Source organism: Mercenaria mercenaria, chromosome 15 (genome assembly GCF_021730395.1).
Source record: "Mercenaria mercenaria strain notata chromosome 15, MADL_Memer_1, whole genome shotgun sequence".
NCBI lineage: Eukaryota > Metazoa > Mollusca > Bivalvia > Venerida > Veneridae > Mercenaria > Mercenaria mercenaria.
Window position 1 is genome coordinate 42,768,625 of NC_069375.1, and position 144,179 is coordinate 42,912,803.

Here is a 144,179-nt window from a genome sequence, read left to right on the forward strand (position 1 = left end):
GAAAAATTCAATTCACGGAAGGGTTCTGTGCTTGTTGATTGATACTCAGAAACATTTTCGTTATTTTCCGAAAAAAACGAGCTGGATGGGCCCCCATTCCGTTTATGTCCTGACGTTCAGTAAGGACTATTAAATTAAGAAATGCAATAAAATTGGACAGTGTTCTTGCAGCGGGATCATTGTAGACTGTTCAAAAGGTGCAAAATTGATGATTTTGGCACGCTATTTTTCATGGATGATGTAAACCTTTCGCTTTGATAACTTTCTTTATTCTTGTATGAGAATCCTGATCTTGCCATTAATTAAAAGCACAAAACATGCACGCAATTTATAAAATAGCCACCCAAATTTTGCTCATAGGGGAAGTGCAATATTGCGACTCGCTACATGTAAGACCGTCCGTGCCCAAAATTTTCGCATCTAAGTGTACCTTGCTACCTCACTTGAAAAGAAACAAAAATTTAGTGTCATTATACCTGTAACAGCGAATATCATACGTTGCAAAATTTATGGAAAGCCGGTGTCACGGTGACGTCATTACCTGTTTGTGGCGTTCTTATGGCTTTATGCTTATTTATGACATTTTATCCCATTTTATGGCCAATGCTTGATCTTTTAAAAGAAAATCATATTTTTTTCTACCAACTGGAAATCTTTCTTGCATTATTTTTGAGTGATGGATAATATTCAGCAATCAAATGAAGTTCTGTATTCACTGCCAACAAAGCATTTCCTGTGAGCACCTGTCCTCTAGGGACACGCACTTTGTAAAATAAAAGCAAAATTGAAATTAATTCCATAACATAACTTTTTTAAAAATAAAGACACCTAATGAACATAGAGATTGTAACTCAAATATAAAATTAAAAAAAAAAAAAAAATTCCCGATAATGAAATCATTAAATGATGATAAAAGCATTTGACAAAGACATGACTTATAGCAAATACCAGCATTTGTGTTTTTATGGTAAATATTATAAAATCCAAATAATCATGAAGAAAATTGCTGTTAATTACAATTGAAGTTCATTTTATATATTTTCAAAGAATGGTATAAACCATAAGGCAGTTTGAACCACTTCTACCTGCTTTTAAATATGTGAAATTTTAAATGTTATCCACAGTTGTATAGAACGAGTGGGCAAGAAATTGGCAGTGTTTTGTTCTTCATAGAAGTAAACCAAAGTCACTTCCTGGGTCCAAGGCTATAGAATGTAGGTTTGAAGATCAGTCTCAGAAAGCTACTTTGAAATTGGTGAATTTTTAGAAAAAATGCTTAGAAACAGGCAATTGTAGTCTGGGTCAAAGGTATTGAAACTTAGCCTGGTATTCTGAATGCAGCCTTGCCATCGGCCAGTTTCAAATTAACCAATTGGGTGCTGGAGTTTTGGTGTCCAAATTTAGGTATGTGACCTAGAGACACAGAGAGGTTGATCATTTAATGTTTAGAATTCTTTTCATGAACAAGCACACATGGTGAACTTTTAAGGTTGTTGCCTGTCTGTTTGTCTCTCTTTGTTTACAAATGGATATAATTATATGTGGCAACGTATAGAATAATAACAGTTGTCTGCTTGTTGTTCACAATTTTTTGAACATCTGCTCAACTACTTAGCCTTTAGTTTAGTTTCAGCTACACTTTGACAGATTGTTTCTTTAGAGGACTGCTTTCAGAGTCCGTCAGATTTAGGTCATTGATGTAAAATTCTGGTTGCCCAAAGGAAAAACTTGAAAACATTCTCTGTTAACTGCTGGTCTGATTCCATCTCACAGGGGTGTTTGTTGAGTGACACTGTACCAAGTTCCTTCAAGCCGTATTAAAAACTTTAACAAATCTGCTCTGAAACCACTGCTCAAATTTCAACATGTTTTCACTGAAATGTTCCTTACAGTCCCTTAGGGTGAGCAAGCTTTGAAACCCAAATGAGCCATCTATCGCCATCATGGTCCTCTAGTTCAAAATCATTTTCTTCTGATTAAAATTGTATGATAAAATAATCTAGCGATTTGCTACAAATAAATGGGTGCTGCTTTAAAGATAGAATTTTTAAAGTACGAGGTACAAGTGTTCTTAAGCCTTATCATGCTGGTCAGGATTGATTCTGCCTTTGCAACCAGTGTAGATCATGATCTGCACTGTTCACCATTCAGTCACTATACTTTTGGTAAGCACCCCTTTTAATTGGTAATGGAACTGTCTAAACTGAAAGATGGACAAGTTCATTATAGAAATTTAGCCGGGTCAGGGTTAAGCCATGTATGTAGAATGTTCTTTAAAATTTATCTGTAGAATGTGTGTTTTTACCCAAAGACACTTATTGAAAAGTGTGATAAAACACTTACAAAAACCATTACAAATGAGAAATCTCAGCTCTCTTATGACAACAGAAACTGTGAAACATAAATAGGCCCAAGACAAACTGGCATTTTAATATTACTAACACAGGTGGTATCCATGGCAACAGGAGAATGATCAGAAATCCGAAGAAAGGTGAAGGAGAGTCTGGGACAACATTCACTGGTGAACAAGAAACATACGATCCAGAAACGTTTGTAGCAGGACCTGTTAAAAAGGGTATGTACAATTTGGAAACTGTTTTATTGCATGCAATTAGCTAAACTGTATCAAAGACATAATTAGTGTATTATTTGAAATATATTATACCAGATTTATTTATATGCATTAATGAGTGTCTTGTGAAGAAAATCTCTCAGCGGAATGTAGAAGCATTATAAAAGCAGATTTAACATGTTTGTATGAATGCATTGTGTTGAGAACTTGAATATGTCAACCAAAATATTTGGGTTTTTTTATGTAACAATTGACAACCAAATTCTGAAACCATGTATTACTAGAGAATCCAGTTTTTAGCTCGACTATTCATAGAATAGTGAGCTATTGCACTCGCCCATGCGTCGGCGTCCGCGTCGGCGTCCGCGTCCGCGTCCCGATTTTGGTTAAGGTTTTGTATGTAAGCTGGTATCTCAGTAACCACTTGTGGGAATGGATTGAAACTTCACACACTTATTCACTGTGACAAACTGACTTACATTGCACAGGTTCCATAACTCTATTTTGCTGTTTTACAAAATTATGCCCCTTTTTCGACTTAGAAATTTTTGGTTAAGGTTTTGTATGTAAGCTGGTAACTCAGTAACCACTTGTGGGAATGGATTGAAACTTCACACACTTATTCACTGTGATGAACTGATCTACATTGCACAGGTTCCATAACTCTATTTTGCTTTTTTACAAAATTATGCCCCTTTTTCGACTTAGACATTTTTGGTTAAGGTTTTGTATGTAAGCTGGTGTCTCAGTACTTACTAATGGGAATGGATTGAAACTTCACATACTTGTTCGCTATCATGATCTGACATGCACTAAGCAAGTCCCATAACTCTACTCTCTTTTTTTTCAAAATTATGCCCCTTTTTCGACTTAGCAGTTTTTGGTTAAATTTTTGTATGTAATCTGATATCTCAGTATCCACTAATTGGAATGGATTGAAACTTCACACACTTGTTCACTGTCATGATCTAACATGCACTGTGAAGGTCCCATAACTCTACTTGGCATTTTTACAAAATTATGCCCCTTTGACTTAGCAGTTTTTTGTTAAGTTTTTGTATGTAAGCTGGTATCTCAGTATCCACAAATTTGAAAGGATTGAAACTTCACACACTTGTTCACTGTCATGATATGACATGCAGTACAGAGGTTCAATACCTCTACTTTGCATTTTACAAAATTATGCCCCTTTTTCAACTTTTGTATTCATTCAATTGACAAGGCTGTTGAATAGTCGAGCGTTGCTGTCCTCCGACAGCTCTTGTTATTTCTCTTCTGGTTAGAAAACTTTAGGCTTGCATTCTGAAAGTTAAAGTCACACAAAGAGGTCACATAATTATACTGAGTCATTTTTTCCTCTCTTATTATAGAACTTTTTGTGCATGCATAGATATTTTAATTACCGGGTACTTGGCATAGATATTCACAATGCATAACAAAATGTAAACAAGATGATGTGTCATGTGCCAAAACTGATCGTTAACTCAGAGGTCAAGGTCACACATAAAGGATTTGGGACTTTTAAACTTTCAGCAGTTTCATTTTAGCACTCTTTTCTGTTGGACTATAGTCAGTTTACCCTTAGCCTGCTAGCGGCAAGTATGCCTCTTTCTCGTAATTCCGAGCCTTCTCATTGATCCGAGCCTTTGGAAAATTTGCACTTGCAGCTATTTCCTGTTTCTAAATTTTACGTATTTTGTAAAAAATCATATGACAGATAAACAAAAGTAAAAAGAAAATAGAATTACTTGCATTAAAATAGAAATATACACAACAGAAAATTTTGGCACAAAATTTGCTTATCTAAAATCATTGGGGTAATATATTACCTTCTTACAGAAAACAGAAAGCACTTATTTTAAAACTTTTTTGTCCACTAACACAATAATATATCTGTTCTTAACTTTAACAAAGAACTTTTTCAAAAAAGCCTTAATTTTTCAGAGCTAGTACAAATGATTGCAAGTCTCGGTTTTAACGAGAAAGAATTTGGCTGTTTCAGAGGGTTAGGGTCATCATGTGAAAGCCTAGATTATTCATTTACAAAAATCCTTAGAATTTTTCTTCATGGGGATTTTATAAGTTTAGATGTTGGAGTACCAAACTATAGCAAAAACTCTTTTGAAACTTAAATCTTCTACTGACCAGCACTGAAAAACCGGCTTAGGGGCTCGGAATAACGAGAAAAGGGAAAAAAAAAAAAATTCTGCCTTTGCGACCAGTACAGACCAAGATCAGCCTGCACTTCCGTGGATGTGCAGTCTGATCATGGTCTGCACTGTTCGCCATTCAGTCAGTATCTTTTTTGGTAAGGACCCCTTTTAACAGTTAATGGTAATGTCCAAATTGAAAGATAGACAAATTCATTATAGACATTTAGCAGAGTAAGCGTTAAAGTATCAAAGTTCATATATTGGCTTTTAAGCTAGAGGTAGCCAAGAAATGCATGTAGGTGTGGGTATTTATTAATCACTGGAGATAAGCCATCAGCAAAACAAATAGGTGGCATCTTAACATAAAAAGGATTTTGTAACTGCAGGTACTATGGTTTTGATACATGGTGAAGTTGTACACAAAAGTGAGAAGAATCTATCACAGAATTCTCGCCATATCTACACGTTTCATTTGTTTGATCAACATGAAACAGAATATAGCAAAGAAAACTGGTAATTTAAAAGATTTTCTTTTTATGATTATCATGATTATAGACAGTGAAAGTCTTCGTTTTATACAGTGACCATATGTAGAGACCGTACCATAGCTCTTCGCATTCTTCAATTTTTCAAAAAAAGTGGTTTTTACAAGAGCACCGGTTACGATTAAAAATGTAAACAACGGATCTGTCTATAAATTATTTGAATGAATGATCGTTGATCTTAGTCGTAATATTGATGACAGTGAATGCTAATGACTCCATGTGTTGCAGAAAGGTATTTAGTTTGTAATTGTTATTTCCTATCAATTGATATCTACTCGAAACTGGTAAAGTAATTGCTTATATTTGGACAAAGCTGCTAAAAAGGCAAATATATAAGATTTAGTGTAAGTTATATTTCACTGGTACTACCAGTTAGTAAGTTCTTACTCTAAAAAACATGTCAGAGAAATTTGGGAAGTTTTGACCCATTAAAACTTTTGCAGCATTAGATTTTATATTTTCTTTACACAAAAATTTCCGTTAGGTAACAAAGCGAATACGCCGATAATCCGGAGTAGGCCAATTATGTGTTATTGTCACAAAACTGTTTCAAGTTCACGTAATGTAATCAGTGCAGTTAAACTGCCTAGCTATAGCTACTGCTGTTATAGGGAAGTGGTAGAGTGTCTGCCTTAGGTGTGAGAGGTCCTGGGTTCGAGTCCCAGCTGGAGCTTAACAATTTTCATTTTGCTACAGCATCTTTTTGCTGTTAAAGGACTGTTCCAGTTGTTCTAAATTTTTAGCACACATTTATCATGGATCTTTATTTAGAAATCCAGATCACAGTTGAATGTTAAATCAAATGCACCCAAATAGAAAATATTCGCTATATTATCATTATTATGTCCCTTTGATGTTTCTGCTCTCCAGGTCCAAGAAGAGTTACATTTCCTTGATCACAAAATTTTCTTTTACATGAAAATATTAAATGCTCATAACTCTACGCTTTTGTTTAAAATATTGTCATTATATATCAATTTTTGAGAAATATATGTACATTTGTCTTCATTTCAAAGCTTTTTAACTTCATACCTATGATTTGAAAAACTAAGGTACTATCTCTACCATATGTGACTTAGGTATTCTCTGTATGCGATTTCGGCATTCTATGATTTTTACGAAAGCCGTGTTTCAGTTGTGCTACAATTAGGTCCAAAGAATGCCAAATTGCCTGGCGAAAATAAATAATCACACGGAAATAGCCGAGTGTCATTACAGGTCTACTTCCTTAAAAAAACATTGTGTAACTGGTGATATCTTTAAAGGGCGATTCTAGTCTTATTTGTGGGACAAAAATGGTGAAAAGCTAACTTGAACTATTAAATAGTGTGCAACCTACTTTTCTGAACAATCAGAGCGTGTTATTTTTCAAAAAAATATGGCTTCTTATTCCTGAAGACCAATGTGACTGTAGCAATAATTTTCGAAAAACAGCTTTACATGCTGAAGAGCGTCGACACAACTGACCCTGTAATTCTGATTGGTCAAACGTAGATTTCACACTGTGTTAGAGTCCATGTAGAGAATTCTTTGAGAAAAAGAAACCTCAGGTCAGTCTCTCCGCTACGCTCCATTTCCCTCTCTATTGGTTTCTTTTTTCACGAAGTGAGTGGTTCGAAGAAAAATATTGTTATTGAAGCTGGACAATTTTGTACACATTCAAATCATAACCGGTTTACTTCAGGTTACAGCCAACAGAAAAAATGCCTTTTCCACATTTGTATACCTGAGGGATGTGAGATTTCTGTGAATGAGGGTTGTGTTTATCAGACATCTATTGTAAACAGTGCAACAATGTAACCAGATATATGAGGAATGTAGCGGCACGCAGTACTAAAGGATACGCTTTACCATGTATGAACAGACAGACAGATAGATGAGAATTTCCTCTTTGTTGGTTGTGATATCAATTTCTGGTTTTATTTACTAGGATGAATACTGGCATCTGGAAAAGTGTATGGTATTAGTGTAAAAGCACATATGTTTGCTGATTCAAAATTTTGCAAATTTGAAATTTTGAGTATGTTCGCGAGGTTTAATATTGGCCAAAATTTAAAAAAAAGTATTCTTCTTGAATAAGAATTATACTAAATGATGAGTATTTGTGCAAGGAATAATTTTCACAAGTTGTAGGGCCTCGCAAATAAGCGGAAATTTAACTCTGGCGAAAATTTCTGCTTTTACAGTAGTGTTTCATATCACCTGATCATTCTTATATTATGGTCACAAAGATTTACAGTCAACTCGTCCCCCAGTCAACTCGTCCCCAATTTGGTCATTTCGTCCCTCTCGGCGATTTCAAATTGGTCATTTCGTCCCCCCATTTTCGGCCCCCTATTTAAAACGTATTTTTGAAAAAAAAAAAAATTATGATGAATTAAGTCGGTTTTTTTCAAATAAGTATATTTTATGCTAAAAATATACACAAGTTTTCGTTTGTTTGAAAAACATTTTGCTTTAAAAATGATCAATTTAACAAGGAGGATTTTCTGTTGTTTTTTTTTTCCTGTTTTATCTTTTCTCTTTGTTTTTGTAAGTCTGCTATGTTGGACAACATGATTGCTATTTAAATGTCCGTATTTGATGCTGCTTACTTTCAAACTCTTGATTAATTTGAATAAGATTAAACTTTTTATCAAACTTTTTTTATAACAAATAATTTCCTGACTCCAATCAACTATTAACACATTTAATTCTACTAGGGGAAAAATTTGACACATTTCATCCGGTCAATCAACAACTTCTCATGCAATTAAATACCATTAACACCTTCAAATCAGCCCAATCAACGCCTTTTAATGTGATTAATAACCTTTAACACCTTTCGTATGCAGGTATATGCTCATTCTACTTTTTTAGAAACTACTGTCTCCCTACTTCTAAGTATTTATTTTTTATTTTAATGCCAAAAATGAATATGAAGCATGCTTGGTTATTTTTAGTAAAACATATGTGACAGATATTAGTTGTTTATTTATTCTTTATTGTATTTCTAATTAAAACTTTCTTTTATTATGACCAGGGATAAGGATTTATTGCTCTCTCTTTTCTTACTATGATTTTTAAAAAGTTAATTAGATTTTCTATTATATTATATTTTTATTACTAAGGGCATTGAATTCTTTTTCATATTTTATTTCAGTTAATTGTCATATATTTTCAGTATATTTTTTATTATTATTTTATCAAACCTAATTATTTAAAGTTAACCATTTCCAATATAACTCCTTCAAAACTCACGATGATTTTGAATACAAGTTTTCAAAGTCAAAAATATCATAAAAAGCAAAACGTGCCTAAAATAATAATAGGGACAAAATTACCAAATGGGGGACGAGTTGACCAAAATGGGGACGAGTTGACCAAATTTTATCATGAGTGGGACGAAATGACCAATTCTGGGGGACGAAATGACCAAATCGGGGCCGAGTTGACTGGTGGTCGAGTTGACTAGGGGACGAGTTGACTTGATACCGTCACAAACAGGTAAATAGTTTTCCCAATATATTCTATATAAAACTGACATTTTTTAAAGAGCTACCAAACATAGCTAGACCCATTTCAGAAAACAAATCCTTACCTTATTTTAAAGAGTTATGATAAAACTGATACAAAATGAAGAGAAAAGTAGGGGTCATGTATCTTCTAAGAGAGATTTCTCTGGTCACATTTGCTTACTGTAAACTGACATCAAAATCACACTGCTGTGACCTGGAAGTACTACTCTTACTAAAATTGAGCTTCACTTCACCAAATACAACTTGCTCTCCCATTTTTCCTACCAACATGTCAAAAATACACCCACAAGGAAATTTAAACAGAAACTAGCTTTAATTTAGACCTCCGATGCCATACCAAGTGAAAAATTAGTGTTCAAATACCTGGCAGCCATTACGCACCTAGACCAGATGGCTCCCACGCTGGTTCCTTTAGTTTAGTTAGGCCTTATTTTACATGTGTAGAGCAACAGTACATGGAAATGTCTGTTTGTTGGGTAGATGTTCTTACTTCGGAAAACATCATTATCATTCATGCCATTGAATTGTTTAGTGATATTATTAATAATTCATTCATTTCTTTTATTTTGAAGTTTTTTTAAATGTTCATATTGATTGACACAATGTATATTTATACTGATGCAGCTTACAGATATATTTTATATGAACATTAACTGAATTGTTATTGGTTTTAAGATCTCATTTTAAACAGGTCAGGTGTACAGGGTATTTTTTGTTTATTTGTAGAACAAACATATTTTTATAAGGTTTTGCCAAAGGTTATAAAGCAGTGTCCGGAAATCGGGTATAAACATCAGTATCTGACTTATTGCATTGGAACAGACTTCAAAAATTGCCCAGTGGTATTATCTAGTCTGGACTCCAAAGCATTACTGACTATCCTAGTTGCTTTGTCTCTACTTAAGGAACTAACTCAGGTATATCTATAGTGTTCAGTGTACTTGTACCTATTATTGCAAAGTGTGTACAAAAACAGTTAAAATTGTAGTCATTTTGGATCGAAACAGCACGTTTTGTATAATATTTTATTTGCATGTACGTGAAAATAAACTTTATTTTAATCATAGATCGTTGAATAATTGTGTCATCTTCCCTTCATTATAATTGGGTCTCAAAGTGCGAATGGTTGACTTCGAATCACTACCTGTATGAAATTGTCAGGGCGTCCGCTGCCTATCGCATTTGGAGCCAGTGCCTCAAAAAAATCTCGAGTGACGAAACATTATGGCTCCATATACATTTTCATTTCAATTTGTACACCCATTAATTGGGTATAGTATTGGTCTGTTATGTGCTCATGCAATAGCTTTTTATACTGAAAGTTCAGGCGTAAGCCAGGCGTAAAATGGACTAAAGTTTGGCGAAATATAAATATAAGCCAGCCACGTATTTAAATAATAATGGACATAAATTTAGTACTGAATTACTGCCATGAATCATATTATACGGTACCTAGTAGTGTCTAAATCGAGATTTTTTACGGGTGTAAAATATCAACGTTACATGTGTAAATGACCAGTACATAAAACTGCAAAAATAAAGAAAAAAAAGAATAAAACATAGCTCTATGTCAAAATTTAATCAATTATTTTTTTCTAACGTGATTGTCACGTAACACTCTGAAATCGTATTAAATTTCATGGACAGAATATAACTCATCATCCAGATAACATTAACAACTTTGTGATAGAAAATCCCCTTCATGATGCAGGTCTGTAACATTTTTCGTTACCCTGCATTGATGTTTTCTTTGAAATGAAGTAATTTGACATTTAATCGATAAAAAATTCTCCAGAATGAAATATTCCAACTGCGTACGCCCCTACTATCTTGTTATAATTCGAACCCGGATACAGCGCTGGTATAGATCGTAAAGAGCGAGGCAGCATTTTGTTAGCAAATGTTAATAAATATACAAGATTTTATATAGCGCCCTTTCATTCAAAGGCGCTTTACCTAGCACAGAGACAACCATTCCGGGCGCCAAATTTATTGTAATTTAGTACAGTGTGATCTGACCGGAGGGATAGAGTGAGAGAAAGCCCACACAATATGGAAAGAAATCCATTAGATTCAGGCCTTTCCTGCTACCTTATCCTAGCTCTTTGCAAATAGTGTGGTTCTTTTAACGTGTTCGGTGCATAGCACCGATTCACGCGAAACCGTCTTTCCTGGAAGGAACCAGAACTTGCCTCTTAGGTGGGAGACACTCGAGAACATCTCGGAAATTCCCAGCTTATAACTATGAGAAAAGAAGTTCAATAACAATTTTTTGTGTAGTGCACCTTGTTCAATTTACTAACAAATTAGATTATAAGGGCATAGCATTAAAGGCTCATAATGCCTTTGTTTATAGTGTGCTGCCACATCTTCGTTATCAACATGAAATATTTAAATTGCTTGTTAAATGCTATCTTCAGTAACTGTCTTCCATAATATTTGTGAAAGGTTTGAATACAGATTTATATAAGTTTTATTGAATACAATGTTTTTGATTACCCATCTGTACGACTCCACTGTATAAATTCATGGGCAGTATTGAAATTATTGCTTTTTTTAACCATAGTATTATGCATAACAGTTATTTGGACAACTTTTTTTAAGTAAGAAAGCATTGTTAATAGCAGAAATATTAACATACTAAATACTGCGAAGAAAAAAAAAACAACATACAAGAATACAGCTCAGCAAATTCTGTTTTTGGCTGTAAATTTAAGTTATGACATGAGGCAGGTGAACAGTAAGTGCTGAAACAAAATATGAATAATGAGGCACATGCTAGTACCACTTAAAATCTTCTGTGGGGCCTCCGGGGCCAAGAGGTTAAGGTCGCTGATTTTAAATCGCGTGCCTGTCGCGGATGTCGGTTCGAGCTCCGCTTGGAGCGTTGAATTCTCCATCTGAGGAAGCCATCAGCCATCTAGCTGGCTGACGAAACATCGATGGTTCTACCCAAGTGCCCTGTCTCTTGATGAAATACTGCCTGGAGGGCCATCTGGGGTCTTCCTTCACCACCAAAAGCCGGAAAGTCGCCATATGACGTGACTTAAAACCCAACAAAAACGAAATCTTTTGTATAAATGTTCTCAACATACATGCTTTCAGCAAGTCGAGAACTAGTAATTTTTATTCAATGGGCGTGGATAATTACTAAATCTATATCACTGGGATATATTTATTACACGATACGTATTATTCTGTGCTACTGGTAACGCTGTAATAGATCTAAAAACAAGCACAAGAACTTAAAACATTATTCTTGCTCGCACAGAAAACCAGTTCAAAGTTTTGAGAACCGGTGTAATATATTCATAATACTGAATTTGCATTACTATTCTTGCTGCATGATTTTGTACTTTCTGTAATCTGTCTAACTGATATTCTGGAATGGCCGTAAACAGGCCATTACAAAAATCTAGATGTGAATGTATTAATCTATGTACCAAAGTTTCTGTATTTTTCTTTGTTAAATAGCCTCTTATACAATTCAGTTGGTTTAATTGGTAACGGGCAATTTGGCATTTATTTCTAATGTGACGATCAAACTTTGTCGTTTGTAATCAGAACACCCAAATCTTTTACATGATCAACACATTTTACCAGAACTCCAACGACCTCAACAGATAAGATATTTAGCTTTGAAAATTGATTTTTGGCTCCACAGACCATAACTTCTGTTTTAGAATTGTTTATTTTCAATTTGTGATTTTTCATCCAGATTATTACATCCTGAAGACACTCATATAGATTATTTAATGTGGAGCTCTCACTGTCAACATCTCCAGCACAGAACCTTATAGCAAGCTTGTGATAATCTGCATATTCTTACAATTCAACAGGGTAATTACGCACTACCTTGTTTAGTGCAGCAATATACATTGTAAAAATATGTTGACTAGCGCAGTACTTTGAGGAAGCCTAAACTGAAGATCGCCTACTCTGGAAAATTTATGATTCACTACAACCTGCATTGTTCAATCCGACACAAATGTGTATCCTTTAGACCTAAATCATTCTGTAAACTTAAGTACGGTTTGAATGTCCACTGTGTCAAAAGCTGCACTAAGGTCTCTTAAGACAACCAGGGCAACTAATTGTCACCTAACAAGTCTCTATGCATCTGTATTAACCTTTAGCCTGCTGGCAGCAAGTTATTCTGCCTTTGCGACCAGTGCAGACCAAGATTAGCCTGCACATCCGTGCAGTCTAATCATGGTCTGCACTGTTTGCTATTCAGTCAGGAACTTTTCAGTGAACACCTCTTCAAATAATAAATGGTATTGCCGAAATAGAATGTAGAAATTTAGCAGGCTAAGGGTTAATGCTGTTTCAACTCCACGGTTTTTCGCGATGCGCGCTTTCATATGGCGCTTTGATATGGTAGAAAAAGTTGTTGTTTTCCACATGATCAACAATTTGATTCAGTACTACTTTCTTCAGTTTTTTAGCTCGACTATTCGAAGAATAAGTAGAGCTATCCTACTCACCACGGCGTCGGCGTCGGTGTCGGCGTCGGCGTCACACCTTGGGTTAAGTTTTTCGTACCAGTCCACATTTTGACAAAGTCTTTTGAGATAAACCTTTGAAACTTCCAACACTTGTTTACCATCATCATGGCCAGGTATAGGCAAGAGCACATAACTCAATCAAGGATTTTGGCTGAATTATGGCCCCTTTTGACTTAGAAATCATGGTTAAGTTTTTCGTACCAGTTCATATTTTGACAAAGTCTTTTGAAATAAAGCTTTGAAACTTTCAATATTTGTTTACCATCACCATGTCCAGTTATAGGCAAGAGAACATAACTCCATCAAGGATTTTTGCTGAATTATGGCCCTTTTTGACTTTGAAATCTGGGTTAATATTTCGTACCACTTCATATTTTGACAGTCTTTTGAGATAAAGCTTTGAAACTTTCAACACCTGTTTACCATCGCCATGTCCAGTTAAAGGCAAGAGTACATAACTCCATCAAGGATTTTGGCTGAATTATGGCCCCTTTTGAATTAGAAATCATGGTTAAGTTTTTCGTACCAGTTCATATTTTGACAAAGTCTTTTGAGATAAAGCTTTGAAACTTTCAATACTTGTTTACCATCACCATGTCCAGTTATAGGCAAGAGCACATAACTCCATCAAGGATTTTGGCTGAAATATGGCCCTTTTTGACTTAGAAATCTGGGTTAATATTTCGTACCAGTTCATATTTTGACAAAGTCTTTTGAGATAAAGCTTTGAAACTTTCAACACCTGTTTACCATCACCATGTCCAGTTATAGGCAAGAGTACATAACTCCATCAAGTATTTTGGCTGAATTATGGCCCCTTTTGACTTAGAAATCTTGGTTAAGTTTTTCGTACCAGTTCATATTTTTTGTAAAGTGTTTGACATATGGCTTTGAAACTTTTATCACTTGTTTAGTATAATTGTCTCTATCTGTAGGAAAGAGAACATAACTCTGTCATTTATTTTGGCTGAATTATGGTCCTTTTTGGATTTTGAAATTGGTTCTGTTTTCATACAAGTCCATGTTTTGTCAAAACTATTTGACATATGACTTTCAAACTTTGAACACTTGTTTATCATTATGATTTCCATCTGTAGGCAAGAGTACATAACTATTTTGACTGAATTATGACCCTTTTTGGACTTTGAAACTGACTCATATATTGCCATTTAGTGCAAGACTTATCGAAATCATAGTAATACAGGAACATTGTTTGTCTAATCTATTTATTTCTTTTGTCTGAATATCCGTGGAAATATTTTGACCCCATTCTTCAATCAATTCTTCGAATAGTCGAGCGCGCTGTCATCGGACAGCTCTTGTTTTTGATAGAAATGATAGATTTGAGACTGGCCTATTGTTCCAAGCCATTCGTTTTCAGCAATGGTCTGATCACATCACTCTTCCATGACTGAGGAAATATACCACTGCCCAATGAACGATTTATTATTTCAGTGATAACTGGTTTAAATGGCTGGATAATATTATGCTCTTTCAAAATATATGTAGGGATTGCATCTAATTCACAAGGTTTAAATATAAGTGAAGAATACATTATATGGAACTTTTCCACGAATTATTTAAGTTGCTTCGTGGTATGGGTCAACACACACACTATGTCAATTCTTTGTCTTTTAAATCTCTAGTTCATCAAAATCTCATGTAGCGTGTTTGTGTCCCGTATCCGTTTATGAACAATTAACGGCCAAAAAGATGAAAGTAAATGTGCAAGAATTTTACGCACAAAATCGGATACAATGTCTGTGATATACCTCCTGTAATACAAATGCACACACGTGATTCTTCAACAAAGAGTGTATTTGTAATGTCGTGAGCTCTAGATATTATGATCTGGGAATAGGCGTCAGCATTGTATTCTCGTAAATGTGCATTTCAGTCGGGATTTCTTGTACGTTTGGCTTCACTTTCATACGCTTTGGTAGAAGAGGAGGAGACTTCGTCTTTACCAAGGCAACAGTTGCTGTAATGAAGTAAGAAACATTACCATAAACAATCTGAAATAAAAGTTGATGTCAGGATAATTGATGGTATATCTTTTAAAGTTATATGCTGCGATATTATCTTATTTGTTTCTTTAGGGCGCAGCTTAATGGTGAGATTATTAAAGAGACAAAGTTAACCCGAATTGAGTGACTGCCGCCATATTTAAAAAAATGCCTTATTCAAGGTAGATAATATTATTTTAACACTAAGGAAAAATTTTGAGAATGTTTTATCTTACGGGTAATGTCCTCATAAACGTTGCTTTTTCCTCGGGACTCATCCTCCTGTGTACTCCTAAGAAAGACGAGATAAAATGTTACGATAAAAATACATAGTTCCGATTTATATATTCTCTGAATTTCATAAGCTACTGGTGTGTGCATGTGTGCGTTCGTGCGTGTTTATATTAAACATTTTTCGCAAGTTTTAATCATATCAATTTGATGTGTACTTGTAGCCTAACGTTTTTGCACAATCATTTCATTACCTCTTATGAACAGACTCGATCAGATTGAGTTTGCTACTAGTTCGTTTGGATGCGTTATATATTTTCAAAAGGATATAGATTTGTTTCTATCTGCCATTTAGTCAAACCCCTGCTGGGGACCTGTTTTTAGTCTGAACACTACTAAAACGACTGTTCTTTATTTCATATCAAAACCACTTATTAAATATGTTATTTCGCACTGTCGGAATGTCAGATTTTCATAAACTTGAAGATTTATATAAAATTTGATAAAGAACTATATCACTGCTATAGAAAAAAAGGTGTTAGATTTTATATAAGTACGTTGCAAGCTTCAGAAGTTTCTCTCTATTTTCTCGAAACATATAATTCTTATGTCGCATTTTATATCTATTTGAAGCATTCTATCGAAATCTGTATGCTATTGTGATATACAAGAGAATACAGATTTCGACAGAATGCTTCAAATACATTCTGGAACGCGTTAGACTAAACGAAAACACGATGCTATTCGCTGGGGGTTCGAGGAAAGAAAAAAAAGGTTAGGACTATTTATATTTGGACTACTTATAATTGCCCTGCTTAGGGCTTACATTTGATCTGAAGTGAGCAGCCTTTTGGGAAAAATATCACAGACTGACATTTTACTATTTCAATTTCTTTCCACTATTTATCTTTCGAAAGAATGTGTGTTTTTCTTTTTCAATTTTGAACTCGCTGTTGTATTTCATTATTTAGTGGCCGGTATGTGCAATTTACTCGAAATGTTACGGGGTATAAATAATAAGTAACGTAGTTGTATATCTCGTTACGGGGTATAAATAATAAGTAACGTAGTTGTATATCTCTTGTAGAGCCAATTTACCGAAATTGCAAATAAAACTGTCTTGAGTTAACGTATATTTCTAAAGACATTACTTGTTAATAACATTTTTATTAAGTAAAATATAGAGAATCATGCCATGAATATACTACCTGTTTAGATTCCCTACAGTTCGTTAAATCAGCGCCGGGCTATAGTAATGAGTACAGCAAGTCTACCTACCCCTCTGATCTGTGACTAGTTGTAAATACATGTATTGTAAATACATGTATTCTACTGACGAGTGCACAAATAAAACTCTCTAGAGCTAATACGGCTTAATATATTATGTTATTATTAAGTTATTAAGCATATATCTATTTCGTGAATTTTAACAAAACCATTTGATAATTTTAGGTTTTCTATTTATTTATTAATAACTCCCTTTCATCTTTAAACGATGTGTCAGGCTGATCTTGGTCTGCACTGGTCGCAAAGGCAATATCACTTGCCGCCAGCAGGCTAAAGGTTAAGCTTGTTATTGTACAATGCATGGTCTTCGTATACATGTAGTATATTATACAGTTAGTTCTACTAGTATTTATCATGTTTATGAACTAAAATCTTTCATAGATAAATTTCTATAACTATGTATTATTTGTAACAAAAATATATATCAATATAGAATTTTAAACGTTTTTTAAAGAAGAAAACAGAGCAATTACCTTAGGGTTTGTGTTCTGCGATCCTCTGAAGGCTGATCTGTTTAAATAAAGTCATATCAACAAAAATGAATAATGAAATTATCTATGTACTCATAGGCGATTATACTGTATTATGTGACTGAATAAAAAACATCAGAAGAGATAAAAAATTTAGTAGTGTTTTTCTCCGTAGCGAATAAAACAAGTTTGAAATTCTTCCGAATGTCGGTTGATAAAAACACACACATACAATATATGGTGAAGGGACACTGACTGTTCTATTCTATTAATGTTTAAAGACGCGGACTGTTAAAAGTGTAAGGTTAAAGTCGCAGACTGTAAACCGTTGTTTTCAACTCACATGTCACAAAGTGACAAGGTGAGCTTTTGTGATCACGCAGCGTCCGTCGTCCGTCCGTCAGTGCGTCCGTGCGTAAACTTTTGCTTGTGACCACTCTAGAGGTCACAATTTTCATATGATCTTTATAAAAGTTGGTCTGAATGTTCAACTTGATGATAACTAGGTCAAGTTCGAAACTGGGTCACGTGCGATCCAAAACTAGGTCAGTAGGTCTAAAAATAGAAAAACCTTGTGATCTCTCTAGAGGCCATACTTTTCAATGGATCTTCATGAAAGTTAGTCAAAATGTTCAACTTGATGATATCTAGTCAAATTTGAAACTGGGTCACATGCCTTCAAAAACTAGGTCAGTAGGTCAAATAATAAAAAAACCTTGTGACCTCTCTAGAGGCCATATTTTCCATGGGATCTGTATAAAAATTAGTCTGAATGTTCACCTTGATAATATCTAGTTAAAGTTCGAACCTGGGTCACGTGCGGTCAAAACTAGGTCATTATTCAAATAATAGAAAAACCTTGTGACCTCTCTAGAGGCCATATTTTTCAAGAGATCTTCATGAAAATTAGTGAGAATGTTCATCTTGAAGATATCTAGGTCAAGTTCAAAACTGGATCACGTGCTTTCAAAAACTAAGTCATTAGGTCAAATAATAGAAAAAACCTTGTGACCTCTCTAGAGGCCATATTTTTCAATGGATCTTCATGAAAATTGGTCAGAATTTTTATCTTGATGATATCTAGGTCAAGTTCAAAACTGGGTTACATGAGCTCAAAAACTAGGTCACTATGTCAAATAATAGAAAAAAGGACGTCATACTCAGTCCAAAACTGGGTCACGTGGGGACAGGTGAGCGATTCAGGACCATCATGGTCCTCTTGTTTCAAATACATACTTACCTGTTATGACGTCATAGGAGTCGCCACTACAGAGGGCTTTGGCATCCAGCTCTTGATAACTTTCACTATAAACAAATATATAGTATATATTTTAGAATAACAGACGAACCTGTCGGTACACGGTACACTTGGGAAATAAAAAATGCCATTAGTTGAAAGGTGTTCTCTAACTACAGGTAAATTCACACTGTTTTAGTTAAACGGGAAGAGAATATAATGTCTATACAAGCAGGTTTAAATCAATAGTATCGGTCCTTATTCAGAGGTGTCTCAGCATACGTTTAACTGTATTTCAATACTGTAAGAATAGAAATAATGAAAGCAGCTGTCCAACTTTAACCAACATTGGCAGACACTAAGAATAATCATAAATCTAGGGAGCGAGTATATGACAGATGGTCATCCTGGCAAAACACAACATTACACAGTTTCCCCAGAAAATGAAACAGTTGTATAAATGCATATAAAGATCCTATTGTAATGTATTTTATAACCTTGCTTTAATATATTGATCGGATCGATGGCTAATATATTTGACTATTGACTAGCCATTCACTTGGTGTTTATTACATGGTATTTGAAATAAAATTCAACTTAATTTTAGCCGTTGAACAACTGGTTGGTGAATAGTATATGACCGTACAGAAATTTTCTGGTTATTTATATAAGGAATCATGCAATATTATATTATTATATACACAGTTCTGAAGATTTTTATATGAAAAAAAGTGTACCGTCGCAGTTTTAGACATATAATTAGTCGTATTGCAGTACTGCGCTTCCTACACCTTACTAGTTAGTATTTTAGACAGATCATTTTTTGACAGTGTAAAATTAGATAAACAAAATAAATTTTATATAACTCACATTTTTTTCTCCTTTGCGGCTTTTCTTCCTGTATAAAAAAAACACAAAAACATCCGACCATTGAATTAATAGTGGATATTACATGAGCGACTCTTCATATTGCATTCATTTAACAAGTTTAACAAAGTGATAAAATGTGAGGCCCTGTCAACATTTTTTTTTCTTTCTTTACCTATTACGGACAAAGTCAATTAGATCAACGTATTCTATACTATTATATTCTTTCACTAATTATAGGTGCAGATGGGAAGATCTGGCTCGAGGGTGTCTGTTTAGGCGGCAACGAGGCTCCTGCCGAGTTACCGCGTAAACAGTTTCCCCAGAGCCAGATATTCCTATATGCTCCTACGGCTAGTGATCGAGTCTTTCTCTTGCATACCATAATCAAAACATTCTTGTTAAAATAAAATCAATCGAACATCTTTCTTTTAAGAACTATTTCTTATAATTTCTTATATAGTAGCGCATTTAAATAAAGCGCGGAAAACCAACGTTGTCACAAACTGACATACTGGCCTCAATGTATCTGTAGTTTAAATGCAGGTATTGCATCATCTTTTTGTTAATTTTTGAGTTATTGAGGTAAATGTCAGATTTTACGCAGAAAATACCTCTCATGCTTTTCTGCATTTCATAACTTAAATTTTCATGCAAATTTTATTAAATTCGGTTCAGTAATAAGAAACTTGATATTTTCTAAACTTCAGTAATTTATGTGTAATCCCCAAAACCACTATAACGGGCCTTAAATTGTCCAATTCATATCCGCGCCAAAGTAGTCGAATTTCCCGGCTATATCGTGATTCCTGTGAAAATGTAAATAGTCTGAGTTCACGCATATGCCGTGAGTTCCATGAAATCCAATATTTGGCGGGACATAACCCTACAACCTATAGACTGGACTAGATATGCCTAGGGCACACCATTTCTGACAGTTTTGAGACCAAATTATGTCACTTTGATTTTTTCTTGGTAGAAATTTTGCTCGATCGAGCTTCTTCTACCAGACGACTTTTACCTGGTGATGATGTCACGACCCGGAAGTACAATACCCGAGGTTAACTTATCTTCATTCGCCTGGATGTGATTTTTCCAGCGCAGAGCTTTCGTCTCATGGTTGTGCCTTAACCGCAAAGACGATGTTTTTTGTAGACTACTGAGACAGCTCAGGGATACAAACACCTACCAACATAGGGAGCCAAAAAGGAGTCAGCATTTTCACGGTTTAGAGGGACTTTACTTGAATATACGTTTTTTTTGTGTGTGTGTTTACTTTAAGTTTGAAGTAAAAGAAAACACCTGTGATAGAAGTGAAAGATAGAAATGAACTTTAAATTTAAGGAATAGATACTAAGCTCAGATTTTGTTTTGATTTTTCTGTTCGTTCTTTTCTTATTTTTTCCCTTCATTCATTGTAAATAATCATTTTCTGTAAATAAACTTGTAAATATTGTAATGGGTGTTAAGTTGTTCTGGTAGTTATTGTCCCCGGTTCGTCCACCCTGTCACAAACGTCCGTAAACAGGAAAGACGTCATAATGTTTCAAAGACAAATGGCAAAGCTTAGTTCCGGTTTTGTTTTATCAGTTGCAGAGTAACGTTATTTTTTTTTTATAAAATAACGAGAAATATACAACGCACTTAGTCTATCAGGAAAAAAGAGGAACTATCAAGGTATTGGATTTTTATTCCGTTTTATGAATTAAAATATAAATTACTACATAAATCTTCTACAAATATGTAGTTCGTAATACGTCATTCACAGCACAAGAGTAATATCACACCCCCGGGTGTAAGATGGATTTTTCCAGCACCGGTAAAAATACCGGAAATCCCCGTCTGATATGCAAGAAAAAGACATCAACGTCAAAAGTCTCCATGCTATTTCACTTGGGTAATAAGAATACATGTACACCTAATACTACATTAATAGCTTTCTTTCACTCCCACGGCGTCAAAGATGTGCTAATGAAATCTATATAATCTATTATCAGTAATATTAATTTTACACGAACTGCTTTTGAGCCCATTTGAATAAGTTTGTTCAGTCCCCAGTAGGTTAAAAGTCTATATTTTATGCTCTCTTAAAGAGTGTATTATATAGATTACAGTAATTCATTCAATTTTTTTTAATCATGTAATACAATATATTTTGTTCAGTGACATTTTGAAAAATGCTCCTAGCTACAACACTTCACGAATGCAAACTTCTTTATTTAACCGCTGTGCTCGAAACTATCGTAACTGTCCATATATTAAACAAGAGGGTCATGATGGCGCTATATCGCTCACCAGAGTTGATCTGGCCTACTGACCTAGTTTTTGACCCCAAATGAACTAGTTTCGGATTTAAGCTAAAGATCCTCCAGACAAGCATTCTGACAAAGTTTCATATAGATTGAGTCACAACTGTTGCCTTTAGAGTGCTCACAAACTTTTCTTTGATTTGATCATGTGACCTAGTTTTTTACCCCAAATGACCCAGATTAAAACTGGACCTAGAGATCATCAAGACGAACATTCTGACCAAGTTTCATAAAGATTGAGTCCAAACTGTGGCCTATAGACTGTTCACAAGCTTTTGCTTTGATCTGGCCTACTGACCTTGTTTTTGACCCAACTTGACCCAGTTTTGAACTTGACCTAAAGATTACCAAGGCAAACATTCTGACCAATGTTTATAAATATCCGATCACAACTGTGGCCTCTAAAGTGTTCACAAACTTTTCCTTTGATCTAGTCTACTGACCAGGTTTTTGACCCCACGTGACCCAGATTCAAAGCTGACCAAGCAATCACCAAGACAAACTTTCTGACCAAATTTTATAAAGATAGAGTCTAAATGTGGCCTCTTGAGTGTTCACAAGCTTTTCCTTTGATCTGGCCTACTGACCTAGTTTTTGATGCCATATAACCCAGTTTAAATTTTACCTAGAAACCATCAAGATAAACATTCTGGCCAAGTTTCATAAAGACTGGGTCACAACTAGAGTGTTTACAATCTTTTCCTTTGATTTGACCGGGTGACCTAATTTTTGACCCTATATAACCCAGATTCAAATATGACTTATAGATTATCAAGATAAACATTCTGATTAATTCTCATGAGTTTCAAACATAAATGGTCTCTAGAGTGTTAACAAGATTTTCATTTGATCTGGCCTAGTGACCTAGTTTTCGACCCGTTACAACCCAGTTTTAAACTTGTCCTAGAAATCATCAAGACAAACATTCTGACTAAACTTCATAAAGATTGAGTCAAAATTGTGGCATCTAAAGTGTTCACAAGCTTTTCCTTTGATTTCAGGTGACATAGTTTTTAACCCACATGACCCAGATTGGAACTTTACCTAGAAATCATTGAGACAAACATTTTGGCCAAGTTTCATAAATATAGGGTCACGACTGTGGCCTCTAAAGTGTTAACACTATTTTCCTTTGATCTGGCCTACTGACCTACTTTTTGACCCTACATGACCCAGTTTCGAACTTGACCTAGAGATCATCAAGATTAACATTCTGACCAAGTTTTATAAAGACTGGGTTACAAATGTGGCCTCTAGATGTTCACAAGGCAAATACTGACGGACGACGCACGACGGACGCCGACGGACACCGGACAATGACTGGTCACAATAGCTCACCTTGAGCACTTTGTGCTCTGGTGAGCTAAAAACAAGATACACTCGGGCCTTGAAATGTAAATCGGAGGTTTAACGTGCATGAACAGCACACTGGTACATACTTGCTTGTTGTCCGTGGGTGTCATTGGAATGACTGTTAAAACACACGTCCAGGTTCTCATAACTTTCCCTGTTCGTTAAACATCAGATTTAATTAATACGTTATTACAGTTGAAAGTAAGAGAAGAGAAATGTGAATCCATATAAAGTAAAACATGTAATATGTCTAACTTAAACACTCAAAGTTTTAATATTAGTCGTACTTTAAATCTATTTGCTCTTGAAAAACGTCGCAGAAGTTCTACACCTAACAACAGCCAACTATGTACAGCATAAACCTCAGAAGACGAAATGAAATCAACAATTAAAAAGTCATCAAAACATCTTGTGAATTGGATCCTATCTAAGCATGGTTATAAAAAGGACGTCTTGACAAACAAACACAAGTGGTAACAAAAATTATAAATGCATTTCTAGACGCTCCGTATGTGTTGAAGTCGTTCGAACATTAACGAATAAGGCCTCTTCTAAAAAGACAAGCCTGGATGCGAATGACCTTACACACTGTAAAGTTGTGTCAAATCTGCCTTTTTTTCTGTCTAAAATCTTAGAAAAAGTGACAAATGTTCGAATTGAAAATTATCTGAGAAACGACGAACTTCATGAAATCAATCAATCTGCTTATAAGAAATTTCACTTGACCGAAACCGCCCTATTGAAAGTCCAAAAAGACATTCTTCAGTCGTTGGATAAAAAACAATGTGACTATTCTTGTGATGCTTGATCTCTCTGCAGCATTTAACACTATTAATCACGTGATGTTGATTCATCGCTTAGAACTACAGGCAAACCACTCGCATGGATAATATCATACCTTAGTGACCGGTACCAGACAGTATGCATACACGGTGAGTGATCACCAGCACTGCTGATGAAGTATAGTGTACCCCAAGGGTCTGTACTGGGGCTAAAATACTACACAATGTACTACACAATATATCTATCGGAGCTATCTGCAGAAAACACGGATTGAACATTCATTTCCATGCGGATGATTGTATGTAGGAAATCGTATGCACAGTTACGGCAAATTGGTCAATTCAGACAATATTTAACCACGAACGCAAACATTCTCTAGTTTACTCTCTTGTTACACCATGTTTGGATTATTTTAACTATTTTCCATATGGGATTCCAAAACAGTCAATGAACAACCTACAAAATACGGCAGCTATAATCGTAACCAGAACCTCTAGATACGACCATATAACACCTGTGTTGCGTGAATTCCATTGGCTTTCTTTGCAGTGCAGGACATAATACAAAATCTTAACGCAAACATATAAGGCTCTCATATCAATCACCAGCTTATATAGTGAGCTTGTATAAAATAGACAGATAGATAGATAGATAGATAGATAGATAGATTCAGGTATAATATCATATATACGATTTAAAATTACAAATATCGCATTAAGTAAGATAAGTTTTGTAAGATATTAGAACTAAGCGAACAATTCTAAAACTAACATGTGACTTACATTCACATAATATTGCTTTAACATAGATAAGAATACGAATAGACAGTTTTATAAAAGTTATGAAAAAGACAATGATTTAATAATAATAAAAATCATAAAAAAGTTATTTCAAGTTTAGTCGTGCTTCCTAAATTATTCTCCGCTGATCAAACATCTAGGATAACCCATGAAAGTAGCTTGAAGAGCACTTATTTCCAATGGGGTCCCCAAATAAATAGTTAACTTGTTAGAAATCTGAGATCTCAAAATAATTCATTAACATTAGTGGTTATGAAATGCCCTCCCATTTGGCATAAGAGATTGCAAGACCTTGCAAAGTTTAAAAAAGCGCTAAAACGCATTATTTCATACAACTCGTCACTTGGTGGAGTACTGCAGGTATTATAACTGTAGTGTGACAATATACAGTATATTTTATACTGTGATTTAATATTTTAAAATGTGTGTATATTTCACTAATTGTTGTTGTTATTGTAATTGGGAAGAGTTTAACCTGTTTACCATTGATTAAAAACGCTATATATACAGTCGAAACTCGGTATCTCAAACTCGCTTACCTCGAAATTCCTCTTAAGTCGAAGAAATTTTCAAGTCCCGTCAAATTTCCTTCTTTGTATATGTAATTCGACTCCAGTTACGTCAAAATTTGACTTAACGAGACTCCGGATGTGTCGAAAGGGATTTTCAGTCCCGTCAATAAAATTCAAGTGCATTGTAAACTCGGTAAGTCGAAGTAGAGAAAACATGCGATAAAATTTCACACATCTCATTGTGAAGGTGGTTGGTTTTTAACACATGTCCATGTTTATTGCCTAAACAAAAAGCAGTGACGCCGACATAGCAAAGGTGCAACGATTATCAAAGTGAGATAATGTCATACTACCATAGTGATAATTGTTTGATTTGAACATTAGATTTCTTAATTAGCGGTCATTTGTTTTTGAGACGTTATGAAAACTGCTTTTAATTTCAACTAATGAATTAATTAGTTTGAACAGCTGAGATCTTTAATAAGTATTAATTAGAGGTAATCGCGATGAGAATGTATAAAAAATAACTTCTTGGGGGAAAGCATCGTTCGTTCAAAATCAGATCGAAATGCTGTCAATTCTCCTGGAGAGAAACGTGGTACAAAAAGGAAACTTGGCTACAAACATCTTTTTCGAAAAACTGAAAACTTTCATAAACACAAACTGTACGTGATCGTGTACGCGTAAAGTGCCGACAGCGTATCCACGGCATCAAGGAAACAATTTTCATTAAATCTTTTCGTTACTAAACCAACTTTTTCTCATTATTTCGTACATATTCATCCATCCTCATAACTCGAATATCGGTTATCTCCAAATAAAAAGCACGGTCCATTAAAATTCGAGATACCGAGTTTCGTATATAGTTTATTACTATAATGTAATTTTAAATTGTGTTTTTAATAGTTTAATAACTATGTTTCATATTTAGATTATATAGATGCTGTTATGTAAAGCACTTCTGAACGCATTTTTGGGTGAAAGAGTGCTATTTAAATGTGGTTTATAATAATCATAATAATGATAATAGTTTTTGCTTCGAAAGATAATTTTAGTCAATATGTACAGCTGAGATAAACAGGTGATACATGGACTCAAGTGCCTACATGTCTATGTTTATTAAATATATAAATTTGTCTACTTACAGCTCGATATTCTTGGCCGTGCCTAAAGTATAAGAGAAGAAATACTTAGCAACCATTAAGTTAAGATAAGGAGGATAATCATTATATTTGTAATATGAGAAGCAATGGATATTATGATCCGAATTCCCTCCCCTGTCACTACATTCATCGCACTAAATGAATGTAAGACATGAAAAATATTATCCATATCACGCAAGTGTACGACCTTTGTACGACAAAGTTTATTCAGCTGTAAGTGCGGATGTATTCATAGATAGAACACACAGAGAGTCAGGTATAAAAGAAAAAAAAGTGAAAAAGTAGGAATCAGGCCAAATATCTCTGGCATGCGGTTCGATGTATTGATACACGGACCTTTTCAAGAGAATGCAACAATTTCTTATACAGATGCCGCATACACTGTAAGACCTGTTAAAATTTTATTGCTTTGTGCCAAAACCGGTCATATTCACAAGATAAAATGACTATAACCACGTTTTTGCTCAAATATACACAATACATTATATTGTAAATATGAACATAACATTTACCCCGATTCCGTCTTCTCCTTCGTACTATGAAAACGACAAGAAATGCAAGAAAAACGACCAGAAATACTGATATTCCACTTGACAGACCGGCGTAAAGAGGTAAATCTGTAAAGAAGGTAATAAACACTTGCTGCTGAAGTATAACATACAAACAATAGACATCATCTCTAATCTCTTTCATATTTGTTATTATGCCTGAAAATATAGTTTGTAGAACTAGAGAAATACATTTTTAAACAACGTTTGTACATGTGCATTGTCATCATTCAGAAACGTATAATCATATCAATCAGGTTCTTTCTCGTATAATTTCTTCGTACTTGAACACTATAGATTCACCGCCATTTTTGTTACAACGAAATATTAAACATCTTCACAGTATATCATTATAGGCCCGCGCTCATTCTGTTGGTCAACGATATGTATTAAAGGCAAGTTCGAACTGGAATCGTGTTAAACAAAGCAATCAAAGTTTGTTTGCACTTACCGTTTGTTTTGCATAACTGTTTTACACCTGCCTCGTTAATCAAGACGTCAACATACATTGTATAGTTAAGAAAGGCGTTGTTTGTAACAGTGATTGTCACATAAAAGTTCCTTGTAGAAGCTTTTTTCACACGATCATCACACAAATTCATTTTGTTTTCTGGTAGTGTGTATTCATATAATTCACACGATCCACTTGCTGGGCAGTAACAGCTTGGCGTCCGATTCTGACAAGACTAAAGGGATCTTGAAATTAACCGATTCTTGCTCGAAATATGCCAATTCGTGGAGACACTGTGCAAAATTTCTAACTGTCCACTTTACGAATATATTTTATCAGGAGATTCGGATATCAGAGGAATGCCACTGTACTTATTATGAGATTACTATACATCTATGATATAAACTAAATATTTGACAGACTTATGTACTTTAAAATGTACATGTCAAATGAGCTAATTTTATTCATATATTTGATGCATGCATATGTATGAAAGGTATTCGGTCGAGCACTACTATCGCTTCGGTAGCCTAGTGGTAGAGAGCCGAATCGAGTGCAGGAGGTCATGTGTTCGCTCCCTGGCTGTGTCATACCAAAGACACGGGAAGTGGTACTAGAAGCCTTCTCGTTTGGCGCCCAGTTCCAGGACGGGTCAGCCTTGTGTCAATATAATATGACTGGGGATATCATGATAACACCGTCGTTTATATCACTAAATATGTTGAATAGACGCTAAACCTGAACACACCTACCCCAGCAGCCTAGCATGGGGGACTTCAAAAGGCCAACTTTACCGAATTTAACCTTAAAAATCTCTGCTTCATTAAATATATAATACTAAAAGTAATAATTATACCTTGCATTTATCTATATACGTGTATGACACGAGTTAACGGGAACAATAAAGTATAAAAACAGTCAGAATGCCGGGTAAAGTACCAGTATCAATCGATAGTAAGACAGCTTGTTATAAAGACACTTACGTGAAAGTTACTGAAGCTGTAAACGCTCATATCACCCGTTGATATTTCTGTGCTTGAATTTGCTATTCCAAAAGTCCAAACAATATTGCGTACACCGCTATGAGGATCTCGTGCTCCGAACTCTATCTTATGGAAAGAAGGCAGTTCTATCGTTTCATGTCTGTCAATTAAATTAGACAAATTTCTAAATTCAATTTCTGGTTCAGACTGGTCTATAAAAACGGTTACGTTTTCTGTATATGTGTTGCCAGCTATGTCAACTGGTTGAATCATAAAAATACATTCGTCGCCATCTTTTACACTGAACTTTCTGCAGTAGGACTGGTTTTGAAGATCAGGAGATTCAATTGCTGAAAGGTGTTGTTTACCGTTGATATACACTGACACCAAAAACTTTATTATTCCATAAACATTTGGCGTACCATATATTGACAATAAACCTGTGGTCTGTTCATAAACGCCAGAGAAAAGTCCATCTTGGTCAGACTCTATCGGACTTAGTAACTCATCACCTACATAAAACCTGTTGAGGAAATGGTCTTTCCATGAGAGGCAAATAGTTTGATGTGTCTGCCAGCTATAGTTAGAAAGTCTTGATGCTGTATTAACTATCAAAGGAACTTCTTCCCTTGCTTCTATGAAGGATACATCGTCATAGAGCAAGAACCTTCTTGCCTGTTGGACATTATCAGCAAAATCTTTTACTTCAAGTTTTACTAAATACAAAGTTGGTTTGTCAGGCTTTAGATATATAGCGGCATCAGTATCCGTGCTTTTTAGTGTTTTTATATACATTGTTGAATAGTCAACCCTCAAATGTCCTTTAGTTGATATTACTTCGTTAACATAAACCGTATACCTCTCTATGCCTGATACTCGCGTGGTTGATCCATCTGTTGGAATGGGATCCTTCCATCCAGTGAATATTACCTTATTAAATGGAGAACGTGTGATTGGTCTTTCGATCCTTAGAGGTTCTGTGTGGCATGTCCCCTCTTCTCTGCAGTGTCTTGGTGAAATATTGTCGTATATATAGCAGATTGTGTTTGTCGACCTCACTTTCTTATATGGAACAGCATTATTTACAGTTTGTGATATAAGATTTTTACTTTTAAGATATCCTCCAGCATATGCTTCGAATTCAAGGCAAAGCCTGTTAAAACATTATGTGAAGTATGAATAACAATAATAATAATAATAATAATAAGAAGAAGAATAACGATAATAATAATAATAATAATAATAATAATGATAATACTAATAAGCGAGACAATAGATAAGCAGCATAAAAATTTCGAATTATTGCTTTAGTGTATGTTTAAAATAGGAGTGCGTGAGTTTTTGTTAAGATGTCAGTTGTGCAGTACTGCACTCGTGACAAAGTTAACAAGAAAGGACTGCAAAAGTAGAAAATACAATTTCATAAAAAATAGAATTCCATAAACTGAAATGTATTTGCAAAATCTCTAAAGGGTATTCAGTACTTCGAAACACAGTCAAAGGACAAACAATACGCTTTCACATTGTCATAACAATATAACGCCGTGCACACTTTAAGACCAAACGAATAGAAGGGACCAGTCGCTGAAAAGGATTTAATTTACTCTGGTAAGTGACGTTCGAGCTGTTGGATACAATAATAAACTACACGTACTTGTTGTTTTTCAGTTCCTGTTAATGTAAATTTATATCTGTTGAAGTAGAAGTAGGAAAAAGGAGAATTATACTACTTTTTGCAGGTAAATAATTCTCATATTGACCTCATTCAAAGACAATTGTTACATGTTATTGACTCTGATGCTAGCCATTAAAGACAAACTACTCTGTTCATAAATATAAAAAAGCTCTTACGAGTCTCCGTATTGAAGGCTGTGCCTTTCTGACGATACAGAGATGCTTGCACTATCACGTTGTTCTACCGTCACATCCTCACTTGATGCCGAAGTAGCCAACTGCGGATGACTTCCTAATGTTACAACTGATCCTAAAAGCATTCCGTACAAGGTTGGGGTAAACACATTTATTCTCAAGTTATATTTTTCAACCTTTTCATAACTTAATATATTTTACAAGTACATGTATTCCATACATTGTTAAGGCAAAGGTAAGTTTAGTAATTCTTAACTTAAGCTTTTCAACATTTTATTATATAATAGATCCTACGATTTTCCCGGAAAACTTACTTATTCTAAAGTTATATTTTTCAAATTCTTTTCAATATAATTCAATATGAAACTTAAACACTTGTAATGTTCTGTGCTACAATCATGAATAACAAATGTGTTTATATTTGACACATTAAGTGTATATTGATAGATAACTTAGCTACGCTTTCAGCTAAAAATTGAAATGATGAATGAGTCAAATACCAAAAAGGTAAAGAAAATATGCAAGAAAATCCATTAGAAGCATAGAACGCATAATGAAATGTTCAAAACCATTACAGAACATTGTTGGATAAATATATTAATATAAAGACCACACATTAAAACACATAGGGAGACTTTTAATGGCCGCCATATGACACTTACGGAAGTGAATTCTCGGCAATTTCCGTGTACTTACGTATTCTCGTTAGGCCATTCGTTTTTCTTCGGACGTAAATAAATCTATTAAGCTCAACTTTCCGTAAAGAACGGAAAATGCCGAAATCGCATATGGAAAGTACGTAATTTGCCGATTGTCATTACGTGTTTACTACCATTAAGACAACTATTGTCAAGTTTCAATACAATAGGGAGACCGTCGGGCTACAAGACCAAAGAACTTTTGAATTTAAGTAACACTCTTTATTATGACAATATTACCTAAGATATCATTATCAAATTCTTTAATCCTTAATTCCTTCTGAAAATACAAAATAGTTTATTTTACTGTTTGATGGGTGTTTACTTAAGGTATAATTTTGTTTTTATCTTACCAATAAAATTTTATATATTTAACAGTCAACAACACTTTGTGAACAAAAGGACCACCTATCTTTCTCGGAAACAAGCAAAATTCTTTTTCGCAGTGTTGGTCTTTTATTGGGGGGGTAATGTGGGGGGGGGGGGGGGGGGGGGGAGGGGGGAGGGTCACTTCTCAGTTAGCTTATCATGCTGATAAAAAGTATTTACAGGTCTTGCTTTCTTCATGTTCTATGTATTAATTCGGCGTGCAACTTGCAAATTTCATTCAAGCAGTAATTATTATGTTGCTATAAGCGAAAAGAGTGAAAATCGGCGGATTTCAAATATTTCATGCCGGAACGGTCCAGCTTGGTCGTTATTGGGAGGCAAATATGACCCTTGGGAATGAATTAGGCCGGTCGCTGGTCGCGGTCGCCAGGTGATCGCTATTCACGGCCTTTTTATGAGCATTTTTCTACGCGGGGGGATGGGGGGGGGGCGGGGCAGAGACCGGTCGTTGTCGACAGGTGGTCGCTATTCACGGGTGGTCGCTAGCACAAGTTTGACTGTATATAGATTTTGAGATACGTCTGTAAATTTATGAACTTATGTTTCATATACAACCCCCCCCACCCCCCCCCCCGCCCCTAAAAAAAAACAAACAAAAAAAAAACAAACGCTATGGACGTTTTTTCTTCTTCGCAGAGAAAAACTATTTTTGAAAACGATATTTTGTATGCATATGTTTTCAAGTAATTAGGGAATATAACTGCATCAAGCGAACTTAGCTAAATAACCACATTAATTTGCTCATGCTATTTAAATGTGGTATAACAAATCAGATCATACCATTGACAAAATTCTTTTTAACATGTACAGTTGTATCTGCCACGCCCAGTTTGTATTCAGCTATGTAACTCGGCATCGGGTAATTTGTGGCACTGACGTTGTATGTCGTCCACATCACAAACTGAAAGAATGCAGGTTGAAAGTTTCCATACATGTCTTTTAAATGACTACACGCTTGAACATCTCCGTATCCTTTAGTCTTCTTATCTGCCCCATTCTGCCCTACTAGACGAGTATGACATGTCACTATAGACGGTGCTTTTGTTGGCTGGCAGCTTGTCTCGCCGGATGTCGCTACCTTTCTGAAGCCGGCGGCACAGGTACATGTAGTAGTGAGTTGATCAATACACCGTCCAGGCCAACAGAAGTGGTTGTTCCAAGCGCACATCCTTATGCAAAATTTCAAAATAGGTATAAAGAATAATCAATTATTGATGTGCAGAGGTTAATATAAAAAACAACATTCACGTTAACTAGACCAAACATTCACCTATTAAGCGGTCCATCTTCGATCCTTAAGAAGAACACTTGGGGACTAAGCTGATAATCTTTATGACCAGTGAAACTTGATTAAGATATAATTGAGTAAAATCCGACAATAAATACATGATTCTGTTAATAACTAAAATGAAATGCCTTACATATTTTAACTAAATATATATGCAAATACCACTTCTATTACAGAACGACAAAAGGTAAGGGTAGATTTTTCGGAGGCCCACAACGATAAAAAGCTGTAACGGAAAAAAACTGTTATAGACGGGTTAACTCACGTTCACACTTTGTACTTGAATGTGTCCTTTTATACAGTTTATGATCGTAGTTACAAAGCCGACATCTGGTGTTTGAAGATGATGTACAGTATCTTTGATTGCAGTTTGAAATACCAGGACAGGCTAGAAAAGTTAAATATCTTTAATACGTGGTCCGACAACTGTATTGAAACTTTGGAAATAATATATTATAACCAGTATGAAGTTAATTTGTCTATTTTAATTGGTTCCGGTCAAATGCAAGGTCATAAATTAAATATAACAAGATTGATGTTATGCGATGGTAATTAATTGTACTTAATTCCCTTTTCACCTATTGAGAACACCACCTTGACCGAATGACTCAATGCATTTGTCTACGGCACCCTTTTAATTGTACAAATTTCCAAGACCTGCAATATCTGATAGTTAATAAAAAATGCAGTACTGAAGATTTCAACAAACATACAAAGATAAAAAATGTCACTTTTAACTAATTTACTGAAATGGCTTTTTGTTAGGATATCAGTTATCTTTACGGCTAAGAAATGAGTGTTGAAGAAGCACAAGTCTTGAAAAACTTGCATTATTATTCTCTAGAAAATAATCTCTTTACATTATACTCAAAAAAACTATCAAAATGGTAAGCCCCATATTTTGAGGAAAAAAATCAAACAACAATAAATCATAGAAAGAAAGGGTTGAACAGTATATTACTTTAATTAACTGATTATGTATACTTTGAATTCCGGAAAAGGACATCATAAAGGGGCCATTTTTGGGGACAATTTAGTACCTTTAAAAACACACCATTTTCAATGTAACTGTTACATATCTTCGTTTTGATGCGTTTGCAATATTGTCCCAGTGTTACAAATGGCATTCCTTTTTTAAATGTCAGTGGCAACATTTTGAGAATATTTCAAGTATTCAGTCACACGGGACAATACTGTAACAGTAGAACATGTAATAAACTGGTAGATTGTTTTGTTTGTGTACGAAAAATTTATGTGTTATGATGTGTACTCTTAAACCTTTATCTTGCATTGTCAACAAGTAACGCGTGACTGTACACAGTCAATATTTAGGGATAACTTTATCAAAAAATTTAAAGTTTAAATACCTTTGCAACCCCTATTGTATCCACCAGAGTAATACGGATCATTGCATTTTGTACATCTTATACCATCAGGTGATCCACCACACTGCTGATGTCCGGACACACAATGTGCAATATCTATATGCCGACAACCTATAATTGAATATGTTTAATTCAATACTCGTCTTTACTTTGTCAAACTATAGCGAGTCAAAACGTGTCACGTCATGCCATTTTGAGCATTGCATTTGCATTCAGAATTGAAAAATGTTGAACAGAGATTGATGATATACTGACAGGTAACAGCCCTGTAAAAAAATTGAAAGAACTGTTCTATTAACCGTAGTTAAGACAGAATACTGGCTGGCCACTCGAACATTCATAGGAAGTATAAAGCATAATAAAACAAAAGTAACTGAAAAAATCATTGGATATCGGACATGTACAATACATTTCTTAGTTATTGACTATTACATTTTCAGTGTCATGTACTTGTATAAGAAGCATATGGAAACCTTATAATTAAATTATTTGATTAATGAGCGAAAACAAACAGAAATAAAATATGAATAGGCTGAAACATGATGGTCGTTTCTTTATCAGAAATCATGTGTTAATTATCTCAACTGCAGTCTATACTCGTGCCGTGTGGAAGGCGTAAAAAGTCTCCCCGTACATGGACTCCTAGCTGTTATTCTTTCTGATCCTTTGGGATAATTGAGTTCGCCTTAAAAGCCTGTGATACGGGCTTTGACGGGAGTCGTATATTTCATTACTACTCATGAACTGACCCTATAAAACCGAGTCTGCTATTATTTTACTTTGCAACGATTTATACTTCCAAGTGTTTTTCTTATAGACATTTTTAAAGTCACTTTATCATTTTAGGATCAGTTACTCAAATATCATCTATATTATCGCTTATAAATACTATTTAGATAAAATACCATTGTGATAAAGATAATTAAAGGATTCCTCTTTAGAAAAATATTATGACCATTTCCTTGTAAAAAACAATTGCAGAATTCAATGAAGTTTTACTACAACTCTAGAGTGAGTATTTCTATTTCATTTGCAATCGTTACTGTACCTTGGCAACAGATGCCTGATCTCCATTTAGGACACAGACATTTTCCTGTCATTGAACTGTAGGAAGCACCATTTGAACAAGCCTTGCTACACGTACGAGTGCCTCTATAATAATACCCTCCTCCATCGTTATAGCATCTTTCTCTTTGTGTACCAGCTCCACATGTCACCGAACATGATCCCCAAGTACAATATAAATAACCTACAGTCAAGATATAGACAATATATATTTATTCAAACATTTCAAATTTCGACAGTATTCTATGGTATTGTCTACGAGCAGCGATATTACATAATATAAAACTACTTTAATGATTATTGTTCTTTTTTTTTTTAAACAAATATTGATAATTCTTATATGCTTGTTCCTGTTAAGATAGTCCTGCACGTTTTTTTTTTTTTTTACAATGTAGAATTTGATTAAATCCTGATTTTTTAAAACGCCAGAATATACTTAGAAAATTCAGGAAATAAAACTGGTAGGGTCGTGTGCTTGAATTTTTGCCTGACAGATTTGAAAAATATGGACCTTACGCACTTTTTTAAAATGGAAATCTATGGGAAAACATATTTTTTTTAACATTTTCGCGAATAGAAGATTTTCCACAATGTATATTTTAATGAAATGTCTCACAGTAAATTGTAAGTAAAAGAAAATGGCCTATAACGTGGTGAAATAAAATGTATAGGTCCATGTGCTTATTTTTGAGATAAATGACAATGACTAAAGTGAACCGCATATTCCACGCTAGTTTTTTGACATTATTTTGAATTATTTAACGTGTCAGATGTTTTAATATCATATTTTAACTTTAGAAAGATAGAAACAGTGCCATTGTAATAGATTTACTCGCAGGTTGCAATTAGTTCATAAAGTGATTTTCATTTTCGTACACCGAATCAAGGCCTTATTTTACGTTTTCCGGATAAAGGACGTTACGCCATCACTTCCGGTTTATGTAACGTGCAAAACTAATGTAAAAGGCAAGGCAATGTTGTTCTTATATTAAATCCAACTGTTAGGATTTCTTAAATCATTTAAAGAAATGAAAGACTTTCAAAATCGACTTAAAAATGAGAACGTTATGACCATTTAAATATTTGATAAAAATGGCGGCCATTTTGTTTCGATGACAACAAAAAACAAAATGGCGGAGTTTTGAAAATTTCTAGATACATATTTGAACCCTATCTACTTATTTCTTTAAAATAATTTTTCTACTTTTTGCATTATAATGAAAAAAAAACCCATATTTTATATCTTACACTAAAGAAACATATGAAAATATATGAAAATAAGCTGTTTAACAGGTTTTTTGCTAAATAAATAATTCAGCATTGTGAAAACGACGTCATAAACACACTAAAATTGCTACCTCCCCGTGATCAACCATTTTCTTGAATTTCAAACTGCCATATCGCTTTCAATAATGGTCCGATTTTAAAAATTCTTTCTGCATTATAAAAGACTTGGGGTGGCTTTCATATGGAATAAACTCATTGTCAGGCATTCCTTGTCCTTCATGATTACACTAAAATGACGTCACGTTAACGTGCGATGACGTCAATGTTTTTTACGACCAAGAAAGAGCGCTGCTATATTTTATGTACTGTTTCAGATTTAGAAGCGAAATAATGTATAGCGAAATCGTGTTTTACCTAAATTAAAATACTCAAGATCGGTTATACGTCGCCAGAATAATTCACGTGAAATTATTCCGAGGACGTATAACCTCTTTCCATGTATTAATAACATAAAAAACACGGTTTTCTCCTAGACATTATTTCTTAAATAATTACAGATACCACATTGTGCTGAAAATAAGCATTAATTTCTTGATTTAAAGTTTGTACCTGAAATAAGCGACACTGGAAAAGCATACGTGTATATCAAAATGATAACGTAATATTCCATCCTTGATGCTCGAATCAAAATATTCCACGAGTGATTTTTTTACACTCTTAGTTATGAAAATTATTGTCAATGTAATTCGACGTAGTAGTTTCATGTCCCAGAAGCCTTTATTATGAAAACGAAAAAAATATAATTATTTATCTCTTCCTGTTTGTTCAACAGTGTCCTCGTATTACAAGTGTTTATTACAATTTCCATTCACCAAACTGCATTGTACATGCACTACATAAATTGTAAAGGTAAATGTCACGCAAATAAAATATTTGCTGTCTTCTTTTCTTTTGTATTTTATAAGCAACCATGCTTACATGAGCAGCATTACATTTTCAGTTTGGTATAAAGGGAGATAATCGGATTTCTGTGTAATTGTTAATGTGACTTACCCGTAATGATGATCAAAAATTTACTTGAGAATACGAAATCTCCCGATGTTACTTCGGCATTCTCCTGCTGCTAATAAATAAAGTTCGTACAAACAACCAATCGGAGACTGCCGAAGATCTATATCATATCCTTTTAATAATATCTGTCATGTGTTTACGAATCTGCAAGCCTCATTACTGCCCAATGCGCAGGTGCCCTCGGGACGGATATTTCCATTCGCTTCGTAAAAACATGACTGATATTTTTTCTTGCATATCGTATACACGTTAGAATTTTATTCTGGTAAATCATTTTTCTTGCATACCGTATTTTACAAATAACAAGTATTATACAATTGAAAATGGAGGAACAACTTCAAACTGGTTTTTAATTTATTTCCAACTAGTTTCGGCTTTCAATGCCTTCATCAGGGGTATAATGTGTACAATGAATAACGTTGATGACGTCATGTAGAACACGACGTCATAACAACGACGTCAAAACATATGCAACAGCATGACGTAATTTAACATTCAAAAACATTATACATATCATACAGAAATGCACAATGTAAAGGATCTATGAAGATACATTATTTCCAGAGAAAACGCAGATAGCAAATAGGATATTAAAAGTCTGGAAAAAACTTGAACATTTATAATGCTTATTACTGTATTTTATATATCAAAAGTATAGAATTGACTGATTATACAGAGAAAGATGTAAAAAATGTAAAACATAAAGATTAAAAATCTTAAATTAATTATTAGTACAAATATTTCGAGTTCATTCCATTTGGATAAATTGTGTCTAACTCATGCATCCAGTAAGTCTCCCCCAGTAGACGTAACCAATCACCAATTATGTGTTCTATGGGCATGAATGAAAAGTCATCAAATGTGTGAAGGTTGGAATTAAAATGTTCAGAAACATTAGTTAAAGATTCTGGATAATGGTTTATATCAAAACGATGACTATTCATGCGTTTAGAGCATATCTGGTTGGTCTGTCCAACATATTGAAAATTACACCTTTTACATGTAATAACATAAATTACATTTTTGGAACTACATGAAAGACTCTTTCTAATTCTGTAGTTTTTCAAAGTTGCAGAAGATGTAAAAATAGTACATTCATTTATAGTTAACAATGTAAGCAGCGAGCTCTATTATATTAAGAAATTTGACAATACATACTTGGTCTTGTAATAGAAGAATGAAGCAGAATATCATTTAAACTAGTAGGTCTCTTGTAAGCAACAATAGGCCTGAATTTAGAAAGGTACTTGAACACTCTGCCTATTAGAAAGTTGTAATAAATTCCAGTACTTATTCACCTCCCCAATGTTAGGTAGAGATGGATTGTTTTTAGCACTCTTTCTTATAATAGAGAATGAACACAAAGCGCTAGCCTGGTACCCGACTGTATATCGAGAATCATTCTCTCCAAGCAGTCGTTTATGGAACGTAGAGAGTAAACACGGACACCAGTCTAACAAAGCGCGGGAAATTAACGTCCGTAAGCAGAAGTGACGTCATGATGTTTTGCGTTACGCACAATAACAAAGTTCCACTTTAGTTTTATAGTTTGTAGCGTAACGTTATGTTTTTACGATAAACTATCGCATTTTGAATCGAAAACATTAAAGTTAATTTAGAATCATGATTATAAGAGTATAAATGAGGGAAAATAAACTTTGTAATGTAAGCAAATAAAAGTTTAACGACTTTTAAAACCACATAATAACAAATTATTTCCAATATACAAACTTGCTCACATTTACTCGTTGTGTATCAATTGATAACATTGGTTCTGAGTTTGTGCAATGATTAAAAACCGACACTAATATAGAGCAGATGGTTGTAAAATGCAAGTTTTCTAATATAATGAGTTTTTGAACGCTTGTAGTGACATACTGTCTATACTACACAATGCCCAGGCTTCGGCACACAGGCGCTATTCAAATGTTCATTGGTGGACAGAACTAATAATAAATCGGAACTGAAATGATTCATTTCCATGGTACACAGGACTGATCAATAAGCCCAGAAGGAACAGCTAGAAAGAGTACATCGTGGTTTAGAAATATGTTTACCCGCACCATAATCTAAAACGTTTTGAAATATCTACAAATGTACATGTTGTGACCCTTTAACAAGACACCTTAATAAGCAGTTTTTATAATGTATACTGTGACAGTTTTTTTCTCACCCATTAGATTAGCCCGTGAACTTTTCAAAATATATATTTCTAACGGAAACATTACGTCAAAGATTAAAAACTAAGCTAAAAACAAAGGATAAAAATTTACAATAAAAAAAAAACGCGTGTATTTGCATTTTATTCAAGGAGAATAACAAAACAAAACAAAAAAGTAAAACTGTTGGGTTCATTTCACGCTACCAATTTAGGTAATAACCAGAAACCCAAGGTCATAACCGAATATGATAAATATATATAGGAGATGATGACTTCAATGATATGCTTTCAACTTCTTAATCTGATCAACGAATAACATTAAAAATGAGGAAAAAGGTATCTTATCTGCTTCATAAATTTACTATTAACGTTTAAATTTCATATATATACAGAATACTGACCGTCCATAAAGTATGCTAAAATCCATAAAGTCGCTTTCTTATGAACATCTTTGAACCAAGTTAAAATTTACTCTGGGCGAGGAAATACTTGAAGAGAGGGATACAGGAAGAAGGCACCGTTTGCTCGAGGCGAAGGGTCCGATCATGATTCTCGTGCATAGATTGCAGAAAAAAAGTTAATCCTATTTGTGCTCATGGCCTCTTACTTCTTACCATAGGTATACACTGTCACACGAACTAATAACATCACTAATTTATTAACTTAAATAGTCCCAGCCTAATCTAGAAAAATAATTATCAAGGAAGGGAACTTCCATAAATGCTTATTATAATAATTATGAACAAGTGAAGTACGTGGAAACACGGTCATATTTTCACGTCTGCCGAGATTCCGGAGCTCAACCATTAGTGTATTTACAGCATAACAGTACAAAATATGGCTTAACTGAGGCGAAGTTTATAGACAAGGCATTGTACTATTTATCATTTCTCTTTTCCATTTTAAGTAAACCTAGTTGACTACATATAAAAAGTTGCAAGAGAAAAATGATATCTTTCGTTTTGGAGAGGCCGTTATTAATATTCTATATAAAAGAATAAGCACTTATTCATCAAATCTGTGTAAGATTTAAAACAAATGACTTTTCAAATTCCTAGCATGTTCTTATATTGTTAGCTGTTCATCGAACAGTGATCCGTTGTTGTCGACTTATGGTCTGTGGGGTAGTTTCTGTATGTCGTCTAGTTTTTCGATTTCGTAACCCAGAAATTAGGCAAAGGTTCATCCACTTCAGCCATTGATACATTCATTCCGGGATTGTTTAAGACTAGATTTCGCTTTCTACCATATGTCAAACAAAAATTAAACTCATTTGAGTAAACATTGTTTATGAAAAATGCAGAATTCTCTCTCTTTGAAAGTATTACTGGCTACACACGAATTTGTAGCAAATTGTTTCAAAACTGACTTTCGGATATTAGCGTTTTGCCTATGTAACTGTTCTAAATCAATTAAAGGCTCAGTATAACAATTTATTCCAAATGTTGACGATTTCTACCAAAATTTAGGAGTTAAAATACCCCACCCACCTGAGCTACATTTTCGCCAGTTTTAAAAGCCCATAAAACTATCAAAATTACTGTATTTTGTAATAAGTCATCATCAAATAATTGTGTTAAAATCCACAATTTTATGTATTTTCATGAGAAAATATAATATTTTGCAGTCAGTGTAGGTTATAGACAATGTGCATACAAATGTAATACATATAAATCACATGCTGTTTCTCAATAAATCGAGCCTATTTGTGTTTCATTCAGACAGATTTTGGGTACCAAACGTTTCCTTCTATTTTAGATGTCAAAGTACTCTTACGTGCATAATTTTGACTTTTAGTTGACAAAGATACTTTAAAATGTAACATACGTAACAGTCGCCACTCAAATGTTCCACCTTGAGGAATTAGCAACATTGAAAACACTCCAACAATGAATTTGTATGCTTTTAATTTGAATAAAGCATGTTTACTGAATATGCACACATGACCGTTATTATTTTGTTGCACTTAACTCTTTTACTTTTCTCAATTATAGGATGTCGACAAACTACAGTAAAACAATTATGCCTATTTCAGCATCACTGTAAAGATAGTTCTGCTTCAAACATAGATAGCATATTGATAATTAACAGTAGACGTGGTTACAGTATGTGCACAGTCTGAATATTTTTGACTTTTATTCAAAAGAAATACAGAACATGAGGGTATCTAAGAATCAAACACATACGTTACCTAGGTTATAAAGGTCTCCTATTCAATTTCATATTTCGTATATTATTTTTCCATGTTAATGCATAAATCATGCTTATTGGCATTGCAAAACACCTACTCAGTCAGTTTTTACAGCATTACAAAGATGAGATAAAACATACGTCACCAAATACGTTAACACTGGGAAAGGTTTTGGGTTTCGTTGGACTGTGGTTGTTTCAAGACATTGTTATATTTTCTTTGTGTTTTGATATTTACAGAAGGTAAGATTGTATTCATTTCTGAAATTATCAGTTTATATGCATTATATGTTCAAAGTTGCTGATGTAATTCCTGATGTAAATAAACACTGCATATTTTGAACTAATAGAACATCATACATATACATTACAACATGGGTAGTAAAACAAATGTCATTTTTGGTAATACATGTTTCTTCAAATAGTTCTGTTTCTTTGACCATAGTGATTTTCAAATATCACTTATGCTGTGGGACGGAATTACTGAACTACGCAATCATATTATATTTCCTTAACGAAACCATAGATGAAACTCCTTGTTCATATTGTGGTTGTGGTATCATCGTTGTCAATTATGAGTTCTTACTAAAATTCAATATTCTACTTTTAAAACTTTTAACAATTACAAACAAAGCATTTTATTCAAAAGATAAAGTATTTCAACTGTTACATGTAGATTACCTCGGTATGGAAATGTGTTTAAAACATTAAGTCTAGTAACTACCTTAAGTTTATTTAATTTGGTAATGTATGTTTCTGAACTACACAAGAGGACACATTATACATCAATGTAAACCATATGACAGAAAAAATACTCTAACTATTTTATGTGAGACGTCGCGGCATTTGTTTAGAACATGCCAGCGGTGCATTGATGTCTTTATAACATTTTTATAAAAGCTCGTTTTAGTAAAGTTTTTAAGCTACATCCTAAAATTGATTGAAACATACGTAACTTTAAATAATAATTACAACAATACCAAATAGCATTACTCATACGACCAAATAACGAACAGATATGATGCACGTCTTCCATGAATTGCTCAATTCATAGCTGCGAAGCTCTATTCTACCTGTTCACAATATCAAGCAAATGCATGACTTTAGATGTATTCATAATGGTTTTGCACTTTTTCAGAGGCATCTGATACAAATTAATATTACATTGTAGCTACATTCAAAATTCTTTTAATGAAAATTAAGTGTAAAATGTTTAGTTTTAAACGAAATAAAAGCATTTAATTTAACATTATATTATATTGTAACGTCTTTTACGGAATGCATTTTGAAAATGGCGTCATCGTGATTAAAACAAGGGAAGTAGCTCATATTGGTAACGTAGTTTTCAATTGAAATCATTTTAACAAAATCAGATGACTTCTGTTAAAGCAATGATTACTTAGATCTTATCTATATTTATGTTTGCAAACTTATCACTTTGAAAATAACAGGACAGTATCTTTATTAACTTTGGCTGAATAACTAAACTTCAATCCCTTGAAAACTTATATGATTTGTTTTATAATACATTGTACTAAATATAAGAACAATAGTAGCTCATCAATTTTTGTACGTGTAACCGATTTCGGGTGGTCATTTTGTGAGCGTTAAAATCCTCAGTAAAATGTTAAAATGCGATATCTGTTATAGCTTTGACTTTTGACGAGCTATGTCTCTTTCATTATATGTACATGTTTTATCGAATCTAAGCAGTAATTCGGAAATTTGGAAAATGGTGACCATCTTAATCTGAATCTAGTCTGTGTGACTAAATAACTCACTTTGTTGGTAGTTTAACAAACTTAAATTTTGGGTGATTTATTTGCTACGTACACCATGACTACTAAAAAGATCTAAGCTAGCATAGAAGAGAATTAAAGCCATTAAAACTTTGTAGGAGTTAACTCATATGTATAATAAATTCTGATTAATTTAAAATAGCTGTCATCTTGAATAAAGACTTATATTGCTGTTCTGCTTCCCTTTTGATATAATTCTCCATCGGTAACTACCTTGAAACTTTTGCGGTCGTATCAGCTTTTGCAATACTATCATCATTTATACTCCACCGGCAAAGAGTAGATCTGTCAGTATGCAAATTGCCCAGAAATGAAACACCAACCATAGGTTTGACATTAAGGTAACTGATTTTTTTACGTAATTATTCATTCATTTTATTTTCTTTATTGTTAACATGAGAGGTCTGTTCCTTTATAAAGGATTAGAATTTTTCAAGATTACCCGCGAAAGTTTATGTACCTATATGGTGGGTGGGATATATCAGCCCCTACTACCATACATAGCGCAGTATTATTTGACAACCAATGTAAGTTATTGATTATTTTAGGCACTAAAAGATAAGATTTATCATAAGAAATGACACATAAATTCCTTTTTCATTATCCAAACCAGCATTATCCCTGTGCAATGCTAAATTGTATTCATTAGACACCAGCGTTTTTAAAATTGACATTGAATTTTACTGACATTTTATTTATTTATTTATTTTGTTGGGTTTAACGTCGCACCGACACAATTATAGGTCATATGGCGACTTTCCAGCTTTGATGGTGGAGCAAGACCCCAGGTGCCCCTCCGTGCATTATTTCATCACGAGCGGGCACCTAGGTAGAACCACCGACCTTCCGTAAGCCAGCTGGATGGACTGACATTTTGGTCAGACCGACCTCCACCTTTAAAAGTTTCCTGAATGATAGTATAACATCATGGTATAGCTCAACCTTTGCCTAATTTCTGGGTTACAGCTATTTTTTTGACCTTGGCCCACGGACCATTACGAATGTCACGCACTTTATTATACATTTAGAGATAAACTGTTCAAATTGTTTGAAATTTAGAAGTACTTGCATATACCTGAACCTGAAAGTGTACATTAAAGAAATAATATGAATGTATGCACCCTTTGTTATTTAAGTGAGAGTCCCTTCAATATATGTTTAAATTATACATTCTTATCCAAAAGTAACCATGGCAACATACTACGTTTGCAAAAATATATGTTTGTGCTTTTACTTTTGCCACGACACCGAATTCCTTTCAACTGGGAGATCACACCGTAATTTTATGTCATCGTTGCAGTTGCGTCAACGGCACTGTCGTCCGTTCCTATTATGAGCAGTCCAGGACCCAGATTCACAAAACATTTTCAGTCTCAGTGAGTTTGATAATGAAACATTGTCGTTTATATCTAAACTGCATGTTTAAACGTTAATTACAAGTAAAGATTTATTTTCAAATGGCTATCCAGTGTTGATAGTCAGCAGTACACTACAGCATGCACATGCCATTAAAAAGGTCATGATATTGGCCTTAATTTTTTCAAACGTTTTAACAGAGTTTAACAGGTCACCATTAAAATTCACCCATTAGTTCTTACTATTTAATGTGATTTTCATGACCATAGTTTTAATGCCATACATTAAAAACCCATGAAATATGTTAAAACCCTGGTAAAATATACCTTGTTAAAATGACTTTGATGGCCATGAAAAGCTGCCTAAAATAAACCATTAAAATAATTTCACAGGCTCCTTAAAACGCCTTGTACATATTGTCATGTTGTATCCTTATTCTGTCATATGTTCATATGAAATGAGAAAATAAATGGATTTTGTATTGTATTGTTTTGTACTGAGAAATGTTTACAGGTACCGGTTTAATAGATCAAGTGACCATGTGGGTAATTTTAACTATTCAACATTATGATATTGACCAACATTCTGACCAAGTTTTTATTGGTACAGATATTAGGCAACAGGTGTATTCAAAAAGCAACTGTTGATGACAATGTCAGCGCACAATAGGCAATAACAACTTAGCTCTACTTCAGTACTTTGTGCTCAGGTGCATGCACTTAAACAGCTAAGAACAAATGTTTGAGGGATTGCATCACAAGTTCACCCCTCCCCAATCAAGCTTACCACACTCTTTGATTCATCGGAACGAAGAAGCGATTGATCTGCCCATGCCCCAAATGAATTTAAGTCAGACTGTAAATCTTTTCAATCATGTGTACTGTTCACTTCTCTATAAACCTTAGTTCCGCCCAAGGATTGGAAAATTAATATGAAAACCTAAACGGGTCTGAGCACATTTTATAATGTAAATTCCTTACCCCACCCTTTTTCTTATACAAATGCCAATTATTTGGACAAGAAAAAAAAAATCAACAGAAAAGTGGCATGCATCAATACATATTTACCTTTACCAAAATAATGTAGATTGATGTTATCAAATAAATTAATATGTTTTCATCCGACTTCCATTAAAATAAATCCGACTTTTTTATAGGAACACAATTTGGCAATCATTTGAAAAACAATGGCGTAACTGCATCAAGGGGAAATAACTTTAATGCAACTAAATATAACATCATGATATATTATAGATAACGTGTGCATAGTATGTATTTATTGTGATTAAAACCCATTTTAGAACAATATGGGACTGAAATTATAAGCATTCAATGGTAGTGCAAGCCAAAAACCAAGAAAAGAAAATATACGAATCACACTTTCAGAATGAAGGATTTATTGGGCATCACATTGCTGTTAAGGGCCATTAAGTTTACTCTTAAATGAAATCGTACAGAACCTGAACATTTAATGGGCATTAAATCAATTTTAAGGGCCATTAATAATCCTGTTAAATTCAAACTATATAGAATATCACTTATTTTTCAAAGCCATTAACTTTTTTAGCTACCAAACTTAATTTTTAATGACAAGATTCATGGTAAAAATGGGTGTTTTAATGGTATTTTAACATGTAACCCATTAATATTGTGAAACCTGTTAAATAAAGTGATGCAATAATTAATAGGGTTAATTAACGGGTTTTCCTATTTTAATGGGTATTTTACAGGGTTTTAAACCATGTTTAATGGTATGTGCATTCAGTAGTGTATCCTTGAAAAAAAAGATGATCAGAGTTAGTTATCTAGTTTTTTTTATCTCGATTGTGTCGAAAGCTTCAAGCTGATTTGAACCACTCTAGAGTTCGCGTCCTGGAGAAACCAGTACTGGTGTCATATAAGAAGACGTGCTCGTTGCTTAGGGGGTTAAACAGACTAACCCGGGTTGAGCAGCCGCCAATTAAAGCATTAGACCATCGTTCGCGTCTGTAAAGTCAGAATTAAGAAGTAATCTATTCTAACAGCTTATATGAAATTTATATCTTCTTTTAAACATTTGAAGCTTTGCTTAATGTCAGTGATCAATAAGCCGAAAGATATACAAGCAATCGTAACGATTAAAAGGGAAGTTAAGTTTTACATTCAACATATCAAGCAACTTTGTTAAAAACGTCTTGATTTAATGGTATGAAAGCCGGTTATTAATGTCAAAATCATGAGCGAATACATAAAGCAGTGTATTTTATCAGCTATCCACCGATATGTTTGTAAACAAACTGACAAAAATAGAATTGTGTAAATTGACGAACGGAAGAAAGATCAAGTGCTATAATCTTTGTCACTTTAAACGGGTATACAAAATAATCCAGTTTAAAATACATGTACATAAAGTTTTTGTCATGCCTTCAAGTCTAATTCACTTGGTTGACTTATAATGATAAAATTCCGGCCCATGCCCCATGTTCACAAAACATTTTTTCTGTCTCAGCTGAGTTTGAGTTTTAACTTTTAAAATCAAATCTAATTATAACATAAAGACATTGTTCCAACTAATATAATCAAGCATCTGCATTTCCAAACATTGATAGAGTGATACTACTTTATGACGAGGGCGAAGGCCGAGTGAAATTATTTGTACAACGTATTACCAAATGAGTGTATAAAAAGTGTTCAATACGGGTTTTGCTATAAATTATTTTGATTCTATTATGCCCTTATATAAAACAGTAGATAAAATAAAGTAGCTGTCTTTCTTTGTCGCAATAAAAACATTGATCTCACCGCATGTTAACGTGACGTCATTCTAGCGTTAGAGTGTTTTAACAGAGAAAAACATATTAGAACATAATATCTAAGAAAATCGACTTGTTTATGTATTTACAGACTCCCAATTACTACTCAAGTAACGTCGCGCTAATATTAAAAACGTCAACATACGAGAAGTAACGGTTATATTTAGATGACGTTGTGGACGTCGCTGGCAATTTTGAATCGAAAGGATTAACGGCATATTAGAATCAAAATAATGTTTAGCAACATATGTTTGACTTAAATTGATACACTAAAAATCGGTTAAACGTCGCCAGAATAATTCACATGAAAATATTCCGAGGACGTATAACTTCTTTCCGTGTATAAATAACGTTAAGACACGTTTTTTCTTCTTTACATTATTTCATAAATAATTACAGATAGCGCATTGTCCGTAAAATAAGCATTAATTTCTTGATTTAAAGTTGGTACCTGAAATAAGCGGCACTGGAAAAACCCACGTGTATATCAAAATGATAACGTAATATTCCATCCTTGATGCTCGAATCAAAATATTCCACGAGTGATTTTTTTAAACTCTAAGTTATGAAAATTATGTTTAATGTAATGCGACCTAGTAGTTTCATGCCTCAGAAGCCTGTATTATGAAAAAGAAAGTTAGACATTATATAAGAATTAATCTCTTCCTGAATGTACAACTGTGTTTTGGTTTTACAAGTGTTTAAACAATGTCCATTCACCAAACTGTATTAATTTGTATATTCACTACATCAGTTGTAAAGTTAAATGTCACGCAAATGAAATAATTACTGTACGTCTTTTTTAATTTCATAAGCAACCATGCTTAGATGAGCAGCATTGCATTCTCATTTTGGTTTAAGGGAGACAATCCGATTCCTGTGTAGTGTTAATGTGATGGAACGTAATGATGATTCGTAACATACGCGATAATACGAAATATCCCGATTTTACTTTGGCATTCTCCGGCTACTATTAAAGTTCGTGCAAACTACCAGACGGAGATTGCCGAATATTTATACATAAATTTCTATTCATATCTTAAGCTTATCGTAAATATATCAAGAAGGAAGTTGCCCAAAGATCCAGATGAAACCAGATATTTTATATAAATTAACACGGTTTGAAAACTTTTCACGAAAAGAATCGCTTGTTCTCAGTAGAAAAAAATCCCCATAGTGCCAACTACTGCAGCATAAGATAACAGATGCGGATTGAACATAAATAATAAAGGGAATTTAAAAAATACGTTGATTTTGTAACCCATCTGAATGTTATAATTCAATATCTATAAGTTTAAGACACTCTAAGGGGTGGCGGTCGGTGGTCGGAGATTGAGGTGGATATAATACACTTAATTCCATAGTTATAGGTTATTAACTTTGTATCGGGAAATATGCACGAGTTCTTCAGCGAAAATATTGTGCGACTTTAGGAGCGCAATATTCTTCCGCTGAAGAACAAGTGCATATTTCCCGATGCAAAGATAATAACATTTTTAATACATACTCATATACACGTATAAATATAATGTAAGTACCATAAATTTGTTCAATAGCCTGAATAGGATTGACAATACTGAACTAAATAAAAGAAAACAGTGGAACAGCACACACTGAATTACGTCACGCACCCGATATGAAATTCAGGCGTCAGTATATGGATAATAATGACGTTTCCGGTACCAGTGTAACTTAACGGGGAATAGAAACGAGTACGCAATAAAGGGTACTATTGGGTTATCTTTATGTAGTTCAGGGCACTATTTTGACATATTTTCCCGATAACCAGATAATATTTCACGAAAATCTTTTTTTCTACTTTCACGAAGGTTTATTCGTGAAAAGTTTTCAAACCGTGCTAATTTATATAAAATATCTTTACAAACGTTAAAACGACCTCCTCGAAGCCTGGTGGTAAAGCGTCCGTTTCGAGTGCGGTAGGCTGTGGCCTCGATACCCGGCCGCGTCATACCAATATGGCATATAGTTTGGGTCGAAAGTAAATAGATAAAACGAGGAGAGTTAAGATTGTACCTGCAAGTACAATTTTATACGTGCAGGTATATTTTTACGTCCGCAGGTTGGAAATGTACCTGCAGATATAAACGTGTACGCGCACGTAGAAAATTTTTATCTGCACGTAAAGATTTATACCTTGAGGTACAAATGTATGTGCAGATACATTTTGTACCTGTACGTACAACTTTATACCCCTGTATGTATGAATTTTAATAAAATAAGTATAAAATTGTACGTGCAGGTACAAAATTTATCTGCACATACATTTTTATACCTGCAGGGACAAAAATATTTATATATGCAGATATAAATCATACCTTCACGTATAGTTCTTATTTGTACCTGTAGGTATAAAAGTGAATCTGCAGGTACAAAAATATATCTACAGGTACAACTTTATACCAGCAGGTACAATTTTGTTTTACACTTACAGGTATGTTTTTGTACCTGCAACAATTTTATAACTTTTTGGTGTATCTCTTTACTTTATAAGTCACTGTCTGCAATGTCGCAACATTTCTAAAGAGAGTCAAATAATTGTGCTAAAGGTAGTTAATCAGATTCTGATCAACTAATGGATTTGCTCAAAACTTTATCAACTGATTACTTACACTTATTCATGTTCATTGACTTAATACTCACTCGTCAGACTTTCCTTTCACTGGAAATATTTTTAAACTTTGACTTTTCTACCTTGGTTGCAAATTAAGCAATACTGTTTTAAAGGTGTCAAAAATTAAAAAGGAATTGCGGCAATTTGAATATTTAGAAGTTAAAAGTCCTCTAACTCCAAATTACGGACCTAAAACGTTTATGGATATGGACCCTGAAGTTCGTGGTTTAGCAAAATCAGGTACTAGTAGAATAACAGAAAATGGATCAATAGGCTCATAGAATTTCTCCAAAGTCAAATATGTTTACATAAAGACAGATATTGTTGCTGCCAATGAGTGCGATTAAATTTATACTATAATTCCAAGTTTGATAAATGATATTTGATATTATAATTTGAAAATGGTCACTTCCATTTAAATCATCCAGTAACCGCCATTCCAAATGTAGGAAAGGCTTGGCTGGGAATAGAGAAAAGAATAACGCCCTTTTGCGGAATAATGGTATGTTTTGGATTTGTCAACAAACAGAGAGAATTACTATAAATGGAAAATTCAAAAATTTGACCACTAATATTGCTGTCAAAACAGTCCAACGTTAGTGATGCCAATTCAAATCTTTCTTGTGATAATTATGATTGCAGATAATGTGTAATAAGGTGGTCAAAGTCTTTAAGATAAAGTTTTGCTTAGAAAGTATTGAATAGAAAGAGACTGATTGTGGCATAGTAACATGTAATCTCTTTCGGTATTTTTCTTAATCAAATCATACAGTGAGTAACCTGTAAACGATGTGTTGTCGCTTCCTTTCAACAAAAGGTTTCATTAAGCTGCATCATTGATGTGTTACATTTTGACTGAAGAAGACGAATGTCATTACAGTTACTCTTTAGTCCACGACAGTTCTATTTATTTTCCTTGACATTAACGGAACTACTGTAAAAGTCTTATATTTCGCTGATTGCTTTTTCGCGATTTTCCAATTTTATTTTTTTTTGCGAGTTTTGCAAAGGTTGCCAAATCGAAATCGGAAATATTCGCTATTTTCCGAATATTTAAAATTTTAGCGACACAGATGAATTCGCGAGAAGGTTCATTTGAGAAATTTCGCAAAAAATAACAACCTCGTGCAAAATAGACAGTATTTACAGTATTTTTAGAAATATGGTAAACATATTAATCTGTCTTCCCAGAAGAAATGTTCTTAGTGATTTTCTTCCGATCGTTGATGGGAGGACAGACACAATTCACAATTTATATGGCAACCTTCCAGCTTTTCATTGTGGAAGAAGTTTTCAGGTGCCCCTCATTGCGTTATATCATCACGAGTGGGCATCTAGGTAGAACCAGCCTTCGTAAGCCTGCTAGATAGCTTCTTCACTTGCAGAATTCAACGCCCCGAGCGAGGATTGAAACCACATCGGTCAGGGACAAATGATTTGAAGTCAGCGACCTCAACCACTCGGTCACTTAGGCCCCAATTGTGTAATTCGCGTTAGCTTTAAATGAATAAGTTCACGTGTGTATTTTAAGTTTAAATTTGGCATTTGCAAAATGTCTTGCTTCAGAGAATCCAATATCCTGTTTGAATTTGATCCTGAGAACAGATTTTATGATCTTCATTTATGTTTTTACAGGTACGATACTTTCTGTTGTTTGCCATTATTAATGCAGCACAATGGACCATTGCATCTGAAACAAGAAGAAACCAACAGAACGTCAAAACTGATTTTTATGCCATTATGCTTTGATGCGTCTAGCACTAGTGACATGTGTTTATCTAACAGTGATACACTTGAGAAATACAGTGTGTATAAACAAGGATGATATGTCAAATAGATATATATATATGGTTTGCCTTTTTATATCTATTGCGTATGTGTTCTGCCTTTTGAACTTTAAATAGTGAACCCCCTATACAGAATTTTGATAGATTTGGGTACATCAGCCATGCTAAAGAGCGTTACTTTTTTCAATTGCAAATAAAAATGATACCAATCTTTTTATGATGATAACATATATTAATATTTGATTTTCGCCAGTCGCAGCTCGCATCCGGCGCAGAGTTCAACAAAAGAACACGTGAAAGAGTGGGTATTTTGCTCCTAGATGCTAGGAAGACTATCGTAATATACTCGGACTGTTTGGTTGATATCAGCAGTTGTAATGCAAAAATGCAATAAGGGGATTTAAAGGGATTGTGACACTTACAATGCAACTGACATTTATTGAAGAAAGAATAACGATGAAGCGAAAAATAAATTTGGTTCAATGTAATGTGAAGTACGCTGAGCATATTGCCCCTTACCGAATGCCAATTGCGTGAAGTAACATATTTGTGCAAATTTATTTTGTTTACTCTGTATTAACTACATCTCATAATCGTTGTTTGACTGTGCACAACACAGCATGAATGGAATGTCCCGTTTATTTATATAATTTCATTAAAGGGCCACGAATAAAGACAATGTGGTTATCGTTGCATCTTAGCATGCATTCGGATTTGTTCAAGTCATGCCTCGTAAGCCCTTAAAAATAGAAAATAGATGGGCGTTTTCACATCTCTACAGATGAAAATGACACCTATATTCATTTCAGAAGCTCTTTGGCTTTAGATATCTGGTCAATTATTTTAATATATAGTACGAAAGATTTCTTTCAGTGTTACAGGAAACATAAAGAAAAGTTTGACTGAAAGAGGGTAAATGCACTCTGCCTTATAGTATTGACTATAAAAAAGAACTTATCTAATCTTACTTTATAACATTCTTTTACTCTCTGCGATGTACATTTTAACAGTTTCAATGTTACTATGCTGCGCTAGTGTTTCAATTAGTTTTTTAGTATCTCATAGTATTTCAGAGCTGCTGGTAAGGGACCACCAATTCAAAAAATACACGGAACGTTTTAGGAATAAAGTAATTGTTTATCTGGAAATAAGGTAATGTATAATCCGTTCTGATTGGTCTGTAATGAAAACGTGCTTAAGAAGTGAATTGTTTGGTAATTGAACCATTTAGAGTTTTTTATTATACATGGTAACAATTTTGGCTACAAATGCTGTGTTTTGTAAAAAGGTTTCATGAAAAGTATCACCAATTCGTTTGTTCTTCGTCCGTTATTTCAAAGATAGTTCAAAATATGAGTAGATATGGCTGTCTCGATTTATGGAAGGCCGTACACGCCATGACTTTATAATGAAAGTCTATGGGGAAATTTGGTGGTCTCTAACCTGTACAGATACAGAATTAAAAGGATCGTAATAGAGTATATAAGTAATATAAGAGACAAAATATGAAGGTGGAAGTATCTGAAAATGACAAAAACAAGTGCGGACCGTGCAATTTTAGGGTTGGTGTTGTTTTATTTGGAGGTTTTTTCATTCATCTGGCGTTAGGAGCCATGTACACGATAGGTAAGTAAATATTTGTTAATCATTTTAGTTATACAGACTTGGCATTTCTACTGTAAAGGGTACCCTTTATTTAATGACACGTTTATGTTTTCAAATTATGCCAAGAAACAAGAATAGAATAAGCGCATAGTTTTTTTCAATATAGACAAGAAATTAAAATGATTCAACATAGGCAGACATCATGTTAATAAAGCCTTTTGCTATGTAATAGCATAATTTTCATGTATGTCTTTTAAAATCTAGACAGCATTATTACCGTAACGTACATATTTTTATATCAAGCAAAAGAACCTTTTATATTGTACTAAATCAAATTGCCAACTTCATTAACGATTGCCTACAAATATTATCTGTATACACACTAGGTAATTTTTCACCGTATTACATTTCGTACATACGGAACCGCACGGCTGATACCGAGGTCAAAAACGTGGACACTTTGTGGATCAATGGAGCTGGTACTGTCGGCAACTGTGTGGGTTTGACGGTAGGCGGTATCTTTGCTCATAGATTTGGGGCAAGAATCGCAACATTTATTGGCTCTCTAGTTTTCTGGTAAGGAAAGTAAGATGGTCATTTAGAATACTTTTCATACTTATAGCACCATTCAAAATTCAAACTGTAAAATACGATAGTGATTCTTATCGATATAAGAAAGTTTTCAAGAATTTGTAAAGACAAGTTAAAGTTGATAATTTGAAACAACAATTTGCATTGGGATCTGACATAATGTTTACAGTTTATTTCTAACTTGAACTATATATGACCGTCGTTTATTTGACTGAAAAATTCTTAAAAAAAAGACGTTAACCCCAAACACACACGTACACTACCTATATATATATAATAATGACGTTCTAAATCTGAAAATATTTCCTCTCTTTCTTTCAGTGGATCTGTAGCTGTTAATTATTTTAGTGTTAATAGCTCCTTTATAGCTATAGTAATTACAAGTGGACTAACGACATATTTAGGACACAAACTCACATATGGCTCTCCCGTTCAAACAGCTATTAAGGTAAAACGTAATCTTGTTTTGGTATCATAACATCAGGCTAAAGTAAAATTATATCCTGCTAAGTTCAAATAATATTGTGTTACGGTAACTATATTAATGTCGAGCAATAGCCCTAATATGGCGTCAGATTATGGTGGCTGGTTTATGCCATTTTGTCATTTCTTTCTGTCGCAGTGAAAGAAGTGACAAACGTCATGGCGGGGCGACGTTCGGCGGGGCGCCATAACGACGTTTGTCGTCTTTTTGCTGCGATAGTACGACATGTGACGGGGCGAAGTTCGGCGGGGCGCCATAACGACTTTTGTCGTCTTTTCGCTGCGACAGAACGACCTTCGGCGGGGTGACGTTCGGCGAAGCGCCATAACGATGTTTGTCGTTCTGTCGCAGCGAAAAGACGACAAACGTCGTTATGGCACCCCGTCGAATATCGCACCGCCAAAAGTCGCCCAGCCGAATGCCGTTCTTTAGCTTCGACAGAACGAAATGACAAAATGGCATAAATCATATCCCTTCCAAACAGAGCGATAATGATTTTGAAAACTCTATCATTTCTACCTCATTGTCATGGGTCTGATAATGTTTTATTTTATTTTGAAGTTTGTATATTACTACAAACAGATATGTCTACGGTGGCTGATTCCTTCCAGTTCGTTCTCGCGTGTCGTATCAGCAAAAACACGCAAGTACGCCGGAACGAAATGGCAGAATTCCGCCACCATATTAATAATTGGTTGCTGCAAGTTTACACTTAAGGGGTAACTTCCTTGAGAAGTGCATTATGCACTGAGGGCCGTTCGTCGGTTATCACGTAATGCAGTGGTTTATGTGTTAAACAATTAAGCATGAAAATGAACACCTTCTTAACGTACAACATAAGTTAATGAAATCATACACACTAAATCGCAACATCAATTAATAATTTCATGCTACAAGTAGTGTTTATACATGTCTTTATTTATAAAGGCATTCTTTCGCATGTACTTTATAAAATCTTGTAAGTTTACATTGACGTTATGCAATTTGAACATTATTTCTAAAAGGTACTTATTACTTTCTTTGGCAAAAAGGCCAGCTACAAAGCCAAATTTAATTTTACTGGTTTAAAATGATTGTTTATAAGTATAACGGATGCTTTTTCGTGACAAACATCTTCAGAATCCCGATGAACTTACTGGTGTCCAAATATTTGAATTGAAACATCTTTACCATGTACATTGTATTTACCTCACTGTTCGTCCTAAATTATGCTTTTTTAGATTAATAGTATCTTAACGACACTGACCTCCAGATTTGGCTAAAGAATAATCTTTCTTTTAAATTGAAGTTTGGTTATATTATGAACATAATAATATGAGGTTTTGTTTCTTAAATATTTAAAACATTCCAAATGAAGAAAATAAAAAATGACAGCGTCGGAAATCGAACCCCGGACTGCCGCGGCAATAGACATTTTCCCGTCGTTGTAACCAATAGCGCTATAGCTGAAGTAGTCAATAATGACTCCAAAATATAGATATCTATAACCGAGACAGTTTACCTGGTATAAAAGAGTTACAAACGTTTTTCGATTTTCATCGTAAAAAGTAGTAAAAACAACAAATTCTCATGTATTTTCGTAACATATAGTTTGTCAGTCATTAGGTTTTAAAGCCTTCTTAAGAAATGTAGCATTTATTTCCAGATATCTAAAAATATTGGTTTTGTTGTCGAACGATCTGGAGGCCAGTCCCTTTAAACTTCACAATTCTATTTGTTTCAAGTGGTTACCAGAATATTCTACCCTGGCGGCAGGACTCGTAGTTAGTGGAACAGGCGGTGGATCTCTGATTTTTAATCAAGTTATTACAGGCTACATTAATCCTGATAATCTCTCACCAGATTTAGTTACAGAGGATGGTGGAAGGTAAGGTTACATAATGGCTAGATTCCGTCCACTCAGATTTCATCAAATTGTGAAGGTAAGGTTACGTAAATGTCATTCTAATAGGTTTCTACAAGTGATATTGGACGTAAGGCTACATAATTGTTATATGTTATTCCATTAAACTTATCATCAGGTTAGCTTCATAAGTTTTTTTATGTTATTCCATTAGATTTCTACATAAATTGGAGGTAAAATGCTAAAATTGTAATATGCCATTCTCTCAGACTTTTCACCTAGAGATGTTGAGGTAGAGAAAAATTATCGCTATTTATCATTCACTTAAGACTTCTACAAATGTTAGATGTAAGGCTACATAACTACTTAATGGTATCCCATAGATTTGTAAATACGGTGGTTCTCATCTACAAATGATACACATCAATCATTTAGACTTCTACAAATGATGGAAATGAGTAAACATGATTGTTATCACTACCAAATCAAATGTAAGCCTCCGCTGGTCTAGTGGTCCAAACATAAATAGTGCTAATCTTTCTCCCTTACCTCGTGCCCTTTCTCAATAGTATCGTGTTTTCTTTTACTCTATCGTGTTTCAATATATATCACTATGCATTTTATCGGAATAGGCATGATTCTATCGCATGCTAGGTAAAACTGGCGAGGTAAGAATTTTGTGTTTTGAAGAGAGATTGAAAAAAGCGAAAAGGAGTACATTTAGCGGGTTGTATTTTACAAACTATAGTTTTCTTATATAAAACACCTCCTTTCAGTTTTGCTTTTCTAAAGTAGCGATATAGCTCTTTGTGGGAAAATAAGTCTCTGAAAATCTGATATACTAAAAAATATCAAAAAACCCTTTATGAAGCAAGTGGATTTTATATGAAATAAGGAGCAGTCGGATTTAGTGGTGTTCAGCCTTATACTTTATTCTCATAGACTACTATATGTGGTGGAGTTAAGGCTACACGAATTGATATATGTCATTCCCTTAGACGTCTGATCTCCAAATGTTAAAGGTGAGGCTACACAATTGCTACATGTTATTCCATCAGAGTTCTTATCTACATTTGATGGACGGTTATGCTACATAATCGTTATGTCTCCTCATCTACAGAACGATGAAGACAAACTGTACAATTAGTATAGGTCATTCCTTGAACATTCTCATCAGCAAAGGATGGAAGGCAAAGGCTACAAAATTGTTTTGGTCATTCCATTCTATTTCTCATTTACAAAGTTAACAAATATTCTTTCTGGAGATTGATTTATGCAAGACTTTTACTTGCAAAGGCTTGTTTTCATACCAGTGCTTCTTATGGTATATTATAACTTTTCATATGCAAACCATGTACAATTATGTTAACATATTTTTATGTGGCAATATTGAAATCATTGATATAGCATAATTAAAAAAACAAGGTATTTGCAGTTTAAAAAAGGTAATATTCAGTGAATAAAATGTAGCTTAAATTTGCCTTCGGTTAATGTAAATAACATGTAATCTGAACAGTTTTAGTTATTTAATATCTGTTATGATCTTTTCATCAAACAAAACAATACAAAAAAGATAAATGTGTGGCATGAAGTTGCAAGATTAAATATCACTGAGCGTTACCGTTTGACGAAACTGGGCATTAAACAAAATCATGGAGAGGTTGTAACTCATGCGCTACATACCTGGTTACTTGGCGTTTTTAGCAACGGTGGCGTCAAACGTCGGTGTTATTGTGTTTGATTTCAGATATTTTACTCAGCCAGATCTATTGGACAGAGTACCTACATGCTTTCTACTTCTTGGCGGTGCTTACTTTTGTATGCAGCTCATTGGTATTGCCTGTTTGTCAGAGCCCCCACCAAGGCCTTCAAAGGTTTGCAAGCAAATATTTGTATTTAACAAAGTCGAATATTTAAGGGATAGTTCAAGTTTACATTATTGTTTATTTTTTAGCCATTTCTATATTTCTTATATCGTAATTACTCCTAAAACAAAGCATTTGTACAATTACTACATGAATTACAACATGCACATAGTTGCACTCTAAAAATATCATTGTTGCATTAAGTAATATATGCATGACGTATGTTTAATTTGTTTTCAGGTGGTGAGTTTAGACGTAGAGAAACAACTTCAGAATAAACAAGATGAAATCTGTCCGAGAACTAAAGAAAATAACGATGATACAACAAATCAATATGCAGAAAATGGATCAAAGCCTGCATATGATAACTTAGGATTCAGCCACAAAGAAAATGAATACAAGATAAATAACAAAAACGCTAATACCGAAACTGCTACTGTTGGTGATAATATGCAGGAAAACAAAGATGCTGAAGTATCAAATGAAAGCGACAGGTGAATTCATGTTTGTAAAAGTACATAGTATCTTAAAATAATGATGATGAAAATAAGTAAAATCAAGTCCATGTCCACGCGCATCAATTCCTCTTATCAAGTATGTTTTACATTATTACACGCTTATCAAACCACTAAATAAAAATACTTGACATGTACTGATCGCAGACAGTACTACGCCAATGAGGCTATCAGAAATAATATTCTGTTATCCCAAACCTATTTTTTAGTTAATTTTTCTGAGAAAGTTTGGACACACCTCTAAAATTGTGAGATGGCATATTTGTTATAAATATTTGTACATTTTGCTTTTTTGCAGTAATGTTCTTTTTTTCTACAGCTTTCTGGAAGAATTAGGTATCTTAGAGGCAATAAAATTTGCTTTAAGGTGCCGAAGCTTCTATATAGTATGGCTGACGATGATGCTTATGAATGGTGGCATGCAGTTTATCAATAGTCTTTACAAGGTTAGATTTTTAAAAAGTTACAATACCAGATTTTCAACAAATCTTTATAAATTCTTAGGTGTGTTGAATTGTATTAGAATAAGATATAGTTACAATTTAAATGTAATTACAATTGTTTAATATTTTGGAAATCAATTTCGTTTTCTTGCAGGCATATGGACAAACATTCATAGATGATGACCATTTCTTAGCCTTAGTTGGATCTTTGGCAGCTATATTTAACTGCATAGGTCGTCCTATCTGGGGAGCTGTCATGGATAAATTTGGATTCAGGGTTTTTGATTTTGTTTCGTGCTTTTTATGGATTTCTACTTTACCCTTTAGTTTTTGTTAAATATAAGTACTTTAGAAATTAACATGGAAGATTGATCATGATCAACTGTGTCTTTTTGCACTAACCATCACCTCTCTGAAGAGACTCATTCAAACCCGAGCCTGCATTTGTTTTGCCTGGTTGCATTCTATGCTTCCAAGAGATTTTCTTAAAGGTTTTATTCTTAACTAGTTACTGCTTTAACTTCTAGAATCTCTTTGATGTATAAACGTGTTTTATTTTCGTCGTCGGAATTTGTGTCTTATTCATCCAGGTTGCCATCCGTTGTGTATCAAGCGGCTTCGTTATTCTGTTAGCAACATTACTTCTCACAGAGCATCTTTCGAAGTACCTGTTCATGTTGTGGATTTGTGCCTTGTACTTCTTTTTCTGTGGTATTTGGTCCATTATGCCATCAACGCTTGCTAAACTTCTTGGTCCACAGCACATGGCTATCAACTACGGAATAATTTATACTGGCTTGGCAAGTATCTTATGACGTTACATTTAAAGCGCTTTTCTGCTTAATTTGTAATTTTAAACTGTCTTGATGTTAAACAATCGGACACTCAGTTGTGCGTAAATGGTATGTCTTGATTACATAGGAATAAAAAATGGAACATATAAAATCTTATATAAATTTCAGTGAATAACAATTCTAACACAAGTTGCATTTCAGTCTGTGGTTAGTATACTCGGTAGTCTTTTTGGAACGTCTTTAAAGGCGGAGATTGGCTGGCATGGTTTATTCTTTATGGCAGCAGGACTAGGAGCTGTAGGTAAGTCTTTGGCATAATGAGGTTGATATGTTTTACCGTTTCCATATAGTCTGTGTGCATGCCTATTGCGCAAATTTTTATGCATACACTGGTTTTGATAATGGAGACTAGGATCTTCGAATCGGGGTTTACGTAATGCATCTTTTTCCTTTCTTACTGCCAATGTTATTAATGAGAATATGTAAACACGTTATGAATAAGAAACGGTGAGTAATCCATTAAACTATATGTCATTTCCAGGTCTAGCTTTAACAAATTTGTTGTATACTTCACATTGCTTCCTCACAAGTTTGTTTGTTTGTTTGTTTATTTTGGGTTTAGCATCATTTTTATACGCCCGTCTCTGAAAGAGCGGGGCGTATTATGTGAACACTTGTGGCGGTAGACGGCGGGCGGCGGCGGTCGGCGTCCAAAGCATGTCCGCTCTCTAAGTCAAACAGTTTTCATCTGATCTTTACCAAACTTGCTGACAATGTTTGTGGGCATAATATCTCGGCCAAGTTCGTTAGCCAGCCAAATCGCTCCAGGCAGTCTTGGATTATGGCCCTTGAATTACTCGAAAAACTGCGAAATCAGCCTTGTCCGCACTCTAAGTCGAACAGTTTTCATCCGTTCTTCACCAAACTTGCTGACAATGTTTGTGGGCATAATATCTCGGCCAAGTACGATAACCACCAAAAGCGCCCCAGGCACTCTTGGATTATGCCCCTTGAATTAGGCCAAGTTCGATGACGGGCGTATTTTGTGACAGTCTGGCACACTTGTTCAAAGGTATGTCAGTTATTTAACGACTGGCAATTAACCTAACCTTTACCAGTACTAATCTGTTCCCCGCAAGTAAGTGTCAACTCCCCATATAAATCAAAGGTGGAGGACGAATGACTCCAGACACGATGTCTTTTATCAGCCGTCAGAGAAAACATACGCCTTGCACGGGATCGAATGCATAAATCTTGATCCGTAGATCTGCACTTTCGCTACTGAGCTAAGCTGGCAGACTCAAACAAATATCCTTGGCATATGTTCTTAAGTCATCAAATGTGCAAACTTAACGAATGTAGTTCATATGTATGAAATTATAGACGATTTAGCGATTGATATACTTCTCAAATAATTACGGACTGCCTGCGTTATGGTAGCTGATTTCTGCCATTTCGTGTGTTCGTGTCGGCGAGGCGAAATGTCGAAGACACGAAAGGTCGAAATAATGCTTATTTGTCGTGTGTTCGCCTTCCGACATTTGAGGCGAATACACGAAGTAACGAAACATTGAAGGCGAAATAACGAAATTTCAGAAGCGAACACACGAACTTTTGTATTAATCACTTTTCGTATCGGCGGGTATTAAAACTTTGTTATTTCGCCTTCAATGTTTCGTTATTTCGTGTATTCGCCTCGGAAGGCGGAAGGCGAATACACAAAAGGACGAAATTGCACATTTGTCGTGTGTTCGCGTCGGCGGGTCAAAGTAACGAAAAGTCGAAAGGTCGAAAACTGCTTATTTCTCGTGTGTTCGCCTTTCGACTTTCGAGGCGAATACACGAAGACACGACAAAAGAAGGGCGACAAAACGAAGTTTTGATACCCACCGACGCGAAAAGTGATTAATACAAAAGTTCGTGTGTTCGCCTCTAAAATTTCGTTATTTCGCCTTCAATGTTTCGTTACTTCGTGTATTCACCTCGCATGTCGAAAGGCGAACACACGACAAGTAAGCTGTTCTCGACCTTTCGTGTTTTCGTGTCATTTACATTTCGACCCGCCGACACGAACAAATCTGCATTATTTTGACCTTTCGTGTTTTCGTTACTTCGACATTTCGCCTCGCCGACACGAACACACGAAATGGCAGAAATCAGCCACCATACATATTGCTTCCTATTGTAAATAACTGAGATATTTGTTATACTAACGAAGCCACCTCTCTAACTACTTAAAACTCATTTGTTATGAGGGCAGTTAGAACATGACAAATCATATACTATAACATGTACTCTTTTATGATTTCAGTGTTTCTTCTGTCGTTCGTTTTCAACGGAATAGATCGTAATGGGAAAAGGATATAATGATCGTGTAATTGTTACGGCAACACAAAATATACCCGTAACATTATCATATAAGAAATGACATACAGTTAAAACTCGATATCTCGAATTAGCTTATCTTAAAATACTAGCTATCTCGAATCCCGAAAATGCGTGCACAAAATATCATTTTAAGTCGAATATCGGTTAACCTCGAAGTACAATTGTGGATCCCTTGGAATTCGAGATGTCGAGTTTCAACTGCATATGTCTGAAAGAGCTCCCTGTGTAAACACTTCAGTACGAGCTTACGGTAATCATTTGTTTCTTAAATGTTATGTAATGTTGTACCATTTCTGTTTTGAAAGGATATGTATATCTTAAAGAACTTCCTCAGGAAACATTTCAATAATATCTTATGGTGACATATTGTTTCTAAGATGTAATGAAGTGTGACATTTCTGTTTAGTAATGACATATACATGTATGCAAGAATGTCCTGATGAAATATTTCAGAACGATCTAACGGTAAAACATTGCTTCTTATTATATATAAATGTAATGTAATGTAATATCGCCTAAGTTATATTCAGTAAAACGGTTGTTTGATATTATCGTATTTCTAGTGGTTTACTTTATTCTTACGTTGACCATATCTGTTTTAACAGGTGGGTACGAATTATTGGCAATTATGATTCAGTTAGCCTTGGGTGTCTGTCCTGGCATTACTGCAATAACGGACGTGCATCCAGATTGAACCAACGACCTTTTTTTAAAAGTAACCGGATGGCGCCCTCATAAAATAACACGACCCTTGAGAGGAGTTGTAACAAATTCGGTGACTGGCATTTAATATGTCAGTAACATTAACCACTCGGTCTTCTTTTAAGCTTCTTAATCCTTATGAGATAAATCTGATTTAAATATGATATTTAAAGAAACATGTCAAAATACACAGGCTACCATAGTTTAGGTCTTATATGCAAAGGATTTAAGGGAAGCGTGAATTGACTACTCCCCGCACCCTACGCCCGCTTAAAGACGTGCATTAGTCATACTATACTGTGACTTTGGAACGCGGTTAGGATAAAGGGAAAGGGTATGCGCGCAGTTCAAATACTTGGTATACTCTTCCCTGTGAGGGTTCAAAGACAGTGCCCATCTTTGTTCCTGTATGTGTTTGTTTAGTGTTTGCAGTCTATTTACTTTACTTCTTATATGTATCTGTCGACCACACAGCCATACATACACTTTAGTGTTCTGTTTAGGGGAGGCTGCATTTGTTAAACGGACGTGCTATACCTATTGGATCTGTTTCCTTGTATTTGTTTGTTCTTGGCAAGATGGTAATTGTAACTGTAAAGTGAAGAAGAGAAGACGTGTGTTCAAGTCTGTCGCCGTATGGCACTTAGAGACTGCCGTTGTTCTAAAAATCATAAGGATATTACACCGAAGGCCAAGTAAGGGAACAATAACCATTCGATTGTCAAGGTAGATCTGGAATTAGTTTCTTGTTTAGTGCAGTGTTTATAGTAATTCTCATTATCACAAAAATATGACCAACCTATTGCTGGAAATGTCTTTCCAACTGCTCCTAGACCTGCTGCCATTAGAATAAACAATGCAAACCAATCTTCTCCTTTAGAGACTTTTTCAAAAAGACTTCCGAGTATAATAATCACATAGTGAAATGTAACTTGTGTTAGATATTGATTTCTCAGAACTTTGTCAAAGATTTTTTAGACCTAAACTGTTAGCTTGTATGAAATAAAAACATACATTTTACGCAGATAAGAAAAAACCTACGATTAGTTTAATTACGCAATAAATCATATTGAGATAACTTATGAATAAGTTTGTGAATTTCCTTATTCGGGTATTTGACTGATTATATGTTTCTTAAAATGTTGTCTATGTTTTCGCAAAAAAAAAATTGTCAGATTTGAAAATCTAAGTTCGACACGAAATTGATTACGCTGTTGATATTTAAACATTAAATTCTATATTACCAAGCCAGGCAATATAATTCCATAGTTGATATTCTGTGGACCAATCAGCTAAGCAAACGTTGATGACATAATGGACCACATACCGCAGCAAAGAGACAATGAACAAATTCACAACATGAACAGGTACTTGGAAAGATGCTCTCTGAGAAGAAATGTTGAAAATTGATAAATCATTTCATGGAATATATTATACACATTTATATATAAGTTTAATTTGCACTCGAATAAATGTGTAACTATTTAGAAACTGTATAACTTTACAATGCTTTTGGTTAAAGTATAGGCATAGGTAATATAGATCAATAAAATTGAATCTTTACTGCTCTCCTCAGACTACCTGTTAGGTACTACACCGCCCGTTCATATACGTGACAGTTTGATAGAAGCAAAACTGATCTATCTTCACTACAAAATACTAAGTGATATTACATTTTAAAAGTTAATATTTTTTACCATAATTTCCCTCATCGATGTGGGTTCAAGCCTTACTCGGGGCGTTGAATTCTTCATGTGGGATAGCCATCCAGCTGGCTTACGGAAGGTCGGCGGTTCTACCCAGGTGCCCGCTTGTGATGAAATAATGCACGGAGGAGCACCTGGGGTCATCAAAAACATCTGCAGCAGTTTATCATGGGTAAATCAAACGCTTATGAATATATCCTAATTATCTTTGTTGTGAAAGAAATGATACTGAGTCTAAAATCGTTTTCATTTTCCACTCAATTGTGTAATTGTAAGGAGAGTAACCTTAATCTAATAGATGTATCTGCTTGTAAGAGTTGTCGTTCTTTGCGAACACAGCCTTAAAAGAAGTTATTGATATAAGTACAACTTTCATAAATTTCACATTAATTTTCGTGAAATCATATTTGGTGATTTGAAGGAATTAGAAATCAATTTCTAGACTTTCTGTAATGTCTTTCTATCTTAGAAAATTTTAGGTTTCATCTCTATAAAGTAATGTCTTGTTTTGTTCAATATTTGTAAAAGACAAAACCATTTAAATCAATAAGAACAAACAACAAAAGGGTTGCTTCCAAGTAATTAATAAATCATTTCATTAATCTGGAGAAACACAAACTTTGAATATTTTATTGACTGAAATGGATCGTATCGTTAATATTCTTGGGGATATTTTATTTATTTTCTGTGCTTGCAGTAGATAAACCATTTGAAGCGATGTTTTTTAAAAACATAAATTAAGTCGAAGTGGTACCTATTTATATCACTTGTAACTGTAAGATGTACTGTATCAAACATAATTGAAAAAAAAAATAATTAAGGCTTACGTCCATTCTTACAAATATTTAGCCGACTTCCTTCCATTGATATTTGTAAGAATGTTATGTAAATATTCATCATAAGATGTTAGAATGTAGAGATTTCAAAAATGTATTCTACATTTTTAATATATTGAAAGTGATTATTTTATCAAATATAGCTGGAAAACCAGAAACCTTGTCATTTACCAAACGATAGAGCAAATGTAACTTGTTGTTCTCCAAAGGCATTTTTTTGACATTTGGGATCATGGAGTCCATTCAATATATTGATAATAGAGTTCCGCTTAAGCCGGTACTATAGGGCGTGAGGGATGTTGCACTTTCCATTACCTCCCATGAACAGACCCTGTCTAACCGAGTCTGCTATTATTTTGCTTGGTTACATTCTGCGCTTCAAAGGATCCACTTACAGATTTTATTCCTAGCGTTAAGCATGTTGTGTCACAATGTATTCAAATGAAGTTTTAAACCTATAGGACGAATCCGCCGCTGTAAAGTGTTACCTGATACAGTCAGAACAAAATTACTCGTATAGATCTTGAAGATTCTTTCACACGATGTCTTTCAACAACAACATTAAGAGTCCTGTCGTAAGGATAATCAGCGTATGTCTTTCTAATCTCAATACAGATTTAATAGTATGTCGTCCCAAGTTTTTGCTCGATGTTTAGCTTTATATATAATCCTTTGTAGCTATACAAACTATGTTTCAAACAATTTCTGTTATATATGGATAATATTTACATTATCAATATACGTACCATTAAAACTTTTGTTTGTTTTGTATGAACCGTAAAAAGAAAGGCGCCACAATTACGATAATCCCGCCTACAAATAAGATAATACTGTTTTGACGACACCCGCGTGTAGTCAGAAGGACATGTCTTAAATGGCGTTGTTCTGTCTGAGATTGAGTAGAAAGCAGTTTCAATTGCTAAAAACTACAAAATATATGTTCAAATTGATAAAAAGAACGAGATAGCCTGGTTAGCAAATGGAATGGAATGTAAAAAATGAAATTATGTTTTCGGAGTTCATGTGAAATCAATGAAAGCAATAAATATGACCAGCAAATTGACCTTGAATCACAAGCGCAATTAATGGATGTTCCGTTCATTTCGCATGAACTCCGAAAAGATAAATTTATTTCTTTACTAAGCTCTTGCAAGTATAAGCAGACGCTGGTTTTTTCAAAAGCGCAGGTGTCTTTTCCATAGCAAAACTATTTTGTGATCTATACAGGAAAAAGTGTCGCATACGCTTTTTGTACGAAAAGCGTACACATTTCATACGCCATAAAAGCACCCGCATTACGTATGTTGAGCACCACGTACGCCCGCCATACGCCAACTTGCGTATGAAATGCGGGCGCATGTCTTACGCTTTTCATACGCCCTTAATTATTGTCTTACGCCACTCATATGATTTGCGCTTGAAAATCATACGACTCTTTTTTTTTCCATAGGATTCTCATACGCCTCATATACAATAGATTATAGAAGATAAAATTTAACTTTAGCGTGCGCTTTTCTTACGTCCTGATTTTATGGCAAAAGTCTGGTATTCAATGTAATAAGTAACCACCTGACTAAATATCTTGTATGTGTTTTCTGGAATATTGATGTCATACCGTACCATTTACATACCTTACATGTGCCTATGTACACACAAAAAGTAACTTACCTCCCATGTTTGTCTGTGTTTAACAATTGTCTCTTACCTTCCATGTTTGCTTGTATCTAACAATAGTCTCGTTTCTTCCACGTTTGCCTGTGTATCACAAATGTCTATTACCCTCCATGTTTGTCTGTGTTTAACAATTGTCTCTTACCTTCCATGTGTGTCTGTGTTTATCAAAAGTCTCTTACCTTCCATGTATGTCTAACGGTAGTGTCTTACCTTCCATGTGTGTCTGTATTTAACAATTGTCTCTTACCTTCCACGTTTTCCTGTGTTTAACAATTGTCTTTTAACTTCCATGTGTGTCTGTGTATAACAGCTGTCTTTTAGCATCAATGTTTGAGTGTATCTAATAGAAGTCGACTCTCTTTCCTTCCACATTTGTCTGTGTATCAAAAGTGTCTATTACCTTCCATGTTTCTCTGTGTTTAACAATTGTCTCTTACCTTCCATGTGTGTCTGTGATTAACATTTGTTTCTTAACTTTCATGTGCGTCTGTGATTAGCAATTGTTTCTTAACATCCATGTGTGTCTTAGTTAAACAATTGTTTCTTAACTTCTGTGTGTGTCTGTGATTTACAATTGTTTCTTACCTTCCGTGTGTGTCTGTGATTAACAATTGTTTCTTACCTTCCATGTGTGTCTATGTTTAACAATTGTCTCTTAACTTCCAAGTGTGTCTGTGACAAATAACTGTCTCTTTCCTTCAATGTTTGTATGTGTTTAACAATTGTTTCTTAACTTCCTCGTATCTCTGTGTTTAACAACTGTTTCCTAACTTCCATGTGTGTCTGTGATTAACAATTGTTTCTTAACTTCCATGTGTGTATGTGATTAACAATTGTTTCTTACCTTCCACGTGTGTCTGTGTTTTTAACAATTGTCTCCTTACTTCCAAGTGTGTCTGTGACAAATAATTGTCTCTTACCTTCAATGTTTGTCTGTGTTTAACAATTGTTTCTTAACTTCCTCGTGTGTCCGTGTTTAACAACTATTTTCTAACTTCCATGTGTGTCTGTGATTAACAATTGTTTCTTAACTTCAATGTGTGTACGTGATTTACAATTGTTTCCTAACTTCAATGTGTCTCCTGTGATTAACAATTGTTTCTTAATTTCCATGTGTGTCTGTGTTTAACAGCAGTCTCTTACCTTCCATGTGTGTCTGTGTTTAACAATTATTTCTTAACTTCCATGTGTGTCTGTGATTAACAACTTTTTTTTTAACTTCCATGTGTGTCTGTGTTTAACAAGTGTTTTTTAACTTCCATGTGTGTCTGTGATTAACAACTTTTTTTAGCTTCCATGTGTGTCTGTGTTTAACATCTGTTTTTTAATTTTCATGTGGTGTCTGTGATTAACAACTGTTTTTTAACTTCAATGTGTGTCTGTGTTTAACAACTGCTTTTTAACTTCCATGTTTGTCTGTGATTAACAAATGTTTTTTAACTTCCTTGTGTGTCTGTGATTAACAATTGTCTCTTACCTTCCATGTTTTACTGTGTTTAAGAATTGTCTCTTACCTTCCATGTGTGTCTGTGATTAACAATTGTTTCTTACCTTCCGTGCGTGTCTGTGATTAACAATTGTTTCTTACCTTCCATGTGTGTCTGTGTTTAACAGTTGTCTCATACCTTCCGTGTGTGTCTGTGGTTAACGATTGTTTCTTAACTTCCATGTGTGTCTGTGATTAAGAATTGTTTCTTACCTTTCATGTGTGTCTGTGATTAACAATTGTCTCATACCTTCTATGTTTGTCTGTGTTTAAGAATTGTCTCTTACCGTCCATGTGTGTCTGTGTATAACACTTGTCTATTACCTTCCATGTGTGTCTGCGATTAACAATTGTTTCTTACCTTCCATGTGTGCCTGTGTAACAATTGTCTCTTACCTTCTATGTGTGTCTGTGTTTAACAATTGTCTCTTGACTTCCATGTGTGTATGTGATTAACGATTGTTTCTTACCTTCCATGTGTGTCTGTGTTTAACAATTGTCTCTTACCTTCCGTGTGTGTCTGTGATTAACAATTGTTTCTTACCTTTCATGTGTGTCTGTGTTTAACAATTGTCTCTTACTTTCCATGTGTGCCTGTTCTTATCTTCCATGTTTGTCTGTGTTTATCAATTGTCTCTTACCTTCCACGTGTGTCTTACCTTCCATGTGTGACTGTGATCAGCAGTTGTTTCTTAACCTCCATGTGTGTCTGTGTATAAGAGTTGTCTATTACCTTCCATTTGTGTCTGTGTATCACAAATTAACAGCATTAGACTATTACACTTGGTATTAATAACAAATGTATTGCTTACCACTATCAAAGTTGCGTGTAGTCTATTTACACTACAGGTACTCTGGCGAGAAGAATAACGTTCGAACAGTTTCTGACACAGATTTTTTACATCCAAAGTTCGAAAGTGCTTGTTCTTAAAGCCATCCAAAACCTGAAAAAGTAACAGTATACTTTCATACATTCATGTTTGTATTGTAACTTCCAAGTAGTCTAGATGAGATAGCAAAAAACTGAATAAGTTGTCTATACTTTGATCTATGGTTTCCAAATGTATAAGAATTGTCATAGTGTACCGGTTTACGTACGAGTTCAGAACTTCAGAAAAACAGTTTGGTATTCCTATTGAAAAATGTAACTGTTTATACCTGCTGAAAGTGTTTTGTAAGTGGTAATTCAGTTATGTCTGCAAAATTCTACCTTCCCACTCTAAAACTAACATGATAACCGCAAACAAACAATTTTTATGGCCTGATATTTAAATATGTTTGTATATGGGCTTATGCTCAACTGTTCTCAGTGCTGGATAGTAAATAGAGGTGTCAGGTCAAAAGAGTGTCTCATATTTATTTTGGTATTCAATTACATTTGTAACATAATTTAAAAAAAACAAAACTTGTGTGTGTGTGGGTGGGGGGGGGGGGGGGGGGGGGGAGGTCAGGTCAGAGTGGGGAATCAGGTCAGACAAATCTAGTTCAGTTCACATAAGGTTTTTAACATTTAAATGTATTTTAAGAAAAAAAAAAACAAAACCACACACACACAATCATACAATAGTTTTTTTTTTTAAAAAAAGGTCAACAAAATAATGTTGAAATTAACATACCATGCTCTTAAACTTGCTTCTGAACTCTGTAAACTGCTGGTATGCATATTTAAGCATTACACGAAGCGCATGTGCATCATTGTTATAACCTTCGTTGCTTAAGCATTTAAGTATCTCCTCCTGTAATATAAGAATGATAATTATTTACTTGAATTACTGTCAGCATAATACCTATCAATTCCTTTAAATGCGCAAAAGTGTACTGGATATATCTTTTTTATAATCAGGTTCTGATTAAACAGATTTAGTGACACTGATTTTCCTTATCAAGAAATTAAGCTAAGCAGACCTAAAGATAAGCTTTTGGAGAATTTTTAAAACAATTCTTATCTTTGAAAAGTAATTCCCAAATATGTCTTTTTTTTGTTAGTAATAATTATTAAATTGGTACATGTGAATAAAACGTAATTAACTTTTAAAAAATACATTATAACGAAAGGACATTGGGCAATTTCCATATTAATCTGCCAAATTCTTGTCTAGTATCTTTTCAGACAGTCCATCAACATTATATTTACAAGTGAGAAAATATGTTTATCACAAATAAATGTTGATATACATACAAGCCTATGAAATTTCTCGTTACTAAGTACATAATGGAAAAAAGTTAAATTAAAAACAAATGTTCTGTACGATATAATGCAGATTCAACAAAGTGACCTTGAAGGTCATGTGATTCAAATTGACCTAGGTAACACTGAGATAAAAATTCTGACCAAGTTTGATTATCGTAAGATCAGACCAAATTTTTTACCTATGAAGTGACAGATTTTTAAATAATTTGATTTTGTGACCTAGTTTTGGTGGTAATGTGACAAATTTTCCAACTCAATTTAGACATCATTGAGTTAAATATTCTGACAAACCTTGATGAAAATCTGACCAAAACTAAGACCTCTAGAGTGATGACAACCTTTTCAACAATTTGACCTAATTTTAAGGTCACTTGACCGAACTTCAAACTGGACTTTGATATCACTGAGATAAAAATTCTGAGCAAGTTTGATGAAGATCGGACCAAAATTATGACCTCTATCTAGAGTGATGACAAGCTGTTTCAATTATTTGACCTGGTGACCTTAAGCTTGTTTTGGAGGTAATTCACCTAGATATCATTTTATTCGAACTTGACCTAGATATCATTCTGATTAACATTCTTGCCAAGTTTGATGAAGATCACGCCAAAATTGTGATCTCAAGATTGTATACAAACTTTTTTCAATAATCAGACGTAGTGACCTAGTTTTTGAGGTCATATGTCGCAGCTCTAATCTAGCCGGCCTAAACATCATTGAGACAAACATTATGAGCAATTTTAGTCAAGACTGGACCAAAATTACAATATCTAGAGTGTATTTAAGGTAGACTGTGACCTGTACAGTGTTTAACACACATATACACAAGTCAATTACTAGAGGCCAGTCGCATAAAAATCATACCTTTAAATTTGCACCCCCCTCCTCTAGCCAAGGTCTCAAGCTGCACTTTACCTTTAGGAAGATTTGATACCTCAGCTGAAATAAAACAGCATTTCATACAGTCGTCCAAAAGTCCCGACACATTATAACAGAAGGCTGCAAGTGGGCAAAATGACTCTAGGCTGCAATTTGAGCCGCCTAAATATATCTTTGAAAATACTCTTTATCCTTATTGAAAAACATCAGGTACATGACCACTGAGAAATCTAAAGCAGCCTGCTTAGAAAAATCTAAATATTGACAACCCAATATTTGAATAACATTCTAAAGATTGATTAAATGAAGCTAAAAATATAATAATATGAAAAATCTAAGAGAACTTTTATTGTTGTTGATCACAAAGGCTCTCATATCCTTTTCACTATGTGGCAGGTGAGCTAACAATTGTATACAACGGATAAGAAGCTATGTGAAGTTAAGACTTAGATAAGTCATAATCTTAAATGACTTCTTCAGGTATATGTATAGCAAGATTTCCAAAAAGGTCTGAATCATTGAATACGTTATGTAGGAAAAAGCTATACAGTGAAATGGGAATTTCACTTTTATGATAAGTTTTATCACCAGGATGTGTACCTTACAGGCTGCTGCTTCAAAATGGAAGGCCCTCTTCCCTCTACTTCTCTGATTTTGGTCTTTCATCTCTTCCACAAGTGCACGTAGCTCTCTAATTTCTTTCACTATAAGATCGAATGTTAATATTGCACAGCTGGACTTAAACTTTTAAAGCAGATAGGTCTATATCTTTCGGGTAGTTCGTAAAATTTTAAAACATGACAGAACACAAAGAAACTGTTGGAAATGTAATTATAAATTTTCAGTGATTAAAATTAGCACATGATGAGCCAAAACTTCTTATCCACAAGGACAAACTTATATATTGTCAATAATTTCTTTATTTATGGACACATTTTAAGGAAACATTGCGATGATACCATTTTTATATGCATAAATAAGCCAGTGTGGAGATTTTTGAATTATCGGAAAAATCAAGTGCATGTGCGTGTTACTGAAGATGCATGTGGTATAATGCATTTTGTGAAATAACCGAAAATATATTTCAAATAGACCTAAATGTGGTGCACACACATGGTACCTTATGACCTACTTCCCTTTGAATAGAGCCATTTCCTCTCATAAGAGGATGATTATGACCTATTAATCAGAAAGTGAATTTTAATCACATACTAAAAATTTCCCATTCGATAATATGAGACTAATTTTTAAAATTAACTCAAATTTATTCCTTACTAATCATGGGCAAGTCAACAGTCTCTCCAGCACCTGACCCTTCCCCACCTTCTGCAGCAAATAAATCTTGAGACTGCTGGCTGTAATCCTGAAATAATGACCAAAAAAAACTTAATCGATCAAATTGTCTTACAAGTAGCCAGAGACATAGATAAGAGACATAAACAACTTTCAGTCATTCACTATGAAATGTCATCCATGACTATTGATTTTTCAAAAATTGTTGATTTTGTAGCAAATAAAACTTTTAAGCCAAAAGCATTACATATAGAAAATATTCATTTTCTGAAAGCTTAAAGTATAAACTATGGTTGTTGAGATTTTCACATCTCAACTTTGATTGTATAATATTTGTAAAGGCCAGTTTGATGCTACTTACTTACTCCACTTCCTTAAATTATGATTATAACTTGGTAGCAATTTGTTTTTGACAAATTGCATTCATGTGGTTTAAAATCAGAATTTAATGAAAAACATCCATTAGCAATTTTATGTGAGCTCTGTAACCCTTAAACCCTATGAAGGATTTTGAAGAAACTTGACACAAATGTTGGACACATCTCAAAATTGGGGTTACCATAGAAATAACAATGCCACCAAACTGTCATAGTCAGCACAACATTTTCTTTGAGAGTATCGAAAGCTGAAATCTTAATGTTAACAACCCTACTATAATTAGTTGCCTAAAATATTGCATTTGGAAATGGCAGCAGATTTTCAGGTCACTGAAACAGGTCAGTCACTGAAACAGGTCCTCCTACGATAAAAGCATTCATAATTAATCTGTTTTATTTCGAAATGAAAACTAAGATTTACACAACATAATTTATAATATAAAATTTTATTTACAGATAGGTATTAATATTTTAAGTAAATAACAAGCAAAATTATATTAAATCATTACTTATTCATCTAGAAATTGATAACCGGACGACTAGAAAATCCCCCGAGGATTTGCTAGCCGTCCGGTAACCGGACAACTAGAACGCAGGCTAGGCGTCCGGTTACCGGACGACTAGACACTTCCAAACAGGAAACAGCCTGTCACACATGTTTAACGTTTTAAGTTGCGTTTTCTCTCTATGTCTCTGAAGTAGCCTAGATGATCTAAGTCTCTAATACCTGTGCTAGGTTTTGGGTAGGTTTTATTTTAAGTCGGCAAAACAAATAACAATAATTACCACCTGTCTAGACCATTTTCCTTATTTAAACCTCGCATAAGTTTAAGACTGCATAACTTCAATCCCGGGGTCGTGAGTTTGTGCCCCTGTGGGGTCACGACCATGCCTTCTCATAAGAAACCAATACTACCAGTATTGGTTTTTTCCATGAAGCGGACTGTAGGGTGATTCAAATAAGTTTTAAGCTTTCATCACTGTGACAATAGAGCTAAAATAAATTAGTATAAATGGGAAACTTACTTTTGTTTCATCCAATCAGTGTCAAGCTTGACATGACAGGCAGATTCTGCTAGATTGTACTGCACCATGATAGATCTACTTCATACTATAATTGCAAGAGACTGAGAGTTGGTGGTAGTTTTCCGTTAGGTTATGGAACCTCCACTAGCTCATATCAGAACAGCCGCTAATGACGCTATCCGGATTCTTGATCAAAAGTGAATGAAGACATTCCTGGTTTGTCTCGCAGTGAGCACAGGCAATCGGCGTGTGACTTTGACCCCTTATGAATGATGGTCCCCCACCCTGTTCTCTACAACCCAGATCCCCAACATAATAACAGAAAAACACAATTCCAAAAAAAAAAAAAAAAAAAAAAAAAATGCTATATATAAAAAAAATAAAGGTATGGTACTTTACGGCCAAACATTAAGGAAAAAATGGAATGGCCTCAGTAACGATCTCACTGCGTACACAATTTTCGGCCGATTTTTGAAAATCTGGTCTTAATCAACGCATAAAGCATAAATCTTAACGGTAAACATGCACATTGGTCTCAAGGCTGCATCATTTAGAGCTGGTACCCTACTTCTACGTTATCTACCGTACGTAAGCCTGTAATCAACTTCCCGCAAAAGTGTCAACATGGCTTCGTTCAACATGATCTCGTTAAACGCAGAACAAAAAAGAGCGTTAGAATTCGTTCCTGGGGGTCACAATCTAGTACTGTTGGGTCCGGCAGGCACCGGTAAATCCTTCTTGGTGAATAGAGTTGTAGAAATATGTTCTACCATGGGGAAACAATGTGCAGTTACTGCCACAACAGGGATTGCATGTTCTGTGTATCCTGCCCAACTCAAGCCAATGACCATACATCGTTGGTCAGGGATAGGTGATGGTCGTTATGACTCATCTGAAATGAAAAGAATTGTGAAAAATAACGTCCGTTATAAAGACGTGATGGACAGAATTTCCAACACAGACGTTCTGATCATTGATGAATGCTCAATGTTTAGTAAAAGACTACTTGAAACTTTGCATGAAGTATGTTCTTTAAAAAATCCACAAATTTATTTTGGTAGGATCCAAGTAATACTTGTTGGTGACTTCGTGCAACTTCCACGTGTGCCTTGTGCTCGATACAACGAGGATGGTTCATATTGCTTTGAAAGTGATATTTACAGAGCAGCTTTCCCTCACCATATTATTCTTAAAGATGTTATTAGACAGAAAGACAAATTAATGGTTGAGGCTATCCGTGAAATATCTTTAGGTGAAGTTTCAAACGACACTATCTCTTTAATCAAGCAATTAACACGCCCGTTAAATGGAGAAAGCATAAAACTTTTTGCAACTAATGACTTGGTTGATGATTATAATCGAGACCAAATACTGGATTTTCCTGGACATCTTGTTGAATTTAAATCAAGTGACACAGGAGATAAAAAGTACCTCAATGACATGCTGGCTGCAAAAAAATTGTTTAAAAATTGGAATTCCAGTTGTGTTAATTAAGAATTTATCCGATGTGTTAGTGAATGGACTTATAGGAGAAGTTTATGATATCTGTGATGACGGGAAGATTCTGGTGGAGTTCCCAAAAATGAATGAGAAAATTTATGTTGACAGGGTCAAAGGGCTTGGTTCACTAATGTACGTAAATGGCACCGAATTTAGCCATATTATACATTACTTATTCTACATTGAAGGTAATAAATTGTTTTTCAATAATTTAATTTTGAAGGTAAATAGCTAAAAACCAATCTGTAACACTGAAACATATGTATGTAGAAAGAAAATGGTAAAAACTCATTTTGAAGGAAGTAAAGACATGGCATATATAATTTTATTATATATAGTCTAAAAATTATCGGACAAGTAATCACAAATCTATTTATTCTCAACTACAATGCATTCATACTTTAAATGATGCTAAATATACTTTAAGAATATCTGTCAATAATTCAAGAAGTGAGCTATATATTTTTGCTTGCTATAAAACAAAGTTGTTGTAAGTTAAGATGGTGCACCAAATTAGCTGTGTTTTAAATCATTCTTGTATTTAACAATCCTCAAACATCAAGATTTTATAATGAAATTGTTTCTTCATTTTTTTCTAGTTTTTGATCCCCGGAAGAACAAAGTTGTTGCTACCCGAGAGCAGTTGCCCATAAAGCCAGCATATGCTTTGACAATACATAAAAGTCAAGGAATGACCCTTGAAAGGTAAGTTAACTTTCAGGTTTTTTTCTGATGTACAAGTATTATTTTTCAGATTCTCATTTGATAACTTGATAGATGTTTAGCTTCCAAAATTGTTTTGGTCAACCTTATGTACAGCTCGGAAAAAATGTTTATTTTATCTTCAAGTTTATTACTACGGTACATTTTGTACTAGCTGTTATATCTTTACATGCATTTACCTTAATAGTTACTAATTTAAGTATCAGATCAGATAACCAAGTGAAAGAAGTAATGAATGACAAAATCATTATGAGATGTATAGTTATTGCTTAGGTGTTTAAAATTACTTTACCTGTCAATTTTCTTCTTTTGTTGGGGTAATTCTTGACAGAAAAGTTGTATGGCATAGCAGCGTCACGTCCTTTACCAGCATTTGCCTTTCTTGATACAAGGTTTTGCCCCAAGATGAAACTATTTAGGGCTCTTTTATACTGTAACACATTTGGATTGGTGTTTGCACCATTGTAGGTGGACCTTTGCTGATTAAACATATTCTCTACTACATCTGAGTTTATTAAAGCTGGCGCCACAAATATTTCTTTTGTGGACTCAATCACCATTTTATTTAGTTCAATAAATCCAGTAATACATGACTGTATGTCTTCATGATACTGATATGACATTAGACTGGATGCTTTTTCTTTTTGTGAAAGATTACTACTGGCATTAATGTCATCTTGCCAGGTCTTGAACCAAGTACCTATTTCTGATAATTCCTGAATCCTTGAGTCTTCAATGTGTGAAATAGGCCTCATGTCCTTAAATATGTCTATCAGTTTTGAAGTTTGTTTCAAAACCTCAATGACTCCATTCAGAATTTCACCGTTTGATCCCAGGGATAACTGATAATTTATCATGGTGTTTAACATTTCTGAATTTAGAATATCTTCTGCTAAGTGGTTACGCATTTTTGAATGACATGTTAAATAAATATGTTCTTTTGTAAGTTTCCTGTGAAGTTGTAGGCAGTTGTTTTTGTCCCAGTTGAAGCAATCAACAAACATTTTCCACTGAATAGTATATGAAGATGGTAGAGTCAAAAGTCTTGTTTGTTTTTTAGATTTACCTTCAGTGCCACTACTAAAAATATTATTCCGTATCTTCTTTATCACATGGGAAATATCCATGATAAAGACAACATCATTAAAGTTACATGGACATGGTGTTTTAAGTGATGTATTATTATTATCAAGGTTATATTTCATGAAGTTTCTATTACTCTGTGCACCATCTAAACTAGTGTAATATACTTTAAAGCCGAACATCTGAAGCTTATCAACTGCTTCCCAAAACAGAACGTATAGCTCAGCACCTTGGACCCCATTTGTAATGAAATGTGCAAAGGGAAATCTGAAGCCGGTTAAACCTAAAAATACGAATTGCAATGCATATGTTCCTAGTGTTTTTTCATTTTTACCAGTTCTTAATATAGTGCATGCATTTCCCTCATCTCCAACATAAGAAAAGCCACACAGTTCCACAACATCTCCATTTTTTGATATCTGAATACAGTCGAACTTCGATGGCTCGAACTCGAGGGTCCCGTGGGAATTAGTTCGAGTTTTCCGTTGTTCGAGCCATCCAAATGGCGGCCATTTTTAATTTGGGAATTCGAGGGAATGATGTTTTACAAACCTTATATCATAATATATTGTCATATTGTACCTAAATATGTGTATGATGCGATGCTAAATAAAAAACAAACGCTGAAATAGTCTTTATTATTTATTTTCAAACATGATATAGATACGAAAAACCACAGATAAAACACTAATATAATTATAAGAATTAGTTCAACACAGCATTAAACAGAAAGACGTGAATAGCAAACCTTTATGAATCATAGTCCAGTACAAATATTATCAAATATAAACACGTTAAATCGCGGACATGTAGGCTATACACGAGAATATTTAAGAACAGTACTAAATGACGTCACATGATGACATATTCTATAAATAGACACATGAAATAAATAAATCCAACATTAGTAATAAAGAATAAAAATATTTTATATAACTTACAGTTCTCATATTTCGTCGTTTTGGACCAAATTTAGCGTAACACTGACTTTTTTTATCCAGCCAGAAAGTGTGTTTTTAGATCATCAAACATTTTAGCGATTTCTGTTTTAGATTTCAGACCTTTTTCACATTCGATGATGGCGTTATATTTTGTTTCTAAAGTTTAAGGATCTAATTTTCGTTTTGTTCCTTGCTTTCCAGTAGCCGATTTAGCTATTGCCCCCGTTTCCTTGTCCTTTACTCAGTTGTTCAGCCATGCTAAAGCAGTATGAATGTTAACATCGGATCTCCCATTTTTATGCAGAAAATATAAAGACAGACATTGCTCAATTATTTTAAATAATTTTATTCGTATTTATGAAATCCCATTAAAGCAATGCAGTGAACGATTGTATGACTGTATAGCCATTTCATCTATAACGATTCCGCCTACCCATCCATCTTGGTGAATTTCTTTCCTAACAGCCTCATTGTGCATCCATTCAAGAACATTGTCATCAAACCCGACTTCATGCTTTACTTTATTTTTATAGAGCACTAGACTAGTGTAGATGGACTAGGGAGTATGAGCATTTTTGTTGCACGAAAAGACTCGTAAGACTGAGGGCTTCTGCAGTACCATTGTAGGCAAACAGAAATAATTTTTTCTGACCATCGTCTTCCTCGTGGATCTCGGATGATATTCTCTGCCTGACTTAAAATGAGGTCTGCAATATCTTCTGTTACATCTGGGATCAAATGTTTAATGTCATCTAAAGTTATTTTTCTTTTCGGCATTTGGTCTTGATTTTTAAAATTTTCAGTATTATTTTGTGACTCAGGATTAACATTTTCCTTGTTTACAGTATGCTCATTTAATGTCATTTTTTTGGCATTTTCTGTTTAAGGGAACAACTCTGTCACACAAAATAGTTCTAACAATTCTATGTTGAATGCCCTTGTCATTTTTAAGATGTTCAACACTGTGAAATCTTGTAACTATAAGGGATTTATTTACTGCTACACCTTCACACCATTTCAATCTTTTGACAATTTCACACACTACTAAGATGCTTTGTTTAGTGTTCTGATATTTATTTGACACATATAAACTGTCATGGTTGACTTGCTTTCCACAGATGCTAAGACTCCAGGAATTATCTTTTTGAAATGTCACAATTTTGTAAATTGTTTGGTCATGTAATGAATATCCACTAACTATTTGGCATGATATTGACAGTTCCTTTTCTTTCAATATAATAAAGTCTGATGACAAGTGATTCTTAATGTCTGACAGTTCTGTAAAAGTAATGTGCTGTTCTTCGTGTGATAGCCTAACCTTAATGCCGTTGTAAATTGTCCTTGTTTCATGTGCATTTGTCTTCCTTTCCTTTTTCACATTAGGATACACCTTCTGTATGTGTTCCGAGAAGGCACGTTTCTTAATATCGAATGGTAATCCAGCTTCCTTGGTCTCAAATTCAAATATTTCAAGTAACTTATTTATGTCAACTTCAGAATTACCATCTTCTTCCACCCTAGTCGATAGCCTGAAAAAATAAATGCAAGTAAATGTACTGAAATAGCTATTTTTTAAAGATTTTTTTGTCAGATGTATTAAATGTATAAGTTTGATAATGAAAAATGTCCCTTATAGCAGAAAAGATAGGAACATTTAGCTTGTTAGAAATATATTTGCTGTCATCAACAAGTTTTCTTAACAAATTTGCATTTTTTTTGCTTATTTGAAACAATTTTGGGACAGAAGCCAACATTTGTTCCATTTACTTGACACAATGACCAAGTCTTGTCCAGTGCATTTCTGTTCCAGTAGTGTAGTAAGCTCTTCTGTAAAAATTAGTGTTGGAATGCTGTTGTCATGAATTTCAAATAAAAGGGACTGTACGCATATAAAAATGGTCAAAAATTATTCCAACACATGTAGAGGTGGAGACAATTACAATTTCAAGTCTTTAAGTTTTTTCTGATTTTTGTGTTTATAGTCATAGCTGGCTAGTGTCAAAAAGATGATATGGCTGTACCACAGTATTTTTCCTGTAAGTTAAACATGTAAAACAGACATAAATGGTGTCAAATATTCAGTAATTTGTTGTAATTGTGAGAACCACTGTATGTGTTGTAATCCAAATTATGTACTGTTTTTTCTTGTTGGAATGCTATACTGGATGAATTCAAAAAAAAAAATTGAAAAAAAAAATTATGCCAACGCAGTAGAAGTGGTTACTATTACAACGCACTGGGATGTTTCCGTTTTTTTTCAGTTAGTGAGGCAGAAGGGTGTCAAAAGGATAAAATAACTATTCCACAATCTATTTCCTGTGAATAGTGCAATTTAATCAAGTCAAAAATGCTAAGAATACATAAACCGATGAGATATACAGTAATGCGTTGTAATTGGAACCACTTCCTTATACGTTGCATTTAACTGATTTTTTATTTTTTTATTATTCATTCAATGCCATTCAGTCTGACCATGAAGATAATGAATTTGTTTGATAGTATCATACTAAAAAGTGTTACGCAAACACAATCAGATTTTTTGTACATTCTTACATCTTTTTATAAATACATACTGCACACAAGTGTGTACAAAACTGGTGCATTTTAACAGTGTTTGTTGCTAGAAAGGATCATATGCAGGCTTCTTTGTAACATGTTAAAAGCAAACTCAAAAGAAAATATACTGTTGACAGCAAAAATACCATTATCAAGCTATATTTATACTGTTTACCCTGAAACTACTGTTTCTGTGAAAGTAAGCTTTGGCCTGTATAACATTTTTGTAGTCCTTTTCCATTGAACATCAAAATTTCAATTTAGATTGTTTCATTAATCTTATGTTGTATTTCTGCATCATCTGTGCACAAATTGCTTTACAAAAAAAATTCAAGCTAAGTTTTTAAAATGACTGTCTTAAATATATTTTTCCAGGGGACATTGCAGTAGACAGGGAACAGTAACAGTTGATGATCTTCAGGAACTTGAATACTTGTTTGATGCAGATGATGATCTTTCCCCAAATGCAGAAGATCTTGAACATGACTTTAATGAAGTAATTGCAAATTTAGATAATGGGGACTATCAACAAAGAAAACTTCCAGAAGACCTAGATTTAAATGCTATCATTGACAGATTAACAGTGAAAAAAGTATTGACTTCAATGCAGTTTGAAACAAACCAAATTTTATCATCAATGGATAAATCAAAATTGGAGTATTTTGCCAGAAATGAGTTCTATAAGCTTAGTTCTATAATGGATGAGTGCAATTCAACTGAAACAGGTCAAATTGTTTCAAAAGATCTTGGTTCCTTTTATTAAAAAATTCACCAACATGCAAACAGTTTAGAGTTTAGAATGAACTGCTTAAAATTGTTTCAAAATGAACAAAGTTATACTGTCAGTCACCAGTATATTTGTTTCAACATTTCTGTGGAGCTCAGAAAATACATTTTAAGTAAACAAGCCGAAAAAGTGACACCATCATCTAGGCAAATATCAAAAAGGACCATAACCCAAGCTTCTCGTGCTCGAGTGAGGTATGTTGGGGGATATTGCATAGCAAAAGTTCGACACAAGTTTGTAAAAAAATAATCTCATAGATATTCTGATAAACAGACCGATAAAGAACAATATGAAGAAGCAAAATGTGCAGTGAAAAATTTAAATGATCTTAGAATTGAAGAGCAGAATGTTTTAGCCAGCACAGCAGAGCCAGATTCTCTTTTGGATATATCAAGGCGGCAGAACTTCAACAGAGGACTTACAAACATCCCAGACAGCTTGTTTAATTTCTTTTTGAAGTTAACTGAAAAATGCTTAACCTTGTTCATAAATGAAAATTTGAATAAGATGGGGAGTCAAATGTTCCAGGAATGTCAGAGTGAAATTTTATCTTCTGTTCCGCTGTATGAAGAGTATGTGAGGTTTTGTTCTCAGCAAAATGAAGCGTGTGAAGAATTTCTTCAATCACAAGAGTCTGTTGATGATTTACTGAAAAGTATGACCTTACAAGTGTCTCAAATTGAAAACATTTACAAATGTATTATAAAATACTATTTGATGGTAATGCTAAACCAATTTAGAAAGGATGTTCTCGACAGTTTCAAGGTTGAGAAAAAGATGGCTCATAGAAAACAGGTCAGAGTGTCTACTAAAGGTATATATACAGTGACCAGTGAAGGAAAGAGCACTGCTCCGAAGCAATCTAAAAAACAACAGGAACAACAGCCATCATTTCAACAAGAGACAGCGACTGGCTTTGTTTTATTTTGCCGTAGATGTCGCATTGCCGATGCAGTTACTGAGTTTGTTATTAAGCCGTGGGGTCGTATTTCCGAGATTGTGATTGGCTTTGTTATTTGGCCATGGGTTGTCATATTGCCGTGACGGTTATTGGCGTTGTAATTTGGTCGTGGGTAATCGGATTGCCAAGGCAAGTTTTGGCTTTTTTGTTTGACCGTGGGTCGTTGTATTGCCAAAGATATTACTTGCTTTTTGTTTTGTTTTTTTTTTAATTTGGACGTGGGTTATTGTATTGCCAAACCTGTTACATTTTTGTATTTGGGCGTGGGTTGTTGTATTGCCAAAGTTGTTACTTGTTTTTTTATTCGGACGTGGATTGTTGTATTGACAAAGTTGTTACTTGTTTTTTTTTCATTTGGACGTAGGTTGTTGTACTGCCAAAGTTTTTACTTGTTTTACTCAAATCAGTTATAATAAAGGGTACGTTTTGTAGGTATTGGTTCCAGTGATTAAGATGTCTTAGTAAATGCTTGTCAAACAAAGTTGGAATATGACTATATAATATTTTTTCTTGTAGATTTTGTAATCAAAAGTTGCCGAAATCATCATTTTATATCAACACCAAATAGTCAGTGGAAACACAACGGACAGCTGTCACTGCTATCAGTGTCTTGTTAAACTTACCTGGGATATATCAGTTCATGTATACGTTCGTATCCCCTTTTATTATTACGTCAAAAATTGAGCAAAGTAAGTAATGTTCATATTATACAATATAAATGATGTATAATGAATTCAATTTCCTGTAAATCACTACAGTCGGCTATGTATGTATACTAATGTTAAAAACGTTTTGCAAGAGAAAATGCAATCGTTTGTGCTTGTAACTTCACTAAATGTGCTTTATGACTCGCATTTAATCCGAAAAGAAACTATCAGATAGCAACAAACTGACTTCAGACGTGTCCTCTTTTTACTGTTATTTTACCAATGCAACTTTTTGCATATAAGCCATTGCAGTGAAGATTATGGGAAAAATGATTATTCGAAACCAGAGACCTCGATCATTTGCCCTTTTTGATTAAACATGATCTGTAGAACATTGGTAAAAAATAACACCATTCTAATGTGATATTATAAATGGTGTGATATTAACCAAGCCCTCGCTTTATTCTGACAATGCGTTTTTTTCTTTTCCCGCCTCAAAGGTTCAGCATAAAGTTTTCTTGGTCATAGACCTTTTAAAAATATAACAGAATCAAGATTAAGGTGCTCACGATACCTTCTTGATATTTAAATGTTGTGAAGGGCGGTTGGCATATTTTTTGCCAATTCAATGTTTTATTTTCGAGATTGATCAAAGGTTGGAAAATTATTTTTTTACACTATTGTAGCGCTTGTTATTTAAAATTAGTTTGGACACAGCTAACTTTAGTGTTTAAATCGAAAAGAAGTTAAACTAAATATGTAATGACACAAAAAGGAGTTTAAATATATGAGTAAAGTATTATATTTTCCCCCATTACTCCTGCAAATGCTTCAGTGTTACTGAAACATCTGATTATTTTCTGCAAAATTTGGTAACAGTGCAAGATGTGGCTAAAAAAACACCTTAACTTGGCTCTGTCGAATTCAACGGTATTTATCTACATCTAAATATTTTCAAAACAAACACTTAGCGCACCAGAAAACGGCGACGATGTACTTAATCAGAGCAGCTGGAGTTTAGCATGATTTTTTTTAATTCACATTTACCTATTGCAAATGCCACAGCTTTAGGAATGTTTTATTTTGTAACTACAATAAGTTTTATTAAGTAGGTTGTATGACTCTAGTCATGTTCTGTTACTGTAAATGTTCTAATGAGACAGAAAACCACTGAAGTGAGTTAGAGGTTCATATGACTCAGGTTATTTCTGTTTACTGTTTTACTGAATCAGAACACAACTAAAGTGAGTTAGCAGATGAAATGACTCAGGTCAAGTCCTGTTAATTGTTTTAGTAAATCAGAAAAAGACTGAAACGATTATAAAAACAACAACCAGCAAGCGTTACTGTTCCAGTTTGATGTCCTATTTAAACATAAATCTTTTCCTCTGCTTTCAGTTCTAATACAATAGTTGTAAGTCTTAGAAGTCATCTGTCGAGTTGTCATCCAAGAGGATGTAGCATACATGTCACGTGTTGTGCTCAAACAAGTGTGTAAATAAATGTAAATTCTTGTATTGTGCCTTTTCTTAAAGAATTTAAGAGGCGGCAAATTCAGCAAAGAAATGATTACTGTGAATCATTTTTTTCCAAATTAATTTGTCGTACTTAAGAATTGTTAATAAATATACCCGCCTTAACAAAATTGAAATGTGTGTGTACTTTTTGTTATAATGATACAAGAATAACAGAGATTTTAAAGTTAATCGAACTAATATATTTAAAAACTAGAGCTCCTTTTGAGAAAAGCGCATGCCTCTCACAACTTCCTAATCTTCTAGATAGTAAGTCAGTCTTAATATACTGTTTACGCACTACAAATATACACTTGAAGAGTTAAAAGGCTGACTTTGGGTATTTCAAGAGCCATAATTCTGAAGTGCCTCGTGCGATCTGGCTAGTTATCAAACTTGGCCGAAGACTTATGTTCAAACACAATTTGTTCAAGTATGGTGAAGCTCGAATGAGACATGTTCAACTAAGAGTGCGGACAGGCAGACACACAGACAAGAGTAAATCAATATGTCTCCCACACCACTGTGTGGTGGGAGACAAAATTCAACAAGCATTTTCAACAAACATTTGCAGAGGTCGCCTTAGGACTTGAATAAGCAACAAGGCTGATGCTGTATGTGCCGTCCTCTGGAGCAACAAATATTCCTGGTCCAGGTTTGTAACCATTTCTGACATTTGTATGAACTGTGCTAAATACAACTGTAGTGCCAATAGGTGGACAGACCAGGTTTGTTGGCAACTCTGCCATAAAAGCCACAGGTTGGTTATCAAAAATTACAATAAACTTTATTTACCCTTTATTTTAACCTTATTCAAACTTAGCTTTTCAGTTTCTGTCTGGATATAAGATAAATATCCTCATTGCATATAGCATAAACATTTTTTTCTGAATCGTTCAAGGATAGACGTTTGTTTATTCTATAAACCATATTATTAATACTTGAATGTAAAGACAACATACTTGTAGCGAATATCTACTTCTCAAAAAACCAGAAATGTGGAAAATTATTGAGAAAATCTGTTGCTTATATCAGTTATTTTTGTGTTTAATTTCGTCAGATTAACCCTTGTTGCTACACAATTCAACATTAAAAAAAATATAAATACAGTTGAATATCGTTACCTCGATATCGGTTAGCTCGATACTCCGGTTAGCACGATGTGTTTTTGTCGGTCCCGATTTTTCCCTATTTATCTTAATGTAATTATTTATCATTACCTCGATATGATTAGCTCGATATTTTGTTTAGCTCGATGATATTTTTCAGTCCCGTCAACTTACCTGTACTGTTTTTACACCTTGTTTCGTCGATATCAAAGCTTGTCAAAAAATATCCATGTTATTTGTAAGGTGTGAAAATCAACCAATTGTTGTCCGGCGATGTATTAATCATTAAGTTAGTTTGTGTGTTTGTTTTGTTTGTTATTTAATCTTTAATCCAATTTAGATGTCAGGAGTTTGCATTTAATTCCCAATAATTAGTGTTATAAAACACCGTGCAAGCAGGAAAGTTGTTTTCAAATATAACAACTAATTTGTATGAAATATTTTCTGTTTGACGGAGTAAAAATCTGCCATTTAGGATTGAGTAACAATATGCGTATTTAACTGGCAAATTTTTGTTATTGAAGCTAAGTCAAAATGACTACTCAACTAGGAACGTTACCGCTGCATTCAGACTTTTTTAGGGAAGGAATCAAAATGCTAATGTTTAAATGTATATTTTGAAAAATTAAAAAGTTGTATGTATGTATTTAATTAAGATTCTTTATTTGTAAATAAAATTAAAATCATATTTACGTTTTATATTATTTCTTTCCCCTTTAAAACCCTCTGAAAATTAGATATAATGGCAATACAGATGTCCAACACAAGTACAAAGAAGTCCCAGATAGTCGATATCGTTACGTCGAACTTCGGATACGTCGATGCAATTTTTACAGTCCCTTGAATATCGAGGTAACGGTATTTGACTGTACTACAGTAGCAAAATATTTTTTGAAACACCATTATACATACCAATTTCGTTATGTGAACTACGTTATATAGTAAGTGGATACATTCATTATACCTGTGTGACAACTAAAATAACATTAAATACACGATTAATTTAAAATATTTTACTGAAACAATAAAAAAATCTGTTTAATAGAACATATTTACCATGGACATATATTTTTGTCAGATGTTTTCATTTTAAAATATGTATGTTTAAAAAATCTCTGTTTTATACACTTATCTAAATATCTTATTTTGAAGTTCAACTGTGGACGCAAAACAATACCCTGAAATCCAGAAAATAAGCCGGTTTCGATAATAAGCCGTTCTCGGAAATAAGCCACTATTTCACTACAGGCAAAAAGGGTTCGTAAATTAGCCGCTCTCAAAAATAAGACGTACAACTTTTTGTATCAGTAATAGTATCAATGACTTTGTCAGCACACCATATAAGACAGCAAAAGTTACCAACGTATACATAGCAGATTTATTTCCAAATGTAATAGCAATAAAACAGACTTTGGAATAAAAAACTTAAAACAATGCAAGTTGTGCTGATTTTAAAACCCTGGACACATTGAAACTTTAAAAGCAATAAAATTCCTGTCTAAAACACGTGTTGTGCATGATGTACAGATGCACGTCAGTTCTATGAATTAAAATGACAAGTCTTTATAACACAGTGCAGTGTTTATCACGTATTGTTTATTAAGTTATTCACACTTGTTGGGTGATTAAATCATAGGTGTACAATGTTTGTTAGGCCAGACAAAAGTTTTTAATGGGTAATTATCTTTTAGCATCGGATTATTTTCAATAAGAAATTGTAACAAATTGTAACAAAACAGATAAATATGCCAGAAGTATTAAGTATTTACCGATGTCGATGTTTTTACTAAAAAGCAAAAAATATGACATCCTTATCTTCAGTATTTCGGTGCTCGAAAATACGCCGGTTCTTAAACCGTTACTGAATATATGTACTCAAAGGTTCGCCGGACTCAAAAAGAAGCCGGTCTCGATAATAAGCCACCAAATCCTTACGGATTTCAAGCTATTTCAATATAGGACAATACATTTTGTTACAGGTATTATGACTTCACTTTATGAATAATCCAAGATTAGAATTTAGAAGAAGCAAAATCAGCAATACACGTTGGGACAAAAACAAATGGTGTTTGGTAACGTAGTTCACCATTCTATGTATAGTTTGCAGACTGTAAATGTATGACTTCTATTTTGTTTTGTTGCCGTTAATCTATGTTAAATAATATTTCATAACCAAAACCAAATAATTTCGTGACAATTTTATATTACAATACAGTACTTTTATACATCATATATTTTCACAGAATTCCTATTTTACAGTATTTCAAGTAAGGATTACAGTTCAGTGTGTTTTGACCAACTACACATTGGTCTGCTGATGCGTCAAGTGTGGTGTGGAGTGTGTTGTTTGCTTGTCACTTTCCGCTTTCAGCCTCCTCCGCTGTCTAGCCATCTGGTGAAAAAGGAGCCGAGCGCGTAAGTCTTCCCTGCCAGTACATAGCCTCTCTGCAGACAAGCCCTTTTGCAGTGCTTCCGAGTTGGCGCCACACGGTAAATGAGCATATTGCGGACTCAGGCAAAACTGCAGGGGACTCGGAGGAGGTCTGTCCCCAGATATGTGGCATGCCAGGCCCACCGGTGTATGGACACGCCCTGATGCCTATGAACAGACCCCAGCTATGGGACAAATAGCTCCTGTGTTCCCAGGATAGGGTTTTAACTTGGAACTAAGGGCGAGGTAACCCCAAAAGAAACCTAGAGGGTTGAAGACAGAGGTGCTGGGCCATTGTCACTCTCTTAACGAACCACAGCACCATGCAATATCGCTATGACTAAACAGCCATCCGGTATTCAACAATGTGGTGCTGAATCTCTGAGGTCCCTCCAGAGGGATTTAATGCCGGGCTCTGAGCCTCGACAGAGTCCACCCACAGCTACTGGGGGTCCCTCCTTCAATCCACAACATATAAAGAGAAGAAGGAGGAACATGCTAAGGAGACGAACAAATCCGCATCAACCTTTCAGACTGATGCATTGGAACGCGGAGAGTGTCTTCAACAAGAAAACTGAACTTGAGCATATCCTCCATGAGAAAGACATCCATGTCTGTTGCATTCAGGAAACTCACCTACAGCCGGAGCTATCCTTCAAAGTCAGAGGATACCAGTGTTTTCGCTGTGACAGAATTGGCAGACAAAAAGGAGGCATCATGACATTAGCCAGGAACAACATCAGCGCTGTCCAGACCAACACGCATATGGATGACTCTGAGTTCCAAGTTCTGAGCCTCAGAAAGAACAAGTTCAATTTGAAACTTGTGAACATATACTCTCCAAGTGACAAAGCTCTGTCCCTTGACAAAGTTACAACTAATGAAACCAGGTTAATCATTGTAGGAGACTTTAACAGTCACTCACAAAGCTGGGGATATGACCACCTGGATAAACGCGGAGATGAAGTGGACACCTGGCAAGATGATAACAAGCCAAATCTCATCAACAAGCCAGATGATCCCCCAACCTTTTACTACCTTCGCCCAATCCAACTTACCTTGGACCGTATAGCCTTTACTTCACCTAACATCCCCAGATGGAACTACAAAAATGCCAGGCTGACCTGTTACCAAAGTCTGAATGATGAGCTCTGTAAAGACATTAGAGTGGAAGGTAGAGACATCAACCGGCTTGTCAAAGACTTCAATGCCAGTATACTTAAGGCAGGCTGCTTACAGCGCCATTCCAAGGGGAGCAAGAAAGGGCTATAAGCACTACTGGAGTGATGAGTTGGAGAATCTACAGGCAAAGTTATCAGAAGCCAGGGAGGAAGCAGAAAACAATCTCTCACAAGAAAGTAACCTCTCTCTTCAGCAAGCCAAGACCAAATTCCTCAGACACAAACGGGAAGCACAGAGAAAGAGCTGGAGAAACAAAACAGCCTAGAGCGAGATGGCCAAAAGCTGTGGAGATTGAAGAGACAGCTGAACGATGAAGAAAAAGGAAGAGGCTCAGTAACTTTGGAAGAGAATGGTGAACTTTTGACGGGTATAGAAATTTAAAAACACTTTTGCCTCTAACTACAAAGATGTTTCAAACATCCCCATCAACAAGGAACGGCAAAGGGAAACTCGAAGTGAAAAAAGGAAAGGCAGACAAGCCAAGTGACACCAGAATGCATGAAGCAGAGTCTTAATCTGCATGAGCTACAGACAGCTCTTAGGCAGTTGAAGACAAAGAAGTCTCCTGGACCGGATGGAGTTACAAATGAAATGCTGACCTATCTTGGCACTGCAGCAATTTGCAAACTTCTCAGATATGGAAAGAGGCAGTCATGATCCCCATCTACAAGAAAGGGAAGGATCCAAAGAAGGCTGCAAGCTATCGCCCAATCAGCTTAACCAGCTGTATTCAAAAGACCATGGAGAGGATTGTGAATGCACGTCTGAAGTGGTACATGGAGACTAATAACCTATTCGCAACGCAACAAACTGGCTTCAGACAATTCCGCTCCACTGAGGACCAGACCACTTATCTATCACAAGAGATAGAGGACGCCTTCCAAGAGGAGAAAGTCGTGCTTACAGCATGGATTGATCTGCAGAGGGCGTTTGACAAAGTCTGGACTGATGGACTCCTCGTCAAGCTGATGAGGACTGGAGTAGGAGGTCACATGCTGAGGTGGATTAAGACATACCTCCACAACAGGAGAGCAAGAGTCAGTTTTGAACATGCCAACAGTAGCAATCCTGTTGCGTCATGGTGTCCCACAAGGCGGAGTCCTATCCCCTACACACTTCTTGCTTTTCATAAACGATCTGGTGTCTGAAACCACAAACTGGCTTAGCTAGGAGGTCAGAACAACCAACCTGTAAGAGGAGAAAGTAACAATCATCAAGGCACTAACGAGGCCAAGGAAGGAGGAAGATGCTTTTTATCTCCTTGATCGGTCTGAACAAGTGATGATGGTCAGGCTCCGCTCAGGGCACAACGAGCTCAATGCTCACATGTACAAGAAATACAGACTGGCACCATCGCCAACTTGGAGCATATACTTCAGAGATGTAAAAGGCATGACCAGGAGAGAGCTGCGACTTGGCCAATAGATACCTCAATCCACCAGAAACTGTATGGAGGCATTGAGGATCTGCGGCAAACCACAAGTTTCATCGAGGCTACTGATCTGACAGTGTAGTCGCGAACGACAAGAAGAAGAAGAAGACCAACTACATGCTAAGGGTTACTTTACGCTTAATATCACAAATAAAATGAGTCACAGTTAACGTTAAGAATAGCGGCTAGATGTAACTCAGCTAAAAAAAAAAGGAACAGTAAAACCATATAGCTAATGCCGGCTAGTACATGTATTTGGTAACGTAGTTTACAAAAATGCTTACATGTGTTTGTAAGAACTATATATCTTTATGATAGACATACAAGTTAAACATGTGACATAATGTTTAAGTCTGTGAAAAAAACAATGCAACACCATTTTATGATATGGTAAATCCATTCTGATCACAAATAAATTTATGTTAACTACTAGGCCTAGAGCTGGAAGGTGCCCCCACCTCCCTAGGGACTTTTGTAGACCCCCCTTATTTTAAAAGCACCTTGTCTGTAGATCATATTTCTGAATTCTGCAATCTGCAGCTGGCAAGCGGGTTCTCTATAAATTACAGCATGTTATTTACGTTACTTTAACCTTTTTTTAATAAATTATCAATCTGGAATATGGTGATTTATGTAGCAGAAACAACCAAAATCATTAGGAAGTGTGTTCAGTGGTATGCAAAATATGCTGTAGGCAATGTCCCCGGCTTAGTTTTGTTCTCTCACTCGATCATTTAAGTTTGTAATTTACGTTACCGTTTGTTTCATAAAAACGCTCATATCAATTATTACAATACGTTTAATTGTCAGAAAATAATTAATATGTCTAAAATATATTATTTTCATATACATATTTTTTTGAAGAATTTATCGTTCAACAGTTTTAAGAACAAGTACGTTACTGTTATTATATACGTTACTAAAATTCACGGTATAACTTTTCATTTCTCAGTCAATACATTGTTTATGTAATCCTTATAATGATGTTTAGACTCAGATTATGCGAGTAACTTATTATCAAGTTTACACTACTTTCATATAAAAATGCATGTAGCACAGCACTGATATTGTAACCTACGTTACGATACGTTACTGAATTTGTATTTTAGTAACTGAACAACACATGCTTCATTAATCATTCTTCTGCTGCCTTGTAATAAGCAGTTTAGTATTTACTGCAATTAACAGTTCTTTTCAGTTTGATATTTTCAGTCACCTAAGTCGTCACAATCACTGTCTGTTCCGTATATTATGGTGTCAATTATATTGATCATCTCTACTTCTTCATAGTCACCATCAGAGTCATCCTCGTCACATGTTGCTGGTGTGTCACAAATAATTTCAGCTAGTTCTTGAGGTACTATCGGACCACCAGTCATATAGCAACAATTTTTCTGATCCAAATTTCCATCCACTTAAATCTCCTTTTGATAGTTTAGTTTCATCTGCATTTTAAGTAGCAATGGCACAATGGCAATATATTCATGTCCAAATCATTATATATACTCAGGACATTGCCAGCACGTATTTGATACTTTTCAAGAAACATGTCATACATTTGTTGATGTAATTGAAGTCTTTGTATCCATAGATTGCGCAGGCAATATTTTCGATGCCGTTGAAGAGGACATCAGAACAGTGATGTGTTTGACTTACTCTGGCTAAAGTAGGTTGCAACATACCCCTGTTTTTAGCTCGACTACTCAAAGAATAGACTAGCTATTCTACTCACCCTGGCCTCGGCGTCACACCTTGGTTAAAGTTTTGCATGCAAGTACATATGGCTATCAATTGTAGCTTTGAAACTTATTTTTTTCTTTTTCCAGATCAATTATCAACCTCACTGGGTCAAGTCCCATAACTCTGACATGTATTTTGGGTAAATTATGCCATTTTTTGGACTTCTGGTTAAAGTTTCACATACAAGTTACTATCTTCAAAACTAATGTAGATATTAATTTAAACTTCACATGTGTCTTCGGGGTTTTAAAAGTAGTTGATAGCATCAAGTTCCATAACTCTGACCTGATTTTGGCCAAATTATGCCCATTTTTGGACTTAGAAAATTCTGGTTAAAGTTTTGCGTGCAAGTACATACAGCTATTTCTTAAAGGCATATAGGTTTGAAACTTAATTTTCATTTTTCTAGATCAATTACCAACCTCACTGGGTCAAGTCCCATAACTATGACATGTATTTGGGCAACTGATGCCCAATTTTGGACTAGGAAAATTCTGGTTAAACTTTAGCGTGCAAGTTACAATCTGCAGTGCAAATGCAGATATTAAGTTGAAACTTCACAGTTGCCTTCGTGGTCATAAAACTAGTTGATTGCATCAAGTCCCATAACTCTGACATGCATTGTGGTCAAATTTTGTCCCCTTTCGATCTTAAAACTTCTGGTTAAAGATTTGTATGCAAGTTACTCTAAAACTAATGCAGATACTGGATTGAAACTCTATAGATATTTGAGCCGCGCCATGAGAAAACCAACATAGTGGGTTTGCGACCAGCATGGATCCAGACCAGCCTGCGCATCCGCGCAGTCTGGTCAGGATCCATGCTGTTCGCTTTCAAAGCCTATTGTAATTAGAGAAACTGTTAGCAAACAGCATGGATCCTGACCAGACGGCGCGGATGCGCAGGCTGGTCTGGATCCATGCTGGTCGCAAACCCACTATGTTGGTTTTCTCATGGCATGGCTCATTTTAACATTTAGGGTAATATTTTCCTGCTTCTGGGACAATAATTCGATTAGTCTAACATTGGCTATCTTACGGACAGCTTTTTTTTCTCTACTAATTTGAACTATGCTACTTTCCCTGTGCGAACAAAAGCACTTGTTGTGTCAACCAGTCAGTATATTGCAGACAAAATTGAGAAGATTCTTTCTCTTCTGTTTTTATGGATTTTGTGAGCATTTAAAATGTGTCCATTGTTGCCTTTCCTTGTTTCAAATAAAACAGTACTTCGTATTTGTATAGACATCATCAATAACACACACGTCTGTATCTAGGGATCTAACTTTGATTGTCGTCTTTCGTGTAGTGCTAGTAATACTGATGTCTAGTGAACATTATTATAGTGTCCGCTTCTTCCTTTGTAGAGTACAGTGGTACATAAAGTCGAACTTGATCTTTATTTCCATTTTCATTGTGAGTAAATAACACTTTTCACTACTGACAAAATACAATAGTCTTTCCTTCATCTTGGTGCACAGTAATCACATTTTCAGTATTCGAAAATTAGATTGATCAACTGTGTATTGTTTTCTCTATTTGACATGAATGCTTTTCAGTCACATAGTGTTTTGGTTTTGCCTCCTGACAGTAAAAATTTTGGAGCAGATCGACATCATCGACGCTCATATGATTTGGTCATCTGAGGACTTAAGTGTCAGTTGCAAAATCGACACTTCGATCTGTCTTGGGTAGTTGACTGAACACAGTTATGGCTACGTCATGGAATGTTGCAGGGATGGTAACTGCGCTTTGTAGCAGGGCGTTACCATCAAACACCAAAACAACGTCATCTCTTTAGACGGCTGGTTAGCCTCTCGTGAAGTAGTTTTGATTTCTGTTTTCACAGGCATTCCATCTGCAGTAGCTATAACAGCCAGGGGACAGGTCCTGGAGGAAAAACAAGTGTCAATTCTAGATCTATGTAATGCTCAACAGCCAAAAGTAACAATTGTTCATACACATTACGGTCTGCTCTTACCTGTGGTATTTTGTTTTTAAAATTGGTTACTTTCCTCGTATTTCTGTTGCGGCAAATGATTGAAGTTTGCATCTCTTTATGGGGTCATGTAAAGGAACAGAATTTTCGATCAATTTTCTTTTGATGAATTTATCCGTTGTCTTTACACCTATTTCAGTTGCCTTAAGGTAATGAACGACTTCTGCTTTTGCAGGAATACCAGACAACACACAGTAAAGTTCATATTAGATTGTTTCAGCCTGGAATGGGTTCGTGAAGGATTTTATGCCATTATAACCTTGTTAACTCCTTCTTCACTCCTATGTTTCTGAGCAGGTGATACTTCTTTGTGTTTGGACAGGTCTTATATATTCTTGTCTGCATTCTGAAGTGTTGCTTCAACTTACCTGATTCTGTAATGACGAATCATGCACCAGCGGAAGGGAAGTATGCAGAATAGTTTCTACTGAAACCAATTATGACAACCTCAGCATTTCTCGATGCCGGTATAGAGGACCTAGATACACTAAAATCATAACAGTAACTTAGAGTTGCTCTTCTGCAGCCGGATCAATATTCATCAATGTAATTAGTGTTTACCTGGTAATACTTTATCAAGCACAAATTCCTGATTTTATTACAAGTTCTGCAAGACCATTGCATTTTATTAATTTTTCTACAGTCCCAGATATAGAGTAGATTATGTGAAACACTTCCATTCTAACAATAAAATTGCCAAGTTCATCTCTAGACTGCAGAACCAATAAATATGCCTTTTTAGCTACAGACAAGTCACGTGTCATAATTTATGCGACTTACCTTGAGCAAAGGATTACAAACGCTTTTCAATTCTAAGTGTAAAATATTAGGTAGTCCACACAAAATGTCGTCAAGTTCTCTTTAGTTATTTCAAAGTTATTTCCCTTTAATTGTTTTAAAATCCACATATTTGTACATAACAAACTAACCATTTGGCAGAATTCCAGTGAACATTTATTATCAAGATATTTTTGTATATTTACATCTGGTCACCCCACCGCCCTGGTCAACCCCCCCCCCCCTTCCCCATCCCTATCCCACATTTGATTTTTTAATCTTATTTTTTCTTTTTTTTTTTAAATCTTAAACATTCTATGAATATTTATTAACATGCAAAGTTGCACACTCTACCAGCCTTGCTCCTTCACCCAATCAACCCGATCACTGCCTCCCCCAACCCCTCCGCCAACAATATTATTTTCATCTTTTACTTTCCATCAATATATATTATCAGCATATGAAGTTTTGTACCTACATCCGGTTACATCACCCCCCTCCCCCGCCCATACCCACCCCCGATAAAAATAATTCCATTTTTAATTATTTAATTTTCAAACTTTCCATGAATATTTACCAATATGTGAAGCAATCCCCACCCACGTTCCAGATTTCTTACTTGATTAAGCTTTCTTGAGGACTTCTGTTCTTCAAGTTTAAATGTAATGAAATTATTTTCTCCATAGTACACATCCTTAGCTTTTTTGCGGATATATTTCTTTGCCTCCCATTCGGCGGGTGATATCAATTCATCGAATTTGTTTGTTACAGTTGTAGTTTAAGCGTACTTTCCAATACAGGTACACTGTATCATGCGGTTACATTATTTTTATCGGGGCGGGGGTGGTTAGCGGAATACGAATAATTGAATGTCATTGATCATATCGTCACGGAAAACGTACGCACCGCCAGGGTATCTAACTCACGACCCCGCGATCGTAGATCTGCGCTTTTTTTTATTGAGCTGAGCTGGCAGGTTCTTACAGATGCAGTGTTACAATGAATTAGTTGTACATGTATGTATGTATTATTATAAAAATTATTATATACAATTCATATATAATGTCAACAGCTTTCCTTTTGAAAATTGTCTTAAATATTTTTCTTTCATTATTTTCTCTGTAAATTTTTCATAGACCTGAACTTTATATAAAATATCAATTAGAAAGTTACTTCCCAAAGGGGCTTTAACTACACGTACTATGTACTTAACAAACTTTTAGGTATGTGAAAATTGATTATTTTTATATTTTTTTTTAAATATTTTGTTCTATTCTTTTATGCATAAAATGGCTCTCTATCCTATTTATTGTCACGAAAATTAATAGGATTTAGGCTGTATTTTGTTGCATATGCACAAATAACCGTTTGAATTATATTCAGTCGTCATTAATATAATTTTGTTTAATTGTGACATTTGACATTAATTTTATAATATGACTGTTAAGATATCTAATCCACAAAAAGATAATAATTTGATGCATGCATGATAACCTAATATTTTTGTCATTATTTGAAAGAATTGTGTCTGCTGAACAAGAATTAGTAACTCAGATGACCGTAATAGTATGCACGAATCAGAACAGTTATATTTGTGACTGCAAAAAATTAAATCTTACACTGTAATAACTGGATTTATGTTGAAGTATCTTTGAAAACTATAAGTAAAAATAAAAATTCTAAAACTTTTTTTTTGTCAAGTAATTTATATTTTCTTTATTCAGTACCATATATATATACTGACTGAATAGCGAACAGTGCGGATCATGATTAGACTGCAAGGGTGTGCAGGCTGGTCATGACCTACACTCGTCGCAAAGGCAGACTTAGTCATGTCCAGCATGATAAGGGTTCAAACTACTTTCTTAAAAGTTCTTTAACTGTGCAATTATAAACGATTAATTTTAGAGCTTAATGGCTGCTGCCTATATCTCCACACACGTTTGCGTTTAAGATTTTTGCACTTTCAGATTTATCATTATTTCTGTTTTGAGATAGGGGTGCAAGTTTTCTGCTTTATTTATGTGACAAACAAAATGTTTTAAGATAGTTCCGGCAAGTACAGAAAAGTACAAAAAAAAAAAAAATTGAAAAACGATTTCAAGATCTGGCTTCTTTATTTCGCTGATACCCTTTCATTACGAAGCGATTTGATCACTGTACTTTGTTGAAATGGTATATCTGAATAAAATGCAAATGTATTTGATAAAACAAAGTTATTCTAGATAGCATAAAATGTCGCCTTTTATTTGAGTAGTCGTTTAGACCATAGGAGGCACTGGTAACAGACGAGAATGGTTATTCAAACTTCGTCTGTTTGTTCCAAGTATTTTGATACATAGAAAAGAGGAGACATACATTTTTTTGAATAGAAAATGAATCTATCTAATAATAATTGGTTCAGATATTTGTCAGTAGCATAATTGAATATTTATTGAATATTGTTAAGTACTGTGAAACAATTTTAATTATGTTGGCAGGAATGTCTGTAATTTGGCCCAAATCGCTACTTGGTCGGGATATAAATTTGTGGATTTCAACGTCTGAAAATGAAATAAAAAAGAACTTTACTCGTTAGTTGGAATTTAATTTTGTGGGTTGACTCAATCACAAAGTGCACAAAAAATGAGACCTCCATGAATATTTGAGCCGTGCCATGAGCAAACAAACATAGTGCATTTGCGACCAGCATGGAATCAGACCGGGTCCGCAGCTGGTCTGGATCCATGTTGGTCACAAATGCACTATTTTGGTTTTCTCATGGCACGGCTCATTTAAGATTTCTTATTTTATTACTGCCGCTGTTTAGTCTTGTATTGGGTTAGATTCTGTGACTGGCAGATACCGGTATGCAGTTGGTGACGAGACTGTGTGATTCCTTCAGTTTTGTTTGTTTGTTTGTTTTGGGTTTGGCGCCGTTTTTCAAAAGTATTTCAGTCATGTAACGGCGGGCAGTTAACCTAACCAGTGTTCTTGGATTCGGTACCAGTACATACTTGTTCTCCCCAATTAACTGCCAAATTCCCCACCTGAATCCGAGGTGGAGGTCTAATGATTTCAGACACAATGTCGTTTATCAAATAGTCACGGAGAACATACGCCCCGCCCGAGGACCGAACTCACGACCCCACGATTCGTAGACCAACGCTCTACCCCCTGAGCTAAGCGGGTGGGTTGATTCCTTCAGTATAATACTCTTATAAATTAAGTTAATGTTAATAAGTTAATACTTGGTGTGTATTGAAATTTATTGAAAATGTTTTAAATAATTTCTTGATAGGGCTATCATTGTTATTTGTGATATTGATGTGTTCCTGATTTTTGCTGTATTTATCTCCCTTGGAAAAAAATGACAGCCATATTTGGGGTAAAAGTTCTTATTACTTTATAGACATATTCAACAAAATCAGCAATTTGAAAATAATGTTAAAGGTGTAAGGACAGTTATGATAATCCTCCGCACACGACATTTGTAAGTATTACATAATGTATAGCCACATGTTTTATGAATGTTATTTGAGCAGTTTAGTAATGTGGTTTTACATGACCATTATCATTCAGCACCAATTATTGTATGTTCCAGTACAATATACAATCTTGTTTTACGATTTGTGTTGCTACTTTGTTTGCCCTTACCCTGCTAAATTTCTCTAATGAACGTGAAAACATTTCAATTTGAACAGTTCGCGGTTGTACAGGCTGATCATGCTCTACACTGGTTGCAAAGGCAGAATCAATTATGACCAGCATGATAATGGTTAAATTGCACTAAAAAGTCATGCAAGTTGTCTAGTTCTTTTATGGAAAGAAACGGGGTTCACACAGGCCATAAACCGTCCTTGAATTTGATTCTAGTCCTTGAAAATCCCTTGAAAATGTTTAACCCACCTACCCCACCGTAAAGATAAAAAGTAATTATGAACATTACTGCTATATTTTCCCGAAACTCCTTCGTGCCCTCTGTGGCCAAGTTGTTAACGTTGCAGACTTTGAAACTCATGATCCTCACAGATGTATTTTCTTTATGTAAGGAAACTATCCAAGGACGTTCTACCCGTGAGATAATGCACATAGGACAACTTGGTTCCTCTACCATCAGAAGCTGGAAAGTTGCCGTTGTCAACTGTCTAGATTATGATAAGATACATTTGTACATTTCAGTGTTGGTATACTTTCAAATACAAATACAATGTATCATGTTGTTACAGTTTTTGTGTCAATGTACTATTCAATAGACATATATTGTATGATATATGAATGGCGTGCTTTAGAATACAAGTACTTTATATCATGTTGTTACAGTTCTTTTGGTAGATTGGGGAGCGGTTGTAGGTGCGGTTAGCGCCGTTTTTTAACAGTATTTCTGTTATGAAACGGCGGAGAGTTAACCTAACCAATGTTCCTTGATTCTGTATCATTAGAAACCTTTTCTCCGGATGTAACTGCCAACTTTCACACATGAATCAGAGGTGGAGTACGAAAGATATCAGACACAATGTCTTTTATCAAATCGTCTAGAATAACATTATACCCGATCGGGGATCTATATCACGACCCCGCGATCCGTAGATCTGCGCTTTTTCTATTGAGCTAAGCGGGCAGGCGCTTACACTGTTGTGGAGTTACAATGTACAAATCGTACATGTATGTAGTATCTATCATGTTCAACTGAGCTTTTCGTTTGCAAATTAGTTTAAATATTTTCTTTTAGTATTTTCTCTATAAAATTTCAGATGTCCCTGAACGTTTTGTAAATTATCAATAAGAAAGGTTTGAGCACTAATGTAGTACTCGCCACAGTACTAAATTTATTTCAGGTCTGAAATATGTAATTCTATGGAGTCCTGTTTAGCTCATGAGATATTAAGCTCGCGCTCCGTATTGTCGCGCGTTGTATAGCATGTCTTGAGTCGACCTGAATTTTGTTACACAACAGCCCGGGGGCCAGAAATTGTTGATGCTTGGTAGGGGGGGGGGGGGGGGGGGGGGGGGGGACACCAGTTTAAAACAAAAGCGTCACCGGCGACGTGCGAAAAACAGGTATAAAATGGTTGCCTCCGGTGCATTTTTTGTCTTAATTTTAAGGTACTTGAGGAGGGAGTACTCCCCTCATTTTAAAGGGTCAAGGGTTCTGCCCCATTGGGAATTTTTGAAATATAAGTATAAAATGTTCGCCTCTGGGGCGGTTTGGGTCTACATTTAGAGAAAATATTATTTCCAAAATAGTCGGGTGCAAGATGAGTATAAGTCACTATTAAGCCAACAAGGGTGGGGTTGGGGGTGGGGGATCGGCTCGGGCCGCGATCCGGGCATGTTACACAACAGGATGTTTAACTACGCGACACGAAGACTGTTACTGTGTTTTGTACCAGCAGTAGAAAACGAAGATTTTCTATTAATCGGCCACGGATTCTATTTCTTTGTTTAGAGGTTTACATTTAAAATCATAAGGTGACTATCAAGCTTCAATGGCGGGGAAAGATCCTATGTGGCCCTCTGTACATTTTTAGGTAAAGCGGGGATTTTGATATTATTTTACTTTAGTCTCTTAAAATTGTTTGATTTAGTCTCATTCCCCTACTTATCCTACTTTTCCGCCTACCCACACATAAACCCCCTCTCTCCCCAACCCCTTCAGAAATGTAAATATTTATATTTTCTATTAATTGTCTTGGTGCTGTGTGTTTGTGTTTTGTGTCTTAGATTTCTGTGTCGTTATTCACCCCGTTCCCCAACCATACCCAACCCCCCACAAACATACAACATCATTACCAAATCGTATTTACTTAAAGAAACCTCAGAATATTTCTGTCCTAAAACACTGGCCTTATTACAAAATAATAAATATTTTTCTTGCGTGACTGTTTAAGCAAAGTGTGGAACTCAGGTGAGCGATCTAGGGCCAACAAGGCCCGCTTGTTGCTATACGTAACAACACTTATCATTAAGATAATTATTTGTATTACAAAAAACCTGTTAATTTTTCTTCCCTCAAAAAAGTAAATATACACAAGGAATTGATAGTCACAGTGTCAAATAGGAAGTGCGGCATTTAGCGTAGGTGTTGCGACATATAACGGTAGGCAAATTTTTGCGACATTTAGCGGCAGACGATTTTGCGACATTTAGCGGTGGTTGCGACATTTAACGTCAACCTTGCGACATTTAACGGTGGTCGCGACATTTAGCGGCGTTGCGACATTTAACGTTGCCACAATGGGTCGAAATTATCTTTATTAACTTTTTTGGCTAAAAGGACTTCTAGCTATGTGAATTTGATTCTTTAGGGGTTTTTAATTATATCAACCATTATATAATTATAAATAAAATATTTGAAAAACAGATAGTTGGATTTAACAATTCAATTGAAAACGATGGGTCGAAATTGCTTTAACAAACATTTAGGTATGTTGATTTTTTTATGTTTTTTTTTTCACATGCTTTTATGTATGAAATAGCTTTTTACATCCTTTTATTGTCACGAAAAATAATAGGATTTGGCTGTATTTTGTTGCATATGCACAAATAACCGTTGGAATTACATTCATTTTTGCTGATCAGTAGTCATTAATATCAGTTTGTTGAAGTGTGATATTTTAAATTTGTAATATTTCTGAGGGGGACGGGGTTGGGGGACGAGGTGGGGTGGGGGGGGGGGGGGGGGGGGGGGAGGGGAATGCGGTATTTGTACCATGTCTGGTAAGGTATCCGATCCACGAAAAGATGACATTTCGATGACTGGTGACCCAGTGTTTTTTGTTTTTTTTTTGTTATCATTTGAAAGAGTTGTGCCTGCTGAACAAGAATTAGTAAATTAGTGACCGTAATAATATCCACATGATATTGAGCTGCAAAATGACTAATCTTGCACTATATTAACTGGATTTCTGTTGAAGTATATTAAAAACTATAAGAATAAATAAAAGTCCTAGACCATGTTTTTGTCAAGTAATCTATATTTTCTTTTTCAGTAAACAATACACTTTCAAATGATATCAAAATTGTATAAGCTTACAAGGCAGCATTGTTTGGTATATTGCAATAGCACTGTTCTATAGAACTTGTTGATTTTTGGATATGATACCTTAAAACTGATGTAAGTCTTATAAATTGAAGGAAATTCATATTTTAGTTGACAATTATAATCTATTAATTTTAAAGCTAAATGGCTTCTGGCTGTATATCTATTAAGTAAAAAAATAAGACAGACGTTTGTGTTTAAAATTTTATCATAAGTTCTTTTATTTATGTCACAAACAAAATGTTTTAGATAGTTTCGGCAAATAGAGAAAATTTGAAAAACGATTCTTCATATTGCTGATACCTTTTCATCATGAAGCGATTTGAATAATGTGTATTGTTAAAACTGATAGATAAATTTCTTTATTTCCTCCAATAAGGGAGAGCATATGTAACGGAAATATAATAGCATAAAATGTCGTCTATTATTTAAGTAGTCGTTAAGACGGTAAGAGACACTGGCAACAGACATCTATCGTGCGCCAGTTATATCTTTCTCAATTTTTCTGATCACATAGACACTTTGTCTGTTGCCAGTGGTACACTGTAGAAGACGGGGTCTCATTCTGATGCGTATTATTTTTATCACTCGGGCTGCACCTTCGTGGTATAATACTTTCGCATCTTGGCTCCAAACTTAATTCAACGACAAGTCACTCTTTTTAATATATCAATTTTAATCAGCCTAGTTACCATAAAATGACGACTGATTATTATGGCAGTCGTCTTGACCCTACGTAGCCGCTGCAGTAGCCGACGGTAATAGAAATTTAGAACCCATGTTGTCACAGTATGGTTTAGAAAAAAGCGATTGTCAACAATAGAAAAATTCAAAATTTATTATTACAGTTGTAGCATTGGTGGTACTAGTCGCTGCGGTTGTCAATGGTAAAAGAAAACAAAGTATTGAAACAAATGGATACTCTTGGGTGGTGAGAATAGAGAGAAACGGAAAATTCGAGTGTGGAGGAATATTACTGGGTAGGCAAAGCATGCTCACTGTGCCAGAATGTATAAACACAAGGTGAATATTGTTAAAATTAACGTGTTTAATTTGCAATGTTTTATTTTTAGTTTATAATCGTTGTGATCTATAAAAATTGTACAGAATATGGTTTTGTTCACTTTTTTTCTACCAATCCAAAGCCGCGATACAATAACATCATCTGTCCCGAACCGTCGCGTTTGGGGATGGTAGGATATATTAACAAAAATGTATTCTGTAACAAAGTTAACCTGCAAGCACATGCTATATATATATACATATATATATATATATATATATATATATATATATATATATATATAAATATATAAATATATATATATATAAATATATATATATATATATATATATATATATATATGAGGTACCTCAAATCTAAAATTTAAACGATTAATGTACACTTATTTACAAAAATACAGAAATATGGCTTGCCAATTTCTTTTTGAAATTCAAGTTCCGCGCGTTGTACGGTATATCTATAGATTTGACATCAATAATGCATATGGTCTCGTATTCTCACAAATTCTGAAAGACGTTGTTTTTTTCTTATGTACGTAAAGATGAGAAGTTTGCTGGAACAAACGATAACACATAGATTTTGAAAAACATGAAAGGTTGCAAATTCACATTTTACACAAATTCAATTTATCAAACGGTAAACTCATTAGCTTTTTAGACTTCAATATATTGAATTGAGACAACGGTGTTACAGTATAATAAAAAAGTTGGAGCAACAGTGTCTTTTTTTTTGTGATAATTCTAACAGCATATGGTATCAAATTAAAAACAAATTCACATTAATAAGTAACCAATATGTTCCATTGGAATTTTGTTTCCTGTCGCAGGAAGCTCCGCGAATACAGCCTCGTGTTCGGTTACCAGAATGGTGATGTCACAACAAATGGAATTAAGAAGATTGAAGAGGTAATGCATGATAAAATTATAAGCGATTATTTTCGAATCATATTCAAACTCACGCTCCATCTAGACTGACCTGATTTTCTTGCACCAGACTGGCGTTTCCGGTGATTTCGCAGAGCCTCGTTTCCGCTAAGATGTTACCGTGGAACCGGATATTCCAATCTGCTACTACAACCAAGGGCAGATTATTATGAATCTATTTGCAATATTCCACTGAGATTTTCAACACATATTTGCGATAACTCTTTGGTTAAAAGAATATTTATAATACATACTATAAATATTTATACACACTGATTTAGTATTAAGATCTTCTTGACATTCTCAGTCAAATGCCTCCTCTCAAACCCCATCCATGGCCGACACATCTTCCATACAGAGTTGTCGTTCTTCCTCATCAGATGGAGGAGGGCATTCTGGGTAGGGATTGAGCGTTTTCAATTCTAAAATGTAATATTTTGAGACTGCCCTGCCCTGCTCATTTTTATCATCTCTACTTACAGAGTAAGAATGGAGGCATTGTATTTATCAACCCAAAAGGAAAAGTTGACATTCCGGACGAAGATATCAGCCGCTTGCCGAGAATTGCCAACGAGGCAAAAAATGAAAAAGTTATCGGAAAAGATTGTGTTCTCACTGGTTTTGACAACAGAGGTATTTAAAAGTTATATAACATATAATAACAAGAAAATATACTTATGAACATGTTTATTTATTTAAAGTCTTATCCTGAAAATAGAATAAAAATACTTATATTCCTTGAAGCAACACTTTTGAATAAAATAATCATGTTTTATTTTGATGTTTAAATTAAGTAACGTAGTAGAGTAAATTACTTATATGAACCTATTGACACAAAAGTTGAATGACTATGCACGTAAATTACTCATGGTCAACAAATATTCAGCGGTTTAACAGAAGTATTTCTTGCACATTTAAGTAATGTTTCTTGAACACGATTATTTTTTAAATAAGGTAACGTATATTAAAAAGTAATGTTACATATAGATGAGCGATTACATAGAAGTGCATCAGATATAATTCTGTTCGGCTAACAACAGGATTTTTGTGATTTTATGATTTTGATTTTCGAATGATTGGTGCAAACTGATCTTTGTTTAATACTGATATTTTGGGGTAATGTTATCTATAATGTTACTTTCAAAAGCAGGCATGAGAAGTTTGGGGGAAATCATATATATTCGTACATTTTGGCCAGACAACACAAATGAAAAACTATTAAATTTAAACTTACGAAAATGATAAAAGATTCTTTTAAATGAATGCAGGTGTATTAATTTTTTTTTCATTTTGTACCTAACGTTCTAAAAAGTCGTAGAAAAAAACCCTGCCCGCAAAAAGCGTGACTTTTCACAGTGTTGATCTGAACTGGGCTTTTGGAACGGGGGGACTTCATGGCCGAGTTGTAAGGTTGCAGAATTCTAATCAGTTGTCCTTGAAATTCCTTCTTGTAAGGTATAGATGGCTTACGGAAGGCCGGTGGTTCTACCGAAGTGCCAGTTCATGTCAATAATAATGCTCAGAAAGGCATTTTGGATCTTCCTCTACCACGGAAAGTCGTCTGATAATCTGCATTTGTATCAACGTGAGGTTAAATCCGACAAAACAAAAATGAACGATAAGTAACTTTTGTTTGAAAGATAAACCAGATGTCCAGGCTGTGGATGTATTGATGTCAAGTAAGTGTTCCTCAAATGGCGGCAAAGGCAAGAAGAACAGAATTTGTTTCAAAGAAGATAAACCTTCTTCGTGTGCGGTAAGCCCAAACTACATGCTGATGTTACAATTTACCTATATATGTGTATAATTTCGATTGTAACAATGGAATGCAACTTATTTGGTACTACCAGGTATACGATTTTAAAATAAGATCTCCGTTTTTTTTTAATGTAGCTTAAGTTTGCTAAGGCTTTTTGAAAGAACTATATTTTAGCTCACCTGAGCCAAAGGCTGAACTTGAGCGTTTGTGACCGCTTGATGCCCGTCGTCCGTTGTGCGTCCGTCAATAATTTCTGAAAGGTCTTCTTCAAAACTACAGAACAAATTTACATCAAACATCACAGAAATGATCATTGGGTGGCCCCCTTTCAAAACTACACAAAGAATCAAAATCAATCTAGAACTGTGGTTACTATGGCAACCGAAAGGAAAATCTTTACATCTTCTCAGAAACTTTCGGTCGGATTTTAAAAAAAGAAATGTAGAAATGATCTCTAGGTGACTCCCTACCAAAATTGCTTAAGCAAAAGACATGGCCGCCAGGAGGCGGCGCTTATTTTTTCTCAAAGGCTAAATTGTAACTTTCAAAAATCGTCTTCTTCAAAACTACTGGGCTTTGAGATTCACACCAATCTTTACCGAAATGATCCAGTGGTGCCCCCCTTTTCAAAAGTGCCAAAAGAATTAAAATTCATTTAGAACTGTGGTTGCCATGGCAACCGAAAATAAAATCGTTAAAAATCATCTTCTCAGTATATGTTCGCCGGATTTCAAAAGTATTTTATAGAAATGATCTCCAGGTGATCCTCTAACAAATTTGCTTAAGACGTTTGATTTCTGTAAAAAAAACATTGCCGCCAAAAAGCGGGGCTTATTTTCCTTCAATGGCTATATTGCCAAAATTCAAAAATCTTCTTCCTCAAAACTACTGGGCAGATTTACAACAGACTTCACAGGAATTATTCAGGGGTGGCCTCCTTTCACAATTGACTATGACTTTGACCTACTGGCATACTTTCTTGATTTTTAAAACACAGTCTTGAAATTTGATATATATAGTTTTGCACACCCGTCTTGAAACTGACTTTCAGTGACCATGAATGCGACCTACTGACATACTTTCTCAATATTTTAGCATCAGTTTAACATTTGAAATTTTTTACAAAGATTTCAATACTTACGCTATATTTTACATCGGACCTACTTTCTTGTTATTGATGACATGCATCTCATATTACTCAGGTGAGCGATCCAGGGTCAATATCTCTCTCTTGTTCCAAAATCCCTTAACTTACTGGAATAACAATGAGGTGTCCAGTTCATGATAACCTTCATGCGTATGATATGAAATTGTGCACTATATTGTCTGAATAAAGCCTCAATAAAGCCTCAGTACGCTAATAAAATCTATGTGAAATAATTGTACAATTATATTAGATAGCAAATTTGAGTTAGTTGTTACGTATTATCGGAACCATTTTGAATAATTCAGAGTTGCACACATTTCAGAAACCTGTTGAATTTCATGTTTAGATTATAAAACATTATTAACAGGCCAAGAAAGGATCTGCCATACAATGTTTTGTGAACAGACGATGGACACTGTTTGCTTTACTTGAAGAAGAAAGTTGTGATGGTAAATTGCAATCTGCGATGAGCATTTCTGCATATAAAAGGGAAATTGAGAGACCAAGAATGCAAGGTAAATTTCTAATTCTTCGAATGGTCGTAAATTTATATTCATATCACGTTATCAGTTTTGCAATTTAAAATTTCAAGCCCTTACATTTTTATATGCCCGTTTTGTAAAAACGGATGTATTATGTGCTGGCACTTGCGGCCGCCTGTCCATCCTATTTTATGCCATGAGCATAACCATTCAAGATGCTAATTTTTAACTTGACATTAAGTAGGTGGTGATACAATGAGTTGCCGGTGCAACTCAAAGGTCATTTTTGCCCCTCATATTTCGTCTTCGGAAGATGATCATTCTATATACTGACTCCAGTCTTGGCATAAAGGTAATTGGCAATGAAATGATGTACGGGTCCTTAGGTTCAACGTCAATGTCATCAATGAACTCAATTTCTTGTGCCTCAATCAAACCGAGTCAGACTCAATCAAACCGAGCCTGCAATTTTCACTGTTTGCTTTGTTCTCAGTGCTTCCGAAGGATCTACTTTACATATTTTATTTACTTCACAACAGCAGGTGTTAAGTGCTGTGTGGCGGCCGTAAAAAGTCGCCCCGACTTCATCTCAGTGTTGTTATATTTTCTGGTCCTTCGGGATTATTGATTTCAACTCATTTAGATTCGAAGATTGAATACTGCTTAAGCCGGTGCTAGGGGGCGTGGGCAGTGTTGCATTTCCCACTACTGCTCATGAATAGACTCAATCAAACCGTGTCTGCAATTTTCACTGTTTGCTTTTTTCTCAGTGCTTCCGAAGGATCTACTTTCCAGATTTTATTTAGTATCCTGTTATCCCCGCCATACACCTCAAACCTCTTGCACCGCCTTAATACCCTAACCCGTCTCAAACGTACCTACCAAAAATACTACTTATACATTTTACTTCCTTCTCTGGTCTAAAACTTCGGGCTGACAGGAGTCTCCACTTTTGGCACGTGATACTGTTATTGTTGCAATTATTCTTTTATTTAGTAATGTATATGCTATTCAATCAAATATGCATATAAACCTGAATATGTTATAAAACAAAAGAATTGGCATTTTTCATTCACACATGAATCCGAAAATCCTTTCGAACAGTAATGACGGATTTTCTGCGCATGAGACTTGCCTTGACGAGTCCAGTAGTTACAAAAAGAAATAAATGTGTCAGAAAGGTTAAATATTCCTTCTTCTTTAACTCAAGGGGTACTATTGTACAAATTCCTATATCGTCAGGATAGTCAATCCCTGGAAAGCGTTACTAAAAGCTGTTTAACGAAAATGCGTCCAAGGACTGATCTTTGTGGTCTCCAGTTCATTCATAATAACGCTGCGGCCAACAAAAGTGCCATCGCTCAAAATTTCTGAGAGATAAAAAAGAGGTACAGAACAATCATCCCAATTATTCACTAGCTTTAACACGGTCTGTAAACACTGGCTCCATCTCTTTGTTGGAGGTGAGTTAAAACAAGAGCCACTGACACTTCCGAGGCGGCGCTAAAGACCAGAACTTTATGAAAAATGTAAACAAAGAAAGAAGTGAGCTGATTATTTATTTACTTCAACAATGTAAAGACCTTCTTTCAAAAATCGGACAGTTCAGTTCTACATAGAGGATGGCTATACTTGTTAAGTATTTAGTTGAATTTGTAGTATAATTATATTGATATTTCTGAATGGAACTACATTGCCAGTGTTTTGATGTAAGGTTTTAGATTCGCTACAGAAAATAAATCATCAACTCACCCTCTTTCTTTGTTTACATTTCTTGTATAGATCCAGTCATTAACGCCGCCTCGGAAATGTTAAAGTCTTTTTTCCCCACTCACTTCCAATAAAGGGGAATCCAGTGTTTACAGGCCGTGTCTAAGCCCTTGTGACATTTTTCCTCTTTCCAAGGCTGAACATTTTGTTGACTGGGCGCAAATCTTTATTGAATAAAGCACTTGAAATTTAACAGGTCTGCAACGTTCACCTCACTGGCACCAAACCAGAAAGAAAATGCCTCTGTACATGTTATACCCTACCCCTAGGTATTCTATAAGAACCATGGTCATGAAGGGGAAAATAAACTAACCCATTTCAATCGCGCATTTCATACCTAAAACACGCAGTTCGGTAAATGTGTACTATGGGTATTAAACACTATCTTCCATTCTGTACCGGTCACATTTCTTCAATACTTCTAATAGAAAAACAACGCGTAGTTTATAATGTTTTTTCAACGCTACGCAAAAAACTTGCTTGAACTTCCCTGGTGAAGTTCCGGTCCAGATTACAAAACCATTCTGATAGGCTGATTTGATAATGTATGTCAGTCGTCATTTTACTACACGTGTACGGTGAAATGTGTATATGCAGCATAAATGTGCAAAATGAGTTAAATAAACAGAACAGATGTATACTAATATATGATTTGAAATTCAAAATCATATACAAGATGAAATTCATTCATCATTTTGAGTCTTATCGTAGAACTGTGCATATTTTGCAGCGTTAAGGTTAAATAAAAACCCAGATAAAAATATAACTATATGTTGCAAGATAGTGTGAAAAGATCAGCTACCAGCTAAAGTCACACATACTTCTTTATCACACTGCCGGGTAACTCCATGGTGGACTGAGCGACCGATAAACCCAGGCAGTCTTTCATTTGTCCAACTCTGTATGAATAGCCACAATAGCACAACCATCGTAATAAAAGAAGACATAGGGTGGTAAGACTAAACAAATTTAGTAGCTAATTTATCTATTTATATGTTGACATTTCTATGCAACTTTATGTGGAATATTCTGCTGTTAATACATTTGCCCGATTTATTTTTTTCTCTCTTGATTCAGGAGGCGGATCCTTGGACTGTGAAGATGGAGAAATTGTTTGCTCTGATATGAAAACTTGTGCAAGATTATGTGATGGTATACCAACATGTGAGGATGGCATAGACGAACGTTACTGTGGTAAGAATAATTATTTATCCCACATGTAGTGAGGAAGACATATTGATTTAGTTCTGTCTGTCTGTCTGTCTGTCTGTCACAAGGTTTGTCCACGAAACTCCCCCGACTTCATTGAGCGGAGGAACACCAAACTTTTCATTAGTGATCAATGTTTAGCCAAGTTGTGCATATCATAAGCAGTTTCCGGGGCAGTGATTTTCAGCTGAGTTATTGACCGTGATTCACCAAACTTTATGATATTTTGGCTACTTCTCTTATATTATCGGGCAGATTTCTACCAAATATTTCAGAAGTGTACTGTGATCAGTACAAAGTCACATTGTGCATATTGTTGGCATGTTTTAAATTAGTGATTTTCAACGAAGGCAATGTCCACGCAACTGCTCCGATACAAAATGGAGGAATTACACCAAACTTAATAAAAGTGTTCATTGCCTATCGTCAGGCATTTTTACTTTCGGTGTTTTTCAGAGTTATGGCTATTGATTCATCATTATTTATAATGTTTTGGCCACTTTTCTTATATAATAGGGTTAATTTCCACCAAACCTTACAGGTGTCATTAGTACCAAGTCTTATCATGCATATTGTTGGCACATGTTCCGGGTCAGTGGTTTTCATGGGGGGAATGTGTCAAATGGTCCTTTAGTTGACATTTTTATGATATTATGACATATTCTCTCGATCGATCTATCGATTGATTGATTATAAATTGAAATTGACCCAAGCTTCTTAGGATGCTTCCAGCTGAATTCGGTTCAATTGTATCAAGTACTTCTGGCGAAAGTGCCGTTAAAACCAAAAGACTAATTTGACACTTAATGCAATCTTATGGGCCTAAAAGTAGGGTCAAGTTGGTGCATCAGTCGTATAAGATTAATTGCATTATCTTGTGGGAGTTTCTAACTGTGTTAAGTTCAATTCATTGGCGGAGGTCTAGAAAATAATTCGTTAAAAAGATCACATAGAGGACGGATAGGCGTTAAATGGACGTCATAGACAATATCAGTTCAAATTACTAAGTACAATCATACGCAATACAGATTACGTCCTCTAGCACCGGGGATGTCATAGCAACCTGACAGCATCTGATAAGTTCAGCTAAAATATATATTAACAGACCTGTAGTAAATACTATATTATTTTTAAGTGGAAAATAAAATAAATCAGCTGTGAAGAATGTCATTGATTTAACCTAGATTTATTGTCTTTAATACATATACTGGAAGTCTTCTATTCGATCAGCCTCAACATTCTCTTCATCAGTGAAAGTGCATGAATGATTTAACACTGGCGCCTCGGTTTGATATTCATTTTCATATCACCCTCTCATGAATGTATGAATGCAATATTCATATAATATCACATGGTTGACCTCGTGGCAGTGAAATAAAGCCACAATATAATTTTGGTAATACTCTAGTGTAATTAAGCGTTGACGTTGACGTCGGGGACGTTGGTGAAATTTAACTTGGTCTATAACATGTAAAGAATGAAGAAATTTTGATGTTTCAGCAGAAAACGCTTAGGTGTGATAAAAAGAAATGTTGAAATTGTGTCTTTCCACATTGAATTTCTTAAACGGATTGAATAAATGTGATAAAATGCTCGGCAGAGCTTCGCATTTTATCATTTCATTCAACTCGTTTGATAAAATCAATACGAATATCTTTACTTTGTATTCTCATTTATATTCATACTAAAACTCTGAGCTTTGTATCCTTACCAAAGTGCCAGACCTACTATAAAATGATTCGTAAACAAAATTGGAATGTAAATGTTCCAAAATAAAATCTCAATCACAGTGGCACATTAAAAATACAAAAAGGGTAGGGAAACAATAGAGCTTGTACGACCCTTGGCGCCAATATAACGATACAATAATAATACCTGTCGGGATCCCAAAAAGTGACTGCCTTATTAAGGAGGAAACGGAGTTTTAACCCCCGGCCCCCCGGCGTTTGTCAAACAACACATGTATATGTGTGTGAAATGGCACATGTAAAGGTGTGCAAGGTACATTAAAAGGTGTATCCGCAGGGCCTCCAATCGAACATTCTGAATCAACTTTACATACCGAGAAGCCTGCTAAGGCTCATGAGCAAATAACAATAAGACAGGATTTAAGTCAGCAATAGGTGTAGGCCTAAAAGTTGTAACTTCTCCTGGTTACCATAAACAAGTCTCCGATAATATTCAAGTATTCTATTAGTAATAGCAAAAAAAAAAAAAAAACGTATGTGCTGACAATGATTTATATACATATAAAATGTGCAATAAACAACTTACCGTACGGAACATTTACACATTGCATATAAAGATGACCCATGGATACCTTTAATTATATTCAACTTCTATATACTGCCAAATCTCGTGTATATTTCTAAAATATAGCTATAGCAATATGATCTTAAAGTAATAGTGCACTATTAAAAGAATATGAACTTTTCAGATGGTCACTAGGGTATAGTGTCAAAATAACAATACAGATTGATTAATGATAAAAACCAAATAATGATACAGAAAAATCATTTAATAGAAAAGTTATGTACTGGTAGTTTAGTTTAAACAGACATTTATGCATCAGCTGGACTGAAACATGTACATGTAACACTATTTTAGCATAAAGCATTAATTATAACAAAACTTATATTTTTTTCACAAATTGTAAGAATAATATAACACCAACAGTAATACCAACAATTGATTATACTACTTAATTCTATTACATAACAGTTCATAAGACAATTTTCTTCTTCTGTTTCTGTAGTCCTAGTAAGTCCTCCAGGATGTATTTTGTGTTTGATCGTCTGTCTCGACAGTGTACTGGGCCCGATTGTTCGAAACTTTAACCAGCTGTTAAACTAACCTCCGGTTAAATTTTGATTCAAAATACTAGACTTAGTGGGACACACTAGTATGATGTTTTGATTTTATTGTAAAGATTTTCCAGTGTTCAAAAGTCTTACCTCATAAATTGGTTTTCAATGTCTTCTGAAATGCCGAAAAATAACCCTTAGGCTAAAAGTTAATCAACCGTTGCTTAATCGCCTGTTAAAGTTTCGAACAACTGGGCCCTGGTCAGTAAATAAATCTAGGTCAGCCACTGGATACTAGGCTATCAATGAGTATTCACTAGGATATTTTGGCTTCAAATTCTGCAACTGTTCATGGCATCCAGTAAAGGTATTTGTAATTTCCGTGATCATTGTCCTTCATTAAAGGGTCTGGAATCTCATTCCAGGAATTGCCATTTTCCCATCCATCAGTATCTGTGGCAGTTATGGGTATCACCTGTTGTCGAAGGGTTGCAGCTATGCGTAAAGCTTCAAACCTGGTTGCGGTTATCTCAGCTTCGTTTAAAGTTTTAGGTTGCATCTCTAATAAACATAATCTAATGCCAGAATCACTGATAGTTTCAATGAATTTATCTATTGCAAAACTTTTCAATCAAGCACATTAGAAAATTAGGATAAGCCAGTTTGGTCAATTTCATGACATTATCTGCTAAAATAGAAAAAGTGGAAACTCCACAGGTCGCTCAACACAACAAAAACGAAAATGTTGCAGGCTCGGTTTGATTAAGACTGTTCATAGACGGTAGTGGAAATGCGTGCTACCGTCCACGCCCTCTAGGCCCGGGTTGAGCAGAACGCAACATTTACACATACTAAAAGTACAAAAAACAATTTAGAGACATCCGCAGATGTGTTCATACGGCGGTGCACATGGAATCTTCAATGCTACACTAGTGTGTAATTCCATGAAAAGCGGCATATGGTCCCCAGTTAAAAATGGGTTTGCCCTAAACGAGAAAACAATGAGCAGAACTAAACAAACTGGATTTCAGAAAGGAGATCTAGGTTATGGAGCCTGCATATCACAGGAACTGCCAAAAGACAAAATTAAAAAGCAGGCACCATATCCAAGGGGTGATTAAACAATACCAAAAGCTATGAAAGCGGGTGTATTGGAACCACCCAGGCCGAAATGTTCATGCTGAGAAACTAAACAGTACCATTAACACGACATAAAAGTCGTACTGAACGATCTGAGAAGACCTAAATATAACAGCCCTGATTGAATGTACGGGGAGACTTTTTACGGCCGCCACACGGCACAAACAACGCTGCTGTGATAATAAAATAGAAAAAGTGGAAGTCAGAGATAGACTCTCCTGAAAACTGACTTCTGTTTCTCAGTTTGACTTTAAATATCTCTTTCTGGTTTAAGGTTCCATAGTTTTCATTCAGTTTCTTTACTAAGGTGTAATAGTCCCATTTCTCATTCTGGTCTAGTTCTAGAAGATCTGATCTAGCACCTTTAGTAAGACAACTTGCTAAATAAAGTCCCTTTGTCCCTTGATTCAAGTCATTTATCTTGCAGTTAATGTTAAAGGATTCAAGGATTTCTTGTAAATCTTATTTTCTGTCGTAAGTAGGCGGTTTAAGAATTACATTACAGTTTGAATTTATACTGCTTTCTACTTATTGGTTTACTGGTTGGTAGTCATTTTCCGTCTCAGACGTTGTGTTAACTATAAAGTGCATATCGAGGGCTTAGAGCGAAACTGGTCTATCTGTATATAGAAATAGAAGCAGATAGACCAGTTTCGCTCTAAGCCCTCGATATGAGGAAAATTTTGATTTGTTTCCGGTACTACATTTTCTCTAGGATAATTCCTCACACTGTTCTGTTGTAGCTCTTTAATACTCTGAATTTCATGTTCAAGGACTCTTAATTGTTCATGCATTTCATTATTGTATTTTCTCTGGGCCCCTATACTACTGGAAAAATCTTCTATCAAATAATCAAGTCTCTTTTCAACTTTAATCATTACTAAAGTTTCTGAGTTTCCACTAAAGTGCATTCCTCCTTCTACGCTTTCAGATGGATCAATATCTTTTTCATGATTTAGGTCTGTATTTTCATATTCAAGCTGAAGATCATCATCAACGGCTTTGTTTCCAGTCTTAATTTCAGTTGTGTTACATTTAAATGTACTGTAACATGCCACCACTATTGTCTATTTCAAGGTTGTTAGCAGGTATTGTGACGTAGCGATTCTCATATATTTGGTAACAGCAGTCCCCCTAACAAATCAATTGTCCTTGGATGTTATGGAACCAGCCGATAGAATCCGTGGAGCTAAATTCACCAAGGTATGTCGACTTATGATAGGGTGATAGAATGGTCAGTCATTCCTTTGATGAACTGTATTATACTCAAGGTATATGGTTGTTTATGTTTTCTGTGGAGCTGCTGTTTTCCCCGGAGCTAATTATGGAGCTTCACTCCTTGTGGAGCCAAATTACAAATGTCTTGGAGCTATTTTTGTGTGGAGCAACTTTATGGTTGAAGAGCAATATTATTGTTGCGGAGCTATTTTCTTTATGGAGCTATTTTAGGGTTTCAGAGCAAATTCATGGAGCTTGGTTTGCGGAGCAGTATTATGGAGCTACAATTTCTGCGGAGCAATGTTGTGGAGTTATTTCGCGGAGCTTCGTTGGTCAGGTGTCTGAACAAAATTATGGTACTTTCTGGTTGCTTGTTTGTTATGTTGATTCTCCACAGTCAGTCTTGAAATAAGTCCCACACGTTTGACACCAGTAGTTCCGCCCTGACTCCTGCCTTTGACCGGGAACAGTTGTTGAGTTGGGTTCGGACAAAGTGTGATGACACTGTACCTGTATCTCTAGCAAAGAGGCAAAATCAGAGTACAGTCACACATCTTTTATTCAGATATTACGTTCTAGCAGTTCCGATATAAAATATTCAGTAGTTCGCAAAGTATTCATGAATTCCACATGTCTCCAGAAGTTACTGTTCGGTTACTCTTATACAGTATGCTTATGTCAGGATAAATAAATATTTATGGAGCCGATTTTTATGCACTCAACATAGGGGTTACTGTCTTCAGGGTGGGGAAAGATTGACAATTGAGGAGCCGAAAATCGGTCCTTATATAGTTTTAGCACAGTTCCGCATACGACAACGGTATGTGAACGGTACATGACGTACCTGGAGATAGCTACTATCCAATTGAAAATGACGTACATAAAATGTACAGTGACACCGGAGCAACCGGAAGTAAACAAATGTCGCGGAGTATTTCTCGCATATCTTTCTAAATAACAATATTCCAAGCAAATCACCGATATAGATTTATCAAGAAAAGATAGGGCTATCGATTAATACCGTTTTTTTAGGTCTGATATAAACTACTCGCGTAGAAATCGTTGATGTAACTTCTGGTTCTATTCGATCAAAAATATACATGTACAAGTTTCAGGTTGCTATTCGTGTTTAGATCAGTTGGACGGCCTAACAATATTGTGTAGTTATGGTAGTTCTTCCCATTGTACTGTTTCTGGACAGGTCTAAAATGATCTTCAAATCGACTGGTCTATTCTGGTAAACGGTATCCTGCCTTGCCATGCAATACTATGTATGATAGTTTTTCTCTTTATTTTGTTTCTATGCAGTACCAGATTGTTCTCCAAATGAATTGATCTGTCCTAATACACTGGAATGCGCCTTGATGTGCAATGGTATTCCAGAATGTGCCGGCGGAGAGGATGAACTTGGATGTGGTATGAAGTAAATTACACTCTTTCCATTCTTTCTTTTTCCAATGAATATTCCGAACTAAAATCAGACAACGCGATCACGTGTAAAATGAAATGATTTTATAAAGTTTTGCATTTTCTGAAAAAATAAATGTTGCCAAAGTCATATTTGTTGTAGTAGTGTTACTTCTGGCATTAACCATGTTTGTTACAAAGTCATGTCTCCACTTCCGTTGAATTGTGAACAAATAAAGTCAAGGTATATCTTTTGTTTTTAGTCAGGTTAACATTTAATTTTGATCTTTTAGTTTTTAATGTGCTACTTGAATAAAAATTCAACTTTCATTAGTCAAAACTTAAAAACTGGCTGAATGACTTTATTAACTGAGTATAATAATACTTACATTCTGTGCAATTGTTTTGGCTCAAACCACGCTGTCAACACAAACACGGAATACATGTATGCAACAGGAAACTATATAAAACACACCGTTTAAAAGTATGAAATTTTATCACAGAATATTGATGGTTTGATAACAGGTAAAAACTGCAAAGGGGATGCAACTGTGATATGTAAAGAAGGTAATGTTACGTGTGCTGTACCCTGCGATGGAGTAGAACAATGTTCGGATGGGTCGGATGAAAAAAATTGTGCAGGTACCTTTATTTCTTATTTAGAATACTGTATGCGGCGAATGCTGACGTCAGTTTTAGATATACATTTTCATTGTACGCAAAAAGATATAAATGAACAACTGTTTCATTGACTCATTGCGTAACTTATTATTTATATTCATATTTTCATTTTCGAAGATGTGTAATCCGTTAACAATATCAAATGTTGAGATCAGTACAGAAGAAAAAAAAACATCAACTATTTCATATGAAATATATGATTGATTATATGTTGCTATATATATATATATTTATATATACTGACCTAAATGTTACAGTCATATAAGGTTTGGCAAAGTCAACACAAATTGGCAACATGTTTATATGTACTCAAAACAGTTTAAGGCAACTCTATGTGTATAGAAGTTCTTCCAAACATTTTAAATTTATTATGCTGCCACGTACATTCCATTTACACAAATTATAACAACCATGCAAACCAAACCAAGAATGATTCCTTAAATAGATTAAACACCCCCAAAAGTGTATATTACTGGCTTATGAATATTTTCTCCATCCCTTTGTCTAAAGGTCCATCCAGAATCGCGATCCTCTGACCGTCATAAAAAGTTTAAGAATGCCACTACCTTTATGTTGCTGTCGCGATATAAGCCCTGACTCTCTCACGTTTCCATGCATGATGTGCTCCAAAGCAGTGAAATGGCACCAGAAGGCGTTAGCTTGCGACAGCTGTGATAGGTTGTGCAATGTATCTTCTATGGCTTTGTCAACTGCAGATTACAATCTCTTCCAAGCATACATTTGTATCGCACTTAACCTCATTTTTGCGGCTGTACGTCTAACACCATAAAGTTCCTCACAGTTTGTAGTTGTGGCTCTTCCGAAGGGTGTCTCCTACATCATCCCTAGCAAACTTTAGACACCTCAAGAGAAAATAACGCAAGGAACCATAGCCATCAGCTTAAAAAGAGTTCCTGTCATGAAAGTAATAAGTGTAGATCATCTTATAATTCTTGGTAAAGAAACACAACTGAATGACAATTTTTTTCATCCAAAGTACTACTTAGTTGAAGTATGTTGAACGTCTTCTAGAAGTTAAATTTTGCGTCAAAATATAAAACTCTACTGTACTGGTTTTAATACCGACCATCAAATATGACACAAGACGAGCTCGTGTCTGCCAGCCTGGTAGATTACATAATGGGCGTCGGCAAGAATTTCAATAGTATGCTTTTCCTCATTGTAATCTCACATCGTTATCCCCTTAGTATGCCAAATATATACATAAGCATCCAAAACCAGTATGAAGTTGAGTAAAAGGTTGCAGTCACAAAAGGAGGTTCAAAGGTCCTCAATGCTCTTCAAAAGGAGGTTCAATGGTCCTCAATGCTCTGAAAAAGCAGCTCACCGTTAGTACTCAACTCCAATCTAACCCAGGAAAAGGCGAATGTGACGCTATCCTCACTGACACATTTACTTACATTTACCCACTTACGGCTGAACAGAGCAAGGCCAACGTAAAGAAAAGTCCATGCCCGGGACGAAGTTAAATTAAAAACCACATGTCATTTTGTAAATAAATACTACAAAACTAAGCAATTTTGTTTGAAAAATTATTCAGCGACAGCGTTCTCAATATGGTGAACACACATCTAAAATTCATTCTAAACGAGAGTGGCTTGGCTAGTTGAGGAAATCCAGTCCACAGAGGGCAGTTGTTCCAAGCTAGTTATTGCTTCACAATGTAGTACATGTATATTTACTCGACATTCTGAAAATACATATTCTTTGTAATCTCGGTGCTCAAGCTATATAAAGATTTTTGTTTGTTAATTAACAGTTCCCCTTTACCCGCCACAACATCTACTTGCTTTTTCGTATCGGAAGTCTCTCTTTCGTTTATAAATTTACTCTTCTCTACATTTGATCATTTTGAAAGAGGCAAATCTCATTTTTTGTTACCGCTTGTTTTGATATTCATTTTTGATAAACACTATCAGGAAATCAGGAACGTAATTAAAGCGAACATTGAACGTCAACTGGAAATAAGAAAAGCGGATGATAAACAGAAAGTTGCTGTTAATGTGACGCACAGATATACTAAGAACCAGTGAAAGACATTGTGCTATTTTAGACCTGAAATTTCACAGGGATGCCTGGTTGAAAGCGGACCATCCATTGGACTGAAACAGATTTGACAAATCGATCTTAATATTTTCCTCCTTGTTCGGAGTTTGTTTCCCCGGTGTTCCTATTACACTGAACTACATTCGGGGATGCATAATATCCGAAAACAATATAATGTATTGAAGGCGTTGCTCCCACAGGCATGAATGTCGGACCTGGGACAAAACATATGACAAGACTGAAACCCTGTTTTCATCCTAAATGTGCCTAAAATAAAAAAACAAATATGTAGTGAAATATGAGTCCCTTTCATAATGAGACGTACGATATACCGAAGGCCTGAATACAGAGATTCAAGCCTACGAGCAGTGGTTTTACTTCCCAGCCGTTGTAAAAATAAATTCTCCATAAAATTACACAATCTATCTATCACGATTTTATGTTTGTTTTTAGTTACAAAATGAGACCGACCACAAGTCTCTTAATTATCCCGTTCCTAAAATATCTATCAGTAAACGAGTGCCTTTCTGCTGCAAATCCCAGGTAGATAAAAATGCGGCACAACGAAACGGTATGAAAACATGGACTAAAATATAGTTGTTAGCCGAGCACGGGTCAAAGTCACACGAGCCACTGCTAACAAGTATAGATAAATATGTAATTCAAGGCGACTCACGATCGTCAGTAGTATCGGCCACATGCGATATTTACTATTTTATTTTTCCATCGATCTTTCAGTTGCATTCACCGCCATTGAAAGCGATATGACAGTAACGTTGCAGATTTGTCGGAGGTGTGCCGCTTTTGGCCAATCAGAAATTACGTTCCAAAAAAAAAAAAAAAAAAAAAAAAAGATTGAAAAATAAAAAAATAAATATCGCGTGTAGCAGATGCTTTAGTTTTCTTCAGTTTTCTCAAAAGTACAGCTTTTCACTTACTCCTTTTTTTATTTAAGGGGCGTCGATATGACTTTTATGTTATCATTACTTCATTATTAAACATTCCTTAAACATAAGCAGCCATATTTTTACAGTAATCGTGACACATCGGGTATTTCCGTTTTCTTTGTGTAATATATTAAGGCCGAGGTGAACAATGACAAGTTTGATAATGGACAATATAACTGTGTAACTTGCCTTCTTTATTTTCATGAATTAGTAAAAATTGCAATATTTCATATTAAAATTGAATCAGTGAAAAGAGTCGTTGACATTGATCCTCTTTCCGGCCTTCTATGTGTTTTCGAGATCGGTTCTGATCGTATTGGGCGAAAGTCAACCAGCAGGCTTACGAAATATCGATGGAACTACCCAAGTATCCGCCGGTGCCTGATGTAGCTTACAGCTCAAAATCATTTTCATTAACCCTCAATGAATATATACGAGGAGTGTTCAATACATACACAGACAAATGCCTTTACTTTCTGGTCCAATTTTACTAAAATTTGAAAATACGTCGGACTAAGATGTATTTATGAATTCATGATTGACAAATTTTAGAATGTGAACATTATTTATTGAACGTTACTGCCTCAACGTCACTACAGCTAAAGTCAAAGGCCTAACGTCACTATGACGACGTCATATTAATCAAAATTAGTCAATAGAAGTCGCAAATACAAGTAACTAAATGGTTCTTGCCAACAAATGAATATTTGAATTATTGACCTTTTCAGAGCTGCTGGCCTTATTTCAAAATAAGTTAAAAAAAACAACGTTACGGGGACCCTTTACCAGGAGTGTTTTAATTATTTTGATTCATCAAAAACATGGTCACCAAATGGACTCACTTTTCGCTATAGGATTTAAAAAAAATCTCTTTAGAAACAGCAGCTCGCCACAAAAATGTCCCTTTTGTGACTTTGATTTGTCTTAAAACTGATAGCTATTGTTAAAATTGAAATATTTTCAAAACGTGTTCTCCTTTTTAATAATTTAGAATCTAAAAGAAATAAAAGATGCTTCTTGAGAGACTCTCCTCCAAGAATATTCCAATTCTTTTGATTTGTCGTAAAACACGACATCCGGAGCTAAATATAGAAAATAAATCTTCAGATATGAATATCAATGTCTTACAAAGTGTATAATGTTTAAAATGGGAAAAAAATCTTCTCTTCAGAAACTTAAAGTCCAGTTTCAACAAAAAAAAAATCACAGAAGTCGTCTTTTCCTGACCACTACTGTGAAACTCAGGTGAGCGACCAAGGACCATTATGATCCTCTTGTTTAGCAAAGAAAAGTATGGATTTATAAGTGTTTCCACCTAAAAGGGTATATACATTCTCAAAATTAAAATTCAGGAAAGCCAGCTGCCGTTCTACAACTGTGTGAGGGCTGTTTAAGAGTTGCCACGAGGTGTAACGGAACTCTGGACTGCTTTGGTGTAGATGGTTGTGAAGAAATCGTTAACGACGAGGACGGATGTGATGCTTTCCGTATGTAAATAGTATCAATTTACTTTCATTAACCTTCACCCTGCTATATTTCTAAAATGAACTAGTCTATCATTCAATTTGGACAGTCTCATTAATTATTCGAAGTGGTTTACTGCAAATGTACTTACTGAACAGCGAACATCGCAGGCAGTAATCAGCTTGCACGGACGTGCAGACTGAACTTGGTCTGCACTGGCCGCAATAGCAAAATCATTTGCTCCCAGCAGGCTGAAGTTTAACCTCTAATCTTGTAGTCCCTATGAACTTATAAGATCTATCCTACATTATTCCTTTGGATAAAAACATGTTCGGGGTACTCCTAATGCACAGGAAAACAGGGTAGTATGTCCAAATATATTGAACGCCGCAACGCTCTGATGTTGTACTTAGATATGTGATATTCTATAAATGCTATCTTCTTACTAAGAAATAAAACTGTATATTGCAGATCAATATATACCGACGCTGCTTTTATGTAAATTAGTGGATCAAATATGGAAGTACTCATTCCTGGCGCCTTTATTGTGCCAAATAATATGTCGACATGACGTCAGTATGACTATACCTTGTTTCACTTAAATGTACATGACATTTTCTGCCCCTACTATGAGTGGTTGGGGCATAAAGATGTGGTCTCCGTCCGTCCGTCCGTCCGAACTTACTCACCTTCTATTTTTCGTCTGGCTCCGCCTCCTATTTCCAGAGTTATGACCCCTGCAAATGTAAAATTTGTTCACCTTATGACGTGCCTAGCTCAAAACGTATTTGATTTAAATTCATGAAACCTCGATAATTCTTTATCATGATGTGACCTTGCACAGAGTACGGCCCTTTCTATTATTATTATTATTATTATACCAGATTTGTTATATGAAATATACGTTCAAGGGCTCTTTACAATTAAACATGTGACATATTGCAGATATGTAGCAAAATCAAAAAAACATGGCATATGCAATAATAAAACTGAAACTGAATAATTTGATTAAACGCCTATTTTTATAAATTATATATTCAATGGGGTTGTACACAATAATAATAATCGTTATTATAACACTATTACTAGACCTTTCTAACGTAAACGTAATTACGAAACGGAATACCGAATCCGTAAAATGTTTGGCTAATTTGTGGTCTATGGGAGACAATTTCATCCAATAGTAATGCAATAGTAACCTCCCTTAGACCATTCTTTGCAAATAACATTTACGGATTCAGTATTCCGTTTTGTAATTACGTTTACGTTAGAAAGGTCTAATAATAACAATGATAATAATTACAGCCTTATTGTATCAAACAGTCATGACTGCACCCCTCCCCTTGAGGTCATTTAACCCTTTTGCCAATAACAGTGCTTAACAGGCTGGTAACATTGCCCGATCGGGCTTATGACACAAAAAGTAATATTTCTTGACAAATAATGGAGATATTTCTTTCAAACTTGATCCATTTATTAAGCATTACATATAATGCTTATCAAGATAGAAATAACTTTGTTGCCTTCAGTTTAGTTAGAATTACTTCCCTTTTTCAGATTTTTATGATGCATAATTTTTGAAGTCCAAAAATATTATGTTTTAATGCAATGTATAAAACAGAAAAGGGTTCAATGGCTTTCTAGTGCTCCAAACTTGTGCGCCAATACCTTTATTTTCTATATTTAGGGTAAATACTTTGTTTCTAGTGCAGATGTATGAGCAATTTTTTTACGACTAACATTTCTCTATAATGTTGTAAGTGAAAGCAGAGTAAAATGTTTACATTCATGTACTAGCGCAATAATTTAGAGCATTAGAAAGCCATTTAACCCTTTTTTGTTTTAAACTTAGCATTAGAACATTGCTTTTTTGGAATTCAAAGATTATGCGTCATAAAAATCTGAAAAGGGGAAATAATTCTACCAAACCTGAAGGCAACCAAGTTATTTTTATTTTTAATTTGTATCATTTGTAATGCTTAACAAATGGACCAAGTTTGAAAGAAATATCTTCATTATTTTTCAAGAAATATTACTTTTTGGTGTCATAAGCCCGATCGGGCAATGTTACCAGCCTGCTTAAAGCCCTTGAAATAACCAAAATAGTGGATTTTTTTGTTTGTGATGCTCATAGATTAAAAAAAAATATAGCATAGAATAATGAATCCTTTATATAAAATGTTTGCTAAGGCTATGCCCTCTGCACATTTTCACTTTGTGACGCGCCTAGCTCAAAAAGTATTTCATATAAATTGATAAAACCTTGCATGATTCTTTATCATGATATGAACTTGCTCACTTTCTATTCTTAGTCTGCCACCTCCCCCTTTTCAAGAGTTGTGGCCCCAGAAATAGTAAAAAAAGTACACATTTTCAACTTTTGACGCGCCTAGCCCAAAAAGTATTTGAGGTAAATTGATGAAAACTTGCATGAGTCTTTTTTCATGATATGAACTTGCGCACCTCTAAATATTTTTCGTCTAGCATCACCCCTACTTTCATAGATATGGCCCCTGAAATAGTAAAAAATGCACATTTTCACGTTCTGACGTGTCTGGCTGAAAACGTACTTGATCTAAATTCATGAAACCTTGTATAAGTCTTTACCATGATGTGACCTTGCACAGAGTGACGGCCATTGAAATAGCCAAAATAGTGGATTTTTTTTTTGTTTGCGATGCTCATAGCTCAAAAAGTATATGGCCTAGGATAGAATAATGTATCCTTTATATAAAATGTTTGTTAAGGCTATACCCCCTTAAGGTTTTAAACATTTGGATAATTGCCAGTTATTTGTGACAAATGTACCAATGGGGACACACCCTGTGTCCAACAGGCACATTCTAGTTCATATCAGAATGGAAGTTAAAACGTACTTTTTTAATAATTATGTTGCGATTACAAGCTAAATTTTTTTTTCTAATAGTATTTAGCTGCGAATATAATGGTTGTCATATAACGTAGGATGTAATAGTCTCTTACATGGTCCTATGCATCTTGTATGTTATGTTACATGTTCTATATATGTATGTATGCATGTGAAAGAGACTTCAATAAAAATAAAAATACAAAAAGTATTATTCAGTTGAATTTACGTTATAATAATTTTGTTCAATGTTGTTCCCACGGCTCATATTTCGAGGGGTGAACATTTTCATATCACTCTCTCAGGAATGCAATTCCTATTTTATCATTACGAAAATATATGAGCCACGCCATGAGAAAACCAACATAGTGGCTTTTGCGACCAGCATAGATCTAGACCGGCCTGTGCATCCGCGCAGTCTGGTCAGGATCCATGCTGTTCGCTAACGGTTTCTCTAATTGCAGTAGGCTTTAAAAGCAAACAGCATGGATCCTGACCAGACTGCGCAGATGCGCAGGCTGGTCTGGATCCATGCTGGTCGCAAACCCACTATGTTGGTTTTCTCCTGGCACGGCTCATATAAAGGTCAAAGCATTTACTGGAAATCAAGATAATGATTTAAATTATTTATTTAACATTAAAGTAATTACTAACCAAAAATAAGGACAGAAGGAGTGTTTACTTGTCAGCACTCAAAAATCGTCGCGACTAGGACTTTTTTCAAACGATATGATAGGTTTAGCCGAGACGTTTACATATAGTTGAACCAAATAATAATTATTTATGTGCATATTTCTACATTGCGTCAGTGCCGAAACTAACAACAGTACCATTTGATAAACAGCGATAACTTTCTTATTTCTGACCGAAAGATATAAGAGTGAGCACTCACTTTATTAATTTGTTCTTTTCCTATCCGATGGTTATAGTTTCATTCAATATTTGATAAAAATGTTTTCGAAATTTTTGTTACGGAGAGCAAATCATTAAACAAGAGGGTCAGGATGGCCCTAGGTCGCTTACCTGTGTAACACAGCAGAACAGTGAAAACATGTTTTACCTAGTGATTTCATGAAGACAAATACTCTGCCCAATTTTTATTAAGATTGGACCAACAATGTGGCCTCCTGAGTGTAAACAAGCATTTTCTTTGATTTGACCTTGTTACCTATTTTGTTTTACCTGACATGACCCAGATTCGAAATTGTCCACAATTTCATGAAAACAAACATTCTGACAAAGTTTCGGGAAGATTGGAGCAAAACAGTGGCTGGCCTGTAGCGTGTATACAAGTTTTTCCAATGATTTGATCTAGTGACCTAGATTTTGACCCCACGTTATTCAGATCTGAAATCTTCCAAGACCTTATGATAACAAACATTCTGAACAAATCTTATGAAGATAGAGTAAAAAATGTGCCCCTTAGGGTGTAAACAAGCTTATTCTTTGATTTGACCTTGTGACCTAGTTTTTGTCCCACGTGACCCAGATAAAATTTCATACGAAATTTCATGCAGACAAACATTCTGGCCAAGTTTCATGCACATCGAATGAACAAGAGTGTTAACAAGCTTTTCTTTTGATTTGACCTAGTTTTTGACCCCATATGACCCAGTTTCAAACTTTTCCTAGGAATCATCAAGATAAACATTCTGACCAAGTTTAATGAAGATAGGGTCATAAATGTGGCCACTAAGTTGTTAATAAGCTTTTCCTTTGATTTGACCTGATGACCTTGTTTTTGACCTGACATGACCTGGTTCGATCCAGCTCTAGAGATCATCAAGATAATCATTTTATGCAAGTTACTATCAGATCAAAGCATAAATGAAATCTCTATATGTCTGAAAGGGCCAAAATAGAAAATTTTGCCGCTTTTAGGTGCAGTAACTCCAGAAACCCAAGAAGGAATCTAGCAAGTTTTCGAAATGAACCGATATCTAACTGTGACTTAAGTCGTATGTAGGTGTGGTTAAAATCAAATATAAAATGTCACTTCTATCGTGTTCACAAGGTAAAATTTACCAAAATTTTGGCCCTTTCAGGGGTCATCAGGGCGAGTCCGATATGTCGCGGTAACCTGAATGAAAATTTGGATCTGGTACAGATTCATCATGGAATCCAAGATTTATTGTTGAAGATATTTTGTAAGTTTGTATCAAATCAAACCATAAATGAAGCCTCTATATGGGTGCAAATGTAAAAAAAAGCAAATTATGGCCCTTTGAGTGGCCATAACTCTTGAACCCCTGATTGCATCAGACCAGTTTTCGACGGGAACCGAGATATCATGTCAATACAAGTTGTGCAAGTTTGATTATAGTCGATTGCCAAATTTTGTTTCTATCGTGTTCACAAGCCAAATATAGCAAATTTCAAAGTTTGGCCATTACTCTAGAATCAATGATGAGATCTGACCAGTTTTCTAAAGGAACCGAGATATTATGCCAATACGAGTTTTGTGCAAGTTAGATCAACGTTGATATCAAAATGTGGTCTCTATCGTGTTCACAAGCCAAGAATAGCGAATTTTGACCCTTTGAGGGGTTATAACTCTTGAACCCGTGATGGGATCTGGCTCGTTTTCGAAAGGAACCGAGATATTATGCCCATACAAGTTCTGTGCAAGTTTTAATAGAGCTGATCGCAAAATGTGTTCTCTATCGTGTTCACAAGCCTCAAATGACAAACGTCGACGGACGAAGGTCGATCACAAAAGCTCACCCTGTCACTACGTGAGAGGTGAGCTAAAAAAGAAATATCGTCAGGGTACACACATGCATGAATACTTGAAAAAGGTAATTTGATCCTATGATTTATATATAAGCGTCTCGTCAAAACCGATCGACTCAGTCTTTTTATCAGCCTTTTAACAGGAAATATGAAAATGATATCACATGCGCAGATAAAAAATATATATAGCGCTGTTGCACATGCGATATGAAATTACGGATAACATCACATGCACAGAACAAAAAAATAACGATTTTGCGCATAAGATATGAACTCATTTGGAAATATAATATATCATTCGTTAAAATTACTAATGGATAATTTTCATTGATTGGGCATTGATGTAAGGAATAATGTTATTACAATATTAGCCAAATATGGGCTCTAAGCCAAATAGATGTGTGTGTGTGTGTGTGTGTGTGTGTGTGTAGAGGGGGGTGGTAAAGCTGGAATTATGATCGAAAAGACATTGATAATTTGATAAACTGAAATAAAAACGACAATCGATTGTGTTCATGAGTGTATTGCTATGTTTTTGTTTAACAAGGAGTTCAGCAAGCGGCTTCTTACACTGTAACATTCACAAATCTTAACAAGCAATACAAATTATCTCATTAATAATGAAATGTTTATATGAACACGGTCTGCTCATTAAACAAGCTTGTGTTTGATTCATTGTAGCGTTTGTTTGTCCTGATGACCAAGTTATGTGTGCTGATCGTGCAAACTGTGCCACCCTTTGTGATTGCAAGGACGACTGTACGGATCCAGTGGATGAGTTTTTGTGTGGTAAGTCTGACCTTTTGTTAGTTTCCTGTATTTTTAAAGCTAAACTGTTATGCCGTTTTTTAATATTGAAAACGTTTATAATATTAGATGAACATGAAAAAATACATAAACTTGTACTGCTAGATGCACATTGGAATGGGAATGTATCCGAATTCATATAGAACAAACTGCCTTGCAAAGCAATTTAAGACAGTTTAAAGCTGTATTTTATTAAAACTAACCGTGTTTTTTTTATCAGGAATACAACATGTACAAGTTGTTTTGACTTACTTCTGAAAAATCAAATTCTAGTCTATCGAACGTCAAACACGAAAGAAACAAAAAACAAACAAATTAAAAATTGCCTCAGTATATTTCAGTGGTAGAAATATCAAAGAATGTCAGATATTATTATTTATTCATCAGTCACTCTATTTTTATTGTTACATGGATGGACATCAACATTAGAATGAACTTTATACTCTAACACGTTTTTCACGAAAACTATTGAAAGTCCTAATTGTACCTGAATATAATCACTTGTCATGTTTTTTTTATTTAAGAGTGTAAATTCGGCTACAGTGAGACGGAATGGATGATGATGGAAGGATTTGCACTAGGTATAACTCCAGTAGTCAATCGCTTTTCAGGCACCCTAGAACTCCTGACTGCCTCAGTTTGGCATTCAACACAGGGGCAAACTGGTGCGATTTGTATAGCGGGACAGCGTATGAGAACAGACAGGATTTCAGTTCCGTCCGTGATGTTTATGAATTTTATCAACGACGATGCAGCGAGTGTGACACAAATTGAAGCTTAAAACAATACTTGAGAACATTTAATATAGTGAATCGTCTAGCGATGACTTGCTTGGCAAATAATTTTTGTCTTTTATCTTCTCACCTTAATTTTTTTGATGATATAGAAGAAAGAGTTAAAATGCTGGATCGTAACGATAGTCGATATCGTATTTCTAATTAGCGCTATTTCGACTTTTGTCAGTATCCTTTTGGTAAGCACCCCTTTTAACAGTCGACTACTAAAATATTTGAGTTAAGCAATAACACAACAAAAGTAAAATTCAATATCATTATCTAAGAACCGTATTTTGTTTATCAAATAATTAAGACCTTGTAGTGGTTTGTTGCCTAATGTATCACGGTTCAGAGTTCAGATACGCAGGAACCGAACTACAAGGGCTTATGTACTTTTTGCAAAATAAAAAAAAATACATTTGCATATCACACGTTTGCCACCATAAAACGAAATATGTGGAAATATGAAAAACTTGTACCTGTAGGTTAAAAAAAAAACAAACTGTAAAATATCATTTTTGTCTAGGGTGCCTAAAATAAACAGATTTAATGAGACAGAATTCTAACACCAACATTGAAAAATTAAGGTCGAATCCTGTGGGTCTATTTTGAATTTTGTTCACTTCATTAAAAAATAAGCTTGGGGCAATAGTAAAACTTACCTGCGTTTCTTCCACAATATGTAATCTAAAGAACGAAGGCAAAATTGGAAACTTTTACCGCTCGTAACTCAGTATTTTTAAAGATGTCTAACTCTACCCCTCCTGATTCAGAGGTAGATTCACATTGAATTGCAAAATATCGCGTATAAAATGAAAATGTTCCACTTTTGTACAATTAACATCCATAATTAGTCTTGAAAGAAGTAAAAACTTACTAGAAAAAATGGAAAACATGGAAAAAAAAACTTGGTCCCAGTGGGGTTTGAACCTACGCTCCTCTGAAAATTGCAGTCAAAGTAGGTTTATTGTAGGAATTGAATACTCTTCAAAAAGGAGATACTCTATTACGGGTCCAATACCTTAAATTAAACTGTACTTTCTTGAAAATTTCAGTTGAAAAAAACAACAAAACTTATGTAACTATTCACAGATACAAAAAATATTATACTATTTTCCAATAAAGGTTAGTTTATAAGACTCGCTTGCGAAAATATTCAAGTTGAGGCAATTCCTAAATCTAATCTAATGTCCTATTTACCCTAACCTCAGTTTAGAATCATTTTAAACCAAGCGTACCATCAGACATGATATGAGCCTGCTTTTTTATAGCAACAGATTAAAAATAAATCACCGCTAATGTATGTTGTCCATACACATCCTTACATGTATAGTGTAATTTGAATTGAAATAGCTCTAAAAATCCCTAACATTATAAACTAAAAGAAGAAAAAACTAAGGCTAACCTCGTGTTTTTTTGCTTGACTTCTATGTTATGTAAAACATGACGAAACGTAATGCCAAGTGAAGTTTTATCCGAAGTTCAGTTGCAAGTCGGATACCCATCATCGCCAAGCAAAACGTTTGTCCGGAGTTAAAATTTGAACAGCCATACCGCCGATTAATTCAGAAAATCGATGATAAATATTGGCCACTAATGTAGATGCAGATGGGAATATCTGGTTCGTGTGTTTCTGTATTGACAATAAAGAGTCTCTGCTTATTTACCGCCAAAACAGTTACCTGATCTGCATCTATAACCAGTGGTAGATTATTTTTTCTTTCACACTATAAAATAGATAAAGCAAAACGAATTACTGTCTTTGTAGCAGGCTTTCTTAGTTTAGGGTATCTAAACAAAGCTTAGGAAATTAACGTCCGTAAAAAAATGGCGTCATGACGTTTCAATGACGCACATTAACAAAGTTTCGGTTTAGTTTTATTTTTTGTAGCTTAAAGCTTAAAATTATGTTGTTTTTTTTTTATATAAAAGAACTTATTCTGAATCAAGAAAAATGGTACAAGGAACGAACTGCAGCTATCCAAGTACTTGGTTTTGTCGCATTTAACGAAAATATATATTCAGTGTACGAATCGTTAAACAGCACGAGGGGCATCTGGCGTAGAAGGTTCAAGATGGGATTTTGCCGGCACAATTCTGTACAATCACTAGAAACGCCACATCAGTGTGTAAATAAAAACAACATTTTCTCGATGATCTGATCTAATATTCCTTTACAGATTCAAGTTCAGAAATCTAAAATCACAAACGCTTAGTTTCTTTGAGCGTTTCCGTTATACGAAATTCGTGTGGTCACTGCCGATACATACGTGACGGACTTTCAAGTTCCTGAAACAAACGGATGAAAAGAACAGATTTGTCTTTTGTAGTTGTGTGTTTAAAGCATTCATTTTTTAAAAAAAAGACATATAAACATTTGACAAAATTTTATTACGTCACTGACCCAATAAAGCAAAATTTATTTTACCCCTCGACTTTGCCCTTTATTTTTGCATGAAGATGGGATAAAAAGAGAATATTACACAAATGTTTCATATTGAAGTTATTTATCTCACAGGTGGCAGTAACGTATCTAGGATACAGTATGGGTCCATGAGCCATATGCACTTAAATTTATTACAGTTATAATGTTTTTTCTTAGGGAAAAAACGACAAAAAGCCATTTTGAAAAAAAAATTGCTCCTGTGACAATGAGCCATGAGAAAGGTAGATATGAACAGTTTGACACGTGCATTGCTTCCAGGTCCGTATTTTTTTCTTGTTTATGTAAGGATGTACCTTCTTTTTTATTGTTTGTTTTGTTTTTTGAGTCGTCAGTGTAAAAAATATCATTGTCATTATATCTACAAAAAAGCATTCCAAAACTTTGTTCTAATTACTTAAGAGTTTTTTGATATATATGTACACATACTTACATGATTTCAATAGAAAACAAGATAAAGTTCTGGCTTAAGAGTTTTTGATATTCATGTACCCGTATTTACATCATTTTAATAGAAAACAAGATAAAGTTCTGACTGAAGAGTTTTTGATATGCATGTACAAGTAATAGAAAAGAAGACAAAGTTCTGTCTGAGGAGTTCTTTTTTTTTTTGATATACCTGTACAAGAATTTACACCATTTTAATAGAATACAACATCAGGTTCTGGCTGTCTGAAGAGTTTTTGATATACAAGTATTTACACGATTTTAATAGAAAATAAGATGAAAATTCTCCCTGAAGAGTTTTAGATATGCGTGTGCAAGTATTTACACCGTTTTTATAGAAAACAAGATAAAGTTTTTGATATGCATGAACAACAAGATAAAGTTCAGGCTGAAGAGTTTTTGATATGCATGTACACGTACTTACAAAGTGTTAATAGAAAACAAGATAAAGTTCTGGCTGAAAAGTTTTTGAAATGCATGCACAAGTATTTACACCATTTTGATAGAAAGCAAGAAAAAATTCATGCTGAATGGTTTTTAATATGCATGTGAATGTATGTACACCATTTTAATAGAAACAAGATATAAATTCTAGCAGTACGGGATTTGATATGCATGTACAAGTATTTACACCATTTTAATAGAAAACAAGATTAAAGTTCTTGCTGACTGGGTTTTGATTTGCATGTATAATTATTTACACCATTTTAATAGACAACAAAATAAAAAAAATATGGCTGAATAGTTTTGACGTTAATTAACAAATAATCAAGGCCTTTGAGTGGTTTATCGTCTGATTTACCATGGTTCAGAGTTTAAATGCGTAGGAATTGAACCACAAGGGCGTTAGCCCGAGTGGTTAAATACTGAAGCATTTGAACGATGAACCGATAATGCAAACGATAAATCTCAATAAGGCCTTGATTGTTTTCATTCTAACATGCTTATTGATATATTTTAATAAATATTACGCTGGACTTCATTTATGCGAGGAGTAATGTAGCGGACGACATGCAGCAATTTGACCATAATGATTGACGTCATAATGATCTCTTACCGGTCCGCGTGTCAATCGTTGTTTATCGCAGAATATACAAAGCTTGATTTTCTTCTTTGTTTATCTGGAAATCAAATCGAGCCATGTTAGAATATGCGTTATTATTTCGTCTCAAAATAAGCCAGAAATTCACATACTTATGCTTTTTTTCTGAGGACAAACAATTGAGAGTTTACAATTCTACAAACCTGCTATTTAAAGGAAACAGTAGACTGAGGGTAATATTTACAATTACAGGCTATTTTGTTAAACGTGGGAAATAAAATCAATAAATGGTATGCATGTTTTCTTTGTCATTGGCCACAAGCCTCTTCCTTAACCCGAATGTGAACAGTTTTCGGTATATATGTATTTGTTCAGGGTGAACAATTAGTATAGGTGGATAGCATTTGTGGTGGACGGATAGCTCAGTGGTTTGCACAATGGCCTTCCAATCCTGAGGTCGGGGGTTCGATCCCCGGCAGCTACTCGGGAATTTTCAGAAACGCTTTTCAGTGTTTCCCACCCAACTAGAGGTGTACTGGTCAGGAACCCAGGCAATCCTTGCGTGTATCAGTGCTATACACTGGGCACGTTAAAGAACCAGGCTGTCTATTCGCAACGAGCTAGGCTAAGTTAACCGGACACGCCTGTATCTGATTTCTGATCTCTCTGTCGTAGGGGCTTTGTCTCACTCTGTCCCTCTGGTTAGATCGCTCTGTGTCTGTACTAGTAGAGGATGAATTATGCGCCCTGTATTTGTGGCTGCATTTGAACTATGTAAAGCGCCTTTGAACGTGAAATTAAAAATCCACTCCATTTAAGGGGAGCAGTGGTTTAGTAGATAAGGGGTCGTGGGTTCGAGGCCCGCTGGGGTCACCACCATGACTTCTCATATGACACCAGTATTGGATTTTCCAGGAAGTGGACTCGAAAGTGGTTATAATAAGCTTAAAACTTTCATCACAATCGAGCTAAAACAAATTAGTATAAACTAAATTAAAGATAAACAGCCAAATTCATAAAATACTGGAAAACCCGGCCTCTTGTTGGCACTACCAAAGTAAAAAAAATGGAAAAATATCCTTTGTCCCTGTAAAGAATGTCTTGTCGTGAACCGCTTAATAGGTCTTTATCAGACTTTGTCACTAGCTTCACTGTAAAGGCCTCTACCAAGTTTTTTTTCAAATTCGGACTCTGTCTGCTAGAGCTAAAATAGAAAGATTTTTTTACACTATTTTTTTTATGAACCGCTCAGATGATCTTCACCAAACTTGACTGTAGCTTTATTATTAGCTCCTCTCCAATTCCTGTTTTTAGATGGGGGCAGTAGGCTCCTTTTACGGGCCGTTACAGCTAAAATGAAAAGTATGCTTGAGCATCTTCTTCGCGTGAACCTCTAGATCTTCATCCAAAACCACAGGTCGCCCAACACGACATAAATGAAAACGTTTTTGGCTTGGTTTGATTCAGCCTGTTCATGGACAGTAGTGGAAATGCAAGTTACTGTCTACGCCCTGTAGTCCCGGGTTGAGCAGAACTCAACCTTTACCTATGTTGCAAGTAGCAAGTACTGAAATAGAATTTAGAGACACCCGCTGGTGTATTCATTTGACGGATTTCAATACACAGAGTTCATTTCCATTTAAAGCGGCTTGCCCGAAACGAGAAAACAATAGACGGAACTTAATAAACTAAAATTATAGAAGAGATCTGAAGTTATTGAGCCTGCATATCACAGGAACTGCTAAAAGACAAAATTAATTTGCGTGACAAATAGTAATAATGGGAAACATTTCTGTATGATAATAAAAACTCCTTTAAAATGCAATTAAAAGTTATGGGGCAAAAACAAATTTTACTTGACCTTAATCAGTGACCTTGACCTTTAGCAGACAAGCGTAGATAATAATGTTTGCACATTGTCTCATCATGGAGAACCGCTAATATAATCCATTAATGCATATAAAAGTTATGAAGTGGAAATAACTTTTATTAGTGACCTTAACCTTTGCCCTACAGGCATAAGTCATGTACTTGAATTATCTACACATGTCCTCTTTATAAATACCAGGTATGATGATTCTATCTTGAATACTTTTTGCGTAATTGCAGGATCTAAATTTGCGGACGGACGGTCGGCCTTTCTTTAGTCCTTTTCTGTGTTTAACCGGTAGGGGACTAAAAAGGAAGCAACACAGCCTAGGGGTGATAAAACAATACTTAAAGCCATTTAAAGCAGACTTTTGGAAACACGCAAGCCGAAATGATCAAGCCGAAATTCCAAACAGTACTCAAACACAACACAAATGCCGTGCCGAACGACCGAACCGAAGAGATTAAAACTTAACTGGTCTGGTTGAAAGTTTGGACCGCCACACTGCACACACATCGCTGCTGTGATAATGAAATACAAAAAGTGGAAATTAACATGTTGACAAACACAACATAAATGAAAATAGTGTAGGTTGTTCATGGACTGTAGTGGAAATTCAAGCTACCGTCCACAGGTTGAACAGAACTTAAAATTTACACTTATTACCTATTCCCGTTAAGTTACAATGGAATCGGAAACGTTAATAGTTTTCCATACACTGACGCCTTAATTTCATATCGACTGCATGACTCTTATTAAGCGCTTCATCAAACTTCGTGTGTAGCATCAATTATTAGTTTATGCCCCAACCAATTTCATTCAGTTTTGGTGAACAACATCTCACTCGAAATTATGGCTAATCCGTGTACAGGTAGACGAAACAGTAGAGACCACTTACTGGATTATAGAGATGTGCCTAAGAGGTATACAAAACCGAATAAAGAAACATTAGCTATATTGAAAAAGTATAATCTTTTGAAATACAGAGGTAAACGAGTTGGGGCCCGAGGATAAAATCTAAAGCTGATGTTCACTTGACAAATTATATCCAAATTGAACTAGATCATAGATGTATATCAAATGGACACAGAAAGAAACAACAGGAACGTTCAAATTTAATCAAATTAAACTAGATCATCCGTTTTTATTGAATACCCAAAGAAAGAAACAATTGAAACTTTCAACTAAGAACATAAGGCCTGTGCGAGGAAAGTCTGCTGACCTTCTCCAGCACATATAAGAGGAGGGTATAGACCTCTGTGTGATCACTGAAACTTGGCTACAGCCGGATGGTGATGACGTTGTCTCGGGGGGGGGGGGGGGGGGGGGGTGGAATTGTCTCAGGATGGTTACTGCTTTGATGATGTCCCGAGATCCGACCGTAAAGGTGGAGGTCTTGTCCTATTATACACAATCAAAGTATCAAGATGCCCAGCAAAAACCTTTCAGTCCTTTAAATGTGCTGAATGGAAAGTATGCAGTCAATCATGCATCCTCTACATCTTTGGTATATATAGACCGCTAAATTCGGAGTGACACCCAGTAACTCAGGCTATGTTTATGACAGAATTCACTGAGTTTCTTGAACAAATAATGACAAGATCTGAGTCTCTGATGCTGTTAGGTGACTTTAACATCCATATGGATAATAAGTCAGACTGCTACATTAAACAATTTCAGCAGTGTTTGAGATCTTTTGGACTGGTTCAACATGTCAATGCTCCTACTCATACTGGTGGTTATATTCTTGACCTGATGATCACAAAGCTAGAAAACATACGTGTGAATGTCTAAGAACCTTTGCCAGACTATTAAATCTCTGACCACAGCTTTTTTAGTTGTAACATTGAACAGTTTCGTCCTCCCTTGATCAGGAAAGAAATCAAATCTCGCAATTGGAAATCTGAATCCAGTGACATATTACAAGCAGAATTCGGTCAATTAAATAACACTGTAGTGAACTCGTCCAATGTCAATGATCTTGTGCCTGGGTTCACTAGAATCACGTCAGACATTGTTCAGAAACATGCCTCTCTAAAGGAAAGAACTATTCTCTGTAGTTCCTTGGTACTCGGGATACCTAAAACTGCTGAAACAATACAAACGATCAGTAGAAAAAATCTTTATGAATGACAAATCTGACCTGTCAAAGAAAGTATATAGTGGTGTAAGAAATATATTGTTGCAGAATTCAAAGGAAATTTTCAAGAAATAGGGTATTTTTAAGCTGGTATATACTGGGCTATCATTTTTAATGAGTTATATACAAATTATAAATAGCCATTGTCTCTGGGTTGAAATTAACTGACTCAGCTTGTTGTTGTTGTTTTGTACACTAAAAATAGACAACCAAATATGGAAAGGTCGCGCAGGAAGGGTCGCGCAGGGTTATGTCGCGCAGGTCATTTGAGGTCTTTGTTCTATTTTTATTTCCAGCATCCAGCATTGCTTGGTCTGCAAAAACTAGGACAAGCTATCAGATTTCATGAATGAAATGCCATAGTAATCAGTTGTAAGATTGTTTACAAATATCCTCAGGTTACTTGGTTCAGTTTTTGGTCTATGTTTGGCCCTCTACATCCAGAGTAGAATGTTCAAGTGTCAGAAAGCTATTTCTTTTACCCCTTTATTATTTTATATAGTCTGCATATCATTTATGTATTCTAAGTTAGGTTTATATTGAAGTATATAGCAAATATACCTACTAGTCTATTATATTTAGTGTAATGCACCAATTAGTATAAAACCATATACTTTTAGTTGTATTTCTAGTCAATATGCAATAGAATATACTTACTCAGTCTTTTAAGTGCAATTTAGACACTATTTGCGCAACTGGGTCGCACACACTAGGTTCCTTTGCAAATATGTTTAGAATGACTGTTGCGCAGAGGTTGGGCAGCTTTAGCTGCGCAGAGGTTTCGCAAGAGTTATTGTTGTAAATGTTGCGCATCGCAGTGGTCGTGAGCGCAAGGGTTGCGTAGTACAAAGGTCGCGCAGCGCAACTATTTTGCACACCACCCTATCACATTTTTGCACACTACCCTAATGTGCAAGAGTAAGGGTATAAAAGCTTAGAATGTTTTATTTTAGGGGATGAAAAAATGAATGAGTTAGTTGAGAAGGGAACTGAAGGACAATAATAATGCCAGATTTATAGGAAAGATGTTTTGATTGAATAATATTGAGAAGTTTTAAATATGATTTTGTATAACTAAAAATGCTGTGCTGCAAAATAAATAACTGCTTTTGCTACTATACTCTGTGTTTTAGTTTTGTTTGACCAACATAGGAAAATTCACGTTATACGAGAGAAAGAACGCAACAATATATAGTGCTGAACTTTCTAGGGCCAAGGATAAGTACTACCAGAACAAGATTGGAGAAGCAGAAGGAAACATCAAAAAGCTATATGCTGTAACATCCGATTTACTGGGAAGGTCGAAGGACAATCCGCTCCCATTACACACAAGTACAGTATATTTGGCAAATGAAGTGTTATTCAATGGTATTGTCTTTTATCACTAAATTATCAGATACCTAAAGCTTTTCTAATCTCTAATACAGCATGTATCTTATGAACGAATGCAAAACATTGTATTCAGCTTTCATCGGTAATGCCGTAAAAGCCGCCTATCGACGTTCCACGGATCAAAAGTCCAACTTTTCAAACGAGTTTTCAGTCTTATTTATCTACAATTATATTCATTTTGATTGAGATAATATTAGAAATAGGGATCCAGGTTTGGCTTAATACGCTCGATTCGTATACAACATTACAAACCAAGGTACTGTTATTATCAAACACTGTTATATTTCAAGAGATATGAAAAAAACTTTTTACAGAAAAGGCGAATCAAACAGTGCTTCAAGAGACTAATGGTAATGACTTGTCCTTAGCAGGGGACAAAATTAAGGAAATCAGTAATTTAATAAATACTTTCCGTAATCTGAAAGTCTGCGTTTCAAATACTTTCTGTCAACTAAAGTGTCATTAACACAAGACATATCAAAGTTATTATTTGAGATACAGTTTGGAAGATAGTTGAACGCAATACTTCAGTCGAATTTTTAAGTCGACAAAGGGTTATGTTTTACATAAACTTGCAATGGTTACTGATTGTTATTGTTTCTGGTCCACTGGAATCGTAGAGTCATTCCAATTGCTAAGCATTACTAATGAAAGTCCGCTCAAGTCGGTGCTAGGGGTGTGTTAGACTTTCAAAAAATATTCTTATAAATGTGTTAACTATTGTGTGATGCGAACGTCCAGGCGTGGAGAACTTCTCACGTTTCTCATTTCGAAAGGTCGAGCTAAAACGCAACAAAAATCATACGTGCGGAATGTGTTAAAATACGTTTAAGAATGGAATAGTCTGCCTGAAAAGTCAGAAAAGTCATTTTTATCAATATATAGACTAACATTTCATGCTCAATATATAGACTAACATTTAATGTTTTTGTACCCCTCAACAACAAATTTGTAAGGGGGTGTATACTGGTTTCAGGTTGTCTGTCTGTCTGTCTGTCCGTCCGTAGACACAATCTTGTGCGCACCATCTCTCCTCATCCCCTTGACACAATTTAATGAAACTTCACACAAGTGATCAGTAATAACAGTAGTTGTGCATCGGGCATGTAAGGTTCTTTCAGAAAAAAAACTTGCAGAGTTATGGGACTTTGTTTTTTGTTACTATACTATATACATAGACACAATCTTGTGCGCACCATCTCTCCTCATCCACTTGACACAATCTAATGAAACTTTACACAAGTGATCTGTAACAACAGTAGTTGTGCATGGGGCATGTTAGGTTCTTTCAGAAAAAAAAAGACTTGCAAAGTTATGGTACTTTGTTTTTTGTTACTATACTATATACATAGACACAACCTTGTGCGCACCATCTCTCCTCATCCACTTGACACAGTTTAATGAAACTTCACACAAGTGATCAGTAATAAAAGTAGTTGTGCATGGGGCATGTAAGGTTCTTTCAACGACAAAACTTGCAGAGTTATGGGACTTTGTTCCTTGTTAACATACTATGTACATACAGCCTGCATATGCAGTCTTGTGTGCGCCTAATCTTCCAAACCATTGCACACAATTTAATGAAACTTCACACAAGTGATCAGTACCAACCCTAGTTGTGCATGGTGCATGTTACGTTCTTTTAGATAAATATTCTGCATAGTTATGGGACTTTGTTTTTTGTTACTATACTGTATACATACAGTCTATATACATACAGTCCACATAATTATGCAATCTTGTGTGCGTCAAATTGCAATGTACTGTGTCAGTGCATGCGGGGGGTACATTCATCACCTTTAGTGATAGCTCTAGTTTATTATTATTCATTTTAACATATTTAGCAGGTTTATATGACCGAATAGTAGTGTATTCCTTCGCGAACGCAATACTATTGTTTGCCCATGTGTATTAATTCTAGATCTACTAGTAGTACACTTACAGTACAGTTAAACCGCAGCTTAATATGTGTAAATATTGTTAGGGCTATAGTTTGACTTTTATAAGATCTCGTCTAATTATTTCATTTTGGATAGCATTTTATAAAATGTATGTGTAAAAGAAGTATAATGTAGATATTGTGCAATTCAAATTTCATTTACTGTTGTAAAACGATTTCAATCATGTTTTATAAAAGGTGTCTTAAAAAGAAGGACCTATGTTAAATGTTTATAATTTTATCAAATTTTGATATACATTCATGTATTAAATGTTATTTCATCAGAAAGAACACCACTAAAATGATGACGTCACTCCTAATTGACAAGGTCACTCATAAACGAAAGAATGTTACTTATTGCCAGTTTGTACTGAATGGGAGAACAAGTCTGCACTTTGTCCTGAAATATCAAGGTTGTACTGAAGAAATAATAATATTGCTGCTGGCATGACCGTCTCTTTCTTTTCTTTTAAAATATTATTCAACTTCAACAAACTGTACATGACATATTCATTGATCTATCGGGTATTTTGTATCTATTAAGAAACGACGAAGACACTTTGAACACTGATAAACGCCCGTGCTAAAAAACACAGACTAAGATTCTATTTTACATCAAATCGGTCTTTAGAATCAAACAGTAACTAATATATGAACATCTAAGGCCTACTTTAAATACACAGAACACTTTCCTAGAAGGACCCGGGTCTGCCAGATTCCATTGGGCGGTGTCCATGCCTGTACGAACGTTCACTGTCTATGATACATTAAAAGAAACTTGTAATTTGGACATCCTAGTGGATTGAGCCCCCACAACCTTCCCACTCTTAGGTAAATCTAATTGAAATCAATATGTACATGTTTTACATCTTGTACCGAATACGCCTTCCATGTCGTCCATTATGGACGACACAGCCATGTTCAGTTATATTAATAGATATTTGCGAATTAATCCGATACCGAATTCGAGATTGTAATCCGATATTCATATTGTTTTTTGAGGGATAATCTCAAACCATTTATATACTATAATTTAAATCAATCTGAAATATCAGCAAAGTGTTGGTCGATTTAGTATGAAGTTTTTAACTTGAATCTATTGTTTTAAGTAGTTAGAGCTAACAAAATATTGTTGTTCTTTCCCGGTAACATGCTCACAAAACTGGGCAGGTAGGTCGGTAATTTTGGTGTTTTTGATAATTTTCAATTGAGTTGAACCTTTCGAAAATTATTTTTGTTTTATAAAATGAATGAAAATAAGAAAGTGTGCCTTTAGAGCATCAGTAAGTTGAATTCTAACATCACTGACCATGTTCAAAGCATGTTAAATATTCTCAAGGGCCACAAAACATTTAGGTTAGATTAATTTGTGTAGGTCGGGAAACCAGAAGCACACAATTTTTCTAGGCCTCATAATGTGTGGTCATTATGAAATTTGGTTAACACTATTCTGTTAAGTGTTAAGGAAAAGCCACATGTCTTAAACGCTATGACCTATTATCTGTGGAAACAAAAAGGGCGCACAATAGACATCTTTCTTCCCTCTGAGATTTTCCATCTACCAAGTTTGCGGACTATCTGCGGGTCCACCTCTTTTTCTATCGCGGACGTAGCCCCCGTAGGACGGAAAGATTTTGCTGTGAAACCTAGACCGTCTAAACCCGCGAGTTTAATAGACTCCTGAAGAAATTTTGCAACTGTTGATGAACGGATGGAGGCAAATGGAGATTTAAGTGATAGGAAAAATGCTCCGTTTTCGGCCCGTTTATCGTTAGTTCTATCTAAATAATATTCGAGAGCGTAAACAGGGTCTGTTGTCTGCACGTGGTAGAACAACCTCGAAACCTGTACGACTCGAATCATTCTTAATACCAAAGAATGTAAACTTAGCATCTTTTCCACGAATTTCTACTCGGTTTCTACTGAAACAAATCTGGTACAGCGACCTGTGCGTTAGGCGCTATGTCGGACGTTCGAAGCATAAGCGTGAGAGCTAACAACGTAATAGTTTTCAGTCGTAATTGTCGCAAACTAAGCTCTGTGTTATCTGGCCAACTTTCAAATAACACATGGAAGTTTTGATTTGGCATGACTTTTGAACGCCCCATAGGTGCAATAGTACCGGATTTAACAAGTCTGACCACTAATAACCGTATCTCAGAGCAATTTACAATACCACTAATACCTATAAGGTCGTAGAGGTGACCCAAAGCAGCTAATGTAGTCCGTAACAAAGAGTTTGGCCTGTTTGAACTGTCAGAAGTTTCACGCAGAAACTCGGCAAGAACGGCTGTGCTTTTGGGGGAAACTGGAAACCTAACGATTTACAAAATTCTGCATATCGACCTTATTATATGAACTGACTGTACCCTTAGCCAAGCAGTACTGCATCCTTCGCGTTGAGTCATCTGACCAACCTTTACTCTTTAAATTTTCCAGCCATAAACTCTCCAGGCATAAATCATCCATTTCCGGTTCCGGGGTCGGACCCATTGCTCGAAATACTCTTGGACTGTTCGGAATGCGTAAAGGCGGTGTGATTGTCAAACTCTGGAGTTGACGAAACCAAGATTGAGT

At 35.0% G+C, this 144,179-nt stretch overlaps 4 protein-coding genes and 1 long non-coding RNA gene across 6 annotated transcripts; 2 read left to right on the forward strand and 3 right to left on the reverse strand.

Annotated features, from left to right (window-relative positions):
- The first annotated feature begins 2,443 nt into the window (after positions 1 to 2,443).
- On the forward strand, positions 2,444 to 9,854 carry LOC123552174 (phytanoyl-CoA dioxygenase domain-containing protein 1-like). The gene is made up of 3 exons (XM_053525111.1): positions 2,444 to 2,575; positions 5,112 to 5,238; positions 6,955 to 9,854. Exons 1-3 carry the CDS (start codon positions 2,470 to 2,472, stop codon positions 6,998 to 7,000), a joined length of 279 nt encoding a protein of 92 aa, XP_053381086.1. The 5' UTR covers positions 2,444 to 2,469; the 3' UTR covers positions 7,001 to 9,854.
- A 458-nt stretch (positions 9,855 to 10,312) lies between these two features.
- LOC123553221 (uncharacterized) lies at positions 10,313 to 32,421 on the reverse strand. The gene is made up of 12 exons (XM_053524208.1): positions 32,034 to 32,421; positions 30,148 to 30,280; positions 28,297 to 29,449; positions 27,314 to 27,548; positions 26,827 to 26,931; positions 26,297 to 26,318; positions 23,143 to 23,210; positions 19,398 to 19,425; positions 18,531 to 18,595; positions 17,294 to 17,330; positions 15,539 to 15,594; positions 10,313 to 15,277 (listed from the first exon to the last, which is right to left on the reverse strand). The coding sequence occupies exons 1-12, from the start codon at positions 32,419 to 32,421 to the stop codon at positions 15,141 to 15,143; spliced, it is 2,427 nt and encodes an 808-aa protein (XP_053380183.1). The 3' UTR covers positions 10,313 to 15,140.
- Positions 32,422 to 32,786: 365 nt separating this feature from the next.
- LOC128548767 (multiple epidermal growth factor-like domains protein 10) lies at positions 32,787 to 37,524 on the reverse strand. Its single transcript, XM_053524209.1, has 4 exons — positions 36,828 to 37,524; positions 34,975 to 35,175; positions 33,909 to 34,037; positions 32,787 to 32,929 (listed from the first exon to the last, which is right to left on the reverse strand). The coding sequence occupies exons 1-4, from the start codon at positions 36,886 to 36,888 to the stop codon at positions 32,787 to 32,789; spliced, it is 534 nt and encodes a 177-aa protein (XP_053380184.1). The 5' UTR covers positions 36,889 to 37,524.
- Positions 37,525 to 52,998: 15,474 nt separating this feature from the next.
- On the forward strand, positions 52,999 to 64,218 carry LOC123561696 (uncharacterized). Of its 2 annotated transcripts, none has more exons than XM_053524345.1 (12): positions 52,999 to 53,157; positions 53,483 to 53,631; positions 53,997 to 54,186; positions 54,523 to 54,649; positions 56,410 to 56,552; positions 58,276 to 58,402; positions 58,634 to 58,887; positions 59,228 to 59,354; positions 59,506 to 59,628; positions 59,942 to 60,151; positions 60,347 to 60,446; positions 62,457 to 64,218. In XM_053524345.1, the coding sequence occupies exons 2-12, from the start codon at positions 53,511 to 53,513 to the stop codon at positions 62,510 to 62,512; spliced, it is 1,578 nt and encodes a 525-aa protein (XP_053380320.1). In that variant the 5' UTR covers positions 52,999 to 53,157; positions 53,483 to 53,510; the 3' UTR covers positions 62,513 to 64,218. The 2 variants fall into 2 exon arrangements, with proteins under 2 accessions (XP_053380320.1, XP_053380319.1); XM_053524344.1 differs by having other exon boundaries at positions 53,457 to 53,631; positions 62,457 to 64,217.
- Positions 64,219 to 71,743: 7,525 nt separating this feature from the next.
- On the reverse strand, positions 71,744 to 73,372 carry LOC123558681 (uncharacterized). The gene is made up of 3 exons (XR_008367270.1): positions 73,283 to 73,372; positions 72,608 to 72,711; positions 71,744 to 72,067 (listed from the first exon to the last, which is right to left on the reverse strand). It is a non-coding gene; the product is annotated as an uncharacterized LOC123558681 (long non-coding RNA).
- Positions 73,373 to 144,179: the final 70,807 nt, after the last annotated feature.

Excerpts from the sequence above, each read along its gene's own strand:
- LOC123553221 (XM_053524208.1), bottom strand. The coding sequence starts at position 32,421 with ATGTGCGCTTGGAACAACCACTTCTGTTGGCCTGGACGGTGTATTGAT. Across the intron at positions 26,932-27,313 it reads ACAGTTATGCAAAACAAACG|ATTTACCTCTTTACGCCGGT; the intron begins GTAAGTGCAAAC and ends CCTTCTTTACAG. Across the intron at positions 15,278-15,538 it reads CGTTTATGAGGACATTACCC|CAACTGTTGCCTTGGTAAAG; the intron begins GTAAGATAAAAC and ends ACTTCATTACAG.
- LOC123552174 (XM_053525111.1), top strand. The coding sequence starts at position 2,470 with ATGATCAGAAATCCGAAGAAAGGTGAAGGAGAGTCTGGGACAACATTC. Across the intron at positions 2,576-5,111 it reads AGCAGGACCTGTTAAAAAGG|GTACTATGGTTTTGATACAT; the intron begins GTATGTACAATT and ends TTGTAACTGCAG. Across the intron at positions 5,239-6,954 it reads GAATATAGCAAAGAAAACTG|GTTACAGCCAACAGAAAAAA; the intron begins GTAATTTAAAAG and ends GGTTTACTTCAG.
- LOC123561696 (XM_053524345.1), top strand. The coding sequence starts at position 53,511 with ATGAAGGTGGAAGTATCTGAAAATGACAAAAACAAGTGCGGACCGTGC. Across the intron at positions 54,650-56,409 it reads CCGTTCAAACAGCTATTAAG|TGGTTACCAGAATATTCTAC; the intron begins GTAAAACGTAAT and ends ATTTGTTTCAAG. Across the intron at positions 58,888-59,227 it reads GTATCAAATGAAAGCGACAG|CTTTCTGGAAGAATTAGGTA; the intron begins GTGAATTCATGT and ends TTTTTTCTACAG.
- LOC128548767 (XM_053524209.1), bottom strand. The coding sequence starts at position 36,888 with ATGGAATATTACGTTATCATTTTGATATACACGTATGCTTTTCCAGTG. Across the intron at positions 35,176-36,827 it reads TCCAGTGTCGCTTATTTCAG|GTTATTTATATTGTACTTGG; the intron begins GTACAAACTTTA and ends TCTTGACTGTAG. Across the intron at positions 32,930-33,908 it reads ATACAATAGGGGTTGCAAAG|CCTGTCCTGGTATTTCAAAC; the intron begins GTATTTAAACTT and ends TAACTTTTCTAG.